The sequence below is a fragment of the Triticum dicoccoides genome, chromosome 7A (assembly GCF_002162155.2).
Source record: "Triticum dicoccoides isolate Atlit2015 ecotype Zavitan chromosome 7A, WEW_v2.0, whole genome shotgun sequence".
NCBI classification, from domain to species: domain Eukaryota; kingdom Viridiplantae; phylum Streptophyta; class Magnoliopsida; order Poales; family Poaceae; genus Triticum; species Triticum dicoccoides.
The window spans coordinates 252054258-252198436 of NC_041392.1; positions in this window are offsets into that span (position 1 = coordinate 252054258).

Genomic DNA, 144179 nt, shown 5'->3' on the forward strand with positions numbered 1-144179 from the left:
ATTACTTGTGTCATCACAGTTCCAGTGCTTCATCACAGCACCAGGAGTTGATTTTTGTTTTTCTTCCTCTTATTCTTCCCCTTCACCACTTGGTTCAATAACAGACAAGCTTCGCCTTCAATGTAAGATTTGGCATGTCAATTTGGTTGCACAAGTATAGCACTAAATAATGACATTAATTTTCTGATGAAAGTGGTAAAATACAGGCCTACAGTTGTGAAATATCCTTATCTTACCTCAATGGGATGTTGCGGTGCACATACGGATTGGAAGTCTTGTCTCCATTTGTGCATTTCACTAAAATCAAGAAACATTACCGTACAAGTAGCACAACATATGAAAGCACACTGCAGAATCATGTGAAAGAAGGCTAGTACTGACCTCTGATGACGTGGAATTCAAACAACTCACAAGAAGAAGATCTGAACCAAATTTGCCAAAATGGATAGGAAGTAAGATCTCCTCTTGTGCAGTTCCACTAAGATCAAGCAATAAACCAACGTTGTCGGTGTGACATTTTGGTTGAACTGCACAAAACACTCTTAAAACATTAGTGTTTTGTGCAGTGCAACAAAAGGTCACAATGGCAACGAGGTGAAGTAGATAACCCTGTTTACACAGAGGTGCAAAGGAAACAACTAGTGGTCAATAACGGTGGATGACACAGAAGCCAACAAAAAGAAGCTTCTACCTTAACTAAATGGGAAAGAAAGCAAGACAGTAACATTTCTCAAACGGTGGCATTGATTAATATTAATAGAGAGATTATATTAACAATAAAATTCGTTAAACATGTAATTTGCTTTTAACTGTGGCATTGCATCAATTTTCCAGCGGCATTATTAGAGGGTGCTTGTTTACAGGGACATTTTGGTGGAGGGACTAAAAAAAACTCTGTGTCAGTCCCATCTAAACCAAACAGGAGGGACTTTTAGGGACTAAAAGTGGGCATTTGGGACTAAAGAAAGAAGACCCCGAGGGAGAGTATTTTTGGGACTTTTTCCAACAGTTGCCCCTGCCACGCATCGCACCTTGTCTCTATTAGTTCATTACTAGGGGTAACATGGTATTTTAGCATGTCATTCAATAACCTCTAGTCCATGTTTAGTCCCTGGAACCAAGCAGGTAGGGACTAGGGAGTTTTTAACCAAACAAGGCCTTAGATTAACAACAACTAAAGAGTTGCATGGGACAGTGGACGCACCAACACCATGTGCATCTACCGATGTACTGGGGTGATGCACAATCTGTTGCAACAAAGAACAAACAACCAAGGAGCATATTTGTGTTGGTCCCAATTTTGTTGTCTTTAGACACCTTTCCCTAGTGAGCGCAGCAAATCTAGTCCTGCTCAAACTCTACATCCTTGTCCCCCAAAACAAAAGATCAGTTCGTTACAGATGTGCATACTGCATTTGTCATTGTTTTCCCTTTTCGACCAAGGTAGATGCTAGATATCCAGTCTGTACTAGTACTTTTCCCACTTCCTTTCCTGTGTGAACCACGTCCTAGAGTTATGCTATACAACTTTCCCCACTACTTTCCCCCATTCCTGTCCTCTTCAAACCACGCCTTAGATTCATGTGATACAACTTTCCCCACTAATTTCCCCCTCCCTTTCCTTTTTGAACCACGTCCTAGATTCGTGCTATACAACTTTTCCCACTACTTTCCCCCATTCCTTTCCTCTTTGAACCACATCCTAGATTCATGGTATACAACTTTCCGCACTACTTTCCTGTTTGATCCAACACCTAGATTCGAGTGCAGAAGCGGAAAAAGCGCACATGCAGCTAGAGCAATGCATGTGGAATAAGTAAATTATACCTTAAGGTTCTTGGGGTGTGGTTAGGTGGGCGACCCAAGAGGCCGTTCGACCCACACTATGTACTGCGGTGAAGAATAAGGGGTCGGAGGCCCTCCCGTGCCGCTGCTGGGTGAAAGTGAACAGCTGCACCGGTAGTGGATTCACCCCTCCCTCGCCGACGGCGACAGTGTTAAGCCTCCTTCCCTTCCCGGCGGACGGATCTGGCTGGCTCTTTTACTAGCAGTGAGGGGAGAGAGAGAGGCCAACGAAGTCTTGTTTAGATCTGGAGAGGGTGAGAGAGTGTGAAGAGAGCAACTACAAGCAGACCAGCAGTGAGGGGAGAGAGAGAGGCCAACGAAGTCTTGTTTAGATCTAGAGAGGGTGAGAGAGTGTGAAGAGAGCAACTACAAGCGTTGAGGCTCCAGTGTGTATATATATACTAGAGAGAGTGTGAAGAGTGCAAACCCTAGAAAACAAGTGTCGAGACTGCAACTTATACATGATGAGGTGATTATACGGTCACTACGAGATCGTATAGCTCCGTATCCATCCATTTTGACCAGTAGTACGTTACCTCTCTCCACATAGTACGTTGGCTCCCACCAGTCAGAGGGTGAAACAAACAAATTAATAAGAAAAATTAAAAGCGCCAACCGTGTATCTTACCTCACACATCCCGCTACTTCTCGGGAACACTGTCTAATTGATGGCTCTGTTCGCTCATGAATTATTTTAAGTGAATACTTATTATAAGATGCACACAATTTTGGGCACTTGTATTCGACCTAAGTTAGTGTGCCACCGTATCTCGTACGACTCCCTCCGTCTAGGTGTAATAAGTCACGTTAGAAGGTGCAGCGGGACCAAGGTGCAAGCAGATTGGAGGAGAAGAAGAAACTTGACTGGTCATTCCTCCAATCAAAGCCCTGATTTCTGTCTCTAAATGCAACAATTAATCCAAACAACTAAGAGATGCCGTTTTTTAGCTGCCATGCAGGGCCACGTATTAACTCGCATGCAAACCAACTTTGATTTCTTGACTGATCAACGCGTAGTTGCGCTCCGTGCATTGGGTTTCCGGGGGGAGATAACAAGGCAAAGTAAGGAGCGTTTTGTTACATTGCTTAGGCTGGTCATAGTGGTGAGTAACTTGGACTAGTACAACATGCATATGTTACTAGTCTATGTTTTTTGGTAGCCTACTAGTCTATGTTACTACTACGCGAAGTTTGCCGTCGGAAGCGAGCCGATCTGGCTCTCTTGAGCTAGCAAGGTTTTTCTAGCCCACCCAAGCTAACTGGCCCACAAAAGCTAACATATTTTAACAGTTACAAATGCCTAACCTTGCCCAACTATGCTATAAGCTGTTCTTGCTAAGGATACAAATGCTCCCTAAGTAACAACGCTTGCTAGCAATGAGGCCAGGAGGGGATTGAGATGCGAAGTTAATGGACGATGCCTAAACATTTTGGGAATATCTAATTTCCGTAGGATGACTTAACACCTAGTCGGAGGGAGTACTACTCCTCAGTCCAGGTTTGATGGAATATTCGTCACCTCTTCTCTTGTTGTATGTATTCCATTTATATCTCACTTCCTGTGGCTTCGCACTCGCACAACTTTCCTATTCTATGAACCTGTGTGTGCGTGTGCGTGTGCTTGTGTGTGTTTAACAGCATGTGTGTGTTAGAGAGAGCGACAAATCGACCTACTCCTACAGAGATATGGTGTGTAGTGTACGATTTTAGCCGCCAGAGTCAGTGCATCTTCTCGTTTCCGGGCGTCCGGTAGGGACAGGCGGACAACTGCCATGCCCGCTCCTGACCAGCCTGGCCTACCCAAAGCCCCTCCATCACCCGCGCGCACTTCCCGCCTGAAATGGTCAGTGCCGCATTCATGCCCGGGAAGAGTGGACGCGACCTCTCACTGGCGCCTGCGTTGAAGGGAGAAGCGGATTGAAGAGTGATGGTTGCTTCGTCCGTCCAACTTACTGCTGGGTCTATGTGATTTGGCGGCTCATTGGTCATTATTACTGAGGTGGTAGGACTGCTGGATGTCCCACGCTTTTGGCGAAAGGAGATACTACTAGATTACAATTTTCTCCATTCTTACGGCGGAGGAGTGCAAGAGCAGTGAAATCATGCAGGCTCAGTGATTACATGGCCCACCTCACACTATCACCATATTTTCTGGACACCGTGCGACACCTAACTCTTTACATAGTACTCCCTCTGTTCCTAAATATAAGTCTTTGTAGAGATCCACTAGGTGGACTACATACAGAACAAAATGAATGAATCTACACTTAAAATGCATCTATATACATCCATATTTGGTTCATGGTGAAATCTCTACAAAGACTTATATTTAGGAATGGAGGAAGTACTTGTATAGTACGTACTGTAATTTATCAGCGAGATAGTATAATGCGGTATGTGCGATTCAAGATTACTGGGACTAGTTGATGAGACATAAACTCATCACAAATACAGTACGTAGAAGCCAGTAGAGGTATGTGTGGGGCAAAGAAGTAGAGAAATATCCACATGGAGTGATGTGGGCAGCTGGAGCAGTGGTGCAAGCCGGCTGTAAAGGGCGTTGTACCTGAGGGATGTCGGGACGTAGCTCAACCTAGAGGAGGGTGGCGGGAGGAGGCAACTACCCACGTCGCGGTAGTGAGCAATGGACGAAGGCAACCTCACCGGCTTTGTGTGAGAGAATGGCGGGGACCCCTGATCGGGACGTGCCGACAATGGGTTTTCACCGTCGGTAATGGAGACCGCATCTACACTAAGCATCCACCCCTTCCCCCGGCGGACGTCATCCGCCGGGATGTTAGAGATGTGGCCACAGTGGTTTTGTGCGAGAGAGTGTGAAAACTGAAGAGAGCAACCCCAGCAAGCAACCATGTAGGCTCGTCTTGCCTATGTATATACTGGAGCGGTTTCCTTTTCTCTCCATATGAACCTATTTATATTGCGTACGTGCCACTGAAGAAAAAAACTTTATTTATAAATGACGCGGAACCTACTACTCATTCTCCTATAAACATTGCACCTGGCTTCTCCAAACTATTAACCTTGCGATTGGCTCTTCGCCTCTTCGGGAAGTCGAGCAATAATGGTACTGCAGTATATATCGTTCTGGCTATATGAGACCGAATGAATTGCTGCACGTCCACCATGTGGCGAGGGTCGAGCGGCGAGGGCGAGTGCATACAATTACGTCTGTTTCAATATGGACTACATACGGAGCAAAATGAGTGAATCTACACTCTAAAGTACGTCTATATACATCAGTGTTTGGAGTATGTACTAGTAGTTCATATTGAAATCTACTAAAGGACATATATTCCAAACAATATGATAATCTCTCTAACCAAGGTAGGGACGAGGAGTAAACGGAGGGAGTACTAGTAAAATTTTCTCCTCGTCCCGCGAGCCACCACGCGCATGGGCGAGGGAGCGGGCGTACTAAGCAAGCTTCTCCTTGTTCTAGGAGTTGATGGGACACATCAAAAGTACTCCAGTGTATAGAGCCTTGCCTCTAAGGTAGGCCCCACATGGTTTGCCTCTTTTTTAACATAACGCGTCAAGTCGCAATTTGTTTGTTCACCCGTGGTAGACGATCCTCCCTCCATCTAGTGGACAACCAGTACACGTGTCAAGTTACCACGTGGGCTGCCTTTTCGTACAGAAATGAGGTCCACCGTGTACCCGCGCGGGTGTGGTTGGGAAAGAGACGGGAGTACGTGCGCCGTGCGTGCACCTCTTCTCTTCGTGCACATCCCACACCTACGTGGGTGTGTGTGAGAGATACAAACCTAGACAAATGGCTTGTGCGTTCGTGAATGTATTTCTGGGAATATGTGTTGATGACATCTCAAACAAAATTTGGCATGCAATGTGTGTGAAATGGAGGCCTATCCATATCATATATAGAGGGTCGGGAGAACCACGAGAAGAGAGGGAGGGGTCATAGATATCAATAGACTCGAAGAGAGGATCAAGTGGGTGGGTGCGAGATCGACGAAGAGAGCCATCTAAATTCTGTGTGTGTGCAAGTCAAAGATATAGGGCGACTGACCTAGCTACCGGAACGTCAGAGGGCACAGGTCAAGTTTGTGTGTGGCAGGGAGACATGACTAGAGCGCTCGATGTATCGGTGTGTGTGTGTGTGTGTGCAAGGGGGTGGGGGAGGGGTAGGCAGAGGCCTAACTATAGAGGTAGAACGACTCGTATATGTGTTGCGAAGGAGAGACCTAGCCATGTCTTGAGGGAGATCGGTCAACTTTCATACATAACTGAAGGACGGGAAATAGGATGGGACAAAGAGAGAGAGGAGAGAGATAGAGGGAGGGAGAGGGGTAGAGTGCTGGATGGGTGTGAAGGAAATATGCCCTAGAGGCAATAATAAAGTTATTATTTATTTCCTTATAATCATGATAAATGTTTATTATTCATGCTAGAATTGTATTTTCCGGAAACATAATACATGTGTGAATACATAGACAAACAGAGTGTCACTAGTATGCCTCTACTTGACTAGCTCGTTAATCAAAGATGGTTATGTTTCCTAACCATGAACAATGAGTTGTTATTTGATTAACGAGGTCACATCATTAGTAGAATGATCTGATTGACATGACCCATTCCATTAGCTTAGCACCTGATCGTTTAGTATGTTGCTATTGCTTTCTTCATGACTTATACATGTTCCTATGACTATGAGATTATGCAACTCCCGTTTACCGGAGGAACACTTTGGGTACTACCAAACGTCACAACGTAAATGGGTGATTATAAAGGAGTACTATAGGTGTCTCCAATGGTCGATGTTGGGTTGGCGTATTTCGAGATTAGGATTTGTCACTCCGATTGTCGGAGAGGTATCTCTGGGCCCTCTCGGTAATACACATCACATAAGCCTTGCAAGCATTACAACTAATATGTTAGTTGTGAGATGATGTATTACGGAACGAGTAAAGAGACTTACCGGTAACGAGATTGAACTAGGTATTGGATACCGACGATCGAATCTCGGGCAAGTAACATACCGATGACAAAGGGAACAACGTATGTTGTTATGCGGTCTGACCGATAAAGATCTTCGTAGAATATGTAGGAGCCAATATGGGCATCCAGGTCCCGCTATTGGTTATTGACCAGAGACGTGTCTCGGTCATGTCTACATTGTTCTCGAACCCGTAGGGTCCGCACGCTTAAGGTTACGATGACAGTTATATTATGAGTTTATGCATTTTGATGTACCGAAGGTTGTTCGGAGTCCCGGATGTGATCACGGACATGACGAGGAGTCTCGAAATGGTCGAGACGTAAAGATTGATATATTGGAAGCCTATATTTGGATATCGGAAGTGTTCCGGGTGAAATCGGGATTTTACCGGAATACCGGGAGGGTTACCGGAACCCCCCGGGAGCTATTTGGGCCATAGTGGGCCTTAGTGGAAAAGAGAAGGGGCTGCCCTAGATGGGCTGCGCGCCCCCCCTTCCCCTAGTCCTATTAGGACTAGGAGAGGTGGCCGGTGAAGGAAATATGCCCTAGAGACAATAATAAAGTTATTATTTATTTCCTTATTTCATGATAAATGTTTATTATTCATGCTAGAATTGTATTAACCGGAAACATAATACATGTGTGAATACATAGACAAACAAAGTGTCACTAGTATGCCTCTACTTGACTAGCTCGTTAATCAAAGATGGTTATGTTTCCTAACCATGAACAATGAGTTGTTATTTGATTAACGAGGTCACATCATTAGTAGAATGATCTGATTGACATGACCCATTCCATTAGCTTAGCACCCGATCGTTTAGTATGTTGCTATTGCTTTCTTCATGACTTATACATGTTCCTATGACTATGAGATTATGCAACTCCCGTTTACCGGAGGAACACTTTGGGTACTACCAAACGTCACAACGTAACCGGGTGATTATAAAGGAGTACTACAGGTGTCTCCAATGGTCGATGTTGGGTTGGCGTATTTCGAGATTAGGATTTGTCACTCCGATTGTCGGAGAGGTATCTCTGGGCCCTCTCGGTAATACACATCACATAAGCCTTGCAAGCATTACAACTAATATGTTAGTTGTGAGATGATGTATTACGGAACGAGTAAAGAGACTTGTCGTTAACGAGATTGAACTAGGTATTGGATACCGACGATCGAATCTCGGGCAAGTAACATACCGATGACAAAGGGAACAACGTATGTTGTTATGCGGTCTGACCGATAAAGATCTTCGTAGAATATGTAGGAGCCAATATGGGCATCCAGGTCCCGCTATTGGTTATTGACCAGAGACATGTCTCGGTCATGTCTACATTGTTCTCGAACCCATAGGGTCCGCACGCTTAAGGTTACGATGACAGTTATATTATGAGTTTATGCATTTTGATGTACCGAAGGTTGTTCGGAGTCCCGGATGTGATCACGGACATGACGAGGAGTCTCGAAATGGTCGAGACGTAAAGATTGATATATTGGAAGCCTATGTTTGGACATCGGAAGTGTTCCGGGTGAAATCGGGATTTTACCGGGTTACCGGGAGGTTACCGGAACCCCCCGGGATCCATATGGGCCTTCATGGGCCTTAGTGGAAAGGAGAAAGGGGCAACCCAAGGTGGCTGCGCCTCTTCCCCCTCCCCTAGTCCTATTAGGACTAGGAGAAGGTGGCCGGCCCCCCTCTCTCCCTTCCCCTCCGAGGAATCCTAGTTGGACTAGGATTGGGGGGAGGAATCCTACTCCCAGAGGGAGTAGGACTCTCCTGCGCCTCCCTCTATGGCCGGCCAGCCTCCCCCTCTCTACTCCTTTATATACGGAGGCAGGGGCACCTCTAAACACACAAGTTGACACAAGTTGATCCACGTGATCGATTCCTTAGCCGTGTGCGGTGCCCCCTGCCACCATATTCCTCGATAATACTGTAGCGGAGTTTAGGCGAAGCCCTGCTGCTGTAGTTCATCAAGATCGTCACCACGCCGTCGTGCTGACGAAACTCTTCCCCGACACTTTGCTGGATCGGAGTCCGGGGATCGTCATCGAGCTGAACGTGTGCTCGAACTCGGAGGTGCCGTAGTTTCGGTGCTTGATCGGTTGGATCGTGAAGACGTACGACTACTTCCTCTACGTCGTATCATCGCTTCCGCAGTCGGTCTGCGTAGGGTACGTAGACAATACTCTCCCCCTCGTTGCTATGCATCACATGATCCTGTGTGCGCGTAGGAAATTTTTTGAAATTACTACGAAACCCAACAGTGGCATCCGAGCCTAGGTTATTTATGTTGATGTTATATGCACGAGTAGAACACAAGTGAGTTGTGGACGATACAAGTCATACTGCCTACCAGCATGTCATACTTTGGTTCGGCGGTATTGTTGGACGAGACGACCCGGACCAACCTTACGCGTACGCTTACGCGAGACCGGTTCCCTCGACGTGCTTTGCACAGAGATGACTTGCGGGCGACTGCCTCTCCAACTTTAGTTGAACCAAGTATGGCTACGCCCGGTCCTTGCGAAGGTTAAAACGGAGTCTATTTGACAAACTATCGTTGTGGTTTTGATGCGTAGGTGAGATTGGTTCTTACTTAAGCCCGTAGCAACCACGTAAAACATGCAACAACAAAGTAGAGGACGTCTAACTTGTTTTTGCAGGGCATGTTGTGATGTGATATGGTCAAGGCATGATGCTGAATTTTATTGTATGAGATGATCATGTTTTGTAACCAAGTTATCGGCAACTGGCAGGAGCCATATGGTTGTCGCTTTATTGTATGCAATGCAATCGCGATGTAATGCTTTACTTTATTACTAAACGGTAGTGATAGTCGTGGAAGCATAAGATTGGCGAGACGACAACGATGCTACGATGGAGATCAAGGTGTCGCGCCGGTGACGATGGTGATCATGACGGTGCTTCGGAGATGGAGATCACAAGCACAAGATAATGATGGCCATATCATATCACTTATATTGATTGCATGCGATGTTTATCTTTTTATGCATCTTATCTTGCTTTGATTGACGGTAGCATTATAAGATGATCTCTCACTAAATTATCAAGAAGTGTTCTCCCTGAGTATGCACCGTTGCAAAAGTTCTTCGTGCTGAGACACCACGTGATGATCGGGTGTGATAGGCTCTACGTTCAAATACAACGGGTGCAAAACAGTTGCGCACGCAGAATACTCAGGTTAAACTTGACGAGCCTAGCATATGCAGATATGGCCTCGGAACACGGAGACCGAAAGGTCGAGCGTGAATCATATAGTAGATATGATCAACATAATAATGTTCACCGATGAAACTACTCCATCTCACGTGATGATCGGACATGGTTTAGTTGATTTGGATCACGTGATCACTTAGAGGATTAGAGGGATGTCTATCTAAGTGGGAGTTCTTTAATAATATGATTAATTGAACTTAAAATTTATCATGAACTTAGTCCCTGATAGTATCTTGCTTGTTTATGTTGATTGTAGATAGATGGCTCGTGCTGTTGTTCCGTTAAATTTTAATGCGTTCCTTGAGAAAGCAAAGTTGAAAGATGATGGTAGCAATTACACGGACTGGATCCGTAACTTGAGGATTATCCTCATTGCTGCACAGAAGAATTACGTCCTGGAAGCACCGCTGGGTGCCAGGCCTGCTGCTGGAGCAACGCCAGATGTTATGAACGTCTGGCAGAGCAAAGCTGATGACTACTCGATAGTTCAGTGTGCCATGCTTTACGGCTTAGAATCGGGACTTCAACGACGTTTTGAAACGTCATGGAGCATATGCGATGTTCCAGGAGTTGAAGTTAATATTTCAAGCAAATGCCCGGATTGAGAGATATGAAGTCTCCAATAAGTTCTATAGCTGCAAGATGGAAGAGAACAGTTCTGTCAGTGAGCATATACTCAAAATGTCTGGGTATAATAATCACTTGATTCAATTGGGAGTTAATCTTCCGGATGATTGCGTCATTGACAGAATTCTCCAATCACTGCCACCAAGCTACAAGAGCTTCGTGATGAACTATAATATGCAAGGGATGAACAAGACTATTCCCGAGCTCTTCGCAATGCTGAAAGCTGCGGAGGTAGAAATCAAGAAGGAGCATCAAGTGTTGATGGTTAACAAGACCACTAGTTTCAAGAAAAAGGGCAAAGGGAAGAAAAAGGGGAACTTCAAAAGGAACGGCAAGCAAGTTGCTGCTCAAGAGAAGAAACCCAAGTCTAGACCTAAGCCTGAAACTGAGTGCTTCTACTGCAAGCAGACTGGTCATTGGAAGCGGAACTGCCCCAAGTATTTGGCGGATAAGAAGGATGGCAAGGTGAACAAAGGTATATGTGATATACATGTTATTGATGTGTACCTTACCAATGCTCGCAGTAGCACCTGGGTATTTGATACTGGTTCTGTTGCTAATATTTGCAACTCGAAACAGGGGCTACGGATTAAGCGAACACTGGCAAAGGACGAGGTGACGATGCGCGTGGGAAACGGTTCCAAAGTCGATGTGATCGCGGTCGGCACGCTACCTCTACATCTACCTTCGGGATTAATATTAGACCTAAATAATTGTTATTTGGTGCCAGCGTTGAGCATGAACATTATATCTGGATCTTGTTTAATGCGAGACGGTTATTCATTTAAATCAGAGAATAATGGTTGTTCTATTTATATGAGTAATATCTTTTATGGTCATGCACCCTTGAAGAGTGGTCTATTCTTACTAAATCTCGATAGTAGTAATACACATATTCATAATGTTGAAACCAAAAGATACAGAGTTGATAATGAAAGTGCAACTTATTTGTGGCACTGTCGTTTAGGTCATATCGGTGTAAAACGCATGAAGAAACTCCATACTAATGGACTTTTGGAACCACTTGATTATGAATTACTTGGTACTTGCGAACCGTGCCTCATGGGCAAGATGACTAAAACACCGTTCTCCGGTACTATGGAGAGAGCAACAGATTTGTTGGAAATCATACATACCGATGTATGTGGTCCGATGAATATTGAGGCTCGTGGCGGATATCGTTATTTTCTCACCTTCACAGATGATTTGATCAGATATGGATATATCTACTTAATGAAGCATAAGTCTGAAACATTTGAAAAGTTCAAAGAAATTCAGAGTGAAGTTGAAAATCATCGTAACAAGAAAATAAAGTTTCTACGATCTGATCGTGGAGGAGAATATTTGAGTTACGAGTTTGGTGTACATTTGAAAAACTGTGGAATAGTTTCGCAACTCACGCCCCCCGGAACACCACAGCGTAATGGTGTGTCCGAACGTCGTAATCGTACTTTACTAGATATGGTGCGATCTATGATGTCTCTTACAGATTTACCGCTATCATTTTGGGGATATGCTTTAGAGACGGCCGCATTCACGTTAAATAGGGCACCATCAAAATCCGTTGAGACGACGCCTTATGAACTGTGGTTTGGCAAGAAACCAAAGTTGTCGTTTCTTAAAGTTTGGGGCTGCGATGCTTATGTGAAAAAACTTCAACCTGATAAGCTCGAACCCAAATCGGAGAAATGTGTATTCATAGGATACCCAAAGGAAACTGTTGGGTACACCTTCTATCACAGATCCGAAGGCAAAACATTTGTTGCTAAGAATGGATCATTTCTAGAGAAGGAGTTTCTCTCGAAAGAAGTGAGTGGGAGGAAAGTAGAACTTGACGAGGTAACTGTACCTGCTCCCTTACTGGAAAGTAGTTCATCACAGAAAACTGTTTCAGTGACACCTACACCAGTTAGTGAGGAAGCTAATGATAATGATCATGAAACTTCAGATCAAGATACTACTGAACCGCGTAGATCAACCAGAGTAAGATCCGCACCAGAGTGGTACGGTAATCCTGTTCTGGAGGTCATGCTACTAGATCATGATGAACCTACGAACTATGAGGAAGCAATGATGAGCCCAGATTCCACGAAATGGCTTGAGGCCATGAAATCTGAGATATGATCCATGTATGAGAACAAAGTGTAGACTTTGATTGACTTGCCCGATGATCGGTGAGTCATTAAGAATAAATGGATCTTCAAGAGGAAGACGGACGTTGATAGTAGTGTTACTATCTACAAAGCTAGACTTGTCGAAAAAGGTTTTTGACAAAGTTCAAGGTGTTGAATACGATGAGATTTTCTTACTCGTATCGATGCTTAAAAGTCTGTCCGAATCATGTTAGCAATTGCCGCATTTTATGATTATGAAATTTGGCAGATGGATGTCAAAACTGCATTCCTGAATGGATTTCTGGAAGAAGAGTTGTATATGATGCAACCGGAAGGTTTTGTCGATCCAAAGGGAGCTAACAAAGTGTGCAAGCTCCAGCGATCCATTTATGGACTGGTGCAAGCGTCTCGGAGTTGGAATAAACGTTTTGATAGTGTGATCAAAGCATTTGGTTTTATACAGACTTTTGGAGAAGCCTGTATTTACAAGAAAGTGAGTGGGAGCTCTGTAGCATTTCTGATATTATATGTGGATGACATATTACTGATTGGAAATGATATAGAATTTCTGGATAGCATAAAGGGATACTTGAATAAAAGTTTTTCAATGAAAGACCTCGGTGAAGCTGCTTACATATTAGGCATTAAGATCTATAGAGACAGATCAAGACGCTTAATTGGACTTTCACAAAGCACATACCTTGACAAAATTTTGAAGAAATTCAAAATGGATCAAGCAAAGAAAGGGTTCTTGCCTGTGTTACAAGGTGTGAAATTGAGTAAGACTCAATGCCCGACCACTGCAGAAGATAGAGAGAATATGAAAGATGTTCCCTATGCATCAGCCATAGGCTCTATCATGTATGCAATGCTGTGTACCAGACCTCATGTGTGCCTTGCTATAAGTTTAGCAGGGAGGTACCAAAGTAATCCAGGAATGGATCACTGGACAGCGGTCAAGAACATCCTGAAATACCTGAAAAGGACTAAGGATATGTTTCTCGTATATGGAAGTGACAAAGAGCTCATCGTAAAAGGTTACGTTGATGCAAGCTTTGACACTGATCCGGACGATTCTAAATCGCAAACCGGATACGTGTTTACATTAAACGGTGGAGCTGTCAGTTGGTGCAGTTCTAAACAAAGCGTCGTAGCGGGATCTACATGTGAAGCGGAATACATAGCTGCTTCGGAAGCAGCAAATGAAGGAGTCTGGATGAAGGAGTTCATATCCGATCTAGGTGTCATACCTAGTGCATCGGGTCCAATGAAAATCTTTTGTGACAATACTGGTGCAATTGCCTTGGCAAAGGAATCCAGATTTCACAAAAGGACCAAACACATCAAGAGACGCTTCAACTCCATCCGGGATCTAGTCCAGGTGGGAGACGTAGAGATTTGCAAGATACATACGGATCTGAATATTGCAGACCCGTTGACTAAGCCTCTTCCACGAGCAAAACATGATCAGCACCAAAGCTCCATGGGTGTTAGATTCATTACAGTGTAATCTAGATTATTGACTCTAGTGCAAGTGGGAGACTGAAGGAAATATGCCCTAGAGGCAATAATAAAGTTATTATTTATTTCCTTATAATCATGATAAATGTTTATTATTCATGCTAGAATTGTATTTTCCGGAAACATAATACATGTGTGAATACATAGACAAACAGAGTGTCACTAGTATGCCTCTACTTGACTAGCTCGTTAATCAAAGATGGTTATGTTTCCTAACCATGAACAATGAGTTGTTATTTGATTAACGAGGTCACATCATTAGTAGAATGATATGATTGACATGACCCATTCCATTAGCTTAGCACCTGATCGTTTAGTATGTTGCTATTGCTTTCTTCATGACTTATACATGTTCCTATGACTATGAGATTATGCAACTCCCGTTTACCGGAGGAACACTTTGGGTACTACCAAACGTCACAACGTAAATGGGTGATTATAAAGGAGTACTACAGGTGTCTCCAATGGTCGATGTTGGGTTGGCGTATTTCGAGATTAGGATTTGTCACTCCGATTGTCGGAGAGGTATCTCTGGGCCCTCTCGGTAATACACATCACATAAGCCTTGCAAGCATTACAACAAATATGTTAGTTGTGAGATGATGTATTACGGAACGAGTAAAGAGACTTGCCGTTAACGAGATTGAACTAGGTATTGGATACCGACGATCGAATCTCGGGCAAGTAACATACCGATGACAAAGGGAACAACGTATGTTGTTATGCGGTCTGACCGATAAAGATCTTCGTAGAATATGTAGGAGCCAATATGGGCATCCAGGTCCCGCTATTGGTTATTGACCAGAGACATGTCTCGGTCATGTCTACATTGTTCTCGAACCCGTAGGGTCCGCACGCTTAAGGTTACGATGACAGTTATATTATGAGTTTATGCATTTTGATGTACCGAAGGTTGTTCGGAGTCCCGGATGTGATCACGGACATGACGAGGAGTCTCGAAATGGTCGAGACGTAAAGATTGATATACTGGAAGCCTATGTTTGGACATCGGAAGTGTTCCGGGTGAAATCGGGATTTTACCGGGTTACCGGGAGGTTACCGGAACCCCCCGGGATCCATATGGGCCTTCATGGGCCTTAGTGGAAAGGAGAAAGGGGCAGCCCAAGGTGGCTGCGCCTCTTCCCCCTCCCCTAGTCCTATTAGGACTAGGAGAAGGTGGCCGGCCCCCCTCTCTCCCTTCCCCTCCGAGGAATCCTAGTTGGACTAGGATTGGGGGGAGGAATCCTACTCCCAGAGGGAGTAGGACTCTCCTGCGCCTCCCTCTATGGCCGGCCAGCCTCCCCCTCTCTACTCCTTTATATACGGAGGCAGGGGCACCTCTAAACACACAAGTTGACACAAGTTGATCCACGTGATCGATTCCTTAGCCGTGTGCGGTGCCCCCTGCCACCATATTCCTCGATAATACTGTAGCGGAGTTTAGGCGAAGCCCTGCTGCTGTAGTTCATCAAGATCGTCACCACGCCGTCGTGCTGACGAAACTCTTCCCCGACACTTTGCTGGATCGGAGTCCGGGGATCGTCATCGAGCTGAACGTGTGCTCGAACTCGGAGGTGCCGTAGTTTCGGTGCTTGATCGGTTGGATCGTGAAGACGTACGACTACTTCCTCTACGTCGTCTCATTGCTTCCGCAGTCGGTCTACGTTGGGTACGTAGACAACACTCTCCTCTCGTTGCTATGCATCACATGATCCTGTGTGCGCGTAGGAAAATTTTTGAAATTACTACGAAACCCAACAGGGTGATGGAGTTGCTTCTCGAAGATGGTGGGAGAGGCCTACTAGACAAACTGAGGGTGGAACTGCAATATTATCAATAAGAGTGGGGATGTGTTTCTGTGTGTGCCTGTGCGTGATAGATCTGTCGGGACACATCCATGCATGGTGAAGGGGAACCATGTGTTTGGTAAGAAAACCTAACTAGATCAGTAGATCAATTGTTGTTTGTAGGAGGAAGGGAGAGACACAACTAATGAGGTAGGTCGATCGACGCGTGGGGAAAACGAGTTATAAGGACCTAGATAGCTATATGTATAGCGGGAGATCGGTCGGTGTACCTCCATTTGTTAGAGGCAAATAAGGCCCGGCGAGACGGATAGACAGAGAGAATGGAGCTAGGAGGTGGTGCGAGAGGCCCAGCTACTAGCTAGATAGGGGAGGAGTGTGCGGTTGTGAGATCGATGAAAAGAGGGACGAGAGTTTACACGTGTGTGGGACCGTATGAGAGACGAGGCAAGGACACATAAAGGAGGAGATTGAAGGTGCGTGTGTATGTTGTAGGCAGACATCGCTGGAGAGGTTTATCGATCGGTGTGTGTCGGAAAGGAGTTGTGGAGACTATGGGAGAACGACCTAAAGAAAAAAATGAATGTGTGCGATGGATAGAATGCTGAGGGAGGGGGAGGGTGAGGAGGGCGTGTGCATGCATGAGAGAAAGTTAGTGGTAGCTACAAAGGTTAGAGGATTGTGTGGTTGTAATAGACTAACAAAGATCATAATTTGATATGAAAGTGGATTCATATATTTGAACAAGAGATCATAGTGTTTTAAACATATGCATGCATGAATATAGCGGTGATACGCGTGTTGTGGTTTTGCACATGTTATACCATAATGTAATAATGCATGGTGTTTTCCACTCACAGCTAAATGTCGAACAATCTAAACCATACTATACATCGAACAATCTCACATTTTATTTGAATTTGTGGTAATGTGTGGCATTTGCAGCTTACAACAAAATATCGAACAATCTAAACAATACTATATATCGAACATTCTCACATTTTATTTGAATTTGTGGTAATGTGTGGTGTTTGCAACTCACATCTAAATACTTGTAGGCGTAGGGGGCGCGGCACCATACATAATGTGATAAACACATTATACAGGTGAGACATGGTTCAGTTTGTGAAGTGTACTATGATTTAAAATCAACTATTGTAGCTGGGCCTATGGTTCAGTTTGTGAAGTGGACATGGCTAGAGCTTGAAATGTACTATGATTTAAAATCAACATAAAGTGGATTCAAAAAATCGAGTTTGAGTTCATATAGTACACATAGTTCATATGTAACTCGAGACTAATCATGTGGTGTGCTGTGAAGATAATACACAAACGATGGTTTAACTTGACAATAATGATGATTGTAGATCTTATTAAAACGGAGAAACGAATTCAAATGCTTTGACATCACAACAATCATTATTTTAGATCTTATTCAAATAGAGAAACAAATTCAAATTTAGTTCATATTGAAGCGGTAGTATATACGTTTGGAATGCACCAAAACGTTCATTTGAGTACTAGGTTGCATGCATTATACACGTAGCAAAATATTTTAATTGAACATAACATGAATTCAAAGTTTTGAATGACATTTGTAGTGCGAATTGATTTGGTACAGTACACGTTAGGCTTGTCCGGAAATTTCAACCCGCGCCTTGTTAGCCCAAAATATTTAAGATATATCTTTGTCTTGTTGTGCTCCGACAACTCCCTCCATCTCAACCCGCGCCTTGCTATTCCAAAAATACAACGCACGCGAAAATTCCCACCTCCTGTGAAATCCCGACACGTGAAATGCCCGTGATACCCCTGAACCAAAAGAAATGCCTCAAATCGGTGGGGTTACTTTTGTAACTTACCCCACATTTCGGACAATCGCGTCCCTAAGCCATGGTTCCCCACTCCCATCCCATCTGCCCACCCATACGTACATCGAGGCCAGGAAAACCCGCGAAGCCCCACACCCTCCTTCGTTCGCTACCCAGCCGGAGCCTCTTCCTCGACGATGTCGTCCACAGCAACACCTCACCATCCCTCATCCACCATACTGGATGAGGATCCGTCGTCGATCTGGTCGTCTCACCAGTTCAGCCACCCCGTCCTCCACCTCCAAGGAGCTGCCCCGATGTTCCCCTCGTCTTTCGTGCCACCTCCATTCCCACACCGCCGTCTTCACCTGCACCACCGGAAGAGCATCATCATCACCGTTTCCTCGGATGAAGCTGCAGCCTAATCGGCGCCACCAAAGAGGTTGTACACTAATCGCCGCATTTTCTTCTTGATTCGATCTCCCAGTGCTGCCGGCACTTGGTCCTGAGCCGACACGGCGCGACTCCATCCATGGCGGTGTCGTCAGCTACTTCCACCACGGCGTCGCTTCCTCGGCGGCGGCGTCCACATCAGTAGGAGCTCCTGCTGCTTTAGCTCTTGCTCGCGCTGCTGCTCTGCTCTTGCTTTCGGTCCCCTGCCTGGTCTGCTCTTGCTCGTGCTGCTGCTCTCGATCTTGCTCTTGCTTGCGATGCCGCTCTGATTTAGCTACTCTACAGTCAACTAAATCGACTTTTGGGTCAGTCGATTTTTAGGGGGTGGGGGGCTCGCCAGAGTTAAGGAAGAACCAGCCGCAGTGGGAAGGGGGGCATGCCGGAGAGGTACCCCACTATCTATCTTACGGTTCAGGGTGGGGGCGGTGGTCGCCGGCGATGGTGGGGCGCTGGCGTGGGGATCGCCGGAGAAAAAGCTCGGCACGAGGGGCCCTACAGGGATGGCCGGGGTGGCGGCGGACCAGCAGTGGGGAGTGTTTTCGGGGCGGGCGGGGCGGCACACCGCCGGCCGCGGGCGGCGGGGGGCGGCTGTTTGGCCGGTGGTGGCTGGCGGCTCAGGGGGTGGAGGTTGAAGATGAAGTACAGGCCCTTGATTTTGTATCCAAGGGCTACAAAATCGACTGACCAGAGATGAAAAAGTCAGTCGACTGACGTGTAGGCTCACCTCTAGTGCGTTCAGTTTCGACAGTAAAATTCAGTTTCGACAGCAAAATTCAGTTTCGACAATTAAGTTCAGTTTCGACAGTTAAATTCAGTTTCAACAGTTAAGTTCAGAGATGAGCGGCTGATGTATACATGTAGCACTTTGTGGTTATGTACTTTACGTCATCTATTGTAGATGCTATTAGAATTCCACTCAGGTTAACGTTGTCTCTCTTGTCTTGCTTAAGCCTCAGCGTCGTACAACTCACCGGAGCTGCTCCAACGACGAAACCCTCGATCACAGTGGAGTAGTACCTCGGGCTCCATCTCCAGATGCCTAAGATCTTCTTCCCCTCCTCCGACAGCCAAGTCAGCCGGAGCATCCTCACCGGCCAACCCAATCATGCTAAGATCGACATGGCTTCGCTAAAGAGGTTGTACACTTGTTGCATATCTTTTTTACTCTACATGTTATATATATTGTCCACTGAGCACACAGAGTAACAGGAAATATAATAATTTATCTTACTATATGACAAGCAGTTAGGTACCAAGCAACTTAGCTATCCGTGATGGACTATCTTGAACACCATCATTATTTATCTCTGCGTGTTTGAGCTGTGCATTTGTCGATGGCCCTGGGAGTTGAGCTAGTAGGGAAGTGGCCTGGGTCCAGAGTAATAGAAGTAGCACAACAACATTTTTTAGTGTAGGCTTTTCCTTGCTCAAGCATGCCTACTGGAGTCGCCAGTGCTTGAAAGGAAAAGTGAATGAAAAACATAGGAATTGGAAAGTTTCGTACGGTACTACTTTTCATGAATTTGGTGCAAAGGAATGGAGCAAAGGAAAAATGTAGGATTTGTTCCTTTAGTGTCTCCTTGAAATAAAAACCGTAGGAATTTTAATTTCCACTTGTCCTCCTTTTAAAATTCCTATTCATGAAGCACAAGACTGAGAGATAGTAGCATAATAGCATTATAACGGTACATTTTCTTGTGGTTTGACTTAATCTCACCATGCTTCTTTGCATCATGTGATCATCCAATTCTTGTGAACCAAACACCCAAATTGGCAGGAATCCTCTGCTTTTAAATTCTCTATTTTGCACGTGCATTCCTATCCTATTCCTGTCTATTTCCTATCCCTGCATTGTTAGAATCCTCAAATTCAAACAAGCCCTTACACAATTACTTCTATTACAGATATGTGTCAAAGAAAACCTTGTGTGGTTTGTCCTGCTCCTACGGTGCTGTGTTCCACACCAACTCAGATGCTCCAATGACGGAAGGGTTCACCACAGCAGGGATCCGCTCTCCAGACTGTCTTTCGCCGCCTCAGATCTTCTTCCCCGCCGCCGGCAGCCACGACAACTGCATTACCATCACCAATTGAGCAGATGACCTTGAGGACTACACGGGTCCGCAAGAGAGGTCGCACTCTTCCGTGTCTGCTTACGTTATGCATCACTTAATATGATGACATGCTACTTTATCGTCGTGCTCACCTATTAGACTCCGAGTCAGGTCCAAACTTATGCTGAAACTTGAGTTTTTAAATGGTTGTGTGGTACATATTGGGGTAGCAATTAGTACTATTTGTCTACTATTTGGTTAATCTCAAGTGTCTACTATGAGTTTCATGTTGGGTGCAAACAAACATTAAAGGAGCCATTATCTGTATTTTTTAACTAAAGCTATTATGTGCCTGCTATCATTGGTTTTGGGTCTATCCACAGTTTGCTACCATCACTCTAGATTTGTGCATGCACTCCTTACATAATCTCACTATGTTTTATTCCTATGCGTGTCAGTTATTGTACACAATGGAACTGAACATGTAGAGCAAAAGAGACGAGCCTTGCGTGGCAATAAAATTTAATGCAGACGTCGCTCCATGGTGGGCGCAAAGGCAGCCCCCCTCCACCCAATTCGGATCGTAATCAAGAGGAAGATAACTGTTCCGAGGGGCATTCAGAAGCAGAAGATTACTCCTAGTTATGCCATGAGGTCTTCGCGCTAACTTGGCATGCTAATGTTGGTTATATCATGCATATGGTGCCTTGCATTCTTACTTTATACATCAAATATGTCAACTTCTTAGTTTAGACATGCTTTGTGTGAATGCCATCTGTTTAGTTTATTCATCGTTTATGTGAATTATGCAATGCCATCTTGTTTAGCCAGGCATCATATATGTGAATTTTGCAATGCCATCCTGCTTAGCCAGTCATTTTATATGTGAATTATATCAGGACATGCTTTTTTCGTTATGTATTATGTTTGTCAACAATGTTAGTACATTCAACTACTCTTCCTGTGCATCAGCCCTTTGACACGGTGATGGAAAATTCTGGAGTGAAAACAAGGTCTTCAGAGCAGATTATGCTATCTGACGAAGCGCATATCTCGCTGGTTACGGATAGCTCTTCAGGGAGGATTCAGAGAAAGATGACTAGTCCTATTCCCCCTGGAGGTGTATGCTCTAATTAACTTGGCAGAGTTATGTTGCTCATATTGTGCGTATGGTGTCTTGCATTGCGATGCCATTTTATTAGTTTAGACATGCTTTGTGTGAATGCCACCTGTTTAGTGTCTAATTACCATATATGTGAATTATGCATTTCCATCTTGTTGCAAGATGATACGTCTCCAGCGTATCTATAATTTTTGATTGCTCCATGCTATATTATCTACTGTTTTGGACTATATTGGGCTTTATTTTCCACTTTTATATTATTTCTGGGACTAACCTATTAATCGGAGGCCTAGCCCAGAATTGCTGTTTTTTGCCTATTTCGGTGTTTCGGAGAAACAAAATATCAAACGGAGTCCAAACGGAATAAAATCTTCGGGAACATGATTTTCTCACCGAACGTGATCCAGGAGACTTGGACCCTGCTACAAGGAACAAAAGAGGCGGTCACGAGGGTGGGGGCGCCCCCCTAGGGCGGGCCCCCTGCCTCGTGGGCCCCTCATTGCTCCTCCGGCATACTTCTTCCTCCTATATATACACACGTACCCCCAAACAATCAGAACATGAGCCAAAAACCTAATTCCACCGCCGCAACTTTCTGTATCCACGAGATCCCATCTTGGGGCCTGTTCCGGAGCTCCGCCGGAAGAGGGCCGTCATCACGGAGGGCTTCTACATCATCCTAGCCCCTCAGATGAAGTGTGAGTAGTTTACCTCAGACCTTCGGGTCCATAGTTAGTAGCTAGATGGCTTCTTCTCTCTCTTTGAATCACAATACAAAGTTCTCCCCCTCTCTCGTGGAGATCTATTCGATGTAATATTCTTTTTGCGGTGTGTTTGTTGAGATCGATGAATTGTGGGTTTATGATCAAGTCTATCTATGAATAATATTTGAATCTTCTCTGAATTCTTTTATGTATGATTGGTTATCTTTGCAAGTCTCTTCGAATTATCCATTTGGTTTGGCCAACTAGATTGGTAGTTCTTGCCATGGGAGAAGTGCTTAGCTTTGGGTTCGATCTTGCGGTGTCCTTTCCCAGTGACAGAAGGGGCAGCAAGGCACGTGTTGCATCGTTGCCATGAAGGATAACAAGATGGGGTTTATTTCATATTGCATGAATTTATCTCTCTACATCATGACATCTTGCTTAAGGCGTTACTCTGTTTTTAACTTAATACTCTAGATGCATGCTGGATAGCGGTCGATGAGTGGAGTAATAGTAGTAGATGCAGAATCATTTCGGTCTAGTTGTCACGGACGTGATGCCTATATACATGATCATGCCTAGATATTCTCATAATTATGCTCAATTCTGTCAATTGCTCAACAGTAATTTGTTCACCCATCGTAGAATACTTATGCGCTTGAGAGAAGCCACTAGTGAAACCTATGGCCCCCGGGTCTATTTTCATCATATCAATATCCATCACTTTAATATTGTTTTGCTATTTACTTTGCCTTTACTTTTTACTTTGCATCTTTATACCAAAAATACCAAAAATATTCTATCTATCAGATCTCACTCTCGTAAGTGACCGTGAAGGGCTTGACAACCCCTAATCGCGTTGGTTGCGAGTAGCTATCGTTTTGTGCAGGTACGAGGGACTTGAGCGTGGCCTCCTACTGGATTGATACCTTGGTTCTCAAAAAATGAGGGAAATACTTATGCTACTCTGCTGCATCATCCCTTCCTCTTCGGGGAAAACCAAAGCAAGCTCAAGACGTAGCACAAGACATTATATATGTGAATTATGCAATACTATATTGTTGCAAAGGCACTATATATGTGAATTATGCAATGCCATGCTATTGAGCCAATCATCCTGTATGTGAATTATATCATGCTATCATTTTTTGTATTACGTGTACCATTTGTCGAGAACGCTTGTATATTCAACTACTCTTCCTGTGCATCAGCCATTTGAAGCAGTGATGGAAGTATCTGGAGTGAAAACAAGGTATTCAGAGCTGTCGATGCTACCTGCTGAAGCAGACATCTTGCTGGATACAAAGAGCTCCTCAGAGGAGGATTCAGAGACTGATGACCAGTCCTATTTCTCCCCTGAGGTCTATGCTCAAACTTGGCAGGGTTATATTAACCATGTCATGCATGTTGTCTTGCATTGCTTAGTATTTACATCATATATGGATTGCCATCTGCTTACATGCTTACTATATAAATCATATATTTGAATTATATCATGCCATCATGTTTACATACACAACATCTATTTGAATTATGGCATGGCAACCCATTTAATAAAGACATCATATAGTTATATCATCTCATGCTGTTTAGTGTTTACAGTCATCATATTCTGAATTATGTCATTCTATCCGAGAATTATATCATGCTATCATGTTCCCATAGGCGGCATGTATGTGAATTATGGCATGCTAACCTATTTAATAAACACATTATATAGTAATATCATGTCATCCCGTTTACATAGTCATCATATTTGGAACTACGTCTTTCCATCTTTTTTAGTTAGCCATCATAATGTGAAATTTTATCATGCTATCCTATTTAGTTAGCCATAATATATGTGAAATTGTGTCATGCTATCCTGTTCGGTTAGAAAACATAAATGTGAATTATTTCATGCCCTCTTTTATTCCCCACTATCCATTGCACCTGTCTATCATACAATGTATGTACATTCAATTACTTTTCTTGTTTATCAACCATTTGAATTCGAGAGGGTGATGGCAGTATCTTAGGGAGTAACAACACGGTCCTCAGAAAAGATAGTGCTACCAGTTGATGCAGATAGAACCACAGTTGTACTTGCCCAAGAACCAGCCGCACCACACATAATCCAGACTCTCGCAGATTGTACCCCTACCCAGTTGGACTGAGAACTAGCTACACCCCTTCTAACCCCAACCCCAGCAGATAGTAACCCAGTTCCAGTTGACACAGCACCATCTCCACCACAGAGCACCCAAACACGAGCAGTTAGTAAGGGAACTGCAGTGCCCAAATCACGAGGACCACCACTCCGAATCCCAACTAAACGCTTAAAGGATAAGAAGAATTGTTCTCAGGTCAGTTTTTGTAGCTATGGTTCATACTCCTTTGCTCTTGCATCACTGTATTTACTCTGACCAACTATTTTCAAATTTGAAGGATGGAATTGAAACTCCAATGGCGCAACAGGTATGTTTTAAACTTGTTTCTTTAAATGGTTTGCTGTTGTAACTTGCTCTATATTGATTTTAGTTTCAATTGAATAAAAAGTTATGTTGTCATGTCATGCACATTACAAGTGTCTCTATAGTTTCCCACACTTATATTCTGTCTATTCTACTTTGTCTTGAACAAATATTATTTGAACTGTGTCTCTATCTTGATTTGGCAAAAAAACTCGAATGATATAGACCATAAAGTGATCATGGTACATAGATATATGTTTGTTTCATGCTGTTATCCTGTGCACTTTACTACTGAACTGATTTACCAAAATGAGTTTCATATACAACATGGTAAACATGTGACGTGTTTGCTTGTTTCTCTTTTAGAATGCGGACAAAATATTGGAGAACAATACCCCGTTATGCAATGGTGAAGGAAGTAATGAAAATAAGGTTCAAGATAGTGAGACATCCCTGTTGGTCTCCAAGAAAGCTGATAAAAACTACCTTGACGACAGTGAGAGAACCCAGAAGTCCTATATTGATGTAGTGTTCGAGTTACTGGCCACTACTGCTGGCACAAGCTCTTCGAACTCGCTGCCTGAATCAGTTCGTCTTCTTGAGTCTCAGCTTCAAGTTGAAAGACATTGATCAGATGTGTTGCGACATGAAGTTGAAGAACTGAGGAAGTCCCTGCAGAATTCAAATGCATACTTTTTGGTGCAACAGCAAGCGCAGGAGGATTTAAGCGCCAAACAAGAGAAAGTTCATAAGCTTGCTAAGCATCTTGCCAGCACTATGGGTACCTAGTATATTGTTTCTTGAGATCTTCTGCAGTGGTTTCAGTTCTAGACTTGTTTTGCTGCGGCGTTTATTTGCACTGGTCACCAACTTTGATAACCACTGTATGTGATATGCTGCTTTGTTCCCTATATTTGTACCGGTGGCGAACTTTGATGCCGAGTGGATGTAATATGTGTAATAGCCATGATAGCCTAGCATAAGTTGCTTGCTTATTTATTTCCTTGTTGTCTTGTTTATTTGTTTGCTTGTAGTCAGTGTTGTTCTTTTTTCGCGGTTTGCTAGTAGCCGCAATAACCTATTTTTTAAAACTAGGCCACAATAACCATGGGCTACATATTTACTGTAGTGATACTAGGCCTTCTACGGGCCATAGAACTAATGGGCCTTCTACGGGGCGTAGAAACAATGGGCCTTCTATGGGTCGTATCATCAATGGGCCTTCTACGGGCCGTATCATCAATGGGCCTGCCTTATACGGGCCGTATGATCAATTTCCCAAACATGGGCCAATAACATACCGCTTTATGGTCGTAAACGGGCTAGAGTTGGAATCGTCCGTTCATGGGCCGACCATAATGGGCCGTTGTTAATCGGCCGTATTTGATTATGCTATGAAAACGACCCAACGTATTAACAGGCCACAAATGGGCCGACTGTAAGCAGAGGCTGAATTTGGCCCACAAGCAGAAAATGACAGTAACGGGCTGTAAGTAATCGAATGCTGGAAATGGGCCCAAGAATAAATGGGCCCTGAGAAGGCCGACAGATAACATGGGCTGGAAATGGCCCAACAGAATAATGGGTCATTAATGGGTATAAAGTGATACACTGTTCATTACGGGCCAGTTTTACCACGGGCTGTTAATGGGCCGAGGGTTACTAAGGGCCTCATATGGGCCAAAAGACGTCATGGGTCATACATGGGCCGGAAGTTAAAACGGGCTGGAATTATATTGGACGGCCCAGATGACACTACTGGAACTAATTCGGATAGGCCGCAAACGGGCCCTTGGTTAGCGGGCTGTAAATGGGCTATATGCGAACATGTCATTAATAGGCTTTCCATGGGCCGGCCTGCCAGCTTTTGACCAAGCCAAACGGGCCGGCCTTTTCACAGGAATGGGCCTTTGTTGGGTCGTGCCACATGTCGACGTATCATAGGCGCTTTGGGTCCAATGAGTGGATGGCATCTATCCCAACGGTGAGCCGACACGTGTTTCCTCCAGCCAATGATGATTTTACACGTGGAAAATCCCTATTGGTCGGGGCTGTTAACGGGTTATCGGATCCAAAACCAGACCCGATAGGTTAACGGCGTTCCGTTACGGTGGATGCCACATGTAGGTCACCCTTGACGAAAGCACTTATGTGACGTGCGATTTATCGTCATGGAAGTGGACACTTCCGTGATGATAATTTTGGTAATGTCATGGAACACTTCTACGACAGCACAGGTATGATTATCTTGATTCTATCACAAAATTGTCATGGATGTACATGCATGACAGAAAAGGTGACCTACTGTGACAAACACGTATCATCACAGAAGTGTATTTTTTTGTAGTGTTATCTCATTTGCTTCTACCATAACCGCCAATGGCACCGGTCCATCATCGTCGCTCATCCACTCAGCCGTCATCAGAGGACAGCTCCAGCTGGGAGGCTACACCGCGGTGGCGGCGCAGTCCCCTGCATAGTGTAGTGCGTGTGGCGTCCCTATAGGGTGTGCGCAGAACACCCACCAAACCCTCCGCCGCCGGTGCCCGTCGGCAGCTGTTGCCGGCCGCCGTTGCCGCCACACCACCGTCGAAAGCTACGGCCATCGCCCGCTCGACCGGCGCAGCCTGAAGGCAGGAGGTGGTCGTCATGACTGCCACCCCACTACCGGCCACCATGGCCATCACCCGCTCCGCCACCGCAGCCCGAAGGCGGGAGGTGGTGGTCGTGGTTGCCACCCCGCCGTCAGCCGCCGTGGCCGCCAGCCCACCGTCGACCGCCGGGGTCATCACCCGCTTCGCCACCGCCGCCCAAAGGCGGGAGGCGGAGGTGGATGCCCGCACGTGCGTCACCGACCTTGTGCACTATACCGAGTTCCTACGGGAGGAGTAGCAGCGCCTCATCGAGCATGCAAAGAGCCTTAATGCCGCCGTGGCCGCGGAACACGCCGCCTCAGAGGCGAGGAATCAGGAGATCTACGAGGAGAACCACCGCTTCGAGAGGGGTCGTCTGGAGCGGCACAGGGTGTTCGAGGTGAGCGTCACTGAAGCTTCAGCAATGGCAAGCACGGTATTGCCGTTGCCCAACTTGTCGGTAGGCTCCTCCTCCTCCCCTTACTGAGCGCGCCCGGCAGAGGAGAGGTAGCCGAAAGTAGTACAAATCCCCTCCGTAGTAGTAGTAGTAGTAGTAGTACTAGTAGTAGTAGTAGTAGTAGTAGTAGTAGTAGTAGTAGTAGTAGTAGTAGTAGTAGTAGTAGTAGTAGTAGTATTAGTAGTAGTAGTAGTATTTAAGGGGTATTTTGTTCATTTCATCTAACTATAGATGTGGTGGAACTGTACAACGTACTTAAAATTAGCTAGTATATATAGTTGAACTAGCTATTTCAGTATGTGGTTGGCAACAATTGGGGAAAAGTTTGGTCGGTTCAGCTGTCGAGTTGAACTATTTGTGTAAATTAAGAACAACTGCTTAATCTATGAATGAAATCTATGCTTAATTACTGAATTTTAGTTGCAAAAATTAGATACTACTAGTGATTTTTAGCTTCATATTTTGACAAATCGCAGTGTTACAAGGTTGACAAATGGCAATGTTACTAGACAACAAATGTCAATCTTTCCAATTTGACAAATGCTAACATACCCAATATGAGAGATGCAAATCGCACCAAATTGTTTGTAAGTGGTTGCACACGGGTCGTCCAAAAGAACTGTTTGCGTTGAAGATATGCACAAATCCTGCTCTCACTTTGCATCATGCCGTCCCGGGGTCGACGGGCGGGGGGCGGGAGGACGGCAGTTGGCGGCGCTAAGAGGTAGCATTCGACGACGGCGTCCCATGCCGTTGAGGGGGACACGCGCACGGAGATGAAGGCAGGAGGCCATGGAAGTCAAAGGGCTCTCTTCCCAGTGAGCTTGCGCAGCGTACAGCTTGCACGGTTCTGGGTGAGCCTGCGCATTCATGGACAACTTGCACTCCTCTCGGTCAGCCTGCACACCGTGTTGCACTCGCACGCCTCCCGTTCAGTCAAGGTAAAGCAGCTCTCCGCACGACACCTCCTATAGACGTTAAAACCAAGACACATTGCATCACGTGAATGGTTAACAGAACGCACATGGTTTGAATTGTACAAACGTTTGAGATATTAAAGTGGCCGCTATTTTTGCAAAATGCCTTTGTTGGATGTCATTATTTGAGTGCCCCTTCTCTCAAAATGGACACAAAAAATACCATAGCATGTCGGGTGCCATTCCATGATAGCATGCCAAGTTTCATGAATTTCAGAAGAGTTTTGGAGTTGCTAGAATTTAAAAACAAGGCATCTCAATGTTTTGCCGGCAATTAACGGTGCCCTGGTGTTTGAAATTCATTCCCATTTCTTGCATGGGACCTAAGCACGCACCCAAGGACGCAGATTTGATTTTTCAACCAATTTATATGCACTGGAGCATGTGCATGCAGTTCAAATTTGAATTATGCACATAAATGCATTGAAAACTCAATTAATGCATAAAAATGTCCAAACGAACCCCGAAAAATCACAAAAATTGACACAACACTCATGTTGTTCTATGTTGACATGAGAAAAATTTTGGAAGCAATAAGAGGCAATCGATATCATTTCGTCCCCAAAGGTGGGACATTCCCTACCCAAACCATCATGCTTGTTGTGAGAAGTTCTGGTTTGTGAGAAGCATATACCTAAACCTGCCCCAAATGGGATAAAAAATTTAACACGACATGTTGATGCCGCTGCATGATAGCATGCCATGTTTCATGAATTTCAGACGAGTTTTGGATTTACTAGAATTTAAAAAACCAGGCATCTCAATGTTTTGCCGGCAATCAACGGTGCCCTGGTGTTTGAAATTTATTCCCATTTCTTGCATGGGACCTAAGCATGCACCCAAGGACACATATTTGATTTTTCAACTAATTTATATGCACTGGAGCATGTGCATGTAGTTCAAATTTGAATGATGCACATAAATGCATTGAAAACTCAGTTAATGCATAAAAATGTCCAAACGAACCCCGAAAAATCAGAAAAATTGACACAACACTCCTGTTGTTCTATGTTGATACGAGAAATTTTTTGGAAGCAATAAGAGGCAATGGATATCGTTTCGTCCCGGGATGTTCCCTACCGAAATCATCATGCTTGTTGTGAGAAGCTCTGGTTTGTGAGAAGCATATACCCAAACCTGCCCCAAATGGGACAAAAATTTACCACGGCATGTTGATGCCTCCCCATGATAACATGCCAAGTTTCATGAATTTTAGACGAGTTTTGGATTTACTAGAATTTAAAAACCAGGTATCTCAATATTTGCGGCCGAGTGACGGTGGCAGGGTGTTTGACATTCATTCCCATTTCTTGCATGAGACATAAGCAGGCAACCAAGGACACATATTTGAATTTTCAACTAATTTATAGGCATTAGAACATGTGCCTGTAGTTCAAATTTGAATTATGCACATGAATGCACAGAAAACCCAGTTAATGTATAAAAATGTCCAAGCAAACCCCGAAAAATTCCCAAAAATTGAAATCGAGAAGAGGAAACAGATATTATTTCGTCCAGAAAGATGAAACGTTCCCTACCAAAACCATCATACTTGTTGTGTGAGAAGCTCTGGTTTATGTGAAGCTTATACCCAAACCTGCCCCCAAATGGGAATTTTTTTTGCCACGGCATGTTGATGCCGCTCCATGATAGCATGCCAAGTTTCATGAATTTCGGATGAATTTTGGATTTACTAGAATTACAAAAGCAAGTATGTCGACGTTTGTCGGAGAGCCACGATGCCGTGGTGTTCGAATTTCATCGCCATTTCTTGCATGGGAGATAAGCATAGACCCATGGACACATATATGATTTTACAACCCATGTCGTGCACCGGAGCATGTGCATGTAGTTTAATTTTGAATTGTGCACCTAAAATGGCTAGAAAACCAATTTAATGTATAAAATGTTCAAATGAACCCTGAATTATTCTGATTCTTTTACGACACACATATGGTTGCATGTTCACTCGAGATAAAAGGTCTAGCAACTCATTATATAATTCAAATCAAGATGAAAAATCATGTAGATCGCACACAGTTTATTATCACCAACCGTGTGAGATGCAGCACAAAATATCCTGGAGCGCCGTCGGTGTATAGTACGCCTATGGCTTTCGCGAGAAGGTTCGTCGGCTACAGTCCACAGCCGGCGTCTCAAGCACACTAGCTCACTCCCCAAATATCGTTTCACTGTTCAATCATCGCCGGTGAAAGAAGGGCACGTGGACCCGTGTCGTGAGGGAAACTTCGGTGGCCCACTCCAGCGAGAGCGCGACCACAGCCGCCATGTGCGTGCTAACAAGGTGCATGAGCACGGCCACAGCTGCCATACTCGTGCTAACAAGGTGCATGAGCACGGCCGCAATCTGCGACCGGGTGGCCATGGCATCCCAAACGGCCGTTGTTGCTTGTCAGGTGTCGGCAGCAACATCTGGCTCGGGGATAACAACTGGCGAGAGCAGCACAGCAGTTGTCCGTTCTGCAGTGGCAGCCTTGGCCCTGATTGAGGGCGCCACGACCATGTCGAGGCCGCCCACGCCCTGCTCCTGGCGGTCACCGCACAAATCGAACAAAGCTTTGCCGACAACGGTCGGCAACCGACGGCCGAAGAGCTAGCAATCGCCGAGAGATCAACACTCCGTTCCTCCGCTGCATACCTTGCAATGATGGAGCCCGTCCAAGCCTAGATCGCGTCCGCCATGCCCAGCTCGTGGTGGCCTTTTCCAAAGAGATGGCGGACGCGGATGGAGAGATGATTGTCGAGTATGGTGCGACGGATGCCATGGAGCCCCTTCCCCAGGAGACCGTCGGGCGCGAGCTATACATGGAGGCGGCGGTGGAGATCGACGAGCACCAGACGTAGTAGTACTCTTTGCTTTGTTTAATTAAGAGCGTCGATCTTTAATTTGTTAGAGTAATGTTTAGGTCAGCTAGCTCTGTTTAATTGCTGAACTTGCTCGATTAAGAAGTTAGTCTCCTTAGTGTACCCAAATTATGCAATGACGTGGATGACCACTCTAACCATGGAAATTCGAACCAAAATTTTTGACGTTAAAACTCATCACACACGGGTTAAGCTATCTGAATCGTTTGTGATGTTCACATATCGTACACAGTTCTGAATAAGGTACTATGTCTGATGACACTTTGCGCGCCAGTTTTTTCGCTGAAGCGATTCCAAATTTCCGGCTTCCATGGAAATATCTACCTCCCCGCCCCTCCCCCTTACCAAAAGCCACATTTCCCCTGTTTACGCCTTCCTTTCCAAGTTGAAACCTTCACTCCTTGCTTGCAGCGCCACCTCCTTGTCGGCGACCCTCCTTCACGCTGCTTGACCTCGTCTATCCAGGCAGGTAATCCACACCCGACCCCCATCCTCTTTCTCCTTCCACATCCCACATGCCCCGACCCCCGGCGCGAGCGTGAAACCTTCCACCCAAATCACCGACCCCTCCACCAAATAAGCGCGGCCCTAAGCCATGGTGCATGCAGTATAGCTAGGATCTCAAGGAGCATTTGGTAGCGGAGAAGCAAATCGCGGCCGCACGCGCGGATGAGGTCGTGATGGCTGCCATTCGTGCTGACCCCCAGATCTTGGAGGAGGATGTTGCCATTTGCTAGCTACGCTGGTTAAGCATGCTCGGTTTACCCGTTGTGTGTGCCGCTCTTGCCTTTCCTTCACAAATTCTAGTGAATTGTGTTATCTAATTTTACCATGCAATCTTTTGCTCTAGTGTATATGTTCTACATGTCGTGCAGTGTAGTGCTCACTTATTAACTATTTTGTTAATTAGTTGTCGTCTTCAGTTAACTGTTTGGTTCAATTATGCAAATGTGATGTTTAGTTCTTTAGGCTGCAATTTTGTATTGTCTTCCATGTGAGAAATAAATCTAATTTATCTTTACAAAATACACGAGAAACGAATACAATTGCTATATTTCCAAGTTACCAAGCATGCTTGGTTTGGTTATACATTGTGCAATGTGGTGCTCAGTTCATGTTTGGTTCATTTGTGTTGTGGTGTTTAGTTAACTGTTGGTTCAATTCTGCAACGCGATGTTCAATAGTTGTGGGTGCATTTTGTTATTGTATACCATGTGAGGAATAAATTGAATTTGGTTGTAGTAAATACTTAACCTGATGACTAACTACCTTATATGTGTTGCAGGGAAACAATGGGAAGCGCTGAGGTTTACAATCGAGGTTAGCACATGCATGGTCCGTTGTCTAATAGCACATTATTGTGCAATTGTAGGAACCATTCTAATATTTTGGTTTTTAACAATTTTGTCTTGCACATGTAGGTCCTGCTGTCAGAGGTTTTGACCCACTGTTCGACCCTTTTTGCATATGGGGAAATGAGTTGTCCATGAATATCAATCAAACCAAGAAACCCAGAAAGGTTGTTGGGATAAATAAATTAGCGACAAAAAAACAAGATCTTTGTCTGCACAATGAAGAAGACATCAGTTCACTACAAGATGGTACTAACTATTATACCTTGCCTTTTTTTATTCCTTTGCCCCATTTCCAATATAGAGAAGATATTTATGCACATCCTTGTTTTTGGGCCTTGCCAAAGCAGTTCATAGATGATTACCTCTCAACCCACCTATATGGTCAGGAGGCGAGGAAGGTTTTCATACAACACCCACGGTTCAATATTGAAGTGTTCCTGAAGAGGACGAAGCATGGACGGTCAATCATGCACGTGCACTGGCCTACAGTTGCAAAGACCTTCAACATGACTTAAGGCTCAACATTCGCCTTTCGCTTCAGCAGTTTTCCACATGAGATGCATTTGTCTATATTACCGTCTATGATGCTAATTTCGAAAGGTTCTACATGTTGCATGTGAAACTTGGTGCTAGTGCAGTTGTGTAATGGGGTAGCTGAGTGCTGAAGCTATATCATGTTGTACTCTGATGTATTTCAATTATGAAATTTTTCTTCCTTAATATGGAAATGAAATATATTATGTGCTTAAAATGAATGTCAATTGGATTAATTAATAGATGGATTATTAATAATAGGGCAATTAGCCTGCTAATGGCGAATTAGCCTGCTAATTGGGTTTTGCTATTGCAAACGATTGTTGAAAAAATACCATGGGCGATGACCTCAGGCAACGCACACAGTTTCTAGGAATAAACCGTGTTGGATCAATGAACAATCACACACGACTTTCTCTTGAAAATTGTTTGCGTTAGGCCACCTTGCGCAAATGTTTACCACATAAAAACTGTGTGTGATGGACAGCCTTTGCCACACAGTTTCTTCTATGGACCGTGTGTGATACATTCAGTAACGCAAACGATTTAACGGGAAAATTTGTGTGTGATGTACCTCTGAACGGAAACGTTTTACTTGGAGCAACTGTGTGGGATGTACATACGAATGGAAACGTTTAGCGGGGACTGACTGTGTGCGATGTACTTGCGACCGGAAAAAATTTCGCCTTATAATTGTATTTTTTTAGCTCTACTGTATGTATTTCTGTATTTGAGCGCTCGCCGGTCGCACACGACCTCATTTTGCCGAGCGTGTGTGCCCGGAGGGCATATCCCCGATGGTTTCTAAGTCGTGTGGGAAGGACCCCCCTATTGCCCGCACTCACTTGGCGATGGTTCTAAATGTCGTCGCGGAATGGGGTTAAAAACCATTTGTATAGGACTGACGCGTACCAGTGCTTGTGCATTGTGTCCTACTGGATTGATACCTTGGTTCTCAAAACTGACGAATATACTTACTCTACTTTCCTGCATCACCCTTTCCTCTTCAAGGGAAAAGCCAACGCATGCTCAAGAGGTAGCACACCACTGACGATCGGGAGCAACACCCTGCTGCTCATCCGGAGCATGAGCTAGTAAATGTTGTGCAGCACGTCACAACAGTCAAGCACCTCGACATGCGTTGTCCGGGCAGGGACTTTTCTTGGCCACAAGCTCCATGGTCTCGTCCAAGATCGTTGTGGTACTGCAGTCAAACATGCGAGTAAAATACTACAGGAACAGCTGCATGTGCATGTCCTAGATGCCGATGTTGGCATGGAGGGGGTGGTACTTGCTGGCGCTGCATCGTGCTACATGGCTTAGGCAGGCACCTATTGCGATGCTCTGGCGTTGGCACCGGCATGTCAACGCAGCTGATGATTCGGAGGAGGGTGAGCAAGAAAGGAAAGGGTCTGGCATGCGTGTACAGATTCATGCAGGAAATTATTTCCTGGAAATACGACCTTTGTTTACCTATCTTTGAGGATATAGATGACCCACATGAGGAAATCTATTATAATCGTTGGATGAAAATTAGTGGTGTGGGAGTACGGATCGGAGCATGGGAGGGGAACAGGCAAGCCTCATCCGCCGACCTGCGCCTCACCCGTCTTGGTCCCACCGTTGCTCTGCTTTCATGAGAATGACATGTGGGCCAGGCGCATTTAAGGTCCACATGTCGTTGACTCATAGGCTTGTGCACTAAGCCATTGAAGCTCGATCCCGTGGGCCCCGAGAGGGAAATGTAATTCCTGCTCTAGGCCTTGTGGTTCTCCCGCAGTACGAACTCGTGCCAAACCCAGAATTTGTTTCTTACTACTACCAATGTATCGGCCTGTGCGTTGCAATGGATCCACAGTATTATCTATTTATTGGAGTGCACTCTAAACACATTATCTACTTATTTTTCTCTAGCCTTTCCTAGCTACGCAACCAAGCCACATAAGCTTCATAGTTGCCCCCCACATCATATTATTCATACTATGTTGACTGAAAAAAAGATAAATCACCCAAAACAAGATCTTCCCTTTTTTGTTCCTACGATGTTGTGCCGTGCACGTACCTAGTTGTATAGTGGTAGTACTAGTTGTAGTACAAACTTCATACTAGTAGGAGTAGTAGTACAGAGTGCTCCTACTCTATCAACGGGCCCCATCTGACTCCAAATTTCTTGGCCTCCGTGCTACAACTAGATCTTCCCCTCCTCGTTTCTGTTTTCCAACGCGGCGGGCGGGGTGCGGTTTGCCTATAGTTGGTTTGCTCAACTGTGGCCCCACATGAAAGTGAAAATGCTAGGCAACACGCCTTCCATAGCTATGTGGTGTGCCGGACGGGCCGTGGAGTACTCTTGATTCCCGGGCGTGTGGGGGATGCGACGCGAACGCGGCAAGGCTTTTTCTTTTACTAGAAATGTGCCCGTGCGTTGCGACAGATCCAAAGTAGAATAGTACTTATTCACAAACTTGAAAGAAAACACGCTTGTTTTGATATACATATATACCACTAGAAATATATTACTTTTCACTCAAAATATATTTCTCAGGCTATTTTGATGAGGCGAGGGTGGGGCTTTTTCCGCCAGATAAGCAGGGTAGTAGCTAGGTTCGCGCATCATCGGTTTGGTCACATGCAGTTTGACATGTTGTCGTCTTTCTAGGAACATTCATGTGCATTGCACAAAGTTGATGGAAAAGGTAAGCACAACTTATAAATTGACGAATGGAGTACTAGTTACAGTGACGCATATAATTGCCTCCAAATGTGAGCAAAGGGATCGCACATGTCTTTATTGACTGGAACAAGAATGCAATAGCGCAATAAGAATTAAGGCCACGATAATGAGATCGCAGTGGTGGTTACAGAAGGCAAGAAGAAAGATGCATCCATCAGCGTACGACCTCCTCCTCCTCGACTCAGTGCTCCGGGCCACCAACCGGCAGCTTAGGAGCGGCGGCTTTTGTGGCGAGGTCAAGGTGCTTCTCAACAAAGGCGTCCAATGCTTCCAGCCGGTTGATGAAGGCCAATGTTACAGCATCCTCATCGGCCTGGTAGATACCTATGTACATGACTTGCTCGTACACATGGATGTGCAGGTCGATGAATTCTTGCAGGGCGACGCGCGTCGAGGTGAGCGCAACTTCCAAGTGGACATTCTTTGTTACGTCGGCGGGCAGTCACAGGGCCACCAGTGCTTGAAAGAGGTTCTCGCCACGGAGGCCGATTAGGTGGCAGGCAATGAGGAACCCAGGCGCGTGGGCTGGAGGAGTATGGCGATGTCGTCCGCGAGCTTCTTGATGACGGTGAACTTGTTGATTGTGACGACGATCATCTGGTCCAACTGAGAGTTGTAGCTGGCGTTGACGATGGCCATGAACCAGCCGGTCGTGAACACCGTCTGGAGACGGTCCTCGGTGCCATGCCGCAGGCCGGCATCGTGGACCATCTGGCACAGCCGCCAGCCGCTCGCGCACATCACCGCCATGGGTCTGGATTGAGCACTTTTGTGCTTGGTGTAGGTGCTTAGGTGCATACGATGTGGTAGATGCATTGGAATCGAGGGGCACCTTTATATGAGTGCAAACTCCATCGCATTCACATCGTGCTACCTCTTTTCCCCATCCTCCTCCCATTACTACCCTCATGCATTCAGGATGCTAATTGAAGGAGGATGCATCATTGGCCATTCAACATTTTGGGAACCGCTACCCTCTCCCTCCTCTGCATTAAAGCCATATCAGGAACTGTTCTGGTTTACTAGTAGCTGACAAATCGAATAGTACTGCACCGCCCGCTGCATGCCCGGCTAAACATGCCTCCTCGCCTCCGTTAAACCCGCATGCAAACCGAGAGACCTACTCCGGCCACACATCCGTTCATGAGCGGGCCGGAATTAAACGCAACACAGACCGAGCTCCTCCCATCCGCCCTCAGTTTAAACGAGGCGAGACGCCGGCCAAGCTCCTACCGTCCACCCTCTATTTAAATGTGGCCAGACAAACATCAGGCAAGAATCAGACCCCTCCATTGCTCCCCCATCTCCTCCTTCACCATTTTTTCCACTCTTCCGATGGCTTCCGATGAGCCGTTCTCCGGCATACTACCCAGTTGGGTAAGCCACCGAGCCCTCCGGATATGAGCGAGGCCGCTCGGTGCTTCACCAACCTCTCTTGGCCCGACGGAGCCAGTTGCCGCCCCAAGCCGGCGCGTGGTTCAGCAACTCGCTACTCCAGTTCAGCTCGATGAGGAGTTGCGAGTTGCTCCGCGCCATCACGGGGGTGAGCACGGCGGCACGGCATCGTCGCTGCAGCGTCGTACCAAGCCACCAGTGTCTGCGGTGGTCGCGCCTCCCGTGTGTGTGGGCATGCCTCCCGTGCCTGCGGCAGCGCCATGCAGGCAGAGACAGAAGCCGTGTGCATGGAGAGCGACGAGTCCGTGGCCAGCTTCTCTGTTTCCTTCACCATCATCGAGGATAAGTAGAAAGCGGGAGGCCGCCACCACTTGGATCCCATGAAGGCCACCGCCAAGGTGACGACTGCGTATTTAGGTGGTTTCTTTGCTGCTTCGTCTCTTCTGAGGACTTTCGTCGACCGTGCAAGTGTATGCCGGACATGAGGAAGACAAAGGGATACATGGGCGGCCATTTACATTAGGTACTCCCTCCATCCAGAAATATTTGTTCTCAAAATGGATAAATTGGATGTATCTATAACTAAAATAGGTCTAGATACATCCATTTCTAGGACAAGTATTTCTGGATGGAGGGAGTATTAGTTATACCACGAGAGCCGGATTAGCACCACTTAGTTCATGTAAATGTAATGAAATCCATCATGTTTATATGAAGATCTGCCTTTTTTATACGAAATCCTTCATGCTTGTATGAAATCATTCCGTGTTTGCACAAATTTCCTATGGTTGGTTAGAGTTGTGAAAATGTATAGTGTATGCATGACTTGCAGGAGGAAATTTGCCGCGAAAGCAAGCAGGAGGAAATTTGTCGGCTACTGTTGGAGATGCTCTTATGCTGGAAATAATAGTCACATCCAATCCATTTGAGTTAATAGCGTGTATGATTTTCCCTCTATAAAAAGTTAATTGCATGTACAGTGTATGCATGACTTGCAGGGTGGCTACAACTTCATATAGAAAGTTAAAAAGAAACAAATCCATCCTTAATCTTGTATTCTAAGTTCTCTGTGGGTTCCACTGTCAGTACAGTAGAGAAAGAGGTATATACTAAATAATATACAATATAAAAATCTAAAGTTGAAGACAGAATTCGAACTCAGCTCATCGCGTTGTGAGCATTCGGCGCTAACCAGTTCAGCACATTTTCTTTGTGGACCATGCTGGAGATATATCTCTATGTCTACTTGTATACTCCCTCCGTTCCTAAATATTTGTCTTTTTCAGATTTCAAATGGACTACCACATACATATGTGTATGTAGACATATTTTAGAGTGTAGATTCACTCATTTTGCTCCATATGTAGTCACTTGTTGAAATCTCTAAAAAGACAAATATTTAGGGATGAAGGGAGTAGAAAACAGAGTTGGTGATGATGATGTGTGTGCCATCCTGCAATATAGGCCGTCATATTTATATCTCACAGATGGGAAGGAAACTATGGCAATTTTGCAAAAAGATACCCACACCCCTCTCCACATTTGCAAAAAAGGCCTTCCCTCGTTCATCCTTTTCTCTCACAAGATAAACTACTCGTACAAATGCATCTTGATGTTCCGTGCAATGAACGGGCATCTAGCTAGTTTCTTTTAAAATAGTTACTGCGATAATTGGGTTGAAGTGATATATTTTATGTCTGCCCCAAATGATTTCAGATTCACTAGTAGTATCAAAGAAAAGGTTGCCTTGTTAATTAACAGAAACAGGGTGAAAACTATCACATGAGGCCGGTAAAAACAAGGCACATTGGGTTCAGCGTCATCGTCACTACAGCTGTGCGCATGCAGGAAGTCTACATATCGAGGGGGCTACAGAGAGAAAGACATATTAAATGTGTCTGAGCGAGGCACAGAGACACAACTAGAGCGTGTGTGTGTGTGTCTGAGTGTGTATGAGTGTGTGTGTGTGTGTGTGTGTGTGTGTGTGTTTGAGAGAGAACCCAATTGGTAGACTGAGATCAAGATCGAGTTGTCACCCTTATACTGTCATTGTTGGGGGTGAGGAGGGGGAGGAAGAGAAAGACGTATCGAGAGTGTGCGCGCGGTAGGCACAGAGGCACAACTAGCGAGTGTGTGTGTATGTGTGTGTGTGTTTGAGAGAGAAGCCAGTAGATAGATCACTATCAAGATCAAGGTGCCACCCTAATCCTTCGGTGTTGGGTAGTGTGTGTGTGTGTGTTTGAGAGAGAAGCCAGTAGATAGATTAGTATCAAGATCGAGGTGTCACCCTACTCCTTCAGTGTCGGGAAGTGTATGTGTGTGTGGGTGTGGGGGGGCAGTGACACTTAGATAAAGGGGGAAGGAGTTTGTGTGACACATATCTATATTAAGGGATAAGTAGTTAGCATGTGTGCGACGCATACTTAAAGCATCACGGAGATAAACAAACGGTGTGCATGCAAGTGCCGGAAAAATGAAGAGAGAAACAATGTCTACGCGTGTGTGCGTGTGAGTGATCGAAAGAGAGCGAAATCTCAAAACAAAAGGTGCTCTGCTGGAATCCCATTGTATGTATTCATATGGTTCTGGAACTCGAGTTAACCTTAGGCATATGTGTGAGAGATATAATTATACTTTGAGACATTAGTGGCGGTGGGTGGGTGGAATTCAAGGGGCGGGTGTGCTCGACAAAGAGAGCGTGTGTGTTTCTGTGTGAGAGACTTGTAGGACGGGGTAAAAAGACGAATTCTAACCTTGATGGAGGGAGAGAATACAGGAAGTCCATGTGTGTGATTCCGATGCCCACGGAGAAATGAGATATGTATGCGTGTGAGAGAGATTGCACAATTCATTCATGTATCACTATCTAGCGATCGTGGACATGCATCACTTGAACATAAATCAATATCTACTTCGTATCATGGCCAAAGATAAAATATCGATTCAACGCTATAAAGATTGGACACTCACATATCACATTTTTTCCTAAATAATCCTTTTCAATTGTGCATGCCAAAGTTACAGTGGTGTTTCTTCAAACATCCAATCACTACAAAAAAGACACTTCCGTGATGATACATGTTTGTCACAGTAGGTCATGTTTTCTGTCATGCATGTACATCCATGACGATTTTATGACAGAATCAAGATAGTCATACCTGTGCTGTCGTAGAAGTGTTCCATGACATTACCAAAATTATCATCACAGAAGTGTCCACTGCCGTGACGATAAATCACGTGTCATGGAAGTGCTTTCGTCAAGGGTGACCGACACGTGGCATCCACCATAACGGAACACCGTTAAGCTCTCGGGTCCGGTTTTGGATCCGATAACCCGTTAATAGCCCGGACCAATGGTGATTTTCCACATGTAAAATTCTCATTGGCCGGCGGAAATACGTGACTGCTCCTCGGTGTGCCAGATGTCACCCGTCCATTGGAGGAGACATGCCTATGATATGTCGACACGTGGAAGGGCCCAACAGAGGCCCATATAGGTTAAAAAGGCCGGCACAGTCAAAGGCCCGTAGTACTTACTCAGGTACTAGTGGGCCAGCCCAATAACGATATGTTTAATAAAGGCCCATTTACTGCCCGAAGCCAGATCTGGCCCGTTAATTGTTTGCCGAATATTTGGGCCCAATTACAGCCCAGTGAATTTCGGCCTGTTAGAGGCCCGATGTAGACATGGGCCCATTTCAGCCCGGTGTGTCTTTTGGCCTAGGAATGCCCAGTGCTGCCCATCGGCCATATATGGTTCGACGTGACATCCGGCCCACTAACGGCCCGTGATAAAGGTGGCAATAGTTCAGCCCAACGTGACTTTGGGCCTGTTAAAGTCCTCTCGTATAATTCAGCCCATTGATGCATGCACTAAGCTTTCGGCCTCTTAAAGGCCCATGATATCAGTGGGCCAACTAAGGCCCAAGATATGTTTCGGCCTGGTAATGACCCGTCATATAACTGGGCCAAAAAAGGCCCGGCTACATTTCAGCCTGCCGAAGGCCCGTCGACGACTAGTGAAAATTGAGGCCCAACATGCATTTTGGCCTGCTAAAGGCCCATGGTTTCTTCTGGGTCGTAACAGGCCAGTAGAATATTCAGCATGTTAATGGCCCAACGCTACCTGTGCCAATCTAAGCGCTGGGTCCACAGAAGGCCCAACTAAAATTTGGGCCGAAAATAGGCCGGAGCAAGTTGCGGGTGGCGTAAAGTGTGAAGGCCCCAATGGCCATTCAGGCCCAAGAAAGATACAGGCCAGCCCAATTGTGGCCCGCTAAAAACCAGGCCCGTTAGAGGCAAATGTTTTGGCCCGGTCGACTACATCAGATTTTTTTCAGATAGCGAATGATGGCAGTAACTAGTAGGAATTAAGAACAAACCTACTCTATACAATAAAGAAATTACGACATAGTAACTTCAAATAAACCTACACTATATAATAAAGGATTTATGGTATATTACCACTACAAGAAATATGTCAACTTGTGACCAACACTATTGGTCACTGAATGGTCACTGTTTTCAATTTGTGACCTTTTTGTGACCAAAAACATAAGGTCAAAAGCTGGCCGTCATAAACTGACTATAGCGACCTTTCTTCTGGAATGGTCGTAGACATTTATGACCAAACTACGTCTACGGTGGCGTTTTGGTCACTAGCAACCTCCCCAGGCCACGTAGGCATCCAGCGTGGCAATCTGATGTGGCACAAGATTTAGCCCGGTCCAATTCTATTTTCTACATGGGCCTAGCCCAACAATTCAGCCTATTTGTGTTTTTTTCTGTGTGTCAATTTTTGGTTGGGTTCATGGGCCAAGCCCAATATTGCAGCCTTTTTATTGTTGGGTTGTGGTCTTTTTGTCTAAACGAATTTAGTTTTTCTTTTTTTTTTCAAAAGAAGGGTCCACTAGTCAGATGGGTCCCAATTGTCAGGTTCTAGTAACAGGTTCCCATTTGTCATGTTGTGGTAAGTGGGTCCCATCAATTCAGACTCATATTCTTCATATTTCAAGCATTATTTAGATTTTCGGAGACAAAAACACACATGATACTTAAATAAGGGCAACCAGATCACATAATACAAGCTCTATCCATTCCAATATAGAAGACCATACTGCTTTACAAGCTCTACAAGTGTAACAAGCTCCACAATTGTAATACTAACAAGCTCTACAAGTTCTTAGATTCAGACTCCTAACAAGCTCTACTAGATGAACAACATGTCGGACTCGCTCGACGACCATAGTCAGGGCTGGGAACAAACAAAACAACAACATGGCTTCCACTATCATCCTGTTACATGAATCAGTGAAGAATTAGAATAACTGGGGGAAATATATGTCATAGCTAACAAAGTAAGAAACATTAGTTAACAAGTCTGAGTCATAGAAGCTAGAAGTGTCCCTTCAAAGAGACGAGAACTTAGAATTGATGCATGGATCTTATTCTAAACAGCATAAACACCATGGCAATAACAAATTAACAGTAACAAGATCAGTGTTAGCATAATTAAGTACAAGGCAATCACGGGTACCAATCCAGTGCAAGTTAATAGAGAAAATATGTCAAAGTTACTCAGATTTACTAATGTGTTTTTCATACTACCAAATTGATGGTAAAAAATGTGTACTGATTCAACACTGCAAACTGATTTCTGAAAGCTTTACCAAAACATTGTTTAGTCACTTGGTGCTAAAGCGATAGATGTTGAACACTAACTACCAGCGATAGTAACAACCAGCAGGTACTAACCAGCAGGTACTGCACTTGCGACCGCCATCACTATCTTGGAAGCAATAAGCACAACATAGGTAGGATAGGAATCATCCTGGTTGTGTGTTCACGAATCACCTAATAGGTGTCATGCCGCATAATTGATTTCCTGAACTCAGTATGCTACACTTGTCTATCTCAAATCAGGGCTCATGAATCCTCATCAAAGTGTGAGATTTTACCTGAAGTAGGGCAGTGGCCACGTCGAAAACCACGTACAAGTCAATGGTCTGCGGGGCATGAGAAGCACATCAGGAACCCGGCAGTCGCAAGTGGCAGACGAAAAAATACTGCTGGGGAATCTGTACACGAATGAGGCATAGAGCAGCAAAATAAGATATATATTCATGATCTTCACGGCATGAATCCAAATCCTACGGCTGATAGTGGCCCTTTTTATACTACAAAAGACACCTGTACACGACCATTGACACCGTTGAAGAATCACAACAGCACACTAAGAACAATGACAGGCTCCGCAAGCCTGTGACATACAGTACACGGCAATAGGAGCAAAAATCTAATAAATTCATTACAGGCTTGCCAATAAAAATAACAAGTTACCTACACACAAGGAAACATAAACTTGAGAGGTTGAGATCAAGGCTTATCAACTACATCATATATATATATATATATATATATATATATATATGCATCAAAAAACAAGGCAATATGGACCAATGCATCATAATTATCAGTCTTAAACACTACAGGATCAGACCGACTGACCGAGCCTGATGAATCAATAGGTGTGAAATGCATTGACACTTTGCTCTGTCTTAAAATTGACAGCTATATTAATTTATATTTATACTCATTAGAGATAGTCATAATATTGGGACGTGGACACTCATCAAGATAACTCTAAAAGAGTTTGACAAGATATGCAACCCAGAATGTTTCAGGACTCTACACAGAATATAACTATAAAAACTGCAGCAGCAATACAGATGCAGAGCAGCAATACAGACCCAGGAGATATCTTGTGATAGCAGGCATCCCATAAGCCGCAGAAATGGCCAGAGTAGTGTCACCTGCAATAAGTAAAACAAAAGAACCAAATTAATCTTGGATTACTGGGATGTGTAGCAGAATTGATGCAAAGAGATCAAAAGGGAACCGAATTAATTACCCTGTGAGAGTTCACGGGTTGACGAGGCACCTACACATGTCCAGTCGCCCTTCCATGACCGCCGGGGTTCACCGCCCTCCTCGACATCCTCAGCTCCTTGGTCTCCACCCTGACCGATTGGACCGGTCCACTCGCCCAGGCCTCCATCAACACCTCCCCCTCCTAGCATTCGTTCATTAGCAGCACTAACCTACCAAAATAAATCTCAGTTATATAATTCACTTTTGAATACAGAGAAAGATAATTGCTTCTATGCAAAATGTTACAGATGGAAGTAACAAAAGGATTTAGTAAAATGCTCACATCATAGATCATATCATCAAAGCTTGCAAAGGTTTAAGATCTAACTGGCTGAATGGATTTCTAATAAGATATTGGATTTATAAAGTTGTTGCAGAAGGGACTGCAACTTTCCTGATAATTTGAGGCTCAGAACTCAAATTCCACTCCATGGTAAATAAGCTGGCAGTCATTGGGGAACTTGATTCAGACTTCTTGGTGATGCCCTTAATGGCAGGGGAACCAATACGGACATTAAAACAGAAAATAAGCATAGCTAAGAAGACCCTATTCAACAACCCAGACCTAGGCAAAGGACTGTTCCATCTGAGAAGCCAGCCTAACTACAACGCCATGTGATGGTTCTAAAACTGGGTTCAGTTCTGATCCCATGCTCAGATCCTATTCAACTACTCCGTATTTGGTAAAATACAACTCGACCAATCTCACCTATCCAAGCATATATAGATACGTAACCAGTATTGCGTGGAGGGACAGGGTGGTATTGGATGATGGGATGGAGAGGAGGAACTTACGATGGCGTCGATGGCGCCATCGACGGACCAGAGGGTGATGTCGCCCTTGTGCAGCTTCAGCTCGCCGGCCCCCGCCGCAGCCGACGGGGACGAGGACGAGGATGAGGGAGGGCACGAGGGCCTTGGCCTCGTCGGCGGTATCGAGGCAGATGTTGCCAAGGGTGTAGAGCTCCATGGCGCGGGAACAGCGGACGCCGAGCAGGTTGACGGGGAGCCGCGGATGCCCAAGCCCCACCTCGCCGATGGAGAAGGGGGCAAATCCCTCCAGATCAAGGCCTAGATCTGTGTGGGCTTGGCTGCGAGCCCACTGCCTCCGTCGCGGGTCCGGAAGCACCGCCTTGGTGGGGGAGGGGATGGGTGCGGAGGCGATGTGAGAGGGGATGGATCGAGGTGGCGGCGGGTGTGTTCTAGGGAGAGGGGGAGAGAGAGACGGCGGCGCGATGGGGAGAGGGTAGAGAGAGGCGTCGACGGGTGTGTTCTCGAGAGAGGGGGAGAGAGAGGCGGCCTGCTAGAGTTTGGGCTGGGCTACTGAGATCTGAACGGTGAGTGAGAGGCGTTGGATCCACTGGATACGGACGGTTCAGATTAGCTATAGTGCGGTGATCTGTGTGAAGAGTTCTGATTGGCTTAGAAAATCGGTGATTTATGAAAGAGTTTCCAAGTACTAAAAGTAGAGGGATTTTGTGAAGTAGCTACCAAAAATATTTTGCAAAAGGGCACCACACAAATTTTCACTTGAGTTAGACCACATTATATGGATGAGCACCAATTTTTATGCATTTATGATCTTTTTAGCTATTTTTTATCATTTATCTAGTGCCCAAAATGAGTTTTTTTTCTCAAGGATCTACCATATATTTGTTGAAAAATTGGACCAAATCAATTTTCTAAAATACTAGGCCATATTTAATTCACAATTGACCAAATGGTTGGGTGTCAAAAGCTTTTATCCACCTCTAGTGAAAAAGACAAATTTCCGCCGATTTAGGAGGAAGCGGGGCAAATTTGAACTGTAGCTACCTCATAGTTTGCTCTTTATTTTTTCCAAAAATCATTTTTAGGTAAAGAAGTATCTATTTAATCACAGAAACACCAAAAAAAATTTCAAGATTTAACAACTAGCTAGGAACGGTCATGCCCGCCGTTTTGACCGCATTTTGAAACGGACATAAAATATTCAAAAAAATCAAAAAATTGGGAAACCTTCGCATTGTGTCATTATATGTGACCAAGTTTCCAGGAAAAATAATAAACTTGTAATACAACAATTATTTTAAAAAAGTGTTCTAAAAAATGAGCTATCATGCGTGAAGATTCATGGCTTTCAAGCGAAATGATCAATCTTATGGCCACATTCATGGCATAGTTTGTTCAAATGATCTCATATTGTGCACAAAGGTGCATATTGGAATTCCAAACAATGTTGCCTAAGGGAGTTTTCATTTTCTTTGCACGAAAAATTCATTTTCCATTTTTCGAGTGCCCGAAATGAGGTTTTTTGTGAAGGACCTACCATATATTTGTTGCAAAATTGGACCAAATCATTTTTATAAAATACTAGGCCATATTTAATGCACAATTGACCAAATGGTTGGGTGTCAAAATTTTTGACCCACGGCAATATATGTGGCCAAGTTCCCAGAAAAAAATAATAAACTTGGAATACGGCAATTATTTTTAAAAAGTGTTCTCAGAAACGAGCTATCATGTGTGGAGATCAATGGCTTTCAAGCCAAATGGTCAATCTTATGGCCACATTCACGACATAGTTTGTTCAAATGATCTCATATTGTGCACAAGGGTGCATATTGGAATGTCAATCAATGTTGATTTGGGGAGTTTTCATTTTCTTCGGACGAAAAAAACATTTTCCATTTTCCGAGTGCCCAAAAGGAGGTTTTTTGTGAAGGACCTCCCAAATATTTGTTGCAAAATTGGACCAAATCATTTTTCTAAAATACGAGGCCATATTTAGTGCACAATTAACAAAATGGTTGGTTGTAAAAAGTTTTTATCCACCTCTGGTGAAAAAGACAAATTCCCGCTGATTTAGTTGGAAGCGGGTCAAATTTGAACTGTAGCTACCTCGTAGTTTGCTCTTTATTTTTTCCAAAAATAATTTATAGGTACATAAGTATCTATTTAATCAGAGAAACACCAAAAAAATTCCAAGATTCAACCACTACCTAGGAACGGTCAAGCCCGCCGTTTTGACCACATTTTGAAACGGGCATAAAAAATTCAAAAAAATCAAAAAATAATAAACTTGTAATACGATAATTATTTTTAAAAAGTGTTCTCAGAAATGAGCTATCATGTGTGAAGGTCAATGGCTTTCAAGCCAAATGATCAATCTTATGGCCACATTCATGGCATAGTTTGTTCAAATGATCTCATATTGTGCACAAGGGTGCATATTGTAATGGCAAACAATGTTGCCTAAGGAAGTTTTCATTTTCGTTGGACGAAAAAACCATTTTCCATTTTTCGAGTGCCCAAAAGGAGGTTTTTTTGTGAAGGAACTACCAAATAATTGTTGCAAAATTGGACCAAATCATTTTTATAAAATACTAGTCCATATTTAATGCACAATTGACAAAATGTTTGGGTTTAATTTTTTTTGCTCCACCTCTCGTGAAAAAGACAAATTTCCACCGATTCAGTAGGAAGTGGGTCAAATTTGAACTGCAGCTGCCTCATAGTTTGCTATTTATTTTTTCCAAAAATCATTTCTAGTTACATAAGGACCTATTTAATCATAAATACATGGTTTGGTGGCGATACATAGAGGTTTGGGCAGTGGCCGAGGGCCCCAACTCTAGTGCGCGTAAACTCGCATGCCCGCCACGTGGTCACCGCGTGACCGTGGCGTTGCCATGTGTTCTGGGCGGCCTACGCATGTCTAGTGGGTTGGGCACTCCCCAGGTTGGTGCTAGGAAGAAAATTACAACATAAGATTCTCACGAGGAGACCGATCGATGCTCAAACATATGAATTAACAGCCAAGTGTTTGATTAGTGGTACGGGAAATGTACATGGCTAATGGGCGTGAGTTTTGGCTGAGGATGATCAGTTACTAAGAAGACCGTCTTCACAAATTTTCAGCTCAAAAGGAGGAGCCTATGTGGTACTTGCTTTGCGAACTACCACATTGGACATAACTACGAATGTTGAAGCTCGGCTCAAAATAATGAACGGATTGAGCTGGCATTAGGTGGAGGATGGTTATTTGGGCATAGGAAACCACTGTAGAAAATGGATACTATTTGGAAATGCCAAAGTGGTACTTCCTTCACAATTCTCTTCTATGGACAGAAACTTGGGAAAACTAGTGAGAGAGATTGGATGAATGAAATGAGCTAAAAATTGGTGTAGGTAAGTTACATAGGTATGGTCACGCGCTGGTAAATTTTCAGATCATTTGGGTAAGCCTAGCTAGTACTTACTTCACAAAGCTTCTCTCGAGGTAGAAACTTTGAAAATTTCCTGAGAAAGATTTACTAGGAAAATTGAGCTGAATATTATCATGTGGCAATGATTTGGGTATGGAAGAGTGCCCGAAAAGTTTGAGGGTAATAGGAGGGGTCTAGATAACACTTGCTTTGCAACATGCCAATTTGGCCATAAAATATAAATTGAACCTGGGCTCACATAGATGATTTGACTAAGCTGCAATTTGGAGGAGGGTGATAATTTGGGCATATGAAGGAACTGTATAAATTTCATGTCATTTCGATATATAAAAAAGGTACTTCCTTCACAATGCTTCTAGGTGGACAAAAACTTTGGAAATTTGCCGAGGAAGATTTGCTAGGCAAGTGGAGCTGAATTTTGTCATGCGGTAATGATTTGGATAGGAAAGAGTGCCCAAAAATTCTGAGGGCAATCAAGAATATATAAATAGGACTTCCTTCATAAAGTGTTGTCGTGAACAGAATAGGAAAATGAATATTGTTGAATTAGTTTTGAACTAGGCAAGGAAGGATTTTTACGTATTTGATGAATATATGACCCAAAGAATTTATGAGATTTTTTTGGGAATTTTGGGAATGACAGAGATATAGGTTGCTTCACAACCTAGGGCAAAAACTGCCACATGGACATGACACATAGGCAAAACTGATGAGGTGGCGCCTAGTCATAGCAACCCACCACAATTTACAAGGTTATGACCATCTATATTGGTCATGATCAGCTAGAAATAAGGCAGCAGACCAGTGCTATCTGCTTTATGACCATTTCGTGTAAGGAAATTACGACCTTTCTGACCAAAATGGTCGTTACAGTTTAGGTTTTGGAGCCCCCCGAACAACTTTGGACCAATTGGTCTGAAATGGTCATAGATTTATGACCAGTTCTTCCAGGGTCACTAACAGAAGGTCACAAGTTGACATATTTCTTGTAGTGTACATCCACCGGGCATCGAAGTTCGCCACCAGTGATCATAAAGCGCAACGAAGAAGCAGATTAGAAAAACCGAGCACCATTGCAGCGTAACAAAATAATACTGAACCAAGACCACTTACAAGACAGTTCAAGAAAGATTAGCCTTGTGCGGGAACTGCTGCGCAAGGCTGTGAGACCGGCCTAGCATGTCAGTCATAGCTTCCAGGTGTAGTTGTTTAGCAATGAGGTTCTCATTGATGTTGTCTGCAATCTTTCTTAGAGATAGGACTTCAAGTCGAAGTTGAGTTGCGGAATGCCTTTCTGCTAGAACTTGGGACTGAAGAAGTCGAACTGATTCAGACACCGAATTTTGTGAGCTTGTCTAACTGCTAGTCTTAAGTAACTTGAACACTGCATCAAGAGAAGACTTTGGGGTTGTCTCGCTATCTTCAAGATGTTTTGCCTTCTTTGCTGTAATATATTTTGGGTTTGTCTCATAGCCTTCAGCAGACTTGCGCATGCCATCAGGCATATCACCCTGAAACAAGCAGAGAGATGACAGGTTTTCCACATGTATAAACAAAGATGATAACTGTGCTGTCAATTCCATCCAATTTCAAATTAGAAAATAAAGAGTAAGTTCAAAATATCAATAGTATAATCTGGTATTGTTCATAATGCGGGGAGCTCCACCACACTACTGGATTACCATGTCAACATAACAAGCATAGATGAAGGGCAAAGACAATCATTATATCTTTTTTGGTAAATGTGCATGGCATGTTGTTCATATCATCAGCCACATCAGTAAGATAAAACAGGAGATGACAAGTTGCATACGTGGGCTGCTTCACCACACACTAGATTATAGATCCACAAAAACAAGCATACATATAGGGAGTATTGAGTAATGTGCATGGTATGAATAAGGAATTTGGTTTTACAAGTAAAACTTGGAACTTACGGTTCTTGCGAACATGCATTTTGATAGAAACAGCAAACTAAACAGCAGTAAACGATAGGGAGTATGAGAAAATTAAACATCAGTTGAGGATAAAGGCTTTAGAAGGACCGACTTACATTAACAATTAACACCAGCTTTATAATGCCCTTCTCCATGTCAAGGGAAGGATAACTTAAGAATTCCAGCACAGAATCTTCTTCATAAGCACTACCTGTACTCTACATTTTGTAGAGAGTAATTATAGATATGATAATACTGTAAGGGATAGAGGATAATGAAGATAATATGTAGATTCATGCTACATAATCAACTACCAATCCATGGAAGTACAAGCGTTACAGGATAAAATGTACTGACAAGACCAATGGGCTACACTTCTGCACTAGCAATGTCTGTGTATTCAACTTTTTGGTAAGATTAAATATAGATCTGATATCTTTTAGCAAATGGTCGGCGAGGGAGATAAGATGCAGAATGCTACACAATGAACCAATCCCTCTTCCCATAATACAAGAGTGTTTTGAACACTGGTCTACTATACAAAACATTCTTATATTATGGGACGGAGGGAGTAGCTGTTAATGTAAGTACAGTGATAGATGACGTTCAGTCCTTACAAGAGGACTGCAGAGCTAAACCTCTTCAAAAGCATTGGGTTGATTCTAAATTTATGTAAGAGTCCATACGGATCTTATAATGTCCACCAAATGGACGATAACGAGGCTAACATGTGCAGTGATGTTACATAATCAAACAGCTATGAAAGTAAATATGGTCATACATGGCAAGAGGTACTCACAAGAGAAATGTAGTGTCCAGTATAGTTGCGAGATTCTGTGGTCCCTTGAGAATGAATGTTCTTCTGCTAACAGTTTTCGTACAAGTGAGACGTTAAGGCAAATGCAGAAATGTAATTCAAATTGTGATGTGATATCATAGACAACACCTTATGCTGTAGACGAGACCAATATGTAACAAGATTATTCCAGTCACTGTCGGATAAATGTAGCACCGGAGACTTTACAGAAATTTCGTTTAGAGGCTTGCCATCGAAGTGCGCTTGCCTCAGGTAGGAACGATACTTCATCAACGAGTGCTTGAAAAGCGCAACCAACCCTTGCTCGTCTTGACAATCTAGTTTGGTCCTTGCCTATTTAAAATAATGAAATCTTGTGTCTTCTATCAGCAGAAACATATGCAGTAATTACCATGAATAACATTATTACATTACTTACGCGTAAGTTGTGGAGGTAGACTGGAAATTGTTCTGTGTTTTTGGTATAATCTTTCCATGAAGGAAAGATGCGCACAAAGTTCCTTACAACAATATAAGCTTCTGTTCACACACGAACACGTCACCACGTACCCTCGACGCTGGGGGTGATGCACCGTAGCTCACGTCGAAGGAGACCCGCCGGAAACGCGGTACGCAAGACAATCCGGCGGGCGCTTTTGTACACCCGAAACCTCACACGCCCGGGAGGGACCCCGTCGGGGCATGCGGCGGCTATGGGCTGCCCTAGGTCGGCCTGACGCCCCTAGGGCCTCGAGGTTCGCCTCCCTACAAACGAAGAACGAACTAAGAACAAGGAAGAAGAAGAACAAGGGAGAGAGATAAAGGTAAAGGTAAAAAGTGGTATATGATTTGATCGATTGTGTGTTCTTCAATCGTCCATCACCCCTTACATATATATGAGGCGGCTCGATGATGACCCACAAGTGTAGGGGATCTATCATAGCCTATTCAATAAGAGTGTCGAACCCAACGAGGAGCAGAAGGGAATGATAAGCGGTTTTCAGCAAGGTATTTTCTGCAAGCACTGAAATTATCGGTAACACATAGTTTTGTGATAAGGTAATTTGTAGCGAGTAACAAGTAATGCAAGTAAATAAGGTGCAGCAAGATGGCCCAATCCTTTTTGTAGCAAAGGACAAGCCTGGACAAACTCTTATATAAAGGAAAGTGCTCCCGAGGACACATGGGAATTATCGTCAAGCTGGTTTCATCACGTTCATATGATTCGCGTTCAGTACTTTGATAATTTGATATGTGGGTGGACTGGTGCTTGGGTACTTTCCTTCCTTGGACAAGCATCCCACTTATGATTAACCCCTATTGCAAGCATCCGCAACTACAACAGAAGTATTAAGGTAAACCTAACCATAGCATGAAACATATGGATCCAAATCAGCCCCTTACAAAGCAACGCATAAACTAGAGTTTAAGCTTCTGTCACTCTAGCAACCCATCATCTACTTATTACTTCCCAATGGCTTCCTCTAGGCCCAAATGATGGTGAAGTGTCATGTAGTCGACGTTCACATGACACCACTAGAGGAAAGACAACATACATCTCATCAAAATACCGAACGAATACCAAATTCACATGACTACTTATAGCAAGACTTCTCCCATGTACTCAGGAACAAACGCAACTACTCACAAATCATATTCATGTTCATAATCAGAGGGGTATTAATATGCATAATGGATCTGAACATATGATCTTCCACCAACTAAACCAACTAGCATCAACTACAAGGAGTAATCAACGCTACTAGCAACCCACAGGTACCAATCTGAGGTTTGGATACAAAGATTGGATACAAGAGATGAACTAGGGTTTGAGATGAGATGGAGTTGGTGAAGATGTTGATGGAGATTGACCCCCTCCCGATGAAAGGGTCACCGGTGATGATGATGGTGATGATTTCCCGCTCCCGAAGGGAAGTTTCCCTGGCAGAACAGCTTCGCCGGAACCCTAGATTGGTTCCGCCAAGGTTCCGCCTCGTGGCAGCGGAGTTTTGTCCCGAAAGCTTTCTTATGATTTTTTTTCCTCGACAAAAGACTCCATATAGCCAAAGATGGGCATCAGAGGGCCACCAGGGTGCCCACGAGGAAGGGGCGCGCCCAGGGGGTACGGCGCGCCCCCACCCTCGTGGACAGTAGGTAGCCCCCCTCTGGTACTTCTTTCGCCCAATATTTTTTATATATTCTGAAAATAATTCCCGTGGAGTTTCAGGACTTTTGGAGATGTGCAGAATAGGTCTCTAATATTTGCTCCTTTTCCAGCCCAGAATTCCAGCTGCCGGCATTCCCCCTCTTCATGTAAACCTTGTAAAATAAGAGAGAAAAGGCATAAGTATTGTGACATAATGTGTAATAACAACCCATAATGCAATAGATATCGATATAAAAGCATGATACAAAATGGACGTATCAACTCCCCAAAGCTTAGACCTCGCTTGTCCTCAAGCGAAAGCCGAAATCGAAAAATATGTCCGCATGTTTAGAGATAGAGGTGTCGATATAATAAAATACGGACATGAGGGCATCATGATCATTCTTAGAACATCAACATATATATATGGGTCTATTATGATAACACCTCTTAAGAGTCTTATTCTAATAACAATCTGCTTATTTTGCTAACACTTCGGCACCGAAAAAGATCCAGAAACGAACTGCAGCGAAAACTTGCCCCATCCAACCCGCCTCCTACCCGCAACCGCCCCCACCACCACTCCTTCCACCTTCTGCTCTACACCGGCCCACCACAACACCACCATCCACCACCGCTCCCACCCCACAACCTTCGTCCTTCTCTGATGCGCCACCCCCTCCCACCCACCTTCTCCCCGCGCCCTACCCGCTCCGACGCACCTCCCAGCCACCCCAACCAACGCGCCACCCTGCCCCTGCATCCATCTGGCGCCAGATCCGATGAGAAGCCCTCTTCCTCCCCTCCCACACGAGCGGCCACGGCGAGCTACACTACTGCCAAGCTCCTCGTCCGATACCTACTCCCTCTTTCCCCCACCTTCCCTCCTCAGACCACCTGCACCCCGTGTTGGCCGGCCCCCAGATCCAGGCCGCGGCGCATCCCCACACCCTCCCGGCGATGCCCTGCGCCTGATCCAGGTCACGGCGCACCCCCGGCGACGCTCTGCGCCGGATCCAGGCCGCAGCGCACCCGCCTGGCTCAGCAAGAGTGGCCGCTGCCTACCGTCAGACCCGCCACCCCTGACCTTCTCTCCACCATCCCCGCCACCCCTTGTCCCTCCTCTGCGACATCAACGCCGGGACGTCCAGCAGGGCGACAAAGGTGCCCGGGTAACGCCCTCCTGCCCTCCTCTGACGTGTGCAGTGCACACCTCGCCGCGCTGCAAAGTCATCCACCCGTTGCACCTATCATCCACTGTGTAGCCGGAGTTTGCCGCAAACCACATCTCCAGTGGGGGTAGCTCGCGGCCTGCCGGCGTGCAGTTTCGGTAGCTATTATTTGCGAGAATATTTCCCTGAGCTCGCATTTTTTGTCTGGACCCATTTTCATCTACGTGCAGTTTTCTTCGTCGGCGTGCAGGTGAAGTTCTACCAGTCCAGCCTTGCAGTTTGCGGGCACGGCCACGGCACGAAGTTTGGTTAGAGCGGGTAGGAGGTTTGGCCTGACCATGGGTGCAGTTCTCTTGTGATTTGTGAATGCATTTTTCAATGTATCCCTGTGACGCGAATTATGTGTTTGCAATGCAAAAATAAAAAAATGAAGTACACTTGCCTTGCCTCGATGTCACAGAGGCACATTTATTTTGCATATGAGAGAGTGCACTCTGTTTTGTTCATGTGTTTCAAAACTTGGTCATGCAGTGCGTTTGGTACTCAGATGTGGTTTACTTTTTAGAGTGTTGCTGTTCACTTGCACCTAACATGAAAAGTGTTAAAATTAGCGAAACAACAAAGATGGTAATGTGGTTTACTTCAATATATGATGTGGTTCACTTTCCCTACTCTCTACGGTCCACTCTCGCTCATAAAAAAGTAAAAAAAGACAACAAAACTTGTATGAGAAAAATTGTGTCTGACAAAAGAAATTATGCAGCTCTCTTGCCCGTCCGATGCAGTGCAGTTTTCATTATGAAGCAGTGCAGTCGGCCGTATGATGTTGTTCATCCCGTAAGTGCAAAAAAAAATTGTTACGGAAGCGAAAAAAAGTAATGCGGTTCACTTCTTGATAGTTTTGTGGTTCATTTACAGCCGATGTGAAGTGCACTCAACTTTCTCGTCCTTGAAGAAATTATGTTTGAATAAAATAAACCATGTAGTTCTCTAACACGTCTGATGCAGTGCGGTTTTTTGTCCGATGCAGTGCGGTTTTCAGTCGGATGAAGTACCCATGTCGATTTGGGTGTCGCGAAAAACAGGGTGTCTGCATTTCGGTAAATTTAAAACTGCTCTTAAACAGTAAGGAATTAGAGAGAGTGTTCTACATGAAAAAGTTGCGTCTCGTTGATATCTTTCCAACAGCATATCATTTGAATCATTTCGACAACCAGTTTGTAAATTTTTTGCGAAAAACAACCGCTGCCACTCTTTGTCCGCTGCACGATTTTCAAAATTAACTTAAAACTGAAAAGAACCTCAAAACCATTTCTTCATATGAAAGTCGCGCCTTGTCCATAGCTTTCCAACAACGTATTACACGCCTCGTTTCGACAAATGGTTCAAAAACTAGAGCAAAAACAGTACCGAAAATTGCAAAAATTTCAAAAAACAGAATTCCGCGATTTAGTAAATTCGAAACTGCTCTTAAATCGTAACGAATTAGAGAAAATAAAAGATATGAAAAAGATGCGCCTCGACGATATATTAACAATGGCATATCATTTGCCTTATTCTGATGAGCGGTTTAGAAAAAATCACGAAAATATGCTCGCTGCCACTCGTCATCTACCGCACCATTTTTGAAACTTCTCTTAAACCGAGAGGAATCTCGAAAAATGTTCAACAGGGCGAAGTTGCGCCTAATCAATAGCTTTTCAACGATATATTATACGCCTCGTACCGATAAACGATTAAAAAATTAGAGAAAAAACAGTACCGAAAAAACACTGCGTGCAGTTTTTTCCGACGGGAAGTTCACTCGTGTGAGTATTGCAGCACACTTGGTTCAAACAATGACGTGGGTCGCGCTATTCGTCACCCTGGGTGAGGAATAGTTATTCTTCACCCCCCCCCCCTCTATTTTACCATCAATGCACTGTAATTTTACGTTCTGTAAGTTTTATCTTATGTTCAACGTAAAAAGACCGTAAGAAAATATATAATCATTGTAAAAAATATTTTATGTTATGTAAAATTACAAACGTAAAATTATAGTGTAAAATACACATAAACTGCAAATTTTCTTGTTTTATGACCTATATTTTTATTTTCTTATGCCAAATTTTACGTAGTGAAACAGTAAGAATATAACTATTTAAATTCCAAACGTAATTTAATTATGAAATGATCGTAATATTACCTCGGGTGAAGAATAACTTATTCTGCATCCTGGATGATGAATAGTAACACTATATATATATATATTGTCATATGATCACTTATGCTATAGTAACAATACATTCACATACTCAAGTATGAATCAGAAACTTCATTGAAAACTAATAAGAGCTTTTCAGCAAGTCCACATACTTAACCTTCATTTAGTCTTTCACAATTGCTAACACTCACGCGATATTTATGGTTATGAAGTTTTAATCAGACATAGAGAAAGATTGGGGCTTATAGTTTTGCCTCCCAACCTTTTACCTCAAGGGTAATGTCAACAATAATAGTTCATGAAAACTCACATCCAATTAGCCATATATACCAGGATCTTTCCAACACATTCTGCTTGCCAAAGGATAAAATGTAAAAAGTAAAGGTGAAGATCACCGAGACTCTTATATGAAGTATAAGACAAGAATAAAAGATAGGCCCTTCGTAGAGGGAAGCAGAGGTTGTCATGTGCTTTTATGGTTGGATGCACAAAGTCTTAATGCAAAAGAATGTCACTTTATATTGCCACTTGTGATATGGACCTTTATTATGTAGTCCATCGCTTTTATTTCTTCCACATCACAAGATCGTATCAAGCTTATTTTCTCTGCACTAATAAATCATACATATTTAGAGAGCAATTTTTATTGCTTCCAACGAAGATAACTTACTTGAATGATCTTACTCAATCCATAGGTAGATATGGTGGACTCTCATGGAAAAACTAGGTTTAAGGATATTTGGAAGCACAAGTAGTATCTCTACTTGGTGCATTGAATTTGTCTAGCATGAGAGGGAAAGGCAAGCTCAACATGTTGGATGATCCATGACAATATAATTTATTTCACATGTAAGAAAACATAATCCACTGCGTTGTCTTCCTTGTCCAACCTCAACTCTTTATCATGTCATATTTTAATGAGTGCTCGGAATCATAAAAGATGTCCAAGATAGTATATTTATATGTGAAAACCTCTCTTTCTTTATTACTTCCTATTAATTGCAATGATGACCAAAACTATGTTTGTCAACTCTCAACAATTTTTATTCATCATACTCTTTATATGTGAAGTCATTACTCTCCATAAGAACCATATGATCTCTTTATTTCTTTATATTTCTTCTATTTTATTCTATTCCCTTGAGGTCATAGCAAGATAATCAAGCCCTTGACTCAACACTAATCTTTATTATATATGGCTCATGGACTCGATTACATAGAAGGATCATAAAGCAAAGCTAAAAACTAGATCATACTAAAACTTTATTCTACTAGATCAAGATATTACCAAAAGGATCGAACTAAGAAAAATGTTAAAGATAAAAGTGATGGTGATACAATACCGGGGCACTCCCCCAAGCTTGGCAGTTGCCAAGGGGAGTGCCCATACCCATGTGCTTATGTCTCCTTCAAGGGTGGTGATGTGATATTCTTAGCGATGATGCCCCTCAGGATACGATTCTCTTCCTCGAGCTTATTGACTTGCTGCTTGAGGTCCATTATTTCCTTACGGAGCTTGCCCGTGACTGCTAAAGCTCCTTTCACCCAAGGATGTTGCATAGCTGCGGGAGAACAAGTAACACTCTTTTTCATATTTTCATAAGAAAGAAATCTAACATTGGAAGGGATGACCGAGTTTGGAATAGTTGAGCTCTGTAGTTCCCCCATCATGAATCCAGCTCGGAAACGAGAAGTAACTTCTTCATCCTCCTCCATGGCATCTATCCTTTTCAATTCAGCCTCCATCTCTTCCTCAGTTGATGGCCCAAAGTGCTCAGCATTGCTGTTTGCTCTTGGCCCCGGTGTAGGATGAGACACCCGACTCTCCCCGACTGACTCTTGAGAAGACATCTTGCTCTAAATCTGCAGCAGAAATAGCTCGAAACAAAAATAGGAGATATTTGTGTGGTACGATGGTCAAAACCTTCGGGAGATAAAATAATGAATTTTTACCGACCAAAAGAAGTATCATGCAAGAAAACAGAGTCCAGAGAGCGCACGAGCTGCCCACGAGGCAGGCAGGCGCGCCCTCCACCCTCGTGGAAGCCCCATGTCCTTTTCGGACTACTTCTTATTTTCCTATTTTCTTAAATATTTCGAAAGGGAGAAAATTGCCATTAGAACTGTTTTGGAGTCGGTTTACTTACGCACCACGTACCTATTCCTTTTTGGAGTCTGAAACATTCTGGAAAGTGTCCCTTATGTATTCCTCTGGGGTTACGGTTCCAATAACATTAGTTTCAACATTTATGGGATTACCTGAGATATAATGTTTGATCCTTTGACCGTTCACCACCCTCGGATTTGTGCCTTCGAAGTTGTTGATTTTTATGGCACCGGAACGATAAACCTCCTTGATGACGTAAGGACCTTCCCATTTAGAGAGGAGTTTGCCTGCAAAAAATCTTAAACGAGAATTGTATAAAAATGCATAATCACCTACATTAAACTCACGCTTTTGTATCCTTTTATCATGCCATCTTTTAACTTTGTCTTTAAACAGTTTGACATTCTCATAGGCCTGGGTTCTCCATTCATCAAGTGAGCTAATGTCAAATAACCTCTTCTCACCGGCAAGTTTGAAGTCATAGTTGAGCTCTTTAATAGCCCAATATGCCTTATGTTCTAGTTCAAGAGGTAAGTCACATGCTTTACCATAAACCATTTTATACGGAGACATACCCATAGGATTCTTATATACAGTTCTATAGGCCCATAATGCATCATCAAGTTTCTTGGACCAATTCTTTCTAGATCTATTAACAGTCTTTTGCAAAATTAATTTAAGATCTCTATTACTCAATTCTACTTGACCACTAGACTGTGGATGATATGGAGATGCAATTCTATTATTAACATCATACTTAGCAAGCATCTTACGAAAAGCACCACGAATAAGATGTGAATCACCATTAGTCATTAAGTATCTAGGGACTCCAAACCTCGGAAAAATAACTTCTTTAAGCATCTTAATAGAGGAGTTATGATCAGCACTACTAGTTGGAATAGCTTCTACCCACTTAGTAACGTAATCCACAGCAACTAAAATATGTGTATACCCATTAGAGGAAGGAAACGGTCCCATATAATCAAAGCCCCAAACATCAAATGGTTCAATAACAAGTGAATAATTCATAAGAATTTCTTGACGTCTACTAATATTACCAATTCTTTGACATTCATCACAAGACAAAACAAACTTACGAGCATCCTTGAAGAGAGTAGGCCAATAAAAACCGGATTGCAATACCTTATGTGCACTTCTGTCTCCGGCATGGTGTCCTCCATAAGCTTCGGAGTGACACTTGCGTAGGATCTGTTCCTGTTCATGCTCAGGTACACAATGTCTAATAACACCATCTACTCCTTCTTTATAAAGATGCGGGTTGTCCCAGAAGTAATGTCTCAAATCATAGAATAACTTTTTCTTTTGTTGGTATGTGAAACTAGGTGGTATAAATTTAGCAACAATGTAATTAGCATAATCAACATACCATGGAGCAGTACGAGAAGCATTTATGACAGCTAATTGTTCATCAGGAAAGCTACCATAAATAGGTAGTGGGTCATCAAGAACATTCTCTAACCTAGACAAGTTGTCTCCAACGGGGTTCTCAGCTCCCTTTCTATCAATAATATGCAAATCGAATTCTTGAAGCAAGAGAACCCATCTAATAGGTCTAGGTTTAGCATCTTTATTTTCCATAAGATATTTAATAGCAGCATGATAAGTGTGAACAGTTACTTTAGAATCAACAATATAAGGTCTGAACTTATCACAAGCAAATACAACTGCAAAAAATTCTTTTTCAGTAGTAGCATAATTTCTCTGGGCACTGTCTAGAGTTTTACTAGCATATTGAATAACATTTAATTTCTTATCAACTCTTTGTCCTAGAACAGCCCCTACAACATAATCACTAGCATCACACATAATTTCAAATGATAAATTCCAATCGGGAGGCTGCACAATAGGTGCAGATATTAAAGATTTCTTAAGTATTTCAAATGCTTCTACACAATCATCATCGAAGACAAAAGGAACATCTTTTTGTTAAAGATTAGTTAGAGGCCGAGCAATTTTAGAGGAGTCCTTAATAAACCTCCTATAAAAACTGGCATGATCAAGGAAGCTTCTTATACCTTTAATGTCCTTAGGACATGGCATCTTTTCAATAGCATCAACTTTAGCTTTATCAACTGCAATACCTCTTTCAGAAATTTTATGCCCCAAGACAATACCTTCATTAACCATAAAGTGGCACTTCTCCCAATTCAAAACAACATTAGTTTCTTCACATCTCTGCAAAACTCGATCAAGGTTGCTTAAGCAATCATCAAAAGAAGTCCCATAAATGGAGAAATCATCCATGAATACCTCAACAATCTTTTCACAAAAGTCAGAGAATATAGCAGTCATACATATTTGAAAGGTAGAAGGTGCATTACATAAACCAAAAGGCATACGTCTGTAAGCAAAGGTACCGAAAGGGCAAGTAAAAGTTGTCTTTTCTTGATCCTCTTTTGAAACAGGTATTTGAGAGAAACCAGAATAACCATCTAGAAAGAAAAAATGTGTATGCTTGGATAATCTTTCTAGCATTTGATCAATAAAAGATAAAGGGTAATGATCCTTTTTAGTAGCTTTATTTAGTTTATGGAAATCAATTACCATTCTATAACCTGTAACTATTCTTTGTGGGATCAATTCATCTTTATCATTAGGAACAACAGTAATACCTCCCTTCTTAGGGACACAATGGACATGACTTACCCACCGACTATCAGCAACGGGATAAATTATACCTGCCTCTAGAAGCTTTAGTATTTATTTTCTTACCACTTCTTTCATCTTAGGATTTAACCTTCCTTGGTGATCAACAACCGGTTTAGCATCTTTCTCCAGCTTTATTTTGTGGTGACATAGAGTGGGACTAATGCCCTGAAGATCATCAAGAGTATATCCAATAGCAGCACGGTGCTTCTTCAGAGTTTTCAATAATTTCTTTTCTTCATGCTCTGAAAGGTTAGCACTAATAATAGCAGGATGTATCTCTTTCTCATCAAGATAAGCATATTTAAGAGTATCAGGTAAAGGTTTAAGCTCAAACACGGGATCACCCTTGGGTGGAGGAGGATCCCCTAGGATTTCAACAGGCAAGTTGTGTTTCAAAATAGGTCCCTGTTTAAAGAATACTTCATCTATTTCCCTTCTTTCATTCACAAACATATCATTTTCATGGTCTAGCAAATATTGTTCTAGAGGATCAATAGGAGGCATGGCAATAGAAGCAAGACCAATAATTTCATCTTCACTAGGCAATTCTTTATCATGGGGTTGTCTACGAAATTTAGCAAAATTAAATTCATGAGACATATCCCCTAAACCAACAAAAACAATATCCGTATTGTAGTCTATCTTAGAATTAATAGTATTCAAGAAGGGTCTACCAAATATAATGGGACAGAAGTTATCTTGTGGGGAACCAAGAATAAGAAAATCAGCAGGATATTTAACTTTCCCACAGAAGACTTCAACATCTCTAACAATCCCAACTGGTAAAATAGTGTCTCTATTGGCAAGCTTAATTGTAACATCAATTTCCTCTATCTCAGCAGGTGCAATATCATGCATAATTTCTTTATATAAGGAATGAGGTATTGCACTTGCACTTGCACCCATATCACACAAGCCATGATAGCAATGATCTCCTATTTTAACAGAAATAACAGACATGCCTACAACAGGTCTATGTTTATTTTTAATATCGGTCCTAGCAATTCTAGCAGCTTCATCACAGAAGTAAATAACATGCCCATCCATATTATCAGCCAAGAGATCTTTAACCATAGCAATACTAGGTTCAACTTTAATTTGATCATAGGGTGTAGGTGTTCTAGTATTACTCTTACAAACTACAGTTCAAGCTTTAGCATGATCCTTTATTCTAACAGGGAAATGTGGTTTCTCAATATAAGCAGTTGGAACAACAGGATCATTATAAGTGATAGTCTTTCCTTCAACTTTAATAGGTTCAACTACTTTTACTTCAATCAGAGGATTATATTTAAACCACTTCTCCTTAGGGATATCAACATGAGTAGCAAAGGATTCATGGTTGCATTTAATTATTTCCAATTTTCCAATCAAACTTAGGTGTTATACCTGATTCCTTACCTTCGTGGAGATCCCAATATTCATAGTTGCATTTAATTATTTCCAATAAATCCCATTTGAATTCAATAGTCTTCATCATTAAAGAACTAGTACAAGAAGTATCGAGCATGGAGCGATTACTGAGAGAAAGCCGAGCATAAATTTTTTGAACAATCATTTCTTTTGAGAGCTCTTGATTGGGGCATGAATATAACATTGACTTGAGCCTCCCCCAAGCTTGAGCGATGCTTTCTCCTTCGCGAGGCCAAAAATTATATATATAATTATGATCATGATGAACAAGATGCATAGGATAAAACTTCTGATGAAATTCCAATTTCAATCGGTTGTAGTTCCATGATCCCATATCATCACATAGCCTAAACCATGTCAATGCCTCTCCCTTAAAATATAAAGGGAAGACCTTCTTCTTGATAACATCTTCAGGCATACCTGCAAGCTTAAATAATCCACAAACTTCATCCACATAGATTAGGTGCAAATCAGGATGTAATGTTCCATCACCTGTGAAAGGATTAGCTAGCAGTTTCTCTATCATACCTGAAGGAATTTCAAAGTAAACATTTTCAGTAGGTTCAATAGGTTGAGGAGCAACTCTTTGCTCTACTAGTCATGGTGAAGATACCCCGAACAATCCCGTCAAAGCATTATGTTCCATAGTAACAAGTGACAGTAAATTTCAGCACACTATATAAATTTTTCCTTACCAAATTCCACCTACCAAAGGCGCTTCGCTCCCCGGAAACGGCACCAGAAAAGAGTCCTGATGACCCACAAATGTAGGGGATCTATCGTAGCCTTTTCGATAAGTAAGATTGTGAACCCAACGAGGAGCAGAAGGAAATGATAAGTGGTTTTCAGCAAGGTATTTTCTGCAAGCACTGAAATTATCGGTAACAGATAGTTTTGTGATAAGGTAATTTGTAGCGAGTAACAAGTAATGGAAGTAAATAAGGTGCAGAAAGATGTCCCAATCCTTTTTTTAGAAAAGGACAAGCCTGGACAAACTCATATATAAAGGAAAGCGCTCCCGAGGACATATGGGAATTATCGTCAAGCTAGTTTTCATCACGTTCATATGATTCGCGTTCGGTACTTTGAGAATTTGATATGTGGGTGGACCGGTGCTTGGGTAGTATCCTTCCTTGGACAAGCATCCCACTTATGATTAACCCCTATTTCAAGCACCCACAACTACAACAGAAGTATTAAGGTAAACCTAACCATAGCCTGAAACATATGGATCCAAATCAGCCCCTTAAAGCAACGCATAAACTAGGGTTTAAGCTTCTGTCACTCTAGCAACCCATAATCTACTTATTACTTCCCAATGCCTTCCTCTAGGCCCAAATAATGGTGAAGTGTCATGTAGTCGACGTTCACATGACACCACTAGAGGAAAGACAACATACATGTCATCAAAATATCAAACGAATACCAAATTCACATGACTACTTATAGCAAGACTTCTCCCATGTCCTCAGGAACAAACGTAACTACTCACAAATCATATTCATGTTCATAATCATAGGGGTATTAATATGCATAATGGATCTGAACATATGATCTTCCCCCAAGTAAACCAACTACCATCAACTACAAGGAGTAATCAGCACTACTAGCAACCCAAAGGTACCAATCTGAGGTTTGGATACAAAGATTGGATATAAGAGATGAACTAGGGTTTGAGATGAGATGGTGCTGGTGAAGATGTCGATGGAGATTGACCCCCTCCAGATGAGTGGATCGTTGGTGATGACGATGGTGATGACGATGGTGATGATTTCCCCCTCCCGGAGGGAAGTTTCCCCGGTAGAACAGCTCCGCTGGAGCCCTAGATTGGTTCCGCCAAGGTTCCACCTCATGGCGGCAGAGTTTTGTCCCGAAAGCTTGCTTATGATTTTTTCCTCCATGAAAGACTCCATATAACCAAAGATGGGCATCAAAGGGCCAGCAGGTGGCCCATGAGGCAGGGGGCGCACCCAAGGGGTAGGGCGCGCCCCCCACCCTCGTGGATGGTGGGTGGCCCCCTCTGGTACTTCTTTCGCCCAATATTTTTTATATATTCTGAAAATAATTCCCGTGGAGTTTTAGGACTTTTGGAGATGTGCATAATAGGTCTCTAATATTTGCTCCTTTCCATCCCAGAATTCCAGCTGCTGGCATTCCCCCTCTTCATGTAAACCTTGTCAAATAAGAGAGAAAAGGCATAAGTATTGTGACATAATGTGTAATAACAGCCCATAATGCAATAAATATTGATATAAAAGCATGATGCAAAATGGACGTATCACTGGACTTTTCGTACAAGAAAAGGACTCAAATCTCGTCCAAAACATCAAAAGTTAACCTAACTCGGACTACGAGGGCCGGAACTTCCGGTCAGCCCGGAACTTCCGAGCTAAAATTACATCAAGTAGCCCTCTTGTACAACTCTTGCAGGTCGCACATGGCCTTGGATCGCGATGGTCCAAAAAGCAAAGTTGTAGATCTTGCAATGGAGAAAAACTCTTCAGTTCATCACGTTTTCATCCGAGGTCATCTTGAGATTGAATTATGTCCCACAAATCTACAAACAATGTTGAAATTCCAGCTTTCGGGGCAAACCGCATGCGAACTTTATGTTTAGCCCGGAACCTCCCCGGAAGTTTTGCCCGGAACTTCCGGGCTATAATTTTGCAGCACAATGTTTTGGCTCTAACTTTTTCATATGAGATGGAGACACTTTCAGATCGAAATCGATCGTTTCGACAAGACGAAGACAGTCCGTGTAGAAACTTTTCTCATGTGAGGTCATTTTGTTGGTGTAATCAGCCGAATAGTATTCTGAATACAGAATATGAGTAATTGAAACACAACCTCGGCCTTAGAGATGAGACCGCATGGCTATGGCCCAAATATCAAAGTTTCTCCTTTTGATGATACAGAACTTTCTCACTTTGAGTACTTCTCCATTTGAGGCCATCTTAATTAAGTTCTTGGTCGTGCCAAAATTTGGTGTCAACACATGCCCCCTGTTTTTCGGCAAACTTGCGTGCCAAAAAATAACTTGCATGATGCTTTTTCTAAGGACGATATCAACACTCCATCGGCCATTTTGCATGTTCTTAGGACGATAAGTATATATCGGCCACAACTTGTTTTAACCTCTTGATGCAAACTTGGGTGAAAACTTCTCAACTTCTATAACAATCTGGTTATAAGGTCCCATAGATCAAAACCATTCTCCGATCCATATTGTTCTCCCTTCCGCTAGGATTTTGCAGATAATCAAGAATGAACTTCCTCAAATCCTTACTTCGTCTGCATAAAAGTTTTATTAGTGGTCGAGGTGGTGAGCTCCCATTCGGCCTTACCTATGTTGGCAAGAATAAGCATCGGCTATTGATAGATGTGCAATACACCATGACCAACATGGTAGCCGAGTGCTTGCTATGCCAACTCTCTCCAATTGTCATGTATAGATATATGAAGAATCTTAAAACAACCCATGGTAAATTTTACATCTAGACATACCTCAAGATAAACTAAAAGTGATTCCTCAAAACATTGATAACCATTGGATAGTTGTTGCACTACTAATAACGAATCACTGAAAGCCTCAATATGTATAGCACCTATAGCAAGGAAAATCTCCAATCCGAATAACAATGCATATTCGGCTTTGATCATTTGTGCATAAATATTTTAAGCGGGATGAGGCTTCACAAAATAGCACCATAAGGAGATATATAAGCAACACCAACACCTTGGCCATTGCTATAAATTTAACCATCAATGTATAATCTCCATGGTACTAGAGAGATAAAGTAAAACCAATACAATCCATGATGTCAATATGATGCTCAGTAATAAAATCAACCATGATTTAGCCTTACGTAAATTCTGAAAACTAATAAGCCAAAGCACACCCAATCAAAACATAAGTTCACTTTGCAGTTTTGGTGAATTGGTCTATGCATAATATCTTCAATGGCATCAATTTGACAAATTTCTATGCAAGCACTTATCTCAATCTCTACTCAAACTAAGGACAATGTTAGAATACCAAACCGGCCATTCTTAGATATATTCTTAGGGAGATAGATAAGTATTGGCCATTACCATGAGGTCGATGTAAATTCACCCACCAAAGTATGTATAGCCGAAATAAACAAATAAAATAGCAATAAAATATTTCGGCCCCTTTGTACTAGCAATAAAATTGTAACTAACCAAATGTATAGTGATTTGGTAATACCCTGTTATGATATAGAATATTATGTTGCATCCATGGATCAAAATAAATCCATGGAGGGTAATTGATCATACCTATTGATGAATTCCATGGCAAAGTCATCAATGTCATTGTTGAAGAAAATGGATGATGTGCTAACCGAAGATTTTGATGTTGTGATGCACACCTTCGGCTTAATTGTTTGTTGCTTTCATCCTTCTCTTTTTCACTTTTATTGTACTTATTGCAATAGAAGCATGCACATCCTTTTTTGTTATGATTGATCTTCTTGGGAACCCATGCCATGTTCTTTTGTCTCAGCTTTTATGCACCAAGATTTTGTAATTCCCTCTTTTGCCGATATGATAAACCGAGTGGGCATCTCGGCTATGATTCTATTTTGACCAATGGCAATTCCTTTTTGGCCTTGTGCACTCACAACTTCTTTTCTTCAGATTTGGCACTTTGACTCTCAATAATTGGTTGCTTCGTCTCATTGCCTTTAGTAGCCAATGTCAACACTTTAATTGGCTCTTTTTCATTTGAGATCAAATCTGAAGTTGCACTTTTATGACTATCTCTTTTAACACGGGTAAACTTGCTTGACCACCTCTTTCTTCTTTCATGAGCTCTGGACTGATTCCTTAGGATTGAAATGGTCTTTGACATATGATTGTTCAAATGTTGATCTTCTCGGAGCTGCATAATATTGGTGAGATGGTCTAAAATAAGATGGAGAATGTGCCCTTGTATCATACCTGTCCCATGATGGATATGGATGTATATCAGCATAGGGAGGCATCCACGACATTGGCATTGGTGGCCCAAAATAAGGATATGAATATGTTGCATTAAAATTTCACTTTGCCAATACCGATCCTCATATTTGCGCCTTGGGGTGATCTTGGTTTCTTTGCATGATAGGGCCTATAAGCATTCTTCTCTTCACTCTTCTTTTGACATTTATCCAATAGTTCAGCGAAGGTGATTTTTGATCTCTTACACTTGCGCTTATTTCGGCCTTTGTTTTCTTTTGGTTTGCTTTCATCGATCATTGGATTTGGTTGCTGCCCCCCCCCCAGTCCTTGGTGTCTGCATTGTAGCTTCGATGGAATTCTCACCCTCAAGATTATGTTCATTATGCTCTTCAACAACTTCTTTATTTGAAAGCTTAATCCCATCACCTGCAGTTTTTCCCTTCTCTTTAAATGGATCGTCTTGAAGCAGCCGATGCAAAATCTTTTTGCCAATGGGACCAATCAGAATAGACTCGTCATCTCTTGGTGTTTCAACAAACTTCAATCGTCCTTTTTCAATGGAAGATTTAACTATTTGACGAAACATGTTGCAATCCTCAAAATTATGCTTGGACGAATCATGCAACTTACAATACATTCGTCCTTGGATTGATGGCTTAACATGGTGATCAAGAATTGTAATGTAATTATTTTTTAGCAATAAATCAAATATTTTATCACACATGCTTGAATTGAAGGTATACTCCTTATTTTCTAGCCGATCTTGATGTGTGAACGGCTTTGGAGATAAGAAAACAAATGGTTCAGATTTGGAATCTCCCCATTCGGCTATGCATTGTGCTTTCCACTCTATCTCCGATGTCTTTGGATAAGATATTATATTAGCATTGGTTTTCTCAATAGAATTTAACCTGGCTTTAAATTTCTGAAACGAAGATATTTAGAACATACATGTCTCAGTTGAGACCAAGTGCAAGCCAAGTACGAAATAAGCAAAGCTACCCAACTAGATATGAACTTTAGATAAATCAACGGGGAAAGCTTTGGTTGTAACAATAAGTCATTATTTGTCTTTATAAATGGCACAATGGGTTGACCAATATGTTCCATAACAATTTTATTGCTAAAAGTAAATTACCCTTCTTCATTGGTCTTTCAAAATTAGTTATGAGAATATTTCTTATAGATGCATCAATAATGAAGTTGCGACCAAATCTAAAAATACGTAAATTACTCGCTATGAATACCTCTTCAAATACGTTGGGAGAGCATGATGGTGGTGTGACTTGAACAATATCTAGCTTCGTCTTTGGATGACTCTCCAATGCCTTTTCATCATCTTTTTCTTTATTCCATGCATCATTACCTTGAAGATCCTTATCAACCGAACTTTGTTCGGATACTTGCTCTTGTCCTTGAGGCTTGTCAATTTCTACGGCACGGAACTCATAGGGCAGGAAGTAGATTCCATTAACTTTAGAAAAATCAAGCATGGTTGTTTTGCTATGCTTGCCATGTCCTTTCTCAATAATGCTTGCCTCTTTGGATTTGATGGATTCGGAATATATACTACTTGATTCGGCTTTTTCAACCGAAGCACTTTTAGTTCCAAATCATCCTTCTTTTCATTGATACTACCAATTGGCAATGCTTCTTTTATCTGAGCCAATTCTTTTTCTATTTGTTTTTGGCGGCGAGCAGCAAAATTGGCTTTAAGCTTTTTCTCAATTTCAGCCCACTCTAGATATGATTGCCCCCAATGTTTTTAAATTCTTTCGGCAATGGCACACGGGTGTTGCCAGAATTTTGCAATAGTGTAGGGGGTGTATAATATGATGTAATACTATGTGAAGGCATATGCATTGTTGTAAAACCATATTTTTGCTTGCCAATTTTATCAATTGGCAAAGATTCATCTTCTTGCAAAACTCTAGCCTTTATTGCGGCATAATCTGGAAATAGCCCCTTTTCATGTTGTTCAAGGAAAAGAGCACTAATCCTCTTATTTTGGGCTAAACTCTTCAATGCAGCCACTACTACCTCATCTTCTACAATATTGGGCACAACCGCTCCTGTAAAATTTACATTCATTTGGCTATGAGCAGGAAGGTTGGAAGCCAAATTATGAACATCTACAGTTGTGTATGGTGCAGAAAAATTATTGTCATGAGGTGTAGCATATGAAGGTTGGGAATAACTGGCCGAATAGCTAGTAGTAGCATCACCAATTCTCCCATCCATCGGCAAGGTTGGATTCACATATTGCAAATTAGTTGCCGATGAATAAAAAGGTGAAACACTTTCTTGTGTGCTATTGGAAATTTTAACATGAGGCGTTCCAAATTGATTAACCAAACCCATCATGTTGTTCATCGGCATATGGATTTGTGGGGTTGCCGATGCATGAGAGTTTGGATACATATGTTGTACGTTGCTAAAATCATAAGAATTTGAAGCATGAAGATTGCTTTGCATCGCCCATTGCGCATAATTAGATGCATGATTGATAAAACTGGGGCTAGACGATACATTATGCTCATTAGGTGATCAAGCAACAACATATGGATTATTTGCATATAAAAAGGGGAATTGGGTATTCATATTACCTTTGTGGATTGCAGCAACTTGATGACGATCTCTTCGTAGCAAGAACGGGTCGGAGACCATTCAAAGCTTCGTCCCCAGCGGAGTCGCCAAAAAGTGTGTTCGCACACGAACACGTCACCGTGTACCGTCCATTCCAGGGGTGATGCACCGCATCTCACATCGAAGGAGACCCACCGGAAACACGGTACGCAAGACAATCCGGCGGGCACTTTTGTACACCCGAAACCTCACACGCCCGGGAGGGACCCTGTCAGGGCATGCGGCGTCTATGGGCTTCCCTAGGTCAGCCTGACTGCCCCTAGGGCCTCAAGGTTCGCTGCCCTGCAAATGAAGAACGAGGAAGAAGAAGAACAAGGGAGAGAGATAAAGCTAAAGGTAAAAAGTGGTATATGATTTGATCGATTGTGTGTTGTCAATCAGCCGTCACCCCTTACATATATATGAGGCGGCTGGACTTTCCGTACAAGAAAAGGTCTCAAATCTCGTCCAAAACATCAAAAGTTAACCTAACTCGGACTACGAGGGCCGAAACTTCCGGTCAGCCCGGAACTTCTGGGCTAAAATTATATCAAGTAGCCCTCTCGTAATGCTCCTACAGGTCGCACATGGCCTCAGATCACGATGGTCCAAAAAGAAAAGTTGTAGATCTTGCAATGTAGAAAAACTCTTCAACTGATCACTTTTTCATCCGAGGTCATCTTGAGATTGAATTCTGGCCCGCAAATCTGCAAATAATGTTGAAATTCCAGCTTTCGGGGTGAACCACGTGCGAACTTTCTGTTTAGCCCGGAACCTCCCCGGAAGTTTTCCCCAGAACTTCCGGGCTATAATTTTGCAGCACACTGTTTTGGCTCTAATTTTTCAAATGAACTCCGATGGAGACATTATTTTTATATCAAAATCGATCATTTCGAGGAGACGAAGACAACCTGTGTAGAGACTTTTCTCATAAGAGGCAATTTTGGGGACGTAATCAGCCGAATAGTGTTCTGAATACAAAATCTGAGTACTTCAAACTCAACTTCGGCCTTAGAGATGAGACCGCATGGCTATGGCCCAAATATCAAAGTTTCTCCGTTTGAAGATACAGAACATTCTCACGTTGAATACTTCTCCATCTAAGGCCATCTTAATTAAGTTCTTGGCAGTGCCAAAATCTGGTGTCAACAACTTCATCTTCTAAACTGGGAAGAAATGGAACAGGGGTCCTATTTGCTGCAATTGGGGCTCTCTCTGATTCGAAAAGGGTTTGGCAACTGGATTTGGTGTACTCTTTGCTGGAATGGGGGTTTTGCGTCGTAGAGCTGGTGCTATGTCAACTGGCATCATCATACTATTTGCTGCAGTTGGGGTCTGTTGAGTTGGGCATTAGAAATGACCAGTGTAGTAGGGCTAGAGTCTGCTGGAGTTGGGGTGTTTTTCAGGTCAGGTGATATTGCAACTACACCTAATGGGCTATTTGATTTATCATGTGTCACTACCTTTTCAAATACTTTGCTTGTGCTCCTCCGCGATTAGCAATCGCCCTCTTCCTTTTGAACATCTGATACACAAGAACATCATTTGAATGGAGAAATATGGTATGATGACAGATGGAATATGTACTAAAAATGGATAGGCAGGGCGTATTCACATACACGATGTGTAAACTAAGCTAATGGCAGTGCAACAAAGTAGAAGCAATGCAAAGCATCAGTTGCAAGATATGTGCAACCAATATAACCGTGGAAAGTTAGAGCAAGCACCTTGATGGGTGAATAAGATAGGGCATCAGCCTCTGACTCCTCCACTAGGGAGCTAAATTGACTTAGGTCTCCCTCTAGCTCAGAATCACTATTAGGGTCATATTCTGAGCATGAATCTATAGGTGGAGAGCGTTTGCATTGCATTGCATCCAGACTTGATTTCAGTCCCTTAATGCCAAGTTTGACATCCATGGCATTGTTCTGCTTTATTCTTTTCATGCGCGCAAGCTCATAATCATTATGATGCTGTTCAGAATCTGAGATTCATGAAAACATAAAAAGTAGTCAGATTATCTATGGAATGCATTGCGGATTCAACTTGAAGAGTGTCTCCCTGTAAACCCCTGCATATGCAAAAATCACCCCACAACCGTGCTAACCAGTCCACACACAGAAATACAAACCCCTTATGTCTCTATAACAGACAGACACACATTTCAAAACTGAAGTAGGAACATTAGAATAATATCAAATTCGTATTTGAACAAATAAACCAAGGAATTATGAGTGGCATAATGTTTAGCTTCAAGGGTGGAGTGTTGGTAGTGTGACACAAAGCAAGTAGGCAGATTGTATTCCATGTAAAAGATTGTAGCCTATGTAAAAGCTGGAAATGACACTTTCTTTCTATACAATGCAGTGTTCGTTGCCCACACATGATGGAAGAGATCACACAGATAAATACTATTCACTCATGTCTACGGTTCCAGTATTTTGAAATAGGGTGGTCCACCCTAAAATAATATTGACAACTAATATGAGAAGGCAGAAATAGATGTAGTGAATCAATCATTTACTTGTGAGCTCACTAGGACAAGTATGCAGAATTGTAACTGCAGTAAGAGACCGTCCAAAATCTGAATCAAGAAGTTTCTCCTGCACTTACTGTTTGCAACTAATCGACGTGAATAATTGGATATCATATCGAATGAGTAAGAAAGACAAGTAAAATTATCAAAAAACCTGGCCTGCAGTAGTAATTTGGGTCAACGTCACTACGACCAACAGTCCAAAATGACTAGTGTCTGTTCCTAGCTAGGGCCGGAATTTTGAAACCCTGTGAACTTTACAGGTACTAGAGATTACTGAAATACATCTGAACCATTAAGTGTAGGTAGCACTCAGCACACAACAAACCATAGTGACAGTCCTGCCTAATGAGTAATGAATGAATTAGAAAATGGGTGATGAGGAGTGGCTGCTGAAGTGATGAGTGTTGAGGACGTATCTCAAGATAAATTGGGTTGGCGTAGTGGGTGCTGCATGTCTGAGCCCTGAACGGAATTGGAAGGTAGGCACGGCGGCGCACCCGGGTAGCGGTGACATTGTAGGGCGAGCGGCTCCTGACCTCCTGCTAGTCCGGCGTCTCCTCCTAGAGTCATGCCGTCCGGGGACGGCAAGTCGCCGGTGAGGCAGGCGGCTCAGGGCGAGTAGAGATCAGAATCACGCAGCAGAACAGAGGGGAATCGGGGCCTGGGACGACCCAAAATCCTAGGGTGGGCCGGCCCACCATGGGCACCCTGTAGATATACACACCCGAGCGGTGAACATGCATTTTCAAATCTAAATTAGGAACATTTAGCTGACCAATTAAACAACTATGTTTTAATAATATCAAATTCGTATTTGAACAACTAAGCTTGTTTAGCTTGATGCATGGAGCAGTGCTATTATGACATGAAGCACGTATTCTGATCGTATAGTGATCATAAAAGGGGGAAACCCTAAGCATTTTTTTAGCAAAAGAGGGTTTCCCCTCCGATTTCTATTAAAGAAACCACCACGGAACCAACATGACCAATTAAACCCTAAGCATGATCAATTAAACCGTATTATGACTGTGCCATGGCAGATTTAAAGTTGCAAAGCGGAGAAATGATATTTAGCATCCATTGTTTGCTTCGAACTAAGAACTAAATTCTAAGAGCTGAAAAGAAAGTAGAGTAACCAAGTTACGATCTATTTTCTGATTGAGATCAAAAAGTTGAGGAGATATAAAGTACCACCTCTCTTGCGGTGCCGTGTAGGCATCGGGGGTGCGATGGCTGTCGGTGGCGTTGAAGCAGATTTGCGATGGTAGACAGGTGCATCGGGGGATAGGTCCCGTTGCGGTGGAAGAGAAGGTCGTGTGAGCAGCCCCGACAAAGAGGACGACGAGGCCGATGAAGCGAGAGGACACGATGCAAGGCTCTTGGTCCATCGTCGTCGATGAGAAATGTCCATCTCTAGCAGTGGACAACGCGGTCTTGGTAGGCGCTCTGGCATGGTGGAGGACGATGGCGATGGATGGGGTGGAGGATGGCGGCGATGGATGGGGTGGCGGATGGAGGAGGCTGGTGTGGGGATGGTGTTCTAGCGCGAAAGGTGTATGAATGGGAAAATGGAGGGAGAGGTATGGGGAACCATGTTTTTTGGACGCGCCTGTCTGAAATATGGGAAAGTTATGAACTTAGCCCTCGTTTAAAATTTGGACGTCTCGTCGGTTGGGGATAGGACGATAATTTCACATCTCGCCAATATTTGCCCAAAGCGATTTCGGGAGAGGAGAGGGTGTTTTGGCGCCCATGGTTGGCGCCCATTGTGTATGAACGGGGCTGACAGGTAGGGCGGTTGTGTCACATCTGAGTGAAGTGACAAACCTGCCCCTATTGAAAATATTTTCCTACATCGATTTCAATCGAGTCGAGTTTGTTTTGCCGCCCACCATGTATGAATGGGGAAATGAAGGGAGACACAGAGGTCTTTCGGACGAGCTTGAATCAAATGTGTTTTGCCGCCCATGTTTGGCGCCCACCTTGTTGGAATGGGCTCAGAGGCAGTCGTGTCACGTCTAATTGAAGTTACTAACCTACCCCTATTGAAAGCAGTGGAAATCGGGCCGATGGATTGTCCGTGTAATGGGTAGATAGTAATTTCCATCTCCCAAACACTTGGCTGCGGGCAGCCGATGTGGGACTGTGGGAGTGGACATTTTGTCGCTTCTTTCGAGTTTTGGGACAATAAGAATCCATGTTTACCCTCGCAACTAAATTCAAATCCATTTTGTATTCCTATACGAATCTTTATAAATCATTCTATGTGTTTTTATATATCTTCAAAAGCACGACAAAGATGTATTCCACTGTCATATATGAATATGATTGACAAAGCCGATACTCAAATTCAGAAGCTAGAATCCAGTTTAAGGTGAATTCGAATATTTGGAACACTTTATGTCCAACTCAAATGTCACACGCAGCATAATGTTCATTCCCATTTACATATGTATACAAGCGATGTATCATGATTCAAATACCGAGTCAATCAACCAAGAATGTACATAACTTACAGACATATAAACACTTATAGAGTATATGGATCAATAATATCAACTAACATACATAAGCCAGGCCCTGTACTTTTTTTGCTAGAATAGCATCCTTTTTTGAGCGAAGCTACTACAACATCTTTGCCCTTTCCGATGCGTGCCACTTATGGTCCATCTATACTACTATTATTGCTGAATGCATATTCAGCCCGATTGGCATATTTGTAGGTCTGGCACAGCAATCAAAATGAAATGTCTCCGAGGCTTATCAACTAATACAGACTTGTGCTCAAATAAAGTTACAAACCAAAAAACAAAAAACAATTATTACATGACATCTAAAACAAATGGTTTGATTGATTACATTAACAAACAACACAAAGGTTATTCAACGATGGAAAGAACATTTCATCTATGATTTACCAAGTGGGAATTTAATTTCCTTTTTTCCTTCAGGACCTTAACAACGCGGTCAGTCTCAGCTTGCTTCATTTTGAAATCCACCAAATATTTAATGGTTCTCTTGAGTACTTCTTGTGATTGTGTTGTTTGCTTCCTCAACATGTCAACTTCATCTCTAAGTGAGAAGCAGAATCTCTTTCTACCACTAGCTTAGCCTCTAGAGCATCAGCAGTTGGCAATTCATGATGCACGATTGGGCCGGTGCCACTGCTATGGGATGATACAACATCCATGGAGACATTGCTCTTTGATCTTGGGCTAACCTGTTTTGCCATTGAAGTTCCGAATGGATTCCGAAAAGTTGAAGTTAGAAAAACATCTCAACTGGGAGTTATAACAGCAAACCAGTTAAACAAACAATTAATTGAAGAGTTTCAATTGGAAACTGAAAAGTAGTTATTAACATCATTGTAACCAGTTGTTGTAGCAGCAAAGCAGTTAAACAAACAAGTTTTGCAAAAGGTACCTGTTGTGGCATTGGAGTTTCCCTTGGATCCTGAAAAGTTGAGTAGCCAGTAACATGATTAGAGCAACCGGTTGCAGCAGCAAAGCAGTTAAGCACACAAGTTTTGCAAAAGGAACATGTTGTGGCATTGCAGTTTCTCTTGGATCCTGAAAAGCTGAGTAGTCAGTAACTTGATTAGAGCAACAAGTTACAACATCAAACCTGTTACACAAATATATTTTTGAAAATGTACCTGCTATGCAATTGGACTTCCAATTTGATCCTGAAAAATTGAAGTTGGAAAGATGATTGCAACAGCAAACCAGGTAAACAAGGAAGTTTCTGAAAACATACCTGTTGTGCCAACGGAGTTTCAGTTGGATCCTGCAAAGTTGGATGTTAGCAATCAATAAATAAAGTTTTGCAAGAGCCATAAGAAACTAACATCAAACTAGTAAAACTAATCGGTTTTGGTAACGTATTTAATTACACATGAACTAGTAAAACTAACAAGTTCTTGGCAACGTATTAAAGTAACAAGTCGGTACCATTTACCAGCAACACAGACATTTGTAAATTTCTTTGATGTAAGCAAAATGATTCCAACACATATATAAGTTAAAAAGACGGTGTCCGTCATATAAACTTGACAGTTGTCTATCTATGAACATGCAAACATTACTAGTGCTACAATTGATAATAGCAAACCATTTAAACAAACAGGGTATTAGAACGTAAATTACACATGAATTCTGCTGCACCCTAGAAGTACATATGACCAGCTATCTACATGCTTAAGTAGCTATTTAAGTTCAGGCAAACAGGTAATTCTTAATAGTAAGTATCAAACACATAGATAGGCGCAGTCTATAATAGGATTAACAGGCTATGGCATTATGTAATCAGTAGCAAACTAAATTAAGCCAAGCAACATAATTGAACAATTTTGCAATAAGTGGCCAACTAAAATTCCGAGAAGAAGATAACTGAACTTACGCTAGCTCTTTGTACATGCACACTGCAACTTCTTTTTCGCTTACAAGGTTCTACGAAGGAGTCCATGGCATCAATTGCTTGGATACGCAGTCCCAATACTTCTTTCTTCCCACACTGCATTGGTAAGTCGAATGGTTAATCTGGTAAGATGGTGTGTCCTTGATATGTTATATGAGGACGTGTAGTCAGACTACATTTGGCATATTTCATGCAATTACATTTGGCATATCGAGATCTAAGCAATCTACAATAGGATGAAAATACTGGCATCCTTCACATTATTGGCGAACTTAGTTCATAGAAACAAGAAATTCAACCATTCTGTGGGTAAATCAAAAGCGCCACTGGAATATTTTTCACTACCCCAATCATACACACAAAAAGGGGTGACGCTGCCATAGGGGCTGGTACGGGCGGTCGCCTCGGGTGGCTGGAAAGTGCGCACCTAGTTTGAGACGTCCAGGTTGGCCGAGGCTAGTTTTGTTCAGCCCAACGCACAAGCAGGCAATGTAAAAAATGAAGAAAAATGTTTAAATTTGGATGGGCCAATAATGTAAGTGCAAGGAAGGCCCTATAGTAGGCTTGCGGCCCAAATGAGCGCCTCCCGTATCGATCGATAGTAGGAAAAATCCCAATTCATTCGCTCCAGCCTCCAGTCTGGTTCGCTCCTAACCTAGCCGCCGCTGGACAGACCGACACAACACTTCCTCGCGCCCTCATTGGAGGGCAGTCGTCGGGCTTCAATCGAATGGAAGGACAAGAAGATGAAGATCCAACCCTGGGTGTAGCCTGCATGGGAGGCAGCGGCGACAACATGGGCATGGCATCGAGCTTGCGCAAACGGACAGTCGCAGCTTGCAAGAATAGCATGTGCAACAAGCATGTACATCACATCCCTGATTATATCTAATTCAACTGTTCAATTTCTGGCCAATAGTTAAAGTTGACGGTGTTGTAAAACTTCTTGTATGTACGGAATCTATGAGAAAATGAAACCCATTTTTTCTTATTTTATAACTCCCCCAATCAATACTGAACTAACTGAATCTGATGTATCTAATCAAGTTTCCGGTGCAAACATACAAGCTCATGTTGTTCTTGAGCCTGAAGTGTCTAATGAACAGACTGCTGATGAAGGATTTGATGCAAACATTTTACATGCTCCTGGTGATGAACATATAGTGTCTAATGAGGGATCTAATGCAAGCATTTTCCAAGCTCCCATTGAAGGATTTAGTGTCTAATGATGATTTGCTATGTTGAGAGAGACATAGAGATTTGCAGGCATTGATGACAAGAAAACTATAGTACATTTTCATGGCTTGAGGAAACATCGAGCCCATCTACTAGAAAGTCCCCGTATCATGACAACGTAGCATAAATACTTTTCTAATCTTTTGTTTGAAAGTATTGGCATACTTGTGCAGGATAGAAATATTGATATGCAGTTTGCGCACTGGTTATAGGTGCAATTACACTTCGATATTTTCAGCCAGAGAACGAATAATTCAAGCAGGTACAGACCATGTTAGTAGTCCTTGTACACCATGTTGCATTTTCTATTTTTTTGGTGTTTGCATCATTTAGTGTTTTATAATCTGAACTACTTTGGATCATTAGCTGGTTTTCAAAGTGCATGTAGCTTCTCATTTCTCAAGTTATGTTGATTTCCGGTGTGCAAGTGCCTTTGTATTTTTTAAGTTAAATGTTCGCCCCTGGTAACTTGAATTCATGGATCTTCCACTGCACACAAATCATACATGCATGCTAGTACAAATTAAATGCAGGGACTTATGCTAGCTCATTGTATAGGCTCATTGCAGCTCTGCTTGCGCTTGGGTTGTTCCATGTACAAGTCCATGTTACCACTTGCTTGGATGTGCAGGCCTTGTGCTCCTTGCATCCCCCTCTGCATTTTTGACATGACGAATGGTTGATCAAATAAGAGGAATCAACCTTGATGTTGTACTGGAGAACAGATACTTACAAGGTTATACGGGTGTGCAGGATGTGTACCAGATCCTGTAGCGTAGTCATGCTTCACTAAAAAATGGTTTTGCTTGTTTCAGATGATATTTCCAGAAGAAATAAGAGTTAAAGTCAGAGTTGCATAGGCGTGTAAGCTAAGAGAGCAGTGGAAGGATATCCAAACATCGTCGAAACAGTGCAGAAGGGAGTGATGTGTGGATACCTAGTTCGGACTGGCGTTTGGGCATGCTCGCCTAGCTAGAGTGCGGGTCACTTCAGAGCCGTTGAGGGTGATGCGCTGGCATTGGCTGGCCACGCATGGATGCAGATCTTGTGTGTCAACGGAGCGCTACGATGTGGTGGACGAGACCGTTGGTGAAGCCCCAACGGTCTTGGGGGCGGAGGTGCGACGATGTGCTCGTGAAGTAGCCCCGGTGAGGTGGGAGACGTCGTCGATGAAGCGCACCTGATGCGGTGGAAGTCGGTGTCTGTGAGGCACGTCAGATGTGGCGGCTGACGTTGTCGGTGGACCACCTGGTGCGGTGGAAAAGGGCGTAGATGAGGTAGCTCCGGTGCGATGGTAAAGCGCGATCGTCGTCTTCATCATTGTCGTCCGGCACAGAGGTGGGGAAAGAGACGATACGAGGGGCGATTCGAACTTTGCTTGGGTTGGCGGCAAATTGGGGATTTGAGCAATCTGGGCACGGAAGGGCATGGTGGATAAGGGAGATTTTGTAGGGCTGGAATTGGGGCCGCCAGATATTTCAATCCGGAACGTGGAAGCGCAAACTTATTTTGTCGTCGTCCTTTTTGGGGGGGGAGGGGGAGGGAGGGGGTGGGTGGCTGGGTGTTAAGCCACCGTACAACACACGCGACCCTGGTCTGCGTGGTGCGCCTACATTTGAGAGGAGATTTGAGAATGCAAATGGATCTTCTTTCATTTGCAAACGAAACTGTATGTATTACAATGCCCGTGTTTTCCTTGCAAATAATTAGTCATTGGAAACGAGATACAATAAATAATTAATGAGGAGTTATTTGAAAAGAACGAAACGGTATCCACGCTAACATGGATTAGAGTGTGTGTCACATAATTAGTTATTTGAATTAGAGTGTGTGTCACATAGCGATCTCCTATTCTAACATGGATTTTGCATTTCGCTGTATCCATAGTACTTTTTTAATATGAATTCATATGTATATGATGAACACCATGGTAGTGAGAAAACTTTTGGATGGCTTCAAACATATGACCTACAAAACTAGCACAACAATCGAGTCAATGTCAACTCCTCCAAACCTAGTATGGCACGAATTCGAAATAATTACCCATATGTATAGTCCTCACTTCAAATCTTACAATGTACACCGAATTGAAACATCGATATTAAGTCTAGTACTATCTACATTCAAATTTTCTTTTTAGCCCCCCCCCCCTCGGCACACACGCTACATACTTCCTGTATCGGTCAATCTTCCTCTCCTAACCACCTTAGGAAGCTATCAGTTTCTGACACACATTCATTCTTTCTCTCCATGTTTCAATCTAACTCTCTCAACTATACAACCCCCCTTTTCCACTCTGTTACCGAAGTATTTACCTAACACACCCGCCATTGCACCCCATGACGAGCTCTCTCTCTCTCTCTCCTCTCGCTAGATACATGCATTGCCTATCTAGCCCCCAACCTCTGGTGTGCACGCACACACGTTGTCTATCTAGGTCACTCCCTCAAGACCGTCTCACTCTTTCTTCCGCACGGCGGGCCACACACGCTCAATCTCGCTCTCTTTATCTGAGTCTCGATTAACCTTGTTTTCTTCCACACACAAATGATATATCTCCCTGTTCGGGCCTCAATCGACACACTTTATACTCTCTCACACAGATTGTCTATCTAGGTCAGTCCATCCAAGCCGCCCCCACTCTTTCGACCTCATGGCGGGCCACGCTCGCTCAATCTCTCTCTCTCTCCCTCCCTCTCTCTATCTCTCTTTGTATGTCTTGATTGACCTCGCTCTTTCTTGGACACAAACGATATATCTCCATGTTTGAGCCCAATTTGACATATTCATATTGTATACTCTCTCACGCACATTGTCTATCTAGGTCACTCTCTCCAACCCATATCACTCTTTCGATCGCACGACGACCCACACTCGCCCAATCTCTCTATCTATGTAATCGGTTGACCTTGCTTCCTCCCACGCACGAAATATATCTACATGTCTGTGACTGGATCATCGCTCAAGCTCTATCTTACAGCCCTCACCCTTCCCAAAAGCTCAATCGGACAATATCTCTCCAGAGCATATATATATATATATATATATATATATATATATATATATATATATATATATATATATATATATATATATATATATATATATATATCTTTTCAATGAATGCTGGACCATGCTCACTTTGTCTCTCTATCTATATGTCTCTCGATTGACCTCGCTTTCTCACACCGTATGTTCCACACATTGAAGCTACCTCTCCATCCCTTGCAAAGCCGGAGCTATTTACATTGTTAGGGGGACTCCAACCTTGAATTAATTTGTGTAGGCATTTATTCCGGTGGTAGATTATATTTTTGTAGCATTCGGCCCACAACAACTCCAAACATTGTTGCAACCCCCGCACCTCCCCTAATTGATTTCCCACTGGCTCAGTCATCGCTCTCTTGCACATCCTTTCTCGCCTTCAATGTCGCACCATGGTATTATTGCATAAAACTCTGATTATTACAAATAAGCTACAAAACTACACACCGATAGTCCACTTGGAATGGAACAAATTTCGACCCACAAATTAAAGTGCCACAAACTACACAACGAGGGGCCCACCTGTCATGAAACAAATTTGGACCCATATACAAATTAAAAAATAAAGGACGGCGATCGAACATGCGACCAGGGCCTTCAAGCCGCACGTCAATAGGCAACATACGTAGAACAACAATGTTAGTTCTACCCCCCCTTTGTTCATATAATGTTTTTATATTACCACAGCCTATATAATGGATAACATGTAATATTATTTTTAGTACATTAGTGGGACCGGCTCGTTAGCACGTACTATTCGCCTTCACTTACTGGTGGGTTCCATGTGTGCTCTCTCTCTCTCCTCCCCTTCTGCATTTAGACGCACGGGCAAACACAAAGAACTCATGGGCCATGTTGTCGTTGACCATATCTGGACGCGTTCACAAGTTACGGCACCAGTTTCACGTACTAGTCAATGTGTACATGCAATGCACGTTAATTTGGAAGTATACTAAGTGCATGCGGATATTAAGTAGGATATTATTTGCGTGTTATTATGTGATTAGCACTATTTTTGGCATGAAATTAACTTCACGTTAAACGTGTTGAGCGCTCGACATTGAAGCAATCTAGGTCGTTGGATGAGAAGGAATACATGTGTCTTGATGACGTTTTATATTTAACTTGATACGCCTCTAGCAGAACATTCAATCCATCAAACCATAGATTTCATTCAGTCTGACTTTGACTTTACATTCATACGATGATCGATCTAAAATAAACATAAATGATAAAAGTTCGGATTTTAAGCATGGCAATCCGAACACTTTTTATGGCAAATTTAGATGGCGGCGGGGGCGTCTTGCAGTGGCAAGGGTCTCCTCTGCTGTGTTGTGTGTGTCGTCGTGCCACTGACCGACGGCAACGGCGGCGTCTTGCGCCGTTGTTGGCGTACTCCTGGATGTTGGCCCTAGCTTGAAGGAAGGCCACAATGTTCTGGACTTCGGTCTCCAGCAGCGAGTCAACTGGCGGGAGCAGGCGACAGGCATTGGTGCAAGGAAGCGGTTGACGGCGGCCATCCATGCCGCTGAGGGGGGCACTGGCACCTGCGCAGGGACAGGCGCTGGCAACGGCGTGGCGGAGACATTCGTGTGCACGGGCACCGGCACGGGCACGAACATCAGTGCACGCGCAAGCGCATGCGTTGGTAGGTGCACGGGCACCGGCATGGGCGTGCACATTAGTGCACGTGCAGGCGCATGCGCTGGCAGGTGCACAGGAGCGTGAAGGTCGGCGGGGACCTCATGGAATCTCGTGGCATCAAGCTCGACAACAATGTGCGGCTCCTAGCCCATCAATGCCATGGGGATGGGCGTTGGCTTAGTCGGGGCGACGGGAGCGGGGACAGGCGTGGCGTCTTCTCACAAGGTCGGTTCAAGCTCATCCCAAAGCGCCTTATGTTCTGGAGACTCCAGCTGGGTGTCTTCCTCAGGAAACTGGAAGACTAAGGGCAGGCCAACGTGATGCGGCACGGCGTATGTTTAGGTCAGGCTGGTTGGAGGTAGACGAGGAAGAGAGAAGATTGTAGCGATACCGGGTAGTGTGGGGTTGATTTTAAACTGCGGCACCGGCGACATTAAAAGTGGGAGCAGTTGGTACGAAGGTGGGCGGCGGAGCCTGGTCAAAGGGATCACCTCCCGATGAGCCTACGCAGCAGTCTGCTCGCACACCTCTTCCCCCTGTCAGCCGGCGCAGCGGTCTGCTCGCACGCCTCCCATCGACTCACACGCTTGCTCGGATGGTACTTGCCGATGAGAAGCAGGACTCGTGGCGGCATGTAAACGCCCACGGTTTCAATAGTGAAAGCGTTCACCTTAAAATGATAGGTCTTTGTTCCAAAATACCTTGGCTCTTCATTTGTGCAACTTGTCATAAGCAGCTTGTCTCAAATTGAAGAAAAAAATTACGAAGGAATATTTGTGCCATATCACGTGACCATGCTTAGTTTCATGAATTCTGGTCACTTTTGGATTTTCTAAAATTTAAAATCCAGGATTCGAAACAACATCATAACGTGCATCGTGCAATAAATTTTCAAGCGATACTACCTCTGTCTTGGTTTATAGGTCACCTTTGTAGTTGGTGCCAAATTTTAACCAAATATTTAGCTAAAAATGTTGATGCATGTCAACAAAAATTATATCGTTGGATTCGTATTTCAACATAGTTATCAATGATATAATTTTTGGTAACATGCATGAACGTTTTGTTAGTTCAATCTATAGTCAAAATTTGACACAATATACAATGGGGACCAATAAACTAGGACGGTGGTAGTACATCTGTCATGTTGTATTTCTTAAGAAAGGATTTGGTCAAACATTTTGCTTAGTTAGACTTCAGACAAGTTATATATGCAAAGTAAAAGGATAATCCATCTGTACCAGTGCATTGCCTGATATATTAACTCTTTTTTAGGGGTCCCTGATATATTAACTCAAGTAGTACTAGGCATGAACAAACGGGATCAATTATGTGCTTATCCTGGTGTAGTAGTAGTAGTAGTACTAGGCAATGCAGTTGATGGGTGACCTTGGGGAGCGGCGACCGAGGGAATTGAACCGTGCTCGGCACGGTAGGTAACGTTGTCTAGTTACTAAATCATCCCTCCAATGTTCATCGGTAGTCATTATGGACCAGGGACATGAGGGGAATTTCCTAGGGCTGGAATTCTGGCCGCCAGATATTTCGACTCGAAACATGGAGGCTTGACTGGTAGGGGTTGGCTAACGTGTGTACCACGCACGCCACCAGAAGGACACGAGCATGGTTTTTTTAGGATCAACACAAGCCAAGGTCTGGCTAGTACGCCATTGGGTACCATTGGAAAAGACGAAAGGAATCTTTTAAATTGCTGAACGAATCTATGTGTATGACAATGCCCGTATTTTCCTTGCAAATAGTAATCTCGACGTGGTAATTGATTTATGACGAGTTCTTGAATTAGAGTGACTTTGTGATATAGTGATCTAAACGTGGATTTCACATTTCCTGGCATCCCTAGTAAGTTTTTCATTGCAAATTCAAATTCAAAAGATGAACAATGTGGTGGTGAGAAAACTTTGTATGTATCAAGCATATGCCCACACACACACACGAACACAACAACAATCCAATAAGCATAGTGCATCTATTTTTCCAAACCATGCATGTATGACACGAATTCAAAAATACTCCTTTTGTTCCTAAATATTAGTCCTTTAGAGATTTCAACAAGTGACAACATACGGAGCAAAATGAGTGAATCTACACTCTAAAATATTTCTATATACATTTGTATGTGCCACTCCATTTGAAATCTCTAAAAAGACTAATATTTAGGAATGAAGGGAGTAAAATGTAAGACATGCATGGTCCTCAATTCAATATTTAAAATGAACAGGAAACTGAAACATGACTATTAAGTCTAGTACTACAGTACATGCAAATGTTGTGTTTAGGCGGAGCTATGTAGATTGTCGGGGGTTAACCCCTCGACCTTAGATAAATTTGTGAAGCTCTATTTAGGATTATTTAGATTATATTTATCCCCACCCTAGCTCCCAAACACCGATTGGTTGTGCACCCCCTCCTCCCTGAGATAATATCATCTGCCCCCACACCTTAGATGCTATATTCCGATACGAGTTGCTTGGAGCTTGTAGATCTGAGATATAGCAGCTCACGTGATGTCTTAATATTTTTATAGGAAATCTTAATGAGTTTGAGAATTGCACATGATTTGTACAAAAACTACTCAGATGCCCTTGGATCCCATATCCAACGACCTTGAAGCTCGTATCACCGTAGCATCTAAGATGAAGGAGGACAGCATATTCTCCTATATGTAAGAATATCATGTGCTACCACACCTTAGATCCTTTGGTGATACAAGCTCTTCGGAGCCGTTGGATTTGTGACCCAACAACTCCTCGGTGGTTCGAATGATTTTTTGCAGAAAAGCCCCCAAAGAGTTCGGCCACTGCTTACAAGCACAAAGACTGCTCAGATGCCATTGGATGTGAGATCAAACGACCTCGAAGCTCGTATCACCGTAGCATCCAAGCTGCGAGAGAACCTGATGTTTTCTCGCACGGGTGATTATGAGGTGCTCCCGCACTGTAGATTCTATGGTGATACGAGTTCACAGAGATCTAACGGCCCACAGTAGGATGTTTGAATGTTTTTGCAATATACGACTGAGAGAGTTTGGGAATTGCGCAGAAATTACAAGTACTACGCATGTGCCATCTGATCACAGATCATACGACCAAGATGCTCGTATCACCGTAGCGGCTAATTAAGCTATGGGGAGCACCTAATATGAGCAACGGGGAGATGTTGGATGCAAGATGCAGCGGCACACATGAGGCCTGAATGTTTTATTTGCAAAAAAACTTTGGGGAGTTTGGAAATTGCGCATAATTACAAAGACTACTCCCAGGCCATTGGATCTCACTCCCAACGATGTAAGAATTCGTATCCAAGGTTGTTAGAATCATGATTCTGATATACGATTCTATGACTTTACAATCCAAACTTACCCATCTAATTCTATGATTTTAGTTCATAAAATCTACGTTTCTATGATCTTGGTAGTGAAGATTCTATGATTTACGATTCTACCATCAGAGCTACGATCCGATTCAAAATCACGATTATGACAACCTTGCTCGTATCACCACAGCATCTAAGCTGCGGGGTGGATGTGATATTCTATGTCGTTGTCATTTTTGTTCGTAAACTTGCAAAATATGTGTAACTCATGCCGTTACTTGTCTAACCGTGCAAAGTGTTTGTTCAAAAAACCCATCCTACACTGAAATATCGGAACAACACATGGGGGTCCCACTTGTCATTGATCAAATTTGGACCTAAAACTAACAAATCTGAAAGACGAGATTCGAACTGGCAACCTGGACTACAAAGCGTAAGTCGATAGCCTGAAACAACAACGATTGTTGGCTTTGTCCCATAACTTGATTTTATACAGTATTATGTTGAGTAGAGTAGAGGGAGTGCCTCGTCAACACATGCATGACCGTTGACTCACTTACTGGTGGGTCCTAGGTCTGCGATCTCTCTCTCCTCTCCATCGTCTAACCTTTAGACGCACGGGCACACACGAAGAGCGGCACTAGCTTGTCGTGGTGTTATTATAACTAAGAAAAGCTTGGAAAATAGAAGAATCGCCTAGAACAAGAGATGGTGTGGCTAGTCGAGACGGAGCTAACCACACCCATCCTCTGTGCCACGTTAGCATGATGAAGCTGTGTGGCTAGTGGGGTGTTTTCGACGACTGGGTGGGTCCCGAGGTCGAACCATAGGTACTACTACGTATGATATATTTTTACACGCACATTTTTCCTCCGTGCCGAGACGTGGCACACCCTACCGCACGGTTTCAGGGTCCTCTCGGGTGGTGCACGCATATATTCTTCCTTGCCGAGACGTGGGATGCCCTACCGCGCATTTTCTGGGTCCTCCTCGGTCGTAGCACCGAAGCAAGTAAATGAGTCGTCAAATCACGAAATACCACCTTTCCCGGCGAGTACATCAGTGAAGCATGGTGGCTAGCTAGTTGGGCTAGTGCCACTGATTAGCTAGGCCACCGCCACATTTGTTTTTTCACCCTTTTTTTATATCCTTGCCGGTAGGTAAATTTAAATATCCACCGCGGAGTTGCTCTAGTATTTGGGCGCGGCAGAATTTTTAATTTTTTGATTTACGGGAGCAGGCGCTGTAGGATTTTTAATTTTTTGATTGACGGGAGCAGGCGCGGCAGGATTTTTAATTTTTTTGATTGACGCGAGCAGGCGTGGCAGTAATTAGTTACGATGACTCCGCATGTAAAACCCACTGCTCCCTCATGTGAGAAGTCGTCGATCAGTGTTTTCCCATGGTGAAAACCTAAAGATTCCCCGCTCCTCGGCTGGCTCCCTCCGCCTTCTCGTAGATTGCATTGCCTTTCAACCGTTTCGCCCCCTTTGCTTCCTCTCCCCATTGCATATACCTAGTGCCATGGCGGCATAGCAGATCATGGAGTCTGAGGTGAGGCACCTGACATAGGAGCTCGAGGCCAAGGATTCGGAGCTCAGGGCCAAGGACATGGAGCTCCGTGAGCTCAAGGAGGAGAGGAGTGACATGCTCCTCCGTTATGTGCGGGAGTTCATGGAGCTTTAAAAGCAGTAGTCAACCACCACAAAGATGCTCGAGGCATCGGCGGCATTGCTGCAGAAAGCGGGAGATACGATAGGCCGTCAGGGGAGGCGGCTGGAGCACGAGCGGGCCGATCGTGATGAGGTCTGATACGTCTTATAATTTTTGATTGCTCCATGCTATATTATCTACTGTTTTGGACTATATTGGGATTTATTTTCCACTTTTATATTATTTTTGGGACTAACCTATTAACCGGAGGCCCAGCCCAGAATTGTTGTTTTTGCCTATTTCAGTGTTTCGGAGAAACAAAATATCAAACGAAGTCCAAACAGAATAAAATCTTCGGGAACGTGATTTTCTCACCGAACATAATCCAGGAGACTTGGACCCTGCTCCAAGGAACAAAAGAGGCGGTCACGAGGGTGGGGGCGCCCCCTGCCTCGTGGGCCCCTTGTTGCTCCTCTGGCGTACTTCTTCATCCTATATATACACACGTACCCCCAAACAATCAGAACAGGAGCCAAAAACCTAATTCCACCGCCGCAACTTTCCGTATCCACGAGATCCCATCTTGGGGCCTGTTCCAGAGCTCCACCAGAAGAAGGTCATCATCACGGAGGGCTTCTACATCATCCTAGCCTCTCCGATGAAGTGTGAGTAGTTTACCTCAGACCTTCGGGTCCATAGTTAGTAGCTAGATGGCTTCTTATCTCTCTTTGAATCTCAATACAAAGTTCTCCCCCTCTCTCGTGGAGATCTATTCGATGTAATCTTATTTTTGCGGTGTGTTTGTTGAGATCGATGAATTGTGGGTTTATGATCAAGTCTATCTATGAATAATATTTGAATCTTCTCTGAATTCTTTTATGTATGATTGGTTATCTTTGCAAGTCTCTTCGAATTATCCGTTTGGTTTGGCCAACTATATTGGTAGTTCTTGCCATGGGAGAAGTGCTTAGCTTTGGGTTCGATCTTGCGGTGTCCTTTCCCAGTGACAGAAGGGGAAGCAAGGCACGTATTGCATCGTTGCCATCGAGGATAACAAGATGGGGTTTATTTCATATTGCATGAATTTATCTCTCTACATCATGTCATCTTGCTTAAGGAATTACTCTGTTTTTAACTTAATACTCTAGATGCATGCTGGATAGCGGTCGATGAGTGGAGTAATAGTAGTAGATGCAGAATCGTTTCGGTCTACTTGTCACGGAGGTGATGCCTATATACATGATCATGCCTAGATATTCTCATAATTATGCTCAGTTCTGTCAATTGCTCAACAGTAATTTGTTCACCCACCGTAGAATACTTATGCTCTTGAGAGAAGCCACTAGTGAAACCTATGGCCCCCGGGTCTATTCTCATCATATCAATCTCCATCACTTTAATATTGTTATGCTATTTACTTTGCCTTTACTTTTTACTTTGTATCTTTATACCAAAAATACCAAAAATATTCTATCTATCAGATCTCACTCTCGTAAGTGACCGTGAAGGGCTTGACAACCCCTAATCGCGTTGGTTGCATGTAGCTATCATTTTGTGCAGGTACGAGGGACTTGAGCGTGGCCTCCTACTGGATTGATACCTTGGTTCTCAAAAACTGAGGGAAATACTTACGCTACTCTGTTGCATCATCCCTTCCTCTTCGGGGAAAACCAACGCAAGCTCAAGACGTAGCAAGAAGGATTTCTGGCGCCGTTGCCGGGGAGTCTACGTAAAAAGTCAACATACCAAGTACCCATCACAATCCCTATCTCTCGCATTACATTAGTTGCCATTTACCTCTCGTTTTCCTCTCCCCCACTTCACCCTTGCCGTTTTATTCGCCCTTCCTCCGTTCAATCTTGTGTTACCATGTGCCTTCTTTCTGCTTGCATCTTCGTTTGCTAAAAGTTTATGGATCCTCACCCACTTGCTAATCTCTTTAAGAGATCCAATCATGATGAACCTATTGCTAGTGAATTGAGTGCACTAGATTATCTTTATGAGGTTTTGCCTGAAATTCATGAATCTAAAAATTGTGGCGAAGTACTTTATGAAGCGATTCACGATGGATCTTTGAATAAAAAGCACGATTGCAATGATTATACTATAAATTCTATTGATGTCAATTGTGCTAAAAATATGCAAAACCCTAAGCTTGGGGATGCTACTTTTGCTATGTCCTGTACTTGTTGCAATGATCATGATTGGGGTGATTCTTCTTATGATCCTGAAAATTTATTTAATCCCCATGATGAATATGAGATTGATAATATTGTTTGCAATAATATTGAAAGTGGGTCTGGAAGAGGGTCAACTTTAGATCCCACATATTTGGAGAATATTCAATCTTATGAAATTTTTGATAAAAGTGGGTTTGGAGAGGTCATGACTTTAGTTAATGTTAATCCCACTATTTTGGAAGAGTGTCACCTTTGCATGCATGTGGATCGTGTTAAGAATATGTTTTGTGATAGCTATATTGTTGAATTTTCTTATGATCATACATGTAATTATTATGAGAGAGGAAAATATGGTTGTAGAAATTTTCATGTTACTAAATTACCTCTCTTTATGTTGAGATTGCTATTGTTTCTTTCCGCTTCCTTGCATATGCTAGTTTTTGCTTGCCTTGATAATTTGTTTGCCTATAAGATGCCTATGCATAGGAAGTATGTTAGACTTAGATGTGTTTGTCACATGCTTTATGATGCTCCTTTTGTGCTTCAATTCTTGTCTTTCATGTGAGCATCATTAAAATTATCAATGCCTAGCTATATGGGCGTTAAACGGTAGCGCTTGTTGGGAGGCAACCCAATTTTATTTTTATTCCTTGCTTTTTGTTCCTGTTTAGTAATAAATAAATTATCTAGCCTCTGTTTTGGTTGTATTTTTTGTGTTTAATTATTGTTTGTGCCAAGTAGAACCGTTGGGAAGACTTGGGGAAAGTCTTGTTGAACTTGCTGTAAAAAACAGAAACTTTAGCGCTCACGAGAAATGCTGACGTTTTTATTTGAAGAGTGCTATTTAGTTAATTATTTTTGAAGATGATTAATAGATATATTCCTCACGTCCAGAAATTTATTTTAGAATTTTTGGGGTTCCAGATCTTGCGCTAGCTACAGATTACTACAGACTGTTCTGTTTTCGACAGATTCTGTTTTTCGTGTGTTGTTTGCTTATTTTGATGAATATATGGCTAGTAAAATAGTTTATAATACATAGAGAAGTTGTAATGCAGTAGGTTTAACACCAATATAAATAAATAATGAGTTTATTACAGTACCTTGAAGTGGTCTTTTGTTTTCTTTCGCTAACGGAGCTCACGAGTTTTCTATTTTGAGTTTTGTGTTGTGAAGTTTTCAAGTTTTGGGTAAGAATTTGATGGATTATGGAACAAGGAGTGGCAAGAGCCTAAGCTTGGGGATGCCCCGAAAGGCATCCCCTCTTTCGTCCACTTCCATCGGTAACTTTACTTGGTGCTATATTTTTATTCACCAACATGATATGTGTTTTGCTTGGAGCGTCTTGTATTATTTGTGTCTTTGTTTGTTAGTATGCCACAATCATCCTTGCTGTACACACCTTTTGAGAGAGCCATACATGAATTAAAATTTGATAGAATAATCTATGTGCTTCACTTATATCTTTTGAGCTAAGTAGTTTTGCTCTATGTGCTTCACTTATATCCTTTGAGCGTTATAATTTTGCTCTAGGTGCTTCACTTAGATCTTTTAGAGCACGGTGGTGGATTTGTTTTAAAGAAACTATTGATCTCTCATGCTTCACTTAAATTATTTTGAGAGTCTCTTAATAGCATGGTAATTTGCTTAATAATAATATGCTTGTTATTCAAGATTTGTGAAACTTTCTTTTGAGTGTGTTGAATACTAAGAAAAGATTGAAGCATGGTAATTGTTTTGAGATATGGAGGTGATAATATTAAAGTCATGCTAGTGGAGAAGTTGTGAATTTAAAGAATACTTGTGTTGACGTTTTTGATTCCCGTAGCATGCACGTATGGTGAACCGTTATGTGATGAAGTCGGAGCATGATTTATTTATTGATTGTCTTCCTTATGAGTGGCGGTCGGGGACGAGCAATGGTCTTTTCCTACCAATCTATCCCCCTAGGAGCATGCGCATAGTACTTTGCTTTGATAACTTCTAGATTTTTGCAATAAGTATATTAGTTCTTTATGACTAATGATGAGTCCATGGATCATACGCACTCTCACCCTTCCACCTTTGCTAGCCTCTCTAATACCGTGCAACTTTTGCCGGTATCATAAACCTACCATATACCTTCCTCAAAACAGCCACCATATCTACCTATTATGGCATTTCCATAGCCATTCCGAGATATATTGCCATGCAACTTTCCATCATCTAGTTCATCATGACACATCCATCATTCTCATATTGCTTAGCATGATCATGTAGTTGACATAGTATTTGTGGCAAAGCCACCGTTCATAATTTTCATACTTGTCACTCTTGATTCATTGCATATCCCGGTACACCGCCGAAGGCATTCATATAGAGTCATACTTTGTTCTAAGTATTCGAATTGTAATTTTTGAGTTGTAAGAAAAATAAAAGTGTGATGATCATCATTATTAGAGCATTGTCCCAGTGAGGAAAGAATGATGGAGACTATGATTCCCCCATAAGTCGGGATGAGACTCCGGACGAAAAAAAAGAGAAATGCCATAAAAAAGGAGAAAGGCCATATAAAAAATATAATAAAAAATAAAAAAATGAGAGAAAAAGAGAGAAGGGACAATGTTACTATCCTTTTACCACACTTGTGCTTCAAAGTAGCACCATGATCTTCATAGTAGAGAGTCTCTCATGTTATCATTTTCATATACTAGTGGGAATTTTACATTATAGAACTTGGCTTGTATATTCCAATGATGGGCTTCCTCAAATTTCCCTAGGTCTTCATGAGCAAGCAAGTTGGATGCACACCCACTTAGTTTCTTTTTGAGCTTTCATATACTTATAGCTCTAGTGCATCCGTTGCATGGCAATCCCTACTCACTCACATTGATATCTATTGATGGGCATCTCCATAGCCCGTTGATACGCCTAGTTGATGTGAGACTATCTTCTCCTTTTTGTCTTCTCCACAACCACCATTCTATTCCACCTATAGTGCTATGTCCATGGCTCACGCTCATGTATTGCGTGAAGATTGAAAAAGTTAGAGTACGAAACAATTGCTTGGCTTGTCATCGGGGTTGTGCATGATTTAAATATTTTGTGTGGTGAAGACAGAGCATAGCCAGACTATATGATTTTGTAGGGATAACTTCCTTTGGCCATGTTATTTTGAGAAGACATAATTGCTTTGTTAGTATGCTTGAAGTATTATTATTTCTATGTCAATATAAACTTTTTGTCTTGAATCTTTCTAATCTGAATATTCAGACCACAATTAAGAAGATTTACATTGAAATTATGCCAACTAGCACTCCATCAAAAATTCTCTTTTTATCATTTACCTACTCGAGGACGAGCAGGAATTAAGCTTGGGGATGCCTGATACGTCTCCAACATATCTATAATTTTTGATTGCTCCATGCTATATTATCTACTGTTTTGGACTATATTGGGCTTTATTTTCCACTTTTATATTATTTTTGGGACTAACCTATTAACCGGAGGCCCAGCCCAGAATTGCTGTTTTTTGCCTATTTCAGTGTTTCGGAGAAACAGAATATCAAACTGAGTCCAAACGGAATAAAATCTTCGGGAACGTGATTTTCTCACCGAACAGGATCCAGGAGACTTGGACCCTGCTCCAAGGAACAAAAGAGGCGGTCACGAGGGTGGGGGCACCCCCCTGCCTCGTGGGCCCCTCGTTGCTCCTCCGGCATACTTCTTCCTCCTATATATACACACGTACCCCCAAACGATCAGAACAGGAGCCAAAAACCTAATTCCACCACCACAAATTTCCGTATCCACGAGATCCCATCTTGGGGCCTGTTCCGAAGCTCCGCCGGAAGAAGGCCGTCATCATGGAGGGCTTCTACATCATCCTAGCCTCTCCGATGAAGTGTGAGTAGTTTACCTCAGACCTTCGGGTCCATAGTTAGTAGCTAGATGGCTTCTTATCTCTCTCTGAATCTCAATACAAAGTTCTCCCCCTCTCTCGTGGAGATCTATTCGATGTAATCTTCTTTTTGCGGTGTGTTTGTTGAGATCAATGAATTGTGGGTTTATGATCAAGTCTATCTATGAATAATATTTGAATCTTCTCTGAATTCTTTTATGTATGATTGGTTATCTTTGCAAGTATCTTCGAATTATCCGTTTGGTTTGGCCAACTAGATTGGTAGTTCTTGCCATGGGAGAAGTGCTTAGCTTTGGGTTCGATCTTGCGGTGTCCTTTCCCAGTGACAGAAGGGGCAGCAAGGCACATATTGCATCGTTGCCATCGAGGATAACAAGATGGGGTTTATTTCATATTGCATGAATTTACCTCTCTACATCATGTCATCTTGCTTAAGGCGTTACTCTGTTTTTAACTTAATACTCTAGATGCATGCTGGATAGCGGTCGATGAGTGGAGTAATAGTAGTAGATGCAGAATCGTTTCGGTCTACTTGTCACGGACATGATGCCTATATACATGATCATGCCTAGATATTCTCATAATTATGCTCAATTCTGTCAATTGCTCAACAGTAATTTGTTCACCCACCGTAGAATACTTATGCTCTTGAGAGAAGCCACTAGTGAAACCTATGGCCCCCGGGTCTATTCTCATCATATCAATCTCCATCACTTTAATATTGTTTTGCTATTTACTTTGCCTTTACTTTTTACTTTGCATCTTTATACCAAAATACCAAAAATATTCTATCTATTAGATCTCACTCTCGTAAGTGACCTGAAGGGCTTGACAACCCCTAATCGAGTTGGTTGCGAGTAGCTATTGTTTTGTGCAGGTACGAGGGACTTGAGCGTGGCCTCCTACTGGATTGATACCTTGGTTCTCAAAAACTAAGGGAAATACTTACGCTACTCTGCTACATCATCCCTTCCTCTTCGGGAAAACCAATGCAAGCTCAGGACGTAGCAAGGTCCTGGATCGCCTCAGCCACTTGGTGGACCAAATTGCCACGCATGTCTTGTGGCTGCGCGATGCCTACCATCGTGCCAGCGCGACCATGCCGGCCGTAGGTCTAAACCCGTTCGACCACCTCGTCGACTTCAACGAGTTGCGGCTTGCTGGCCTGGTCTCCTTCTTCACCTATATCTCTGAGGAGCTAAGCCGTCTCCGTGCGATGGTGGGGGCGGAGCTGGACAAGGAGGGGTTGCAGGCTGCCGTCGCCGTTACTGGGCGAATCCTCTCAGGGCTCCGTCACCGGAATCCATTCGTGCATTGGACGCCGTCTTTGATGAGCTAGCTCCCGTCGACCGGGAGCGGGCTCTGCGGGCCGTTGCATCCTGCATCACAAATGTCATGCGCCTCGAGAAGCAGAGGGACTTCGGTGGTGTTTAGGCATCCTCTGCATGGGCATGTCCATGTCTCGGCACAACATGACCGTTGGATCAAAATCAGACGGTGCGGATCAGTCACTGTAGCACAAAGCGTGTGTGTGTGTTTGGTTGCATTCTCATCTCAATATAGTTGCATTACTGTTCATATAGTTGACATGCGCACAACATCATTTGTTATCGTCATATCTTACTCCTACACTAGCAACAAGATTATGTAGTACTGACATATGAACCACTGCACATGCCTAGTAGTAGGAGCACTGTGTATGTTCAAGTGGCTACTATGTTTCGCACTCCTCCATGGAAAGAGTGGAAACGCTTGCTGTAATCATGTTTTTTTCTTTAGAAAAAACAGTGGACTCGCTCCACCATGCGCATCCTCCTCGACGGTCGTCGGGAACTTTGCTACTCACTTTCGCTGACGTGTGGGACAACCATCATCAGGGTCCCCCAGCCATGCACTAAATTACTCCGTAGTAGAGTGTCCAACTGCACGGTAGACTTCCCCGATCAAAGCGTCGCAGTAATGCACAATGAGCCGTCTAATCACAAAACCCCCTCTTTCCAGCAGTAAGTTGGAGGACGAAGCAACCATCATTTCACTCTTCTCTCTCAGCTTCCTCTCTACCCAATCCTCGCTTCTCCCTCATCTTGTTCCTCATTTCTTCAAGAAAACCCCGACCTTCTTTTGCCATTGTTCTTCTCTCCCAAAGAAGGAAAGGTGAGCGCATCAATGGTGTTGATTCTGGCCAAGGCCCGGTCTTGCAACCCCGAGACTGATCCTATAACTCCCTCTCTGTTCTTCTTTTGGGTTTGTGATTATGGTTTCTTTTCTTTTATTTCTATTTGATAGTTTCTTGATGGACGCTGGAGCACCGGACGAAGTGATGTCTATGGCTCTGGCAAAAACCGTCGAGGCTCATGGTACGAAGAAGCGCAAGCACCCCACCGAGACTACCGCAGACAAGCTCAAAGCCATCGCCCTGTCCAAGCCCCCCTCTCCGGGATCCCTCATTAAGCAAGTCCAAGTAATATCTCTTCTTGACGATCTTTTTCTCGATCTTGATCGTGTTTTTTCATCTAACACACAATACTAGTGCTAGTAGTACCACTTTCTGGGTGATCTTGCATGTGATTTTTGTGTGCCAAATGGCAGTTCTAAATTCCTCTTTTGACCAAAACATGCGAGAGGTTGAAACTGGTATCTTATAGATTACTTTCAACTACTTTATGAACATCAATGCTACCTTTGAAGTGGGTATATTTGCATCAGTAACTTGTGTCATGGATATTGCAAGTAATCCCTCTGCTCTCATGCCTTTGAAGACATGTTCTAGTGTCTTTGTTCACTCATTTCTCTGCGTATATGTAGTCATATATGGAGTAAAATATCAAAAATCATCTTATATTTCTGAATGGAGGTAGTAATAGAATATTTGGTTTATGTTTGAATTAGAACAAGGTCCGCGGTGGAGATGAAGTTCTCAAAGTCATGCCTTGTGAACTGGAAGACCTGAGGATGAGTTCTACTGCTAAACTATCCAGTTGATGTGTCCTTGTCGCCACGTGTCCTGAACTAGTGTTTTCCTGTAGCATTGTTGTCAGGCGTGTTCCCAAGGCTGTACTTGACCACAAGAATTTCCTGGCTGTGCCTTCGATTACGAAGGGTGTGGTTCTTGTAAAGCTTCCCGACAAATCTGATGCGGCATGTCTTCATCGTCATGTTTATGAGTGGAAAGACCACTCTGTTAGGTTCTCCAAGGTTGAGGAGATGGTGATGGTGCCCGTACACATCTCTCATGCAGTCCATGGCCTAGTCAGTTATGTGGGGTTCCTCCTGTAGGTCGGTGGCAGGAAATAGTCTACAAAGTTTAGTTAGTGCAACTTTGCTTGTCTGTAGTAAGTATTATTGTTCAGTACTTGATTTGTGTTTGTGAACCCTTTATTGTTTAGTGCTGCCGCTTTTGGTGTGTGGTGAGTCCTGAGAACAGTCTATGTTAATGTCTGTCCACTCAATTTAGTCTGTACATTTTGAAGTATCCAGATCATCTTTTTTGTGAGAACGGTTTATCAATTATGGTTACACTCCAATATCTGTATGCATTGCAGGGTTTATCGCACCCACCAGGATTTCCAGTCCCATGGATGTTCGGTCCATACGATTTGTCACGACCTTTGGACGGTCCTGCTTGTGGGAGTAGGCGGGGGCCCTACATGCCACGCGTAGTTAGACGACCAATCTTTTGTTTAGTACTTCAACATAGTGATTTCCTAGTAAGGATTCACTCATGGCACATCAAGTAAATCTTATTGATTTACTGTCTAGATCTTATTGATTTAATGTCATGTTTTCTTTCTTTTGTTGCAATTTTACGATGCAGGTTTTGCCATGTGACATTCATCACAGAATAAACCGTTTGGTGTGCTCTATGATGGATATTTTTGCAGGTTTCACTTATTATGTCGTGTCAGTAACGAAGGCACTGTCCATCACTTATATTACTGGAAAAAATTGGATCAATCTGTTGTCTGAGTACAAGCTGAATCCCTATGATGAACTACTGGTTGGTTTAACAAACACGCCACAATAAGTCCTTCTCGTGTTTAAAAGAAATGTATAAAAAGACTGGATCACGGTCACGGAGCCTAGTCAAGTTAGAAAGCTGATCATAGCAGACCAGCCATGATTGCCGCTGTCTCGCACATCGGTACCACCTTCAGCAACGGATCGAGCACCGATAGTTGCTCTTGTACTGATAGTGGCAGCAGCTTAGTCTGATCCAGTTGAGGATTGGGCACCGAACGCCTTAGCGGATCGGGCTGATCTACCGGAGGATCGGGCATCGACACCGGCACCTGCTCCGACACCGGCACCAGCTCTACAAGGAGCACCCTCTCCAGCAGTCACAGCAGCACTACCAGTCACACCGGCACGGGCACCAGCAATGGCTTCGGCACCTGCACCAACACTTGCACTTGCATCTGCTCTGGCCCGTGTAGCGGCAACGGAACCAGCAGTTGCACCGGCAACAGACTGGGCTGCAGTTCGCACCTCATATACCAAAGTCCTTACAAAAACCGACATGTCCACCTTCTTGGTAAGCATTGGCCGCACAGGGGCTTCATTCTTTTTTCTTTCCATGTTGTTTCACATGATTCACTGTGTTGATCTAACAGTTTGTGTATGTCTTCTTGTTTGCAAACGGAGAATTCCTAGAGCAACGAAGGAGTCGTTCAACTATTCTGACGACCGTGGCCAAGTTTCTCTTACCATGCGCAACCTTGGTGTGAATGAACCTGCTCAATATACCATAAGTACAAAGGATGGTCGCATGATGATTGATGCTAAAGGATGGTCAAGGTGCAAATCTAAATCATATCTTGTGGTAGGGGATGATGTCAAAATCAAACTTTCTCGGCAAGGAGAGCTGGTCCAAATCAACTTTGAAATTCTTCAGTAGCAGCACGCAACTGCCGAACTGATCTATCCTCTGAGAGATTTTGATGTAATACTCTGGCATGGTGAAACAAGTGTCTTGTGTGTATAAGTAGTATGACAATATCGTTGATAGAATTGCAACTCTGATTGCTTGTTAGGAACTGTCGTTTGATTTCATTCCAACAGCTGTCGTGCTTTATTCAATTTTGTATATTGGCCTCGTGGCAGCATCTAAAACCAGCGCCGTACCGACCGCTTGCAATATGAAAAGCGTTGAGGTAGAACACATGGGCCCCCAAACATGCAGGCCCACCGGCCTGTGGCCCAAAGTTCAGAACCGTGAGCGTGTCTGAGTATTTCTCAGCTGACCCCCCATAACAACAAGATGCATTTGTATGATTATATTTTATCTTGTGAGAGAAAAGTATGAACGAGGGAAAGCCTTATTTGCAAATGTGGAGAGGTGTGTGGGTACCTTTTTGCAAAATTGCCATAGTTCCCTTCCTATTCGTCGGATACAAATTGGACGGCCTATATTGCAGGATGACAGGCACACCATCATCACCAACTCGTCTATACCGTGTTAAAAAACTCTGTTTTTTATAAATATATTATATATATATATATATATATATATATATTCCCCTTGATTTTTCTTATGTATAAAGTTGTGATATAAAAGATCTTTATATTTATGTACAGAGGGAGTATCTCTTTGTCACAAATATATTTATGTGTAACTAGTTACTCCTGTCTTTCTACTTCCTTTTGCTGATATGTGGGGCATCTGGCAACAGGGTCCACGTGCCATATGCACCAAATTAGAGGGCACAACTGCACGGTAGACACACCCCGGTCGTAGCGCCGCAGTAATGCCCAATGAGCCAACAAATTACAAAAAAACCCCACCTTTCCAGCTTTAGCAGTAAGCTGGACGGATGAAGCGACAATATTTCACTGGGCCTGAATCCCCTTCTCCCTCGTATGCTTGTTCAGACAAAACCCCCGCTTGGCGATTGCATAGGGTTTTCTCACAGAGAACCTGGTACGAATTCTTCATCCATCCCCGATAAATCCAAGTCCCTTGGTCGCGGGTACTCCTAGGATGGCAGCCGCCGCCGTTGATGCTTTTTTCTTCCAACTGAATCTAGTGTGTTTCATTTGCAGTGCCCAAAGTGCGAGGACCCTATAGGTTTCTGCGCCCTCGGCGAGACATCACACTTGTTCCTTCTCATTGATACGTCTCTAACGTATCTATAATTTTTTGATTGCTCCATGCTGTATTATCTACTGTTTTAAATGTTTATGGGCTTTATTATACACTTTTATATCATTTTTGGGACTAACCTATTAACCCAGAGCCCAGTGCCAGTTTCTGTTTTTACCCTGTTTTAGGGTTTTGAAGAAAAGGGAAATCAAACGGAGTCCAACTGACCTGAAACTTCACGGAACTCGTTTTTGGAAGGAAAGAAGCCCAGAAGACTTGGAGTGCACGTCGGGGGCTCTGCGAGGAGGTCACGAGGCAGGGGGGCGCGCCCACCCCCCTGGGCATGCCCTCCACCCTCGTGAGCCCCTCGTGGCCCCCCTGACGTACCTCTTCCGCCTATATATCTCCATATACCCTAAAAACATTCGGGAGCACAATAGATCAGGAGTTCCGCCACCAGAAGCCTCCGTAGCCACCGAAAGCCAATCTAGACCCGTTATGGCACCCTATCGGAGGGGGAATCCTTCTCCGGTGGCCATCTTCATCATCCCGGTGCTCTCCATGACGAGGAGGGAGTAGTTCTCCCTCGGGGCTGAGGGTATGTACCAGTAGCTGTGTGTTTGATCTCTCTCTCTCTCTTGTTTTCTTGATTTGGCACGATCTTGATGTATCGCGAGCTTTGCTATTATAGTTGGATCTTATGTTTCTCCTCCCCCTCTACTCTCTTGTAATGAATTGAGTTTCCCCTTTGGAGTTATCTTATCGAATTGAGTCTTCAAAGATTTGAGAACACTTGATGTATGTCTTGCGTGTTATACCCATGGTGACAATGGGGTATTCTATGGATCCACTTGATGTATGTTTTGGTGATCAACTTGCGGGTTCCGCCCATGAACCTATGCATAGGGGTTGGCACAGGTTTTCGTCGTGATTCTTCAGTAGAAACTTTGGGGCACTCTTTGAGGTCCTTTGTGTTGGTTGAATAGATGAATCTGAGATTGTGTGATGCATATCGTATAATCATACCCATGGATACTTGAGGTGACAATGGAGTATCTATGTGACATTAGGGTTTTGGTTGATTTGTGTCTTAAGGTGTTATTCTAGTACGAACTCTAGGGCTGTTTATTACACTTATAGGAATAGCCCAATAGATTGATTGGAAAGAATAAGTTTGAGGTGGTTTTGTACCCTACCATAATCTCTTCGTTCATTCTCCGCTATTAGTGACTTTGGAGTGACTCTTTGTTGCATGTTGAGGGATAGTTATGTGATCCAATTATGTTAGTATTGTTGAGGGAACTTACACTAGTGAAAGTATGAACCCTAGGCCTTTTTTCCACGCATTGCAATACCGTTTGCGCTCACTTTTATCACTTGCTACCTTGCTGTTTTTATAATTTCAGATTACAAATACCTTTATCTACTATCCATATACCACTTGTTTCACCATCTCTTCGCCGAACTAGTGCACCTATACAATTTACCATTGTATTGGGTGTGTTGGGGACACAAGAGACTGTTTGTTATTTGGTTGCAGGGTTGCTTGAGAGAGACCATCTTCATCCTACGCCTCCCACGGATTGATAAACCTTAGGTCATCCACTTGAGGAAAATTTGCTACTGTCATACAAACCTCTGCACTTGGAGGCCCAACAACGTCTACAAGAAGAAGGTTGTGTAGTAGACATCAAGCTCTTTTCTGGCGCCGTTGCCGGGGAGGTGAGTGCTTGAAGGTATATCTTTAGATCTTGCAATTGAGTCTTTTAGTTTCTTGTTTTATCACTAGTTTAGTTTATAAAATAAAACAATAAAAAATGGAATTGAGTTTGCCTCATACCCTTCACCTATTTAATATCTTTCGTAAGTATGATGGAAAAGAAAATTGTGCTCAAGTGCTAGAAGAAGAAATCTATAAAATATTTGGCACTAAATATGTGAATGATGAGCATGATTGCAATGTTTTTAGTACAAATTCTTTGAATATCCATGATACTAATGATGATTGGACTAGTTATGATGAAAATGTCTCCTATAAACATGTCAATTTTTGTGGAGTGCATTGGGTTTGTAAGTACACACCAAATAGAGAAGATAGATATTGCAAGAAGCATAAGTACTTAGAAACTAAATTGTTGCAAGAAGAGCTAGATGATTGTGCTGAAAATTTAAATTATATTGGCCATACTTGTGAGCTTTGCAATGAACATGATCATTTCACTATCCGATGCAAATTGTTTCATGATCTAATCGTGTCCAAAAATTGTGATGATTTGATTTCCCTCGCACATTATAATGAACTTAGTTTGCTTATGGACTATGAAGAAATAAAACGTATAACTGACTATCTTCCAGAATTTGCCCGTTATAAACTTCTTGGTTTTGATCTTGAGGAAATTTATATGTATTGCGCGGTGAATTGCATTGAAAATCCTTATATTGCCAACTACATAAAGAAAATAAAGCAAATAAAAGATGAAGAGAATACTAATGAAAGGGAAGAGACTTCCCAATATCCTCCTATTATTTCTTATGATGAATCAGGTAATCAGGAGGAGCCTCCTATTCAACCAATCTCATTAATAAGGAGCTCCAAAAAGAGGATTGAACCTACACATGATGTGGTGAAGAAGAAGAAAAGAAAAAGGAAGAGAGGTAAAAAGATATCTCCCCCAAATAGTGCTGCTCCTATTACTATTGTGCCTCATGAAAATATAATTGTGGAAGATAATGATACTTCTTATGATCTTGAAAATCTTTTTGGCACTTTCTTGGAAGAATATGATAATTGCTATACTATTGGTGCTATCCATACTATTAATTATGAGAGTGATTATGCTTATGATATGAAAAGGCCCAAGCTTGGGGAAGCTATGTTTGATGAAGATGATGTTTTGAGAATATATTTGCTGCAATTAATGTTTGTCCCAAGCTTGGGATGCTACGCTTAATGAAGATGATATTTTTAGTATCCCAAGTTTTGATATGCAAATTTATAATGATAATAACATGCCTCCTACTTATGATAATTATTGTGATGATACATATGCTATAAAAAGTAGTGAGGATTATATTTATAAAACTTGTCATGATTATGGTTACCCCTTTTCTGAACATTACTCCTTTAATGTGGAAACAATTTATAGTATTCGAGTCTCTTGTGATGCTCCCACTATTATTCCGATTGAGAAGAATCTTGCTTATGTGGAGAGTAGTAAATTTTCTATGCTTGTAGATCATGAAAAGAATACTTTAGGTGCTAGTTATATTGTTGAATTCATTCATGATGTTACTAAAAATTATTATGAGGGAGGAACATATGCTTGTAGGAATTGCAATAATATCAAGTTTCCTCTCTATGTGCTTAAAGTTTTGGAGTTATGCTTGTTTTGCCTTCCTATGCTAGTTGATTATTGTTCCCATAAGTTGTCTTCTCACAAAATCCCTATGCATGGGAAGTATATTAGACTTAAATTTTCTATTCATATTCTTTATGATGCTCTCTTTATGTTTCAATTCTTAACCTTTATGTGAGCATCGTTGAAATCATCATGCCTAGCTAGGGGCGTTAAACGATAGCGCTTGTTGGGAGGCAACCCAACTTTATTTTTGTTCCTTTTTAGTAATAAATAATTCATATAGCCTCTGTTTATATGTGGTTTTATGCTTTCAATTAGTGTTTGTGCCAAGTAGAACCTTTGGGAAGACTTGGGGAAAGTCTTGTTGATCATGCTGTAAAAACAGAAACTTTAGCGCTCACGAGAATTGCTGCCATTTTTATTTTGGGAGTGATATTTAGTTAATTATTTTTGAATATTATTAATAGACAAATTCCTCAGGTCCAGCAATTTATTTTAGAATTTTTGGGGTTCCAAAAGTTTGCGTTAGTTACAGATTACTACAGACTGTTCTGTTTTTGACAGATTCTGTTTTTCGTGTGTTGCTTGCTTATTTTGATGAATCTATGGCTGGTAAAAGAGTTTATAAACCATAGAGAAGTTCGAATAAAGTAGGTTTAACACCAATATAAATAAAGAATGAGTTCATTACAATACCTTGAGGTGGTGTTTTGTTTTCTTTCGCTAACGGAGCTTACGAGTTTTCTGTTAAGTTTTGTGTTGTGAAGTTTTCAAGTTTTGGGTAAAGATTCGATGGACTATAGAATAAGGAGTGGCAAGAGACTAAGCTTGGGGATGACCAAGGCACCCCAAGGTAATATTCAAGGACATCTAAGATCATAAGCTTGGGGATGCCCCGGAAGGCATCCCCTCCTTCGTCTTCGTTCATCGGTAACTTTACTTGGAGCTATATTTTTATTCACCACATGATATGTGTTTTGCTTGGAGCGTCAATTTATTTTGTTAGTATTTGCTTGTTTTTATTTAGAACAATGTTTTGCATCTTTTATTTCAATAAAAGTGGCATTGATAGCCTTTACTATGCCTATGTTACAAGTATACATGTTGCTGTTTGAAAACAGAAAGTTTACCGCTGTTTCAATAATTCCCTAGAAAAGTCAGAATGTGATAAAGTGTTGAAACCTTTTTCATATTAAGCTCTGATAAATTTACTACAGTGGGAATTTTTCTTTCATAATTTTTGGAGCTAGGGAAGTATGGATGCTGCAGCATTCTTTACATACTATCCTGTTTAGGCAGATTGATGTTATGTTTGCATTGTTTGCATATGTTTGCTTCTTTAATGATTCTATTTGAGGATAGGACTATTAAATATGAAGAGACATTTATTATGAAATGTTGAATAATAATCTTAGTGATTTGCTACAGTATAGTATGATAAGGTTTTGGCAATGGTTTATACTAACTCATCTCATGAGTCCTTGTTGAGTTTTGTGTGGATGAAGCTTTTGAGATTTAGGGAGATCATGATATGAGAGGAATTAAGGAGATACAAAAGCTCAAGCTTGGGAATGCACAAGGCACCCCAAGATAATATTTCAAGAAGTCTCAAGCGTCTAAGCTTGGGGATGCCCCGGTTGGCATCCCACCTTTCTTCTTCAACAACTATCGGTTAGTTTCGGTTGATCCTAAGTTTTTGCTTCTTCACATGATGTTTGCCATTCTTAGAATGTCATTTTATTTTGCTTTGCTTGCTGTTTGAATAAAATACTAAGATCTGAAATTCTTAAATGTTAGAGAGTCTTCACATAGTTGCATAATTATTCAACTACTCATTGATCTTCACTTATATCTTTCGGAGTAGTTTGTTGTTTGCTCTAGTACTTCACTTATATCTTTTAGAGCATGGTGGTAGTTTTATTTTGAAGAAATAGATGAACTATCATCCTTCACATAGATTATTTTGAGAGTCTTAATAGCATGGTAATTCGCTTAATCCTAATATGTTAGGTATACAAGATTAATAATAAAACTTTCTTATGAGTGTATTGAATACTAAGAGAAGTTTGATGCTTGATGATTGTTTTGAGATATGGAGGTAATAATATCAAAGTCGTGCTAGTTGAGTAGTTGTGAATTCGGGAAATGCTTGTGTTGAAGTTTGCAAGTCCCCTAGCACGCACGTATGGTAAACGTTATGTAAAAAATTTGAAACATGAGGTGTTATTTGATTGTCCTCCTTATGAGTGGCAGTCGGGGACGAGCGATGGTCTTTTCCTACCAATCTATCCCCCTAGGAGCATGCGCGTAGTACCGAGGTTTTTGATGACTTGTAGATTTTTGCAATAAGTATGTGAGTTCTTTATTACTAATGTTGAGTCCATGGATTATACGCACTCTCACCCTTCCATCCTTGCTAGCCTCTTCGGTACCGTCCATTGCCCTTTCTCACATTGAGAGTTGGTGCAAACTTCGCTGATGCATCCAAACCCCGTGATATGATACGCTCTGTCACACATAAACCTCCTTATATCTTCCTCAAAATAGCCACCATACCTACCTATTATGGCATTTCCATAGCCATTCCGAGATATATTGCCATGCAACTTTCTATCATTCCGTTCATCATGACACATTCATCATTGTCATATTGCTTAGCATGATCATGTAGTTGACATCAAATTTGTGGCAAAGCCACCGTTCATAATTCTTTCATACATGTAACTCATGAATCATTGCACATCCCGGTACACCGTCGGAGGCAATCATATAGAGTCATCTTTGTTCTAGTATCGAGTTGTAATCATTGAGTTGTAAATAAACAGAAGTGTGATGATCATAATTTAGAGCATTGTCCCAAGTGAGGAATAAAAAATTAAAGAGAGAAAGGCCATAAAATAAAAAGAGAAGGCCCAAAAAAGAGAGGCCATAAATAAAAAAAGGCCCCAAAAAAATGAGAGAAAAAGAGAGAAGGTACAATGTTACTATCCTTTTACCACACTTGTGCTTCAAAGTAGCACCATGATCTTCATAGTAGAGAGTCTCTTGTTTTGTCACTTTCATATACTAGTGGGAATTTTTCATTATAGAACTTGGCTTGTATATTCCAACAATGGGCCTCCTCAAGTGCCCTAGGTCTTCGTGAGCAAGCAAGTTGGATGCACACCCACTAGTTTCTTTTGTTGAGCTTTCATACATTTATAGCTCTAGTGCATCCGTTGCATGGCAATCCCTACTCCTTGCATTAACATCAATCGGTGGGCATCTCCATAGCCCATTGATTAGCCTCGTTGATGTGAGACTTTCTCCTTTTTGTCTTCTCCACATAACCCCCTCATTATTCTATTCCACCCATAGTGCTATATCCATGGCTCGCGCTCATGTATTGCGTGAAAGTTTATAGGTTTGAGATTACTAAAGTATGAAACAATTGCTTGGCTTGTCATCGGGGTTGTGCATGATGAGAGCATTCTTGTGTGACAAAAATGAAGCATGACTAAACTATATGATTTTGTAGGGATGAACTTTCTTTGGCCATGTTATTTTGAAGAGACATAATTTCTTAGTTAGTATGCTTGAAGTATTATTATTTCTATGTCAATATGAACTTTTGTCTTGAATCTTATGGATCTGAATATTCATATCACAATTAAGAAGAACTACAATGAAATTATGCCAACTAGCATTCCACATCAAAAATTATGTTTTTATCATTTACCTACTCGAGGACGAGCAGGAATTAAGCTTGGGGATGCTGATACGTCTCCAGTGTATCTATAATTTTTGATTGCTCCATGCTATATTATCTATGGTTTTGAATGTTTATGGGCTTTATTATACACTTTTATATCATTTTTGGGACTAACCTATTAACCCAGAGCCTAGTGTCAATTTCTGTTTTTACCCTGCTTTAGGGTTGCGAAGAAAAGGAAAATCAAACGGAGTCCAACTAACCTGAAACTTCACGGAACTCTTTTTTGGAAGGAAAGAATCCCAAAAGACATGGAGTGCACGTCGGGGGCTCTGCGAGGAGGTCACGAGGCAGGGGGCGCGCCCACCCCCCTGGGCGCGCCTCCACCCTCGTGAGCCCCTCGTGGCTCCCTGACGTACCTCTTCCGCCTATATATCTCCATATACCGTAAAAACATCCGGGAGCACACTAGATAGGGAGTTCCGCCGCCAGAAGCCTCCGTAGCCACCGAAAGCCAATCTAGACCCGTTCTGGCACCCTGTCGGAGGGGGAATCCTTCTCCGGTGGCCATCTTCACCATACCGGTGCTCTCCATGACAAGGAGGGAGTAGTCTCCCTCGGGGCTGAGGGTATGTACCAGTCGCTATGTGTTTAATCTCTCTCTCTCTCTCTCTCGTGTTCTTGATTTGGCACGATCTTGATGTATCGCGAGCTTTGCTATTATAGTTGGATCTTATGTTTCTCCTCCCCCTCTACTCTCTTATAATGAATTGAGTTTCACCTTTGGAGTTATCTTATCGGATTGGGTCTTTAAATATTTGAGAACACTTGATGTATGTCTTGCCTGGGATACCCATGGTGACAATGGGGTATTCTATTGATCCACTTGATGTATGTTTTGTTGATCAACTTGCGGGTTCCGCCCATGAACCTATGCATAGGGGTCGGCACACATTTTCGTCGTGATTCTCCGGTAGAAACTTTGGGGCACTCTTTGAGGTCCTTTGTGTTGGTTGAATAGATGAATCTAAGATTGTGTGATGCATATCGTATAATCATACCCACGGATACTTGAGGTGACAATGGAGTATCTAGGTGATATTAGGGTTTTGGTTGATTTGTGTCTTAAGGTGTTATTCTAGTACAAACTCTAGGGCTGTTTGTGACACTTATAGGAATAGCCCAACGGATTGATTGGAAAGAATAACTTTGAGGTGGTTTCGTACCCTACCATAATCTCTTCGTTCGTTCTCCGCTATTAGTGACTTTGGAGTGACTCTTTGTTGCATGTTGAGGGATAGTTATGTGATCCAATTATGTTAGTATTGTTGAGGGAACTTACACTAGTGAAAGTATGAACCCTAGGCCTTATTTCCACGCATTGCAATACCGTTTGCGCTCACTTTTATCAGTTGCTACCTTGCTGTTTTTATAATTTCAGATTACAAATACCTTTATCTACTATCCATATACCACTTGTTTCACCATCTCTTCGCCGAACTAGTGCACCTATACAATTTACCATTGTATTGGGTGTGTTGGGGACACAAGAGACTATTTGTTATTTGGTTGCAGGGTTGCTTGAGAGAGACCATCTTTATCCCACGCCTCCCACGGATTGATAAACCTTAGGTCATCCACTTGAGGGAAATTTGCTATTGTCCTACAAACCTCTGCACTTGGAGGCCCAACAACGTCTACAAGAAGAAGGTTGTGTAGTAGACATCACTCATCCTAACATAGGATTTTAAAATGCGCACAGTGTGTTCCTAGAATCCTCTTTTCTATCCGGGAGGGTGGGGTTTTTTGAACATGTTGTCGACTAATTTGGAAATTTGGGTTGCTATATTTGGATAAAAGGTACTAGTACCATGGTCAACACTGACGTGAAGGAGGAAATTATTTCTAGATTTGGATATAGGGAATACATTGTGTTCTCATATTATTTTCCTACAGTGCATTCCTTGCTCTGCCAGAACACATGTACTCAAGATGTTCGGCCTTTCCATAACTAAATACACCAGTTTAATGGTCACAGTGAAGACAAGCCATGGATATAAGTTTTGAGTCGGATTCATGAACCAAGAAGGTCGCTGCTTCTTTTATGGCCGAACTTGGATAAATTTCTCAAGTGTTACGGACTGAAAGTTGGCGCACGAATGTTGATGGAAATAGCAGAACCTGATCTCATCTTCACTGCGATCTTCCACCCTGACGTCATTCCAATTGGTCATCCATGTTAGTTTTGTATCTGGTTCTTGCTTCTTGCCTCGATTACTTATTAATCCACATATTCCGTCTAACTAATCACAATTTAACTTTAGAAGTAGCAACGAATCTCTCACGACGATGCTACTTCTAACTAATATTTTCTTATAATTGGTGGCATGTGTAGGTTGTTACTCATGGCACTGAAGTTGACTTGGACGACATCCACAAGTTCCTACACTTTATTGATCATCTTGAGGTCCTTCTGGGGCGTTTAAATGGTGGAAGGTCATGTGGGATATGTGTGCCACTGCTGCACTCGTTGAACAGGTCCAACTATGTTGAGAAACTTATGGTACGAGTTGTTTTCTGTTATATATGTTGTTCATAAACTCTTGCTTATGCACAGTTTTACAGTTGTGATCTTCTTGAAACAAGAAGTGCCCGGGTCTATTGTTCCTATACAGATGCCTGACCATGGTCAGTCAGACTTGCGCTTGGTCACAAGAGGATGTTTATGTCGACCTACTCCATTCCCCTTGGAGGTGAAAAGATACTTATTCATGGGTGGTCTCAAATAATGAAGGCCCATCCATCTTGGAGAATAGGACAGAAGATTATGTTCCTGCTTTTCCATGGCTCTAAAGCGAATATCCTATTTATTAACCACATTGCGAGATGAAGCCGCTTTAAGAAGGTTGTGGATGCGCGGGGTGGTGCATGGGCCTTGTCCTGGGGCTTGGCGGCCTCACCCATTGATTAACTGTAGGCAAAGTAGCATTGTTCGAGGCGTGCTTTGTATAGTTGAACCTGTATAAGTACTCATACTGCTTTCAGCTATGGTTGTCAAGTGCCCCTGCTGGTTTCAGTTAAGGTTGTTAAGTACTCGTACTGCTTTTACGGTCTGTCGTTTTTCTTCAGTCATGTCTTCCTCCAGCCACCAAAACCAAACCAGTGTCGGCGGGGCCACCCGCTTCTGCCTCCCACGGCTGGCTGCGCCTCAGCGCACGCATCGCCGCTCCACCGTCTCCTAAATCATTAACGCCGACCTCCGAGGCCTCGCCGTCCTCCTCCGCGCGCTTTGCTGCGCTCGCCGCGGCGCCACCCTCTCGCGTTGTCAACATGATCAACAAACAAGAGGAATCAGCAGAGGACTGTACGTGGAGAGGATGACAATAGGGGCCCACCATGTCCGTGGCCGGACGCAAGGAAGTTCCTCGTTTTTTGTTATATATATATATACTCCATTTTCAGCGTATGGAAAAAGAAAAGGCTTCCTGCTAGTGGTTTCCTGACATCTAGGACCCACGACATTGTCAGTGTGTATAGTCAATAGACAAGAGAACAGCACAAGATTGGCTGACACCTGGGCCGTAGCTACTTGAGCATTATTTTTTTGTTATTGATGAGATGGAGGAGGGTTTCAACTAGGTTGTGGCCCGTCTAGCCCAGGCTTATATTTTATGTTCACCACATGACCAACCCATCTTTTTTTCCGAAAATGAGCCCAGTTTAATTTTTCTGAAGAATACCCAATCGAGGCCTACTTACTTTTCTACGCCCTAATGGGTCGCAAGTCTTTCAAGACGCCTGCAAATCTTGAAAGTAATATGAAATGGGTTGTAATTATAAAAAACAGATGACAAATTGGCAATTACTTTATAATTTCTAATTTTTTTCACATTTTCAGATTCCAATTTCACTGGGCTTTAACCTAATTCAAATATATATTCAAAGTACTTTAAATCTGGCTCGACATTTCGGTATTGAAAATAGTTTGGAACCCATAGAAATATGCGAAATTTCATTTAAATTTTTAACCCTGGCCCTGGCCAACAAAAAACGGACTGCAATAAATTGCATAAGAAGTTGCAATGAGCTAAATATAAATTATTAAAAAATAGGGAATGGTCTGACTTGTGGGGCTATTAAGTTGACGTGTATGCAAGATTTTTTTTACTTATTATATACGACAACAAATGGTTCTAGCGGACGTAACCATTGGATATCAATCCAACGGCCGGTGTATTTCTTCAATCTCTGATCTTCTTGCTCTAGCCGCCAAATCCAGTGCCGGCGAGACCGCCCGCTCCCGCCTCCCGTGGCCAGCTGTGCTGTCGCGCAGGCCTCAACGCCCCTACTACTCCCACCGCTGGCCAGGCCATCCCTCTACTCACCCACATCCCTCCACTTCTATGGCTTCGCCGCCTCTGGGTCATTCCCTTCCTAGGTCTCACCGTCATCCATCGCGCTGGGGTTCTCGGCACGGCGTGGTCAATGTTGTCAACAAACGACAACATCGGAAGAGGGATGTACATGGAGATGTTGACAGTTGGTACCCACATGGTCCATGGCTGCACGCAAGCAAGTACCTCCTTATTACGCCAAAAAGAATGAATATTCCTGCTGACAGCTCAGACCCACTAGCTATATCTTCGTATGCAAGGAAGTGACTCCTTATTACTCACAAAAAAATGAATACTCCCCCTGCTAGCTGGGACCCACCATAGTGGGAGGCTGACTCTTGTGGGCCTACTAAGTTGACACGGACGGAGGGCTTTGTCAACTTAGTCGACAAACGATTCTTTCACCAGTGACCGTTGGATTGTTAACATCCAACGGTCGTCCTGCTTCTTCAACCTATGATTTTCTTGCTCGAGCCATCCAAACCACCACGTGCTCTTGCCTCCCGTGGCCGGCTGTGCTGCCGTGGAGGCCTCACCTCCCCCTACTACTCCCACCGCTGGCCAGGCCATGCGGCGACGGCAGCCTCACACCGCAGCCGAACCAGTGAACCCTCGTACTCCTCTCCGCGTGGGCATCCACTGCCACGTCTTCCCCGGCCGGCTCCGCGTCGTTCCCTTCCTAGGCCTCGTCGTCGTCCACCGCCTGGGTGCTCTCGGCGCGGCGTGGGCAATGTGGTCAACAAACGACTTCCATCGGAAGAGTACTGTACATTGAGAGGCTGACAACTGGGTCCATGGCCGCAGCAAGGAAGTGCCACCTTATTACGCGCAAAATAATTATTCCTCCACCTGACAGCAGGGACCCACCGGATGGGCCACCGTATTTCCCAAAAAAAAGTTTCCCACTGACTGCTGGGACCCACCAGCTAAATCTTCGCATGCAAGGAAGTGCGTCCATATTACGGGTAAAAAAAGATTCGCCCCCCTCACTGCTGGGACCCACCTGCTACATCTTCGCACGCAAGGAAGTGCCTGATAGTCGGGACCCACCTGGTCAAAGCGTACATAGCTTTGTCATTCTGGTTGCAAACGTGTACGTACATACTGGTCGATGTTGAGGCGCGCACGTAGCATGTACACATACATACATCGGCCAGGGTGCAAGAAAGAAAATACGTCCATGTACGTACATACGGGCGGGGTCTCGAACGCCTACTCGTGCATACATACGGCCAGGGCTCGTGTACATGGCTAGGTTGGAACGGAGAAACTATGCCGTCGTCGTGTTCATGGGGATCCAATCGGCTGGGTCAAAACGGAATGCATCATCGTGTTCATCGGGTGCCAACCGGCTTGGACGGAACAACCGATGGAAACGAGGCCTGGCGTACCGCCGAACGGTGGAAACAGCCTTGTGTTCGACTGGCCACAGTTGAAACAGGATCATGTTCATCATGAGGGGTCTGGGGTACCGCAAAACGGAGGAAACGGACTTCTGTTGGACCTCCTACGGTCGAAACGGGGTCCTATTGACCGGGAGGGGTGTGGCGTACCACAAAATGGAGGAAACGGACTTGTGTTGGAGCGCTACGGTTGAAACGGGGGTCCTGTTCATCGGGAGGGGTGTGGCGTACCGCAAAACGGGGCTCGACGGGCTACTATTCATCCACCGTCTACCTCCTCCAGCCTCCACCTGCGACTGTTCATCCACGGGCTCTTGTTCATCCATCCTCAACCGCGCGCTCCTGCACCGGCTACTGTTCAACCAGCCCTCTCCACGGGGTCATGTTGAACCACCCCTCCATGGGCTACTGTTCATCCAGCCCTCCACCGGCTACTGCTCAACCAACCCTCCACAGGCTACTGTTCAACCAGCCCTCCATGGGGTCCTGTTCATCCAGCCCTCCACGGGGTCCTGTTCATCCACCGGCTTGATCGATCGGGGTACTGTTCATCCAAACCCCCTCAACAACACTCACTGTTCATCGAGAGGTAGCATCGATAGGCTTCAGTTAGCAACAGTAGCGAAGGAATCACACTCGGATTCAGTTAACAGCAAGGGATCGATCGATCGCTCGGGTTCAGTAACGCATAGGTTGCAGTGCAATCGCTCGAGTTCAATTAGAGCCCAACGCCTCACTCGGGTTCAGTTAGAGCCCAACGCCTCGCACACACGCATGTATGTATGAGAGAAATGCGCATCGCTCGGCCCCCGACCACCCACCATAACTGGGAACTCCCCGATATTTTCCTCACCCTCGCTTCTACCATGGTTTTTTCCGTCATGGACGGCCCAAAGAATGTCATGCAGCTGCGTCTCCGGCCCGCCCAGGACGAAAAGCCCATTTTCTGTCATGATTTTTTGTCATAGAAGTAGGACCCCACCACATCTATGATGATACCGGTGTTTGCCACAATTATCGTCATAGAAGTGTCATAAGTATGACAGAATTTTTTTCGTTCGGCCCAAAATGTCACAAATGTGTCATTTTTTGTAGTGAATGTAGCTATCATGTACATGCACCATTGTTAGTCTTGCATTCAAATTCATTAGTCTTGGATGATTTAAGGTTCTATTATGAAGTAATATATGTAATATTCATATATGAATTCAACGGGTACGCAATTTATGAAATGGAGGCTATGTGATCATCTGAGGTAACACTTTGAAGTAGCGGACCACAATATCCATTTCTTTTGTGGGACTACAATATCCATTTCTTTTGTGCTCCTCTACAATAACACGTCAATGCATTATGTTTAAAGTAAATAACCAATGGCACTAAATTATCTATTTACATGAGAAATACATACGTTGAGCGTTTGATCCCATTTTTTGTGAACGCGCCTCTACACCCGTACGATTGGCCGCGCCCGCGTGAACATCCAAGTTATCGGTGCATCATCCCGAGTTATTGTCTTTTTTTCTGGGGTGGTCTTCACAACAGTTATTAACTGTTGACATGTGCCCTGTGTACATAGTCTCGCATGACCTTCCCGCTAGCACTATCCAAAATTAGTTGAAACTGGATACGAACGATCCCACGGGCGGCAAAATCTCCCGCCTCCTTCTAAAATTTCCGCCACCTAGTCTTCAGCATGTGAAATTCCCCTTTTGTCCTTGGTGCACGAAGAACAGCAGTAATAATACCGCCCTCATTGACATAATAGGTCGGGCCTACTTTGGTAACTTCCGGTTCCCCCACCACACGACACCCCCATTTCCTCTCCCCCTCCCACAAAAACAAATAACTCTACAACACCAGAGCATATTACATCACGTCGTCCGTACTTCATCGTCCTTTCTACCCCTCCCCTCTCGAAACCCTAGACTGCTCATCCACCGGCGTACCAGAGCCCATTCACTGCCAATGGCATCCACCTCGCCAGATCTGCTTCTGCGGCCGCATATACCCCTCCCACCTCCCCTAGAAACAAGTAGACTACTCATCCACCACTGTACCGCAACCCATTCAGTGTCGGCCTTGTCCATGGTGCCGGATCTGCTTCGCCGGCACTCTCGTCAACCGCGACGCATATGTAGCGGCTCCTTCGTACTCCCCATCGGAGACGCTTCATCCACACACCCCTCCCGGTGCTGCCCCACCGACACCCTCGTCAACGGCCTCTGATCCTCTTCACTGACACCGTCCTTAAACCTACCAGAGCCGCTTCGTCGACACCATCATCAACCCTACCGGAGTAGCTTCGCCTATACCATTCTCACCCCTCCCGGGGCTGCTTTGCCAACTCACAAGTCCACGGCCTCCGATCCGCCTCGTCGCACCCTCATCCAACCTACCGGAGCAACTTCTAATGCCCCGTCCACGACCGCAGATCTGCAACGTCGACACCATCCTGAACCCAATCACCGGAGCAGCTTCACCGACACCCTCATCCACGGCCTTAGATCCGCTTCACCCACACCGTAGTCCACCCTACCGGAGCCGCTCCACAAACACCCTCCTCAACGGTTCTAGATCTCCTTACCGGACCCCGATAGCCAGCGCAGCATCATCACCCTTGACATTTCTAACCTGATTCCCATCATCTGGCAAGATGCCAAGCACCCGCCACGGCCTAGGTACTTGTCACCCTTAAACCCGTCCAGCATCACCTGCCGGATGTACTTCAAATATACTAACATGTCAATATTACATGTTATGCAGCTGCCAAAAACTACAAGGATGATGTTTCTTATAGATCTAACAGCTTGGCCAACCAAGATCCTGGACTGAGGCATTGCTATGATCTTGTAAGTGCGTCTCTCTCTCTCTTGTATTGTTGTGTGCTTGCCAGCGTGCTTTGCTAGGATTTTCGAGCAATAATCCCTTTGTGGAGACAATGATTTTACTATTGGCTGCTAAATTAGATATGTAGATGCCATACATGATACTACCTCCGTTCCTAAATATAAATCTTTCTAGAGATTCCACTATAGGCTACATACAAAGCAAAATGAGTGAATCTACATTCGAAAATGCATCTATATACATATGTATGTGGTCCATACTAGAATCTCTACAAAGACATATTTAGGAACATAGGTATTACACTACACAAAATCGTAGGTGGCATGTAGGAATTCCAGTGCACTATATTAGGGTCCCTTAGAGTGCCTGCTAGTCCAGCACACAGAGTTACACTACAAAAAGAAGACACATCCGTGACATTTTGGGTCGAACAAAATTTTTTCTGTCATACATATGACACTTCTATGACGATAATTGTGACAAAACCCGGTATCATCGTAGATGTGGTGGGCTCCTACTTGTATGACAAAAAATCATGACAGAAAATGGGCTTTTCGTCCTGGGCAGGCTGGAGATGCAGCTGCATGACATTCTTTGGGCCGTCCATGACGAAAAAAACCGTGGTAGAAGCGAGGGGGAGGAAAATTTCAGGGAGTTCCCGATTACTGGGAGGTCGGGGGCTGAGCGATGCGCGTTTCTCTCGTACACATACACGCGTGTGTGCGAGGTGTTGGCTCTAACTGAACCCGAGCGAGGCGTTGGGCTCTAAGTGATCCCGAGCGATTGCACTGCAGGCTACGCATTACTGAACCCGAGCGATCGATTGATGGCTGTTAACTGAACCCGATCGAGGGATTCCTTCGCTACTGCTGCTAACTGAAGCCAATCGATTGGATGAACAGTGAGTGTTGCGGGGGGCGTTGGATGAACAGTGAGCAGTGGCGTTGCCTCTGGATGAACAGGACCCCATGGTGTGGTGGAGGGCTGGATGAACAGTAGACGGTGGAGGGGTGCCTGTGGAGGGGTGGTTCAACAGTAGCCGGTGGAGTAGCGCGCGGTGGAGGCTGGATGAACAGGAGCCCATGGAGGCTGGAGGAGGTCGACGGTAGCCCGTGGATGCTGGAGGAGGTCGACGGTGGAGATGAACAGTATCCCGTGGAGTCTCGTTTTGTGGTACACCACACCCCTCCCGATGAACAGGACCCCCGTTTCGATCGTAGCAGGTCCATTTCGTCCGTTTTGCGGTACGCCACACCCCTCCCGATCAACAAGACCCCCGTTTCGACCGTAGGAGGTCCGTTTCGTCCGTTTTGCGGTATGCCACACCCCTTCCGATCAACAGGACCCCCGTTTCGACCGTAGGAGGTCCGTTTCGTCCGTTTTGCGGTATGCCACACCCCTTCCGATCAACAGGACCCCCGTTTCGACCGTAGGAGGTCCATTTCTTCCGTTTTGCGGTACGCCAGACCCCTCCCGATCAACATGACCCCGTTCTGAACGTAGGAGGTCCGTTTCCTCCGTTGTGCGGTACGTCAGGCCTTGTTTCCATCGCCTGTTCCGTCCAAGCCCTCCCGATGAACACGACGACGCATTCCATTCCGACCCAGCCGGTTGGCTCCCATGCATTCCGTTGCCTCCCGATGAACACGAGGCATTCCATTGCCTCCCCATGAACACGATGACAACGCTGTTTCTCCGTTCCGACCCAGCCATGTACACGAGCCCTGGCCGTATGTATGCGCGAGTAGGCATTCGAGACCCCGCCCGTATGTACACATATGTGGCCGTATTTTCTTTCTTGCACCCTGTCCGTTGTACGTACGTGTACATGCTATGTGCGCGCCTCTACTACGACACGTACGCGCCTCTACTACGACATGTGCACGCCTCTACATCCACCAGTATATATGTACGTACACGTTCGCGACCAGAATGACAATGCTACGTACACTTTGACCAGGTGGGTCCCGACTGTCAGGCACTTCCTTGCCTGCGAAGATGTAGCTGGTGGGTCCCAGCAGTCAGGGGGGCGAATCGTTTTTTTTTTGCCCGGACGCACTTCCTTGCGTGCGAAGATGTAGCTGGTGGGTCCCAGCAGTCAGGGGGAAATGTTTTTTTCACGAAATACAGTGGCCCGTCCGGTGGGTCCCAGCTATCAGGTGGAGGAATCATTATTTTCCGCGTAATAAGGAGGCACTTCCTTGCTGCGGCCGTGGACCCAGCTGTCAGCCTCTCCACGTACAGTCCACATCCGATGGAAGTCGTTCCTTGACCACGTTGACCACGCCGCGCGAGAGCACCAGGGCGGTGGACGATGGCAAGGCCTAGGAAGGGGACGACAGGGATCCGGGGAAGACGCGATAGTGGAAGCCCGCGGGGAGAGGAGTACGAGGGTTCATTGGTTCGGCTGCGGTGTGAGGCTGCCGTAGCCGCAGGGCCTGGCCAGCGGTGGGAATAGTAGGGGGCGGTGAGGCCTCCAGGACAGCACAACCGGCCACGGGAGGCAGGAGCATGTGGCACGACCGGCGCTGCTTTGGGCGGCTGGAGCAAGAAGACCAGAGGTTGAAGAAGCACTACAGCCGTTGGATGGACATCGTACGGTCACTGGAGCTAGAATCGTTCATATTGACTAAAGTTGACAAAGGCCCTCGTCCCAGTCAACTTAGTAGGCCCACAAGTCAGCCTCCCACCATGGTGGGTCCCAGCTAGCAGGGGGTATTCATTTTTTTGTGCGTAATAAGGAGGCACTTCCGGTGGGTCCGAGCTGACAGCGGGGGGAACTTTTTTTTGCAAAATACGCTGGCCCGTCCGGTGGGTCCCAGCAGTCAGGGGGGAAACGTTTTTTTCGCGAAATAAGGTGGCCCGTCCGGTGGGTCCCTGCTGTCAGGTGGAGGAATAATTGTTTTGCGCATAATAAGGAGGCACTTCCTTGCGGCTGCCTGGACCCAGCTGTCAGCCTCTCCACGTACAGTACTCTTTCCGATGGAAGTCGATCGTTGACCACGTTGACCATGCCGCGCCGAGAGCACCAGGGCGTTGGTTTGGACAATAGCGAGGCCTAGGAAGGGGACGACACGGATCCGGGGAAGACACAACAGTGGAAGCCCGCGTGGAGAGGAGTACGAGGGCTCACTGGTTCGGCTGCAGTGTGAGGCTGTCATCGCCGCAGTATAACAAGGGGTGTGGGTGAGTAGAGGGATGGCCTGGCTAGCGGTGGGAGTAGTACGGGGCGGTGAGACCTCCGCGGCATCACAGCCGGCCACGGGAGGCAGGAGCACGCGACACGACCGGCGCTGCTTTGGGCGGCTGGAGCAAGAAGACCAGAGGTTGAAGAAGCACTACGGTCGTTGGATGGACATCGTACGATCAGCTAGAATCGTTTATATTGACTAAGTTTTTTTAGGCAAGCTTATATTGACTAAGTTGACAAAGCCCTTGGTACGCATCAACTTAGTAGGCCCACAGCTCGGATTTGGCAGAGAACATGTAGCCCATTTGCAATTTGTAAGAATGTACATCCCATTTTTTAATTCTAATGGAATTTACTACAGCCCATTTACACTTTGTTAAAAGTACAGCCCAACTTATAGCTAGGACAACGATTAATAATTTCAAACAACCACTCAAAATAGAATTCAAAAAAAATTCCCACATTTTGATGGGATCCGAAATATTTTTATCCGAAATTTCTAGTCAGGTTAAATATAGTTTCAAAATAAAGTTGTATTACGTTAAAATCCAACAAAATATTGCGCGCGCAACTAGTAATGAAATTAAAATTTTCAAATTCCAAAAATAATATATTTTTCAAACTAATTACGTTTTTGGTGCATAGTAACTGTCCAGTTATTATAATTACATCCCATTTATTATTTCTTAAAGTCCATTTTCTTGTTAAGCCTAATGCATACCTCCTAGGAAAGTTTGCAGCCTAGCGGGGCGGAGAATAACAAGTTGACCGGGATATTGTGTACAACTGTCGGCCGAGTTGCATTGCTGATGTTGAAAAAAAGGCATATGTAGTACAGTACAACCTAACATGGTTACTCAGCCCACATTCAGCGACGCCGGAAAGGCCCAAACAAGGCTTCTGTACAACTTTTTGAAGTCACTGAGCTCAATTAATAACTTAAGAAAAAAGTTAGATTACAGTGGAACCTAATTAAAAGCTGTCACGAGCAAATAAATAATTCAATGGGTCCCACTTGTGCGTGTGCGTGTGTGTGTGTGTGAGAGAGAGAGAGAGAGAGACCCATCGGTCGATGCTCGTAAATACATCTTTCAGCCATATGCATTGCTGATGCTCAGTAAAAACTTATATAGTTGACACAATCATATAGAACATCAGAGCACACTGAACTTGCATACAAAAATTTCACGTAGGCGGCACAATCAGGATGGAAGCAGTGGATCGCTACGGGAAGGGCTATGTTGAAACCAACGAAGTCGTACATAACGGTTCATCGTCTTTATCAATGACGGGGAAATATCTTGAATGTTGTTCAAAGAAAACAGACAGACAACACAATAAGTTCTGCTAGCACATTAAGTTGACGTACAACCCTTTCTAAAAAAAGTTCAGGTACAAAATTAGAATAGGTCATAATCAAATGTACTGGCATATTAGTGCTTCACACCCATAGCTCGGATTTACCTAGTATCTGACAAGATTCATTTGTTACCTCAAATTAGAGCACATCCAGGCAGCCAGCCCTGCCTCTTCTCCCAAAGAAGCAGTGGCCTCCGCCATGCGATGGAGTAGGCCCTGTGCCATCCACCGTTCCGAGCAACATGGGGAAAGTTTGATGTTGACTCTTGTAATGGACGTCATCGACGGAACCTGGCACCAGCGGTGGCGGCAGGACTTCAATTGATGGATTAACCACTTCTTCGACATGCACGAACACTCGATACAGGTACATCCCTAACATCGTTCGCGGCGGCCTTGGTGGCGACAAATAGTACAACCCCGGTTCCTGCACCGGTATCTCAACACCAATCACCTTCGGTATGGTGGACAGCTTCTTCATCCATGCCATAACCGTCAGAGCCCAGCTGTCTGGAGGAACAAACATACTTACGCGCTCACCTCCAAGGTCGTTGATAAGCTCGTTCATGGACTCGCTATTCCAAGCACGTCGAGGCATGCCGTGGAAGGTAAGCTTTGTTAAAAACTCAAGCTCAGAGGGCACCGAGCCCCATCCTGGGTGCCACCGATCAAAGCTCACTAGCGCGCCATCGCAGAACAAACGCCGGAAGATTTGAACACACGACTGCAGTCAAAAGTTGTCTGGAACCTGACGAAGAAATCAGCCAGTGGCGGACAGACTTCGACAAGCAAGTCACTTATAAGGATGCCGTGCGCAATGCCAAGAGCTTTGACAAGGTTGTACGGTGAGACGGGAGGCCGGTCGCCGTTGATGGTTACCATCAGCACTTTGTCGGCAAATTGGTCGTCAAGCGCCGCCATGCCACTGTTGAGCGACAGCACGCAGCGACCGAAGGTAGGACGGACCTCAGGATCTCCGGCTCGGAGATCCATGTTGACCGGCGACATGATAGTGCGCTTGAGTACAGGGAGTACAGGGAGTACATGAGGGGGATTTGGGGGAACTGGAGTAGGAATCGAGATTCTAGAGGTGGGGGAGGGGCGGGAGACTGGGGATGAAAAGGTAGCATGAATTTTGAGCACGCGCCAATATGCTCTCGGCGCGCATGCGCACGAAAACACCGGTGGCGCCCACATGCCGGCCTAAGAGTCCTTATTCTTTCTTTTTTGGAGAGCCCGACCTTTTTTTTCTAGGATCTTTTGAGAGCCCGGCCTGAGAGTCATAATTGACCTGTTTGGCATTGCGGTACTAATCGGCCCATATTCAACGACACCTCACTGGCCCAAACAAGTGTACATCATCAAAAAGACACTGAGCTCAAAATATTTAACTTAAAAAAAGGAGATATAATCTGAACACTGGAGAATGGTGATGCCCTCATTTAGCCCACCAGTAGTTCGAGACAATAAACAGTTCGAAACAACGATATATACAACATTCAAACACTGACTAGTGACTACTACTGACATAAATAACAAGACATGATAGTTCATAAGAAGTCTTGCTACACCACCAAAACGCACCCATCTGCAGTGCTCAGACTCTCATGATCCAGACGAGAATGACATTCTAAACAGAAGCAACTATTACATAGTAAGAGTGACATAGACGAGGATGACCAAATGACAAGGAATATGCATAACAAAAGAAAGAACTACCCATCCAGAACCAGTAGCAAAGACAACAAAGTTATTCGAATAGATGATCCAACACCATCATAATTTGCAGCCCCGCTTCAGCGACCAGTGATCCGGAGACACCAGTACTCCACCCTTTCGATGAAACAACCCAATTACCTATCAACCTGAAGGCTTGAACCACATCACTGCCTGTCGTAATTGAGACATCCAAGGATCAAAGTTAATCCGGATGCCTTTGTCATTCTCACCTTCTTTTGGCTTCAGGCTGTATCGTTGACAATCAGGGGAGTTTGCTCCCGAACCCCTAGGGCTCGTCGTGTAGACACAGTTTTCCATAGCAAACAAAGCCTCTCTGCCATCAAGGTCCTTGCCAACGGTGATCTCCTCGTTAATCGGATAATTGAGTCCAAGAAACAGAGAGTGTGAACCAAGGCTATTTACCCGCCTCCAACTAAAAATCCTAAAGGCCCCAACAAGCTGGTATCCTGCTCATAGACGTAACAGCCACTGTCCGAATACTCACGTATTACACGGTGCTTGTATACAGTGGGTTTTTTGCAATATAACTTTTCTGGCTCATGTGTCCGAATGATCATCAGTCTTTTTTCGTCGTCTGATCGAGCGAGGAACCAGTTGTGCTTCCCTGTTTTTGGCAAAGGTGGTGTGATTACAAAGGGAAGTAACTGTAGGGACACTTCATCATATCAAAAAGGACAGGCATTGTTAATGTAAGATCAGCATTGTTCAGAGTATGAGTAGGATAATGCAAGAAACGGCATTGATATGTCCCTGTTGGAACTGGGAGGAAAATACAGGGAAATGTATACTGGGTTCGAAAATATAGAAGTGCGATGCATGGTTATACTCATGTTATCTCACAATCGATTCTTCACACGAAACTACCATGTCATGCATGTTATGTAATCATGTTCTGTCCTCACAAACAAATTCTTCAAGGTAACTAACAGACCATGCATTGTTATATACTCGTGTTCTGTGGGCAAAAATTTTGTGAGGATATTATTCTAGCCATTGATTGCTGAAGGGCGAATGTAGGTATGTACACATGGTAAGCATTGCAGGATTTCACTACTTCCAAATATACCATATGCAAAAATAATGAGAAGAAGAAGAAGAAGAAGAAGCTGCACTAGCAGGAGGGCATTATGGATGGATGAACTATTTCCTCTCTTGTAAAAAAATTATTCCCTCTCGGCGTATATTGATATAGATGGACTATTTCGATGGTGTTCATGTCTTTGGAACAGAGTAGTAGCGTGGGTCCGCTTGACTATAAGGAACTATTTATCCGCATATATAGCTTTCTCTGCTACTCCTTCGAGTGATTGGTATGCAGTGCATGTGTCCGTAGACATGACAGCTTGTCCATGGAAGTTCAACTATGGCGACCATCACGTTTCATCTCGCGATTCCCACAACGCCTCTCCAACCAACGGCACCACGCCCCCCGACGTGCGGCTCACCCCTCTCGGCCGCACCGCCCCTCTGCCTTTGTGTGCATGACATGTGGCCCACCTAAAATGCGTCGAGCATCAAGTTTCTACCACAGCCACCCGCGATTCCCACGATGCCGCTTGAACCCATGAAACCACACGTCCCCCGACCTATGGCTCACCCCTCTTGACCCCACTGCCCCTCTGCCTATGGGAGCATTACATGTGGACCAATCACCTATCGGGTCCACATGTTATTGACTCAAAGGTAGGTGTAGTAAGGCGATGAAGCTCAGTCTCGACGGCCCTGAGAGGGAAATGTAACTCCTGCGCCAGGGCTTGTGGTGCTCCCGTAGCACGAACTCGTGCCAAACTCGAGATTTGTTTCTTTACTATACATGCACGCAATGATTTAATGGACATTGTAATCTCAACATGTGATGGGGAGCTCTAAATTTGAATTTGAAACTTATAAAACGAAAAGATTCAAAACAAATAAACTAGGAGAGAGGGAGTATATCGTAGGATGTGTCCCATACAAAATAAGTCCCCTGGTTTGTCACCGCGAAGATGCGGTTAGAAAGGAGCACAGCGTCTTCCTACTCGTACGGCAACAAATCGGCTACAGACAGCATGGTCCGCCTTTGACCGCCATGTACAAGGTTCGTGCTATCTTATTCAATCTCACCGTGGTTCCATCGTACCAATTCATGCGGTGGCCTGTTGCATGGCTGATCCCAATGTTGGACAAAGGTTCTACGGGAACGGTGTCACCGTTGTAAATGTTGTGCAAATTGATGTTGGTACCCTCCCGTACATATGCAAGCCAATCTCCACTCGCACCGAGCCTAACCTGTGAAACAGTGGCCAGGGTGAGAATTAGGAAATGGACATGGAAGTAGTCTTTAGAATGCATTTACTACATGATCAAACTCATCTTACCTGCTCATCGGAGGAAATCCGAGTGCCCCTCAACGTCGGCATCTCAAGGGGCATCAACTTGCAACTACGGCCACGCCGCGCTGGAGAGACCCCCAAGGAAACATCCTCGTGCATTCCACGGAACATCAAGATGCATTTGTATGAGTAGTTTACCTTGTGAGAGAAAAGGATGAACAAGGGAAGGCCTCTAGAGATAGAGATGGACACTACTACTACCAATGTGTTGGCCCATGCGTTGCAATGGATCCAAAGTAGTAGAATAATACTTGTTCATGTGCTTGAAATATAAACACTCTAGTTCTGATATACATGTGTCAGCAGACATGACAGCTTGTCCATGGAAGTTGAACCACGGCGACCATCACGTTTCTTGTTTCTACCACTGCCAGACCCACACGCGATTCCCACGACGCCGCTCCAACCCACGGCACGACATCCCCCGACGTGGACATGGATCCTCTGGCATGGCTATCACCGCCTTGCCCTGCCTTTCCTTCACTGACAGGTGGGACCCACGCTTATGGGTCCCACATGTTAGTGACTAATGGTAGGATTGTTCGCGTCAGGGGATCCTCATCCCCCTGACGTGCCCCTCATCCCTCTCGGCCCCACCGCTCATCTGCCTTTGTGTGCATGACATGCGGTCCAGCTGAACTGCGGCGACCATCAACTTTCTACCACAGACACTGTTGGAAATATGCCCTAGAGGCAATAATAAAATGGTTATTATTATATTTCTTTGTTCATGATAATTGTCTATTGTTCATGCTATAATTGTGTTATCAGGAAAACATAATACATGTGTGAATACATAGACCACAACACGTCCCTAGTGAGCCTCTAGTTGACTAGCTCGTTGATCAAAGGATAGTCATGGTTTCCTGACTATGGACATTGGATGTCATTGATAACGGGATCACATCATTAGGAGAATGATGTGATGGACAAGACCCAATCCTAATCTTAGCTCAAAGATCGTGTAGTTCGTTTGCTGTAGCTTTTCTGAATGTCAAGTATCATTTCCTTAGACCATGAGATTGTGCAACTCCCGGATACCATAGGAGTGCCTTGGGTGTGACAAACATCACAACGTAACTGGGTGACTATAAAGGTACATTACAGGTATCTCCAAAAGTGTCTATTGGGTTGGCACGAATCGAGACTGGGATTTGTCACTCCGTATGACGGAGAGGTATCTCTGGGCCCACTCGGTAATGCATCATCATAATGAGCTCAATGTGTCCAAGTGGTTGATCACGGGATCATGCATTATGGCACGAGTAAAGTGACTTGCCGGTAACGAGATTGAACTAGGTATTGGGATACCGACGATCGAGTCTCGGGCAAGTAACGTACCGATTGACAAAGGGAATTGTATACGGATTGATTGAATCCTCGACATCGTGGTTCATCCGATGAGATCATCGTGGAGCATGTGGGAGCCAACATGGGTATCCAGATCCCGCTGTTAGTTATTGACCGGAGAGGCATCTCGGTCATGTCTGCATGTCTCCCGAACCCGTAGGGTCTACACACTTAAGGTTCGGTGACGCTAGGGTTGTAGAGATATTAGCATACGGTAACCCCGAAAGTTGTTCGGAGTCCCTGATGAGATCCCGGACGTCACGAGGAGTTCCGGAATGGTCCGGAGGTGAAGATTTATATATAGGAAGTCAAGTTTCGGCCATCGGGAAAGTTTCGGGGGTAATCGGTATTGTACCGGGACCATCGGAAGGGTCCCGGGGGTCCACCGGGTGGGGCCACCTATCCCGGAGGGCCCCATGGGCTGAAGTGGGAGCGGAACCAGCCCCTAGTGGGCTGGTGCGCCCCCCTTGTGTAACGCCCTCGATGCGGCTATATCTCCCACGTGTCGAAGCACGACTTAGAGGCATAACCGCATTGAAAGCAATGTCGCAAGTGGGGTAATCTTCACACAACCCATGTAATACATAATGGAAAGAGATACAAAGTTGGCTTACAATCGCCACTTCACACAAATACATGAATAAAGCATTACATCATCCAGATAAAATCAAGGTCCGACTACGGAACCAAAATAAAAGAAGAACCCCAAAAGCGACAAGGTCCCCCGATCGACCCCAACTGGGCTCCACTACTGATCCACTAGAACGAAACAACACAAAGGACAAGATCTTCATCGAGCTCCTCCTTGAGCTTGGTTGAGTCATCTACACGAACTCATCGGCACCTGCAAGCTGGTTTTGGAAGTATCTGTGAGCCACGGGGACTCAGCAATCTCGCACCCTCGCGATCAAGACTATTTAAGCTTATAGGAAGGGTAAAAGGTATAAGGTGGAGCTGCAGCAAGCGACTAGCATTTATGGTGGCTAACATACGCAAATGAGAGCTAGAAGATAAGGCAAAAGCACGGTCGAACAACTATGATCAAGAAGTAATCCTAGAACAACCTACGTCAAGCATAACTCCAACACCGTGTTCACTTCCCGGACTCCGCCGGAAAGAGACCATCACGGTTACACATGCGGTTGATGTATTTTAATTAAGGTCAACTTCAGGTTTTCTACAACCGGACGTTAACAAATTCCCATCTGCCCATAACCGCGGGCACGGCTTTCGAAAGTTCAAATCCCTGCAGGGGTGTCCCAACTTAGCCCATCACAAGCTCTCACGGTCAACGAAGGATATTCCTTCTAGCGAGAAGACCCGATCAGACTCGGAATCCCGGTTACGAGACATCCTCGACAATGGTAAAACAAGTCCAACAACACCGCCCGAATGTGCCGACAAATCCCGATAGGAGCTGCACATGTCTCATTCTCAGGGCACACTCAGATGAGCAATCCATACAACTAAAACCAGCCCTCGAGTTTCCCCGAGGTGACGCTGCAAGGGGCTCTAGTTTGGACCAACACTCAGAGGAGCACTGGCCCGGGGGGGTTAAAATAATGATGACCCTTGAGTCTGTAGAACCCAAGGGAAAGAAAAGGCTAGGTGGCAAATGGTAAAACCAATATTGGGCATTGCTGGAGGAGTTTTATTCAAGGCGAACTGTCAATGGGTTCCCATTATAACCCAACCGCGTAAGGAACGCAAAATCCGGGAACATAACACCGATATGACGGAAACTAGGGCGGCAAGAGTGGAACAAAACACCAGGCATAAGGCCGAGCCTTCCACCCTTTACCAAGTATATAGATGCATTAATTAAATAAGAGATATTGTGATATCCCAAAAAAATCCATGTTCCAAACATGGAACAAGCTCCAATCTTCACCTGCAACTAACAACACTATAAGAGGGGCTGAGCAAAGCGGTAACATAGCCAATCAACGGTTTGCTAGGACAAGGTGGGTTAGAGGCTTGGTTCAACAATATGGGAGGCATGATAAGCAAGTGGTAGGTATCGCAGCATAGGCATAGAAAAAGAACGAGCAACTAGCAAGCAAAGATAGAAGTGATTTCGAGGGTATGGTCATCTTGCCTTAAATCCCACAAGGAAGAAGAACGAGTCCATGAAGAAGACAAACGGACGTAGTCGAACGAATCCTCACAACACGACGTTATCGGAACCAACCCGAAGAAGCAACACCGGAAAGGAGCAAACAACATAGTAAAACAACCATCACATAAACATGGCAAGATGCACAATCAAATATGATGCATGTCCGGATTAATGAGGCATGGCAAAGTGCACGAGCAATCCTACAAATTAAGTGGAGCTATTGACGAAACACCACATCAATTATTTAGTTAACTCCCGGTTAGGTACTCAACAATATTAAATGGTGATTAACATGGCAAGAAGTGAAGCATAACAAAACTATACCATCTAACAATTTAAATGGGGACGGAAACATCAACCAACAATTCCGGTAAAACCCCATATGCATTAGGAATTTATTGCAACAACAATTTTAACCAATCTTGAAGTTGTTATCATGATGCAGATGACATGTGCAAGTTTATGCAATTTTTATTAAAAGTTTGACAACAGCATTATGAAACATTTGGTCGTCATGGCGGAACAAAAGGGGTGCCATGGCAACTACAACGGAAATGGTGCCACAGCAACATTCCAGGTGATCCGACAACTCATTGAGATGTCGGTGCAAGAGAAAATGTGGTTGAACGGATCATGCGAGGATGGTGGGGTGATCCCAGATATTGGGTTTCCCATGGGTCGACGACATGGCAACCAAGGAGGAACGTGCAATGACAACTCGGACACGGTTCGAACATGAGCATCTCATACAACATGCATTCATTCTCGGAAGGTCGTCTCGGCGGTTATACCTTTGAAGCGTGCTTTATCGAAGGGGTTCAGTTTCGATGCGGTGTAGGGGAAGTAGACATTCTCGGGACGCTCGGTAGTGGAAGTAGGGGGACAAGACGACGGTAGAGGTACTTGTGATCTTGACGGCGGTAGTCGTTCACGTTCTTAGTTGCACGATTTTCTGTAGATGTTCGGGATCACGGCGAGGGACTTGACATCCACGGAGGCTTCAAGGGTCGACGGTAGTTGTTCTCGTATCATCGTGGAAGTAGTTGTAATCGGCGATAGTGGTACTTGGTGTTTCGTTCAATACTCGTTCGAGCATCCAAAGTCTTCGGCGCTACGGTAGTCGTACACACATTCGGAGAGGACTTGTCATTCGGTATGAAGTCATTCGGGCGTCGATCTTGCCGGTGGCATACTTGGAGAAACCCCGTAGTCGTACACAGGCAGTAGAGGAACTTGACGCATCCAAACGAAGCAACACGAAAGCCTCGGGTCTTGGTGGTCAACGCAGGGTGGCAGGCGACGAAGAGCTTGGTCTCCTCTGCACTGCTTCGATGTAGAGAAATAGGAGGCAGAGGCGAGACGGGCAACGCGAGGCGGGGACAGATGAGGCAGGCACGGGACGAGCGGATTCTAGCCGCCGACAAAGGATCCAGGCGGGCACAGCGGCAAGGGCCCTGGACGGCGTCTGCTGCAGAAGGAGTCCCGCGAGGTTAGGACGGAGCGGCAGTGGAGTCGCGAGGAACGCAGGGGCCATGGGTGAGCTCGCTCGGGGAGCTCGTCGGGCGCATCTGGTCGATGTCGAAGCCAACAGAGGCGCAGCGAGAGGAGCTCAGCCCCTGGCACGTGTGAGGACAGGAAGGAGCGGCGCGGCTCCTCGGCGGCTTGGACTCCGCCGGCCAGAGCGACAGCAGGGAGCTCCTTCTCCCACCGAAGACGGCGATGGGAGTAAAGGGAGAGAGGCGACGCGAAGATGGAGGCGCCATGGCGATGGGGATCGGGCTGCTCTCTGCGAGTGCGAGAGAGAAGGTGAGGGAGAGAGCGAGGGGGATCGAGGAGATGGCTCTGGCGGCGGTGAGGAAATGAGCGAAGGAGTTCGAGGGAGATGAGAGGGGATTCGGTCGGGCCTGGGTTAGCGCTAGGGTTGGAGGGTGTGGCTGGGCCTTGGGCCAGTGCTGGAGTTGGCCTAGGAAGGCCGGCGGCTGGATGGGCCTATAGGCCACTGGTAGGAGGTGGCTGCTGGGCTGCAAGAGGCCTTGTCCAAAAGGGTTGGTAGCTGGGCTCCCTCTCTCCTTACTAATTCTTCTCTTAACAAAAACAGCGAAAAATAAGAAAAAGGAAAAGAGAGAAGAGAAGGTTAGAGGAAGAATTTGGGCACGGGAATAAATTCCCCGGACTCGCAAAAATGCACATGTTCCAAGAAAATGGAGTGGGCTTTGAAAGTTTTAAATTCAAACTCATTTGATTTAAAATCAAATGGTTTGAATAGGAAGTGAGGGTTAGGAAGGTCCAAAAATGTTCGAATTTTTGGTGGAGCTCCGGAAAATGACGAAAGAATTTATGGGCAAAGTTTGGAGACCAAGAATTGAGATAACAAAGGCATGGGATATTTGCAAGTGTGTTCCGGTTAATACCAACAAATGGAATATTTAATATAGCTCCCTAATATCGGGAGGATATGTTATAAAGAGAATCACCATGTGAATTCCCTCGGTTTAAATGGATCGAAGATCCATGCAATTTATTTAGTGAGTTTTAAAACGGGTTGCAAGATGACATGATGCAATGCACATGATGCAAAGATGAAATGCAACGGACCAAACAAATCACACGACGAAACCCGGAAACCACGGAAGGCATCTGAAGCTCCGGTCTTGGGGCGTTACAACACTCCACCACTACGAGAGGATCTCGTCCCGAGATCTAGAATGGCACCGGAGGGAAAACGGAAGAGAAAGAGGAGAGGTAAAACTAAGTTGCTTCTTTGACAAACGAGTGAAACCAAATAATCTTGAGAGGTTGAAAAAATTGAAAGAAAGAATGCAACAAGAATGAACGAAGTTGAAAGTACTCCGTTAGAAAAGAGAAACAAGGAAGAACAAATTCGGGCAGCACTCCGGTTGAAAAGTGATACAAGGCACTAGAGCAACATGGCACAACACTCCGGTTAAAAGGATAGGCATGAAAACAACACGATACTCACCATATCAAGATGATGATCAAAAAAACAACATCAGAAAGCCTCCGGGAGAAAGAATAGAAGATAGATAATTGAAATGAAAGAATGGAGAAGAAAATGCCAACTTTTGCTAGAAAAGAGCTTGGAAAGACATCTTTAGGAGAAGGGTCGAACGGAGTTGTTGGAAGCCCAACAACGAAAAGAGTAAACTTGTGGTGGGCTTATGGAGAACATCTCAAAACTATGAGGTGAAATTCTGCCACTAACGAAACAATTGATTGGCTTGATATCAAGAAGGAGACGAGAAACTTATTGACCGGAAGGACTGGAAAGAACGAATGAATTGAAATGATAAACAAAGAAGAGAAATCTTGAACGAACCACCGTAAGAATTGAAAATGAACGAAGAAAACAACCACATCAGCAGGAGGAATTGGAAAATGAGCGAAGATACTTGAGAGAATTTAGATGCAAGTGAACGAAGAGATCCCAAATTGATTAGAGAAAACTTGAACGAAGCACCGGTACGATTTGGAGAACGAGAGCTGAAAGCTAGAATGAATAAATCTTCTGAAATGATGGGCTTCGTAGAAAACAATTTGAAATACTCTTGAAATGCTACGGATGGGTGAAAAGAATTCTCACAATCGAAATAATTATGAGAGGGTGCCAACAAGCTAGAACCATGAATCATCACGAGAACGGAACAAGATTGAGAGAGAAAACCTTCTTCGTCTTCAAAATCCGAGAATGACGATGAGAAACACCACCATGAATTATCGAGGCACTCCGGAATTAAAATTGGAAAGGTTGAACCAACGATGATAAGAATTTGAAAGATCTTGGAGAAAGACATTTGACTGATGATAAATCATTCTTACGTCAAATTTTGAAAGAATTTAAGGATAGCTCCGGACAAATAAGAAGAGTCAGGTAAGATCCTGGGAAAAAACCTGTGGGTTAGGGCCCACTCAAGAGAAACACCGTTGAAAAGATTTAAAAGAGAGGTTGCACCGGTTGAATTAAAAGGCTTGAATGAGATAACATCCTCGAAAAAAGCTTGAACGAAAGCAGAGTGAACACATGAATCTTCGAGATATCTTGAGCACCCCGGAACAGTTGAATAGCGAGAAATGACTGAATATGAGGTGCACCGGCAAGAGAAGGTATTTGAAACAAGGAAATGATATGATCAACAAGGCTTGAATTGGTTCCACCGGAGAAGAAAAAGAACGAATAATGATAACTTGAAGCTCCATTAGAATCTTCATGAGAATCACCGGGTAAGAACATGAAGGAAAAGAATGGAGAGACTTCACATGAATCAAAGGATGCTTGATTAAGAAATCTGAGTCCTTGAAGAAACAAGGGTGGGAGGGTGGGAAAACAAAGACAACTTGGAGATGGATGAAACAAACACCGTTGACCAAAATTTGAGTTGATCTTGCGGATGTTGAAAATGATCGGATCCACTTGAAGAGAAACACACCGGTGAAACGGAGTGATATGACAATCTCGATTATCGAGAAGGATTAGTATTCACATCGGAGTATAAGAACACCATTTAGGAAACGTATGGAATCAACACTTGACATTGAAGCAACTCGAATACCACAACTCAAAACAAAAACAAAGGGTTGGCTTGCAGAATAAGCCGGAACAAACATATGATAGAGATTTCGTCCGAAGTTTTCGTGGTGGGGCCTACACGGGCTCGATCGTACAGCACCATCATGTACAAGGCAGTGCACATGACATACGAAGCCTCCCCGAGTCGGCGAAGCCAAGGACTCTTTAAGACACAACGAGACCACTGTAAAACCAACCGTGAATAGGCAGACCACTAGACGTCGAACCCCAATTTCATATCATACATCTGTTGAAAAGATATCCTAAGAGCTACTTGAAATCCCACTTACAAACTCCCGAAACTTTCCGGTTATGCAATCAGGTGTTGGGGATACAGGGGAAGCATAATATCTCACCCAAAACTAGCAAATCCTACATCCAGTTATATCCATCCTTCAACACATAACCAAGAAACCTTCGGAAATCGTCTACCTCAACCTTCAAAAAGCATCCGTTATACGAGTTATGGCAATACTCCCGAACTCCCGCCCCAGTACTGGGTGGCATCGAGGTTATCTCACCAACAACTACATAAAAGAGATTTTCGATGTCGGGGAACTAAACTTAGGTATTCCAGAACTGCAACGATAAAATTGTGATGACAACACCTCGGAGCTCAACTCCCCGGGACACTGCCACAACCCCTAAATGACAGGAGGCACCAAGAACAATGTTCTCGTCACAAATCCATCGGAACAATTCCAAGATACCCGTGTGATCCTAAAAAAATTTAGTGAAATTTGAGAAGAGAAGAGACAAAACTCTACGTCAGGATGCCTTACCAGAGCGATGAAGGGACTGGGGAGTAAAAAGAATTCCTAAACTCTCCGATATATAATTCCTAAATGACTCAAAACATTTTTTCTAGACTCAACTCGACAGCTAATTCGATCAAGCAGGGGGATTCTAAGGTCGGGGAAGGCTCTGATACCAACTTGTAACGCCCTCGATGCGGTTATATCTCTCACGTGTCGAAGCACGACTTAGAGGCATAACCGCATTGAAAGCAATGTCGCAAGTGGGGTAATCTTCACACAACCCATGTAATACATAAGGGAAAGAGATACATAGTTGGCTTACAATCGCCACTTCACACAAATACATGAATAAAGCATTACATCATCCAGATACAATCAAGGTCCGACTACGGAACCAAAATAAAAGAAGAACCCCAAAAGCAATAAGGTCCCCCGATCGACCGCAACTGGGCTCCACTACTGATCCACTAGAACGAAACAACACAAAGGACAAGATCTTCATCGAGCTCCTCCTTGAGCTTGGTTGAGTCATCTACACGAACTCATCGGCACCTGCAAGCTGGTTTTGGAAGTATCTGTGAGCCACGGGGACTCAGCAATCTCGCACCCTCGCGATCAAGACTATTTAAGCTTATAGGAAGGGTAAAAGGTATAAGGTGGAGCTGCAGCAAGCGACTAGCATTTATGATGGCTAACATACGAAAATGAGAGCGAGAAGAGAAGGCAAAAGCATGGTCGAACAACTATGATCAAGAAGTGATCCTAGAACAACCTACGTCAAGCATAACTCCAACACCGTGTTCACTTCCCGGACTCCGCGGAAAGAGACCATCATGGTTACACACGCGGTTGATGTATTTTAATTAAGGTCAACTTCAGGTTTTCTACAATCGGACGTTAACAAATTCCCATCTGCCCATAACCGTGGGCACGACTTTCTATAGTTCAAATCCCTGCAGGGGTGTCCCAACTTAGCCCATCACAAGCTCTCACGGTCAACGAAGGATATTCCTTCTAGCGGGAAGACCCGATCAGACTCGGAATCCCGGTTACGAGACATCCTCGACAATGGTAAAACAAGTCCAGCAACACCGCCCGAATGTGCCGACAAATCCCGATAGGAGCTGCACATTTCTCGTTCTCAGGGTACACTCAGATGAGCAGTCCGTACAACTAAAACCAGCCCTCGAGTTTCCCCAAGGTGGCACTGCAAGGGGCTCTAGGTCGGACCAACACTCAGAGGAGCACTGGCCCGGGGGGGTTAAAATAATGATGACCCTTGAGTCTGCAGAGCCCAAGGGAAAGAAAAGGCTAGGTGGCAAATGGTAAAACCAATGTTGGGCATTGCTGGAGGAGTTTTATTCAAGGCGAACTGTCAAGGGGTTCCCATTATAACCCAACCGCGTAAGGAACGCAAAATCCGGGAACATAACACCGATATGACGGAAAGTAGGGCGGCAAGAGTGGAACAAAACACCAGGCATAAGGCCGAGCCTTCCACCCTTTACCAAGTATATAGATGCATTAATTAAGTAAGAGATATTGTGATATCCCAACAAAATATCCATGTTCCAAACATGGAACAAGCTCCAATCTTCACCTGCAACTAACACGCTATAAGAGGGGCTGAGCAAAGCGGTAACATAGCCAATCAACGGTTTGCTAGGACAAGGTGGGTTAGAGGCTTGGTTCAACAATATGGGAGGCATGATAAGCAAGTGGTAGGTATCGCAGCATAGGCATAGCAAAAGAGCGAGCAACTAGCAAGCAAAGATACAAGTGATTTCGAGGGTATGGTCATCTTGCCTGAAATCCCGCAAGGAAGAAGAACGAGTCCATGAAGAAGACAAACAGATGTAGTCGAACGAATCCTCACAACACGACGTTATCGGAACCAACCCGAAGAAGCAACACCGGAAAGGAGCAAACAACATAGTAAAACAACCATCACATAAACATGGCAAGATGCACAATGAAGTATGATGCATGTCCGGATTAATGAGGCATGGCAAGGCAAAGTGCACGAGCAATCCTACAAATTAAATGGAGCTCAATATGCAACGAGTTGCATATTGACGGAACACCACATCAATTATTTAGTTCACTCCCGGTTAGGTACTCAACAATATTAAATGGTGATTAACATGGCAAGAGGTGAAGCATAACAAAACTATACCATCTAACAATTTAAATGGGGACGGAAACATCAACCAACAATTCTGGTAAAACCCCATATGCATTAGGAATTTAATGCAACAACAATTTTAACCAATCTTGAAGTTGTTATCATGATGTGGATGACATGTGCAAGTTTATGCAATTTTTATTAAAAGTTTGACAAGAGCATTATGAAGCATTTGGTCGCCATGGCCGAAAAAAAGGGGTGCCATAGCAACTACAATGGAAATGGTGCCACAGCAACATTCCGGGTGATCCGACAACTCATTGAGATGTCGGTGCAAGAGAAAATGTGGTTGAACGGATCATGCGAGGATGGTGGGGTGATCCCGGATATCGGGTTTCCCCTGGGTCGACGGCATGGCAATCGAGGAGGAACGTGCAATGACAACTCGGACACGGTTCGAACATGAGCATCTCATACAACATGCATTCATTCTCGGAAGGTCGTCTCGGCGGTTATACCTTTGAAGCGTGTGTTATCGGAGGGGTTCAGGTTCGATGCGGTGTAGGGGAAGTAGACATTCTCGGGACGCTCGGCAGTGGAAGTAGGGGGACAAGACGACGGTAGAGGTACTCGTGATCTTGGCGGCGGTAGTCGTTCACGTTCTTAGTTCCACGATTTTCCGTAGATGTTCGGGATCACGGCGAGGGACTTGACATCCACGGAGGCTTCAAGGGTCGACGGTAGTTGTTCTTGTGTCATCGCGGAAGTAGTTGTACTCGGCGATAGTGGTACTTGGTGTTTCGTTCGATACTCGTTCGAGCATCCAAAGTCTTCGGCTCTATGGTAGTCGTACACACATTCGGAGAGGACTTGTCGTTTCGGTATGAAGTTGTTCGGGCGTCGGTCTTGCCGGGGCGTACTTGGAGAAACCTCGTAGTCGTACACAGGTAGTAGAGGAACTTGACGCATCCAAACAAAAGCAACACGAAAGCCTCGGGTCTTGGTGGTCAACGCAGGGTGGCAGGCAACGAAGAGCTTGGTCTCCCCTGCACTGCTTCGATGTAGAGAAACAGGAGGCAGAGGCGAGACGGGCAACGCGAGGCAGGGACAGATGAGGCAGGCGCGGGACGAGCGGATTCTAGCCGCCGACGAAAGATCCAGGCGGGCACAGCGGCAAGGGCCCTGGACGGCGTCTGCTGCAGAAGGAGTCCCGCGAGGTTAGGACGGAGCGGCAGTGGAGTCGCGAGGAACGCAGGGGCCGTGGGTGAGCTCGCTTGGGGAGCTCGTCGGGCGCATCTGGTCGATGTCGAAGCCAACAAAGGCGCAACAAGAGGAGCTCAGCCCCTGGCACGTGTGAGGATGGGAAGGAGCGGCGCGACTCCTCGGCGGCTTGGACTCCGCCGGCCGGAGCGACAGTAGGGAGCTCCTTCTCCCACCGAAGACGGCAATGGGAGGAAAGGGAGAGAGGCGACGCGAAGATGGAGGCGCCATGGCGATGGGGATCGGGCTGCTCTCCGCGAGTGCGAGAGAGAAGGTGAGGGAGAGAGCGAGCGGGATCGAGGAGATGGCTCTGGCGGCAGTGAGGAAACGAGGGAAGGAGTTCGAGGGAGACGAGAGGGTATTTGGTCGGGCCTGGGTTAGTGCTAGGGTTGGAGGGTGTGGCTGGGCCTTAGGCCAGCGCTGGAGTTTGCCTAGGAAGGCCGGCGGCTGGATGGGCCTATAGGCCACTGGTAGGAGGTAGCTACTGGGCTGCGAGAGGCCTTGGCCAAAAGGGTTGGTAGCTGGGCTCCCTCTCTCCTTACTAATTCTTCTCTTAACAAAAACAGCGAAAAATAAGAGAAAGGAAAAGAGAGAAGAGAAGGTTAGAGGAAGAATTTGGGCACGGGAATAAATTCCCCAGACTCGCAAAAATGCACATGTTCCAAGAAAATGGAGTGGGCATTTTTGAAAGTTTTAAATTCAAACTCATTTGATTTAAAATCAAATGGTTTGAATAGGAAGTGAGGGTTAGGAAGGTCCAAAAATGTTCGAATTTTTGGTGGAGCTCCGGAAAATGACGAAAGAATTTATGGGCAAAGTTTGGAGACCAAGAATTGAGATAACAAAGGCATGGGATATTTGCAAGTGTGTTCCGGTTAATACCAACAAATGGAATATTTAATATAGCTCCCTAATATCGGGAGGATATGTTATAAAGAGAATCACCATGTGAATTCCCTCGGTTTAAATGGATCGAAGATCCATGCAATTTATTTAGTGAGTTTTAAAACGGGTTGCAAGATGACATGATGCAATGCACATGATGCAAAGATGAAATGCAACGGACCAAACAAATCACACGACGAAACCCGGAAACCACGGAAGGCATCTGAAGCTCCGGTCTTGGGGCGTTACAACACTCCACCACTATAAGAGGATCTCGTCCTGAGATCTAGAATGGCACCGGAGGGAAAACTGGAATGAACGAAGTTGAAAGTACTCCGTTAGAAAAGAGAAACAAGGAAGAACAAATTCGGGCAGCACTCCGGTTGAAAAGTGATACAAGGCTAGATAGGATGAAAAGAACTAAAGCAAAATGGCACAACACACCGGTTAAAAGGATAGGCATGAAAAGAACATGGTACTCACCATCTCGAGATGATGATCGAAAAAACAACATCAGAAAGCCTCCGGGAGAAAGAATAGAAGATAGATAATTGAAATGAAAGAATGGAGAAGAAGATGCCAACTTCTGCTAGAAAAGAGCTTGGAAAGACATCTTTAGGAGAAGGGTCGAACGGAGTTGTTGGAAGCCCAACAACGAAAAGAGTAAACTTGTGGTGGGCTTATGGAGAACATCTCAAAACTATGAGGTGAAATGCTGCCACTAACGAAACAATAGATTGGCTTGATATCAAGAAGGAGACGAGAAACTTATTCACCGGACGGATTGGAAAGAACGAATGAATTGAAATGATAAACAAAGAAGAGAAATCTTGAACGAACCGCCGTAAGAATTGAAAATGAACGAAGAAAACAACCACATCAGCAGGAGGAATTGGAAAATGAACGAAGATACTTGAGAGAATTTAGATGCAAGTGAACGAAGAGATCCCGAATTGATTAGAGAAAACTTGAACGAAGCACCGGGAAGATTTGGAGAACGAGAGCTGAAAGCTAGGATGAATAAATCTTCTGAAATGATGGGCTTCGTAGAAAACAAACTAAAATACTCTTGAAATGCTACGGATGGGTGAAAAGAATTCTCACAATCAAAATAATTATGAGAGGGTGCCAACAAGCTAGAACCATGAATCATCACGAGAACGGAACAAGATTGAGAGAGAAAATCTTCTTCGTCTTCAAAATCCGAGAATGACGACGAGAAACACCACCATGAATTATTGAGGCACTCCGGAATTAAAATTGGAAAGGTTGAACCAACAATGATAAGAATTTGAAAGATCTTGGAGAAAGACATTTGACTGATGATAAATCATTCTTACGTCAAATTTTGAAAGAATTTGAGGATAGCTCCGGACAAATAAGAAGAGTCAGGTAAGATCCTGGGAAAAGACCTGTGGGTTAGGGCCCACTCAAGAGAAACACCGTTGAAAAGATTTAAAAGAGAGGTTGCACCGGTTGAATTAAAAGGCTTGAATGAGATAACATCCTCGAAAAAAGCTTGAACGAAAGTAGAGTGAACACATGAATCTTCGAGATATCTTGAGCACTCCAGAACAGTTGAATAGCGAGAAATGACTGAATATGAGGTGCACCGGCAAGAGAAGGTATTTGAAACACGGAAATGATATGATCAACAAGGCTTGAATTGGTTCCACCGGTGAAGAAAAAGAATGAATAATGATAACTTGAAGCTCCGTTAGAATCTTCATGAGAATCACCGGGTAAGAACATGAAGGAAAAGAATGGAGAGACTTCACATGAATCAAAGGATGCTTGATTAAGAAATCTGAGTCCTTGAAGAAACAAGGGTGGGAGGGTGGGAAAACAAAGACAACTTGGAGATGGATGAAACAAACACCGTTGACCAAAATTTGAGTTGATCTTGCGGATGTTGAAAATGATCGGATCCACTTGAAGAGAAACACACCGGTGAAACGGAGTGATATGACAATCTCGATTATCGAGAAGGATTAGTATTCACATCGGAGTATAAGAACACCATTTAGGAAACGTATGGAATCAACACTTGACATTGAAGCAACTCGAATACCACAACTCAAAACAAAAACAAAGGGTTGGCTTGCAGAATAAGCGGAACAAACATATGATAGAGATTACTTCCGAAGTTTTCGTGGTGGGGCCTACACGGGCTCGATCGTACAGCACCATCATGTACAAGGCAGTGCACATGACATACGAAGCGTCCCCGAGTCGGCAAAGCCAAGGACTCTTTAAGACACAACGAGACCACTGTAAAACCAACCGTGAATAGGCGGACCACTAGACGTCGAACCCCAATTTCATATCATACATCTGTCGAAAAGATATCCTAAGAGCTACTTGAATTCCCACTTACAAACTCCCGAAACTTTCCGGTTATCAAATCAGGTGTTGGGGATACAGGGGAAGCATAATATCTCACCCAAAACTAGCAAATCCTACATCCGGCTGTATCCATCCTTCAACACATAACCAAGAAACCTTCGGAAATCGTCTACCTCAACCTTCGAAAAGCATCCCTTATACGAGTTATGGCAATACTCCCGAACTCCCGCCCCAGTACTGGGTGGCGTCGAGGTTATCTCACCAACAACTGCATAAAAGAGATTTTCGATGTCGGCGAACTAAACTCAGGTATTCCAGAACTGCAACGATAAAATTGTGACGACAACACCTCGGAGCTCAACTCCCCGGGACACTACCACAACCCCTAAATGACAGGAGGCACCAAGAACAATGTTCTTGTCACAAATCCATCGGAACGATTCCAAGATACCCGCGTGATCCTAAAAAAATTTAGTGAAATTTGAGAAGAGAAGAGACAAAACTCTATGTCAGGATGCCTTACCAGAGCGATGAAGGGACTGGGGAGTAAAAAGAATTCCTAAACTCTCCGATATATAATTCCTAAATGACTCAAAACATTTTTTTCTAGACTCAGCTCGATAGCTAATTCGATCAAGTAGGGGGCTTCTAAGGTCGGGGAAGGCTCTGATACCAACTTATAACGCCCTCGATGCGGCTATATCTCCCACGTGTCGAAGCACGACTTAGAGGCATAACCGCATTGAAAGCAATGTCGCAAGTGGGGTGATCTTCACACAACCCATGTAATACATAAGGGAAAGAGATACATAGTTGGCTTACAATCGCCACTTCACACAAATAAAGCATTACATCATCCAGATACAATCAAGGTCCGACTACGAAACCAAAATAAAAGAAGAACCCCAAAAGCGACAAGGTCCCCCGATCGACCCCAACTGGGCTCCACTACTGATCCACTAGAACGAAACAACACAAAGGACAAGATCTCCGTCGAGCTCCTTCTTGAGCTTGGTTGAGTCATCTGCACGAACTCATCGGCACCTGCAAGCTGGTTTTGGAAGTATCTGTGAGCCACAGGGACTCAGCAATCTCGCACCCTCGCGATCAAGACTATTTAAGCTTATAGGAAGGGTAAAAGGTATAAGGTGGAGCTGCAGCAAGCGACTAGCATTTATGGTGGCTAACATACGAAAATGAGAGCGAGAAGAGAAGGCAAAATCACGGTCGAACAACTATGATCAAGAACCACAGGGACTCAGCAATCTCGCACCCTCGCGATCAAGACTATTTAAGCTTATAGGAAGGGTAAAAGGTATAAGGTGGAGCTGCAGCAAGCGACTAGCATTTATGGTGGCTTACATACGAAAATGAGAGTGAGAAGAGAAGGCAAAAGCACAGTCGAACAACTATGATCAAGAAGTGATCCTAGAACAACCTACGTCAAGCATAACTCCAACACCGTGTTCACTTCCCGGACTCCGCCGGAAAGAGACCATCACGGTTACACGCGGTTGATGTATTTTAATTAAGGTCAACTTCAGGTTTTCTATAACCGGACGTTAACAAATTCCCATCTGCCCATAACCGTGGGCACGGCTTTCGAAAGTTCAAATCCCTGCAGGGGTGTCCCAACTTAGCCCATCACAAGCTCTCACGGTCAACGAAGGATATTCCTTCTAGTGGGAAGACCCGATCAGACTCGGAATCCCGGTTACGAGACATCCTCGACAATGGTAAAACAAGTCCAGCAACACCGCCTGAATGTGCCGACAAATCCCGATAGGGCGTCGATATTGTCAATTTGCTTGCCGTTACTAGTCTTATCTTGATTCGGCGGCATCGTGGGATGAAGCGGTCCGGACCGACCTTACACGTACGCTTACGTGAGACTGGTTCCACCGACTGACATGCACTAGTTGCATAAGGTGGCTGGCGGGTGTCTGTCTCTCCCACTTTAGTCGGATCGGATTCGATGAACAGGGTCCTTATGAAGGGTAAATAGAAATTGGCAATTCATGTTGTGGTTTTGGCGTAGGTAAGAAACGTTCTTGCTAGAAACCTATAGCATCCACGTAAAAACTTGCAACAACAATTAGAGGACGTCTAACTTGTTTTTGCAGCAAGTGTTTTGTGATGTGATATGGCCAAAGGATGTCATGAATGATATATGTGATGTATGAGATGATCATGTTCTTGTAATAGGAATCACGACTTGCATGCCGATGAGTATGACAACCGACAGGAGCCATAGGAGTTGTCTTTATTTATTTATGACCTGCGTGTCAACATAAACGTCATGTAATTACTTTACTTTATTGCTAAAGCGTTAGCCATAGTAGTATAAGTAATAGATGATGAGACAACTTCAAGAAGACACGATGATGGAGATGATGATGATGGAGATCATGGTGTCATGCCGGTGACAACGGTGATCATGGAACCCCGAAGATGGAGATCAAAAGGAGCAAATGATATTGGCCATATCATGTCACTATTTGATTGCATGTGATGTTTATCATGTTTTACATCTTATTTGCTTAGAACGACGGTAGCTTAAATAAGATGATCCCTCGTAATAATTTCAAGAAAGTGTTCCCCCTAACTGTGCACCGTTGCGAAGGTTCGTTGTTTCGAAGCACCACGTGATGATTGGGTGTGATAGATTCTAACGTTCGAATACAACAGGTGTAAGCCAGATTTACACACGCAATACACTTAGGTTGACTTGACGAGCCTAGCATGTACAGACATGGCCTCGGAACACAGAAGACCGAAAGGTTGAGCATGAGTCGTATAGGAGATACGATCAACATGAAGATGTTCACCGATGTTGGCTAGTCCGTCTCACATGATGATCGGACACGGCCTAGTTAACTCGGATCATGTTTCCCTTAGATGACTGGAGGGATGTCTATCAGAGTGGGAGTTCATTGAGTAATTTGATTAGATGAACTTAATTATCATGAACTTAGTCTAAAGTCTTTACAATATGTCTTGTAGATCAAATGGCCCACGTTGTCCTCAACTTCAACGCGTTCCTAGAGAAAACCAAGCTAAAAGACGATGGCAGCAACTATACGGACTGGGTCCGGAACCTGAGGATCATCCTCATAGCTGCCAATAAAGATTATGTCCTAGAAGCACAGCTAGGTGACACACCTGTCCCAGAGAACCAAGACGTTATGAACGCTTGGCAGTCACGTGCTGATGATTACTCCCTCGTTCAGTGCGGCATGCTTTACAGCTTAGAACCGGGGCTCCAAAAGCGTTTTGAGAGACACGAAGCATATGAGATGTTCGAAGAGCTGAAAATGGTTTTCCAAGCTCATGCCCGGGTCGAGAGATATGAAGTCTGTTACGGCATATCTCTCTCAAGGTAGTTTTGGTGATTGATGACAACATGTTTGCGGACTAATCTTGTGCTTTGAATAATTCACAGATTCTCCCCTGGCACGAGACGCCTTCTTCCCCTCGGAGTGTATTTCAAGACGGTGTAG